This window comes from Anas platyrhynchos, chromosome 5, assembly GCF_047663525.1.
Source record: "Anas platyrhynchos isolate ZD024472 breed Pekin duck chromosome 5, IASCAAS_PekinDuck_T2T, whole genome shotgun sequence".
Classification (NCBI taxonomy): Eukaryota; Metazoa; Chordata; class Aves; order Anseriformes; family Anatidae; genus Anas; species Anas platyrhynchos.
The window spans coordinates 59,648,599-59,756,872 of NC_092591.1; the positions used below are offsets into that span (position 1 = coordinate 59,648,599).

At 37.6% G+C, this 108,274-nt stretch overlaps 1 protein-coding gene across 4 annotated transcripts; it reads left to right on the forward strand.

Annotated features, from left to right (window-relative positions):
- Window positions 1-21,755: 21,755 nt before the first annotated feature.
- Window positions 21,756-88,290, forward strand: LOC101790458 (synaptotagmin-9). 4 transcript variants are annotated; one of them, XM_027458409.3, is made up of 8 exons: window positions 21,756-22,521; window positions 51,508-51,859; window positions 54,754-55,300; window positions 80,679-80,799; window positions 81,886-82,057; window positions 82,692-82,821; window positions 83,428-83,584; window positions 84,452-88,290. In XM_027458409.3, exons 1-7 carry the CDS (start codon window positions 22,374-22,376, stop codon window positions 83,533-83,535), a joined length of 1,578 nt encoding a protein of 525 aa, XP_027314210.1. In that variant the 5' UTR covers window positions 21,756-22,373; the 3' UTR covers window positions 83,536-83,584; window positions 84,452-88,290. The 4 variants fall into 4 exon arrangements, 3 of the variants coding, with proteins under 3 accessions (XP_027314210.1, XP_038036675.1, XP_038036676.1); XR_005266516.2 differs by lacking the exon at window positions 83,428-83,584 and having other exon boundaries at window positions 21,757-22,521; window positions 82,697-82,821; window positions 84,452-84,468; XM_038180747.2 differs by lacking the exon at window positions 83,428-83,584 and having other exon boundaries at window positions 21,759-22,521.
- Window positions 88,291-108,274: the final 19,984 nt, after the last annotated feature.

Consider the following 108,274-nt stretch of genomic DNA (forward strand, 5'->3'; position numbering starts at 1 on the left):
ACAAGAAACATAATGATAGTTGAGCTGCAAGATTTATCTTCAGTTGAAATTCAAACCATTTCAATGCACCTCTGTTATGTAAATTTTTTTTCAGCTCCATTATTAATTCCGCTTTCTTTCTGCTAATAAAACTCATACTAGTGCTGTAGACAGAAACTAGATGTAGGTAAAAATCTTATGTGTGTGCCTGCAAATTAGCATCTTGTCTGGGAGTGAAGGAACATCAGATCACCTAGAGCCAGAAAGGCTTTGATTTACAACCTCAACTGCTTCTAGAACACCCATTGAGTTTTGATGATTATTCCTAATAGAACTGAACAACTGACAGTAGTAGTCAGCAAAATTAAATTAGTCTTTACCAAACCACTTTTATATTAGTTATTCTAGGGAGAGCTCATTAGATCAATCCTGAACCACTAAAATGCTTTAGTTGTAACTAGGGAAGAGTTCACAATTGATTTCCTTGGAAGCAGAATTAAATTACATGGAGTTATACAACTGATTCAGAAAGGGCAGCAACAAGTCAATGCCATGTGCTTTTTAAAGAAAAAAAAAAAAAAAAAACACATCTTGCTCCCACTTCCTATAACTGCCTTCTCCAATTACCATACAGAGGGGGAAAAAAAAGAAAAAGCTTTCGGTCCTCTGAACTTCATTTTCAGATATACCTGAAAAGACTCTACCATGTGCCCTGTGAACTCTGCACATAAGACTTAATTTGTAGCAGCTCCAGCTTTATTTGGAGCACTGTACACTATTCACCTCTACTTACTCTTATTACTGCATGGTCTTCATAAGCTTCCCCAGCCTTTTTATTCAGCCACACAACCAGCTGTCTTTGCATTTGTTGCCTTTGCCAGCATCTCTGTAACACCTCTTCAGAGATGAGCACCTCAATAGCATTTTACAAATACCAACAGTTTTCTGAGAGCTAGAACATGTAATCCAAACAGTCCCTGCTACAAACCACCTCTGCCAGGTTTCAGCATTATTGCCACTAAGACTACACATCCTAAGTAAGTATTTAGCTATTACTCTTCTGGGAAGAAAACAAACATCAAGATTTGTCGTGTCTGGAGGTAATACAGACATATTTGCCCATAGGGTCGCTCAATCAAATTCAAAGGCTAGTTTATAAGACAGGCAAGAACCCACAGAGGTTTGTCACTGACATCAACCACAAATATACACAGACCCTTAATGCAGCATTAGTTACAAGGACACAGAAGTAAGCTTTTCTAGACAACTAAGGCACTTGCTCCTAACCTTTCCATTTACTCATTTATTTTTTTTTAAATAAAATTAAGGTTCTCAAATTTTGTTAGTTTCTAGCCGAAGACATGACAGTATCTTTACTTGTAGGAATTCAGGTGTCTTTTGGAAAGCAACTTTTACTTTCAAATACATGTCCCATTGTTGTGATTCTATACATAGTTTTTCTTTTTTTTTTTTTTTGTTTTCCCCCAAGATTGCTGTAGCATATTTTTTTGTTTTGTTATTGGTGTGAACATTTCCCCCAGATTTCTTATATTAATTAAATACAGATCAGCTTTTGGAAGAAGAAAATATTAGCACATAGCTTGTTCCATAACTTATTACTAACATCTAAGGTCTAATGACAGCCTAACCTACCAATTTTCAGAGTTTACCCACATGTAACAGGGCTTTGTATTGCTACATTAACAACTTTAACTGATGAAAGATCCCTATCAAAGCTAATCAGATATGCATACTAAGATTAGTTATCCAGAAATGAAAGAATTCTGATTAGATAATGCTGTTCATTATTTCAGTTTTGTACATCTGATATACTAATATTTGTCTTTAATTCACCAAATCCACATATTTTGAGCTGAGATTTACATAGTGAGGTATTTGAGATTTGCTTTGTACCTCAGGAGTCGCATCAACATTATATTTAATAGAACAATTCCATGAAATGGTGAACTGTGTTTTGCATTTTTGACATACTGCAACCCAACCGCATTACAGTATAGCATTAAGTTTGCAACATATACAAACATTAAGTTGTGTTAGCCCTGGAACAGAGATTAACTACTTTTCCCATTAAAGTAGTTTGCTTCAGTGAGTGTTACAAGATTCTGGTAAAGTCAGAAAAACTTCAGATGAACAGGAATTACAATATGGACATTGAATAATGTTTGTAGATACCTTTTGCAGTCATTGATAATGCAGGATCTTTTTATCTTCTCAAGAATATTCTGTCATACTAAAACTTGAACCTGTTAAAATTACTTTAACACATTTAGTGTCTCCAGACTCCCTTATGCCCTCATGGTTTGGGGTTTTTGGTTGGTTTGGTTGTGTGTGTGTGTTTTTGTTGAAGAAACAAATTAAGTGAAACACCAATACAAGCGCTGCTGCCTTACACATAGCCTCCTCTGTGTTTACGTTTGCAGCAACTTTGTTTTAATATAAGAATTCTGAGATTCCCAAACGAATACACAAGTAGGACAAAACATGGTAAAACAAAGAGCACTGTAAACAGGTATGTTTTAATAACAGACTCTCCCATAAAACTCTTGGTAACATGAGGCTAAAGGACCAGAAATAAGGAAATGTATCAGACAGACTTTTTTCTGCAGTTAGCGCTACACAATTTGCTATGCCTCATTATGTCACCAGTCAAAAAAACAAAACAAAAACAGTAGCAATGTTTCCATGTCAGTGATAAAAGACCGTCGCTTTGCACAATTTAGTCATCACACACATTCCTGACACTGTCAAAGTTATTAATGATTAACCACAGAAAAAAATAGTGAAGAACATTAAATGCTAATGGGAACCGGTGTCCATTTCTCCATGGATAACTTAATTTAAGTACCTAGAAATCCCTTAGCAAACCTTGCATCAGCACTAAGTAGTTTACTTCATATTCGTGTTTCAGTTTGCATTAAGTTTCCCTGCAGGAATACCTGCCCAGCACTCAAAGCTAGGCTCTGGACATTGTTTGTCAGGACATAGGAACATGAAAGTAACCAAAATCAGGTCCTGAGCGGGAAAGTGAGTCACAGAAACAAAGTGTATGTAAACTATTTCAGTGTCATTACAACATCTCGCCCTCTAACATGGCTAGCTACACAACTGGCTCGAACACTCCACTTCACTGTCAGGTCTGCCAATGGTTTTCAAACTGGTTTTCAAACACACATTTTCACCAGCACTGTAATTCTTCCTACTTTTTTTTTATTAGCTCAGAAATTTAAAAGAGTACAGCAGCCGAGGAGACTGTTTTTTTTTTTCACAGGAGAAGGATTGGTTTTAATTAACAACTTTGCAATTAGTACATACAGTTAATAGCACTAGAGAAATGATTTGCCAGTTGGGCAGCCTCAGCCCACAGTAAAATGTGATGTTTAAAGTAAAGTCAGTTCTATAGGCACACAGGACAGTACAAACACAGCCACTGTTCTCAAGTGGTATAACCACACTCCTGACAACAAAATTCGCCATTCCTTCAGAAAGTGTTTACCAATGTTTGGAAGGGGAAAAAAAAAAAAAAAAAAAAACCAAAAATGAATACTTGTATGTTAAGTGCTAGTTTGTTCAGCCAGAGGATTTTTAGCCTTAACATACAATTCCTCTGATCAACTTAGATTGATACTAGATTTTTTTGTTACCTGGAACCTTCACAAGTCAAAAACCACAACAATACACTGCTCTGTTCAGTCTTGAAAAATGATTTGTTTTGGTCCTCATCAAAGTCTGCTACTGAAGTAAACTTTGTGGTTTTCTGCTATAAACAAAGGATGGCATAAAGGATACAGGGCAGCTAAGAAAGCTTGGCTCTTTACTGTTACCTATGTAAAAGGTCAGAGGTGGCACATAGAGAAGAATAAAAAGATAAACCAAAATATGAAATAAATTTTCTGTGTTGCAGGAACAATTGTTATCTTTGAACAGATTTATTACTCTGTATGTACACATACACATTAGAGTGGAAAATGTTCCTACTATGCAATCCTCTCTCCAATGCCTAAAAAAAAACAAGTCATAAGGTCAACAGCTGTGACACAGATCAAATTCAGGGAGGCTCACCGCAGGTGGTCATTTTTCCCTGTGTTAAACACTACAATACACAAGAAATAGTCTAGTAAATAAAGATGCTTAGAGACAAAAAAACTCCCTAGACTGCATCTGTCTAGTTGCTGCTTGTTACCACACTGTTATTAGTAAAAACCACCTGTCACACCGGATCTATCTTTTAGAGGGAACACGGCACTTCTTTTACAGCTGCTACAGTGTTTCTGACCTACAGTTATCAGACTCTTAGCACCTTCCCATGCTCATTCTCCTTGCATTGCAGCATTAGTATCTCCATGGGAATAACGACTACGTGACATATATTATAAATGAGCTCTTAGACGTAGCAGTCTAAGTTTTATAGAGATAACCTATTCTACAAGGCTTTTATTTAAAATATTTGCACAGAAACAAAGAGAAGGCTGGATAAAAGGTACAGAAACTCTATAAACTGTCAGGAGTACGACACAAAGGGAACACCTTGTAATGCTTTGATTTCTAATTAGAATGCAGGAAGCTTGAGGCAAAGAGCATACCTGAGCTGGTCAGTTAAGAAAGCTGTTATTGTTCTTCCACTATAAGACCCCCTTGCTTTAGCACGAGACAGAAAGTCATTACAAATTGGTTAATACCTCAGTGTCTAGGTAGTTATCCTTTGGCAAACAAAAAGTTATTTATATCAAATTACAGGCAACAGATACAACTATAGTAATTTTATCTTCTGGTTACCAAGGAGACAAGTGACCTGCATATGCTTCTCCTAACACACGTATCAAAGTCCTAACACGGTAAGTAAAGCCACAAAGACCAGAAGAAAGCGCATTGCTACAGAGGTGGTCAGCTCCTCAAAACAGAGGTCAGCCAGAAGCATAAGAACTCGGACAGTTTGCTTGCCAACACAGCTTCTCTGCTGGTGTCAGGTCACAGACTTTTAACAGAGCATTCACTGCAATTAGATATCACCAGTCCTTGTTTTAGACAAGGAAAAACATAAACAGAGTCTACCTCAACATGAAAACACAAAACATATACTATACCTAACAAACAGGGCACCAATCTAACTTTAGCACACATGGGGCAAAAGCTCCCCATCATCCAAAACACATCTTCTTGCACTCCATCAGCAGTTCTTTGAAGCAAGCAGTTATGTTCTACCAGCAATTCCCTTATTTTCCAGAATCTCAGGAGGATTCTGCTTTCTTCCTCAGCCAAGCTCAAGAAACACATTGGAGCCCCAAGTAATCTACAAAACCAGATTTGTGTTTTGTTTTTTCTTCAAAGCATACACTAGAAGAGATTCTCTGTCTCCCCCCACTCCCCAGTGAAGCATTGCTCACCTACTTACAACACAGTACTAAAACCAAAACAAGCTTTTTCAGTTACAGTTTACTATCCCCCTCCCAGGCATATATACACATTTTGATTTCCTTAGGCCCCTTACCCTCATTTTTCTGCTTTCTTCCATATATTCATTTCAGATAGAAATCTTCAGTAATACAGAGAAGGAAGATGTGAGCTGCAGGGCTCCAGCGTGCTGTTGTGAGCAATCAGCACACATAGGGCAAGCCTGGGCTAAGCTAGGACTAATTATAGCCTGTCTTAATCTGTCTCAGCTGATGGTAATAAAGGAAAATTAAGAGATCACCAAAATGCACCAAAGCCTTGGATACTAGTTCTACTTTGTTAAGGCTGTAGCAGATGAACAGGCTCTGTGTGGTGTTTCCACAATTTACTTTGAAGCCCTATTTTTCTGAAGTTATCCCTACTCCCTGTGTCATAGGACAGGGATGTTAGCTCTAAGAGATGCACAACTGTTAACGGGAAGTCCCTGCAACCTAAATATGTATCTTGACACAGACTAAGCAACAAGTGCATGAACTGTGCTGAAAAAAAACTTTTGTTTTAGGAGACCATTATTTTGGACCCAAATAATAAAGCATTTTAGACTACAGATGTGTGAAGCTATTTAGAATGAGCTCATGAAAGAGAAAGCCCAAGGTCCTGAGGAAAGTTAAGTGAGAGAAGCTGGGCAGCAACAAGAGAGCTAAAGGTCACACTCACAGATACATTAAACAAGATGCAATCCTAAACAGCACAGGAGAAAAACATTAACACGTCATGCCAGAAATGGAGTTTGCAGCATGAAATAGATTAGCAAAGAGATGCACACAGCAATAAGAAAGAGAAGAACAAGACCTAGAAAAATGCAAGTCTAGGACCTTTCCAGTAAGGCAAAAAACAAAGGCATTCAATACGTGTCTTGCTTGGTGTTAAGGTTTACTTGAAAAAGACAGCTAAGACACCAGATGCTAAGCACAACTGGAAATAAGAGAGGACAGAATAAGGAAGAATGTTTTATTTTGTTTGGTTTTGTTTTTTAACAGAACAAAAACCCTACATAATCTTAAAGATACTTTACTGAAAAAGATATTTAGTTACTCTATTCCCCTTGATCCGAGAGCTGACAAAACATACATTAGAGGAAATAACAGAAGAGAGAAAATGAAGCGGCCTAGAGATCACTTAAGAGTTCCTCTACCTCCATTAGCAAGTGGGGCCTTGATCTCACTATGAAGTCAGCAGCAGAACTGCCACTCAAGTTCTTTTACTAGCTGTTTGTTTGGATCATATATTTTCTACTACTCATGACATGTTTCATGGACAGAAAGCTGCAATATGACTTTTTTCCATGACAGAATTCTGCATGTTTTTGCCCTTCCATTGACATATATTCTGCTGTATCCTATTCCATCTTCATTAATTTGACCAGTCAAACATTCACCATGCTCTTATTTTGTTAGCAATCTTCACATTTCCAACTGCTTTGCATTAAGGATAGCCTTTTGCTTTGTATAGGACAAACATACAGTCTCTATTCACAGCAATAATTTTCCAGATACAAAGTTAGCACTTTTGCATTTTTCTATTCTCAAGACTCTTAAAAAGTTACATCCCTTATTCATATAGCATCCCCCTGGCACTGGGAGCTCTCTCATTCCACAGATAAAAAGGAAAAAAAAGCAAATCAGAAATCGGATGCTGAGTGTTTACAACCCCATACTCACTCTTATCTCTCCCTAGCAGCACAGCCTCACCTCATTACATGATTCCTAACACAGCTGCATGATGTAACCTGACACAGGTGTGTTGCATCATTACAGAAACATGATGAGGAGGAATACACGATTCTTGTACTGATATCTCTGTGACAGAACATTTCCCAGAATTCCTGTGTTGATAAGCATTTGATGTTACAGAAGGCTACATAAAAAGGCAGCTATACCAAACTAGATAAAAAGTGATGTGACACATACTGACAAACACATTTTTGGGTACAAGTCTTATAGCACAGTCAGCAGAAAGCCCAAGGCAAAATGGTATTTTATTAAGGTAAATCACAAAGCTTGGAGCAAGGCTAAGCAAGGTTGTCAATCCTTTTGATCCCATAAGAAATAAGAAATCATTGTCTTCAGCCACTGGTCTGGTGGCCCTTTAAAGCAGCAGGATGCTGGCAGGGCCTTAGCACTTAGCACATTTATGGCAGAGCAGGAAACTTAGCTATTGCCAGTCAGCTTTTATGCTTCTCATCAGTCCCAGGATAAAAGTGTTAAAAGTTGACAATAACCACATGTACGCAGTTAGCCTGCTGTATGCACACTTGCTATAGACCATTTATTGAATTCTCTTCGTAAAACTAATCTAATAGTAAGTAATTTAAGTGCACTGAAGTCTCACTCAGGTTGAAATTTCAAGATCCTAAAAGTGATTTCAGAACAGAAGTTGTATTAACAAACTGTGTTTATAGATGAATTCTGGTCTGGAGTTTCTGCTCCCAAACTACTCTGAGAACATTAACCTTCCAGCAAAGTTCTACTGCCTACAGCTAGGATGTTGCAATTAATTCACAGCAAGTGAATTGGTAAAATCAGCAATCTTAGTTTTTCCAAGACATGATGTATTTTATAAATACACTTTAATGTGTTAAATATTTCACAAAGTGTTAAATATATTACAAATTCTAACATTCAAATGGTTGAAGAAATGTACTTGAGCAGCTGCCTTGAAACATCCCTTCCTGAGAAGTATTTTTGAATGCATCAATGAAAATATGCTTTGACTGAATTCAATCTATATGAAAAGTCATGCTATGTACACAGCTTTTATAACAAGCTCACCATGTGTCCACCAGGGAAGGCTGTACTCTATATACATATGTTGGTTCATCTGGATGAAGGCCAGGTTTTTTAAGAGATCATCTGCCATGTAGAGATCATAGCAGTTTGACATATTTTTCAAGAGAGCACAGCACACAAAGTACTCCCTCCTAAAGAGAGAAGCTTCTTGGAAAAATCTAGCCTTAAGGGGGGAGCAGAGGGAGGCAGGAAGGAAAGGGCTTCAGACTTTTTTCTTATGCTCTGAAAATGTCATGTAGTTGCACATGGATAGGCTGCAGAAAAAATATTTGGGTTCTTTTAGTCATATTAGTATCATATGATGGCTTTCTATAAAATCTGTCTCTAAGAGTAAAAATGTATATACTGAGTTGTTCATGTAAATACATTATTTCTGCATGATTTTAAATTAAAAGTTTAGTTATGACTTGTACTACTTACAAACTCAATTTATTTATCAAAGTAAATATCACGTAGAGAGTAACAGTTACATATTGTTAGATAATCAATGAGTGTCTGAGTTCTGGAAAACATCATACTAAATGCAGTACTAAATATGCCTCAAGATTAGGGTGAGGATAAGATAAACTGGACTAATTAGTACTATGATTATAGATCAGTACAGGAGGGGTTGTAAACCTAGAATTATTACTGGGTTACTCCTTTATTTTGAATAAAAGTTACTCAGATGGCTATCTAAAGAATCAGGTTGGTATCACTGGCCTTTGTTTAATACTTGGATTAGGGTTCAGACCACACAGTGGACAAGGATCAGGACAGCGAGGACTAAAGTGCTATGATGATGATTGATGCTACCAATGATAAACAAGGTGGGGGGAAAAAGTTATATTTGTGTAGGATTTTAGAACATGTTTAATCCAGACTTATTGCTGCACTGGACATCTTCCAGAGAACAATATTCAAAATATAACTATAATTCCAGTTAAAACCTGAATAAAAGATATAGCTTTCTTCCATACAATACATATAACAAGGCTAAAACAAAGATTGGTGAAAACACAGGTTTGTAATTTATCATTTAAATGGGAAGTGCGAGTCACACGGCCAAGGTTATATTCAGGAATCAAGGAAGAAAAATCTTTAGTGCAAGATCTTTAAAATAGCTTCTAACATGGGAAGAAGGGCAAGCTCTGCCTTAGGAGGGAGAAAACAACTCCATCCTCTACTGAGATGGATTTGAGCCATTTTTTCCCTTCAGGCAGAGGACAACAGAATTGCCTGAAACCTCAGGATGCTTCAAACTCGTGGAGAGGATTGATGAATGCATTTGTTCAGGTAGAGACTGAAGAGTAAGTTAAATTTAGTTCGGCTAAAAATCAGGTTAATGGTTACAGTTATGTCCCTCATGATTTAGTAAAGTTAACAGTAAGACAACATACTATAAAGATGCAGCTGTTCTCTGCAAATGCATTATAGATCTTTTCATGTGCTTCCTAATGAGAAAAAACAATCCCAGAATTTATAGCACGTTACATCTCAGCAAGAAAATTTCTATTATTATTAGTGGGAAAAAAATGGGAGTTAAGGAATCTCCTTAAAAAGTGTACATTGAGAGGTCTTTCAAAATCCATTAGATTTACACATACTGAAGGAGATAGATTACAATTCCCATTCTGAAGTTTCACTCTTTTATCTGACACCATATGGGAATACTACAGCATTACAATGCTTTAGCCTTTTCTCTTGACGTTTACAGTTCTGATGATTACCTATCCACCTTCTCCTGCCTCAAGCCTCTAAATACCAGTGTTCACGTTAGTTTACAATCCAGTCTACTGGAGTCTAGTTTTTCATAACTGCGGCCTTCTTTCATACTTGCTTTTAGACCTACAATACTTCCTCTATATTGCTTTCTGTTGCCCTGCACACTCTCTGTTCTTACCGATTTTATTCAGAGTTGATGCTCAGCACCTTTCAGAATGTAATCTTAGTTTAGGGAGGCAGTCTCCAGTACTCAGGGCTTGTCTGGTTATTACTGTGTCTCCAAGGATTCCTAGGCTGAGGTGAGCATACTTCCTTCAGTGTTAGGCCTCATGCCTAATCATGTTTTGATTATGTTTATCACAGTTTTGCACACAGAGAGCTCAAAATGTTAATGATGTGGCACCACTGCCTCTTCCCTTCAGTAACTTTAACCAGCAGCTAGGATGGATGTAGCTGTGGCAATAATTGAACTGTCAGCCCCTTCAACCCATGCTACAGAACATCTGCTGAACCAGACAATGACAGGAATTAGCAGCATCTTCAGCACCTCCCTAAGGAAGTTTTGGCTAGAAGGTTCCCTTGATAGCAGACACAACAACAACAAGCAAACTCCCTCACACCCTGAAACAATCAGAGGGAGATTTTAACATAAGAGTATAAATTTTATAGTTTATTATACTTAAAGTTGTCTCAGCTGTGCCCAAAGGGGAACTCTTTTACCCCAGGTACACCAGCCTCTTTAGTTCAGGTCATCCTAAGTTTAGGAACCTCTCCCACTTTTGCAAATACAACCTTTTTAAAACAGCTCAAGTACTCTTTCTCCTATCCTCTATTCAGTAACCCTGGTTAAGCTCCTTTAAATAGCTCTGTGGGATATTAGAGATGGATTTCAAAGAATAAATTCCAGTGTTAAGGAAAGGGCTGTGCAGACTTGAGATGGAGACGCACATTTTCAGAAACAAGAACTATGTTGCTTACCCTTGCTATTAATCATTCTTTCAGGTATGCAGCCTCATTTGGCTGGGAAAAGAGAAGTCTGTGTACGCTGTTCAAAGAAATTGCAATGTATTGGCACTGTCATGCTCACAGCACAACTGTAAGTAAACTATGACAGTCCATAGGAAAGCATAAAATGCATAAGTAAGCCTGGAAATCTTGTAAGATGTGATAAATGAAAAACACAGTACTGTATCTAAATTCAGGTCTGTAAAAGTCAACCATTTTCTGAGTCTGTGCAAAAGTATTACAAATGATACAAAGAATGCTAGAAACAATAAAAAAGGAAGGAAAAGATACTTGAAAGTGATTTGTGTGCAGCCATGCAACATTATTAAAAAATTATTTTCCATTACATAAATGTTATCATTCTTAAGGTCTTCAGTTCAAAACAAAGAAATACAAAGCTGCCAACTGCACAGTAACTGCACAGTATTTATCATGTTGCCTTTGATCTGCAAGATATACCAAAAAGCCAAAAATTCCACAAGGAAATTAAAGTTTCAGTTAACGTGGAAAACGTAGAGGAACAGTAATGTATGATTTATACTGGATCAAGTTCTCATTAGTGTTTGCTGAAGAAAAACAAGGTGTACTGGAAAAAGCCTACCTGTTATGTTTTACTTCTTCCCAGGACAAAAATAATGAAGGTGTTATCCTGTGCATTTATGGAATTACAAAGAACTATAATTCCATGTAACATTTTAGAATATTTAATCCCTTTACATAGGCAGAGGGATTCATAGGCAGAGAAAGCAGGCAGCAGAGCGAATGCTGTAATCTTTTCTTTAAAAACACAATTGGCACAGAGATTGTCCATTTTACTCAGGAGGATGCAATTACATTTCAGCTTTCATGTAAAGCTGGCTTCATAAAATTGAAAAGCCTGTGCATGAACAAAAACATAACAGCAGGGAAAAAACAAAACTATAGTTGGCTATGGATCATTTCTCCTTCCCCACATGGTTTGAGGGAAAAATAGCTGGTTGCACTGAGTGAAGCCAATCTGCAGTAAGCAAGTTTGCATCATCCCTGCTGACCTAATGGTAACAGGGAGCCCAGGACTGAAGAATTTAGACTCCTGAAGAAAGCATGTAATCAACCCGTCATGTATTTAAGTAAAGATTTCATGAGGTACATGGGTTAAAAAATAAAAATAAAAAATGAGAGAGAGAGAGAGAAGAATGGAAAGTTATCTAAAGTCTCAAGGGAGGATGAAGTACCTTGCTGGTCAACCAAAATCCAGCAGTTGGGACTAGAATAGAGAAGACCCACTCACTCCTTAGTCTGCCAAACCCTTTGAGAGACTGCAACTCATATTTCCTGGATTATTTTAACTAAACCATTTTCTGTAGGGCAATGCCAATCTGTTTGATTGGTTTAGGATGGTTAAGAACAAACCTCAGGGCTCAGGAGAGAAGGGGGGTGGGATGTGATACAAAGACAGAAGGGCAGAAAGACAGAGGAAAGATCTTCTTTCCTTCCTCTCAGCTTCATATAATAAAATTAGCAATGTTTGGTTAAATGAAGAGACTCTCTCTCTCTCTCTTTTATTTTTATTATTATTATTTTTTAATCAACAAAAACAACAGCAGCAACAAAAACACCTCTGAAAAATCTTGTCTTCTGCCCTCACTGGAGCAGAAGATATTTTTAAATTCTTCAAAATTAAAAAAAAAAAATAAATGGGAAGACATTTTTCTTCCAACTCTAACTGTACTATAATTAACAAAAGAAAAGTTTGGATTCAGATACAAACCATAAATACAACTTCAAGATCAGAAACTGTCATCTTAAGAAGTTCCACTTACTACGTTAGGCTGCAGTAAGTTAATTAACTTTTACTAAGCAATGCTAGTTCCTAAAGCGAGGAGCAGAAAATAAAGCCAGATGACTCTATTTCTATATTCAAGCAAAAAAAGCTTATGTTGTGAGACATAACTGAGTGGAAATCCCAACCTGTTAAATATTGACCTGTTAAACATCTTTACTGTATAGTTTCAGATACTTTGAACAAATGTTATAGAACTCAAATGACAGATTAATGTCTAATTGGAAAAAAACATGCCGCTCACATTTTATCAGAATTTCTCTTTGTTTTTTGAATATCATGTTGTTGGACAAAAGAAAAAGTTAAACAATTATATTGGTGAATAACTTAAAAATTGAATAATAAATAATTAATGCTACAGAAATTTTATTTTATTATTGATAGCAAATAGACAGATTGTATGTCTGCCAAGAGCAAAGTTATCACCAATAACCACTTTGCTAAATACAACTAGAAAAATTTGCTACCTCTGACTATTTAGTAAGAACTACCAATAGAAATATCAATCATGTCACACATTCCTTAGTTTGCTCACATTTTCAGTATTAATAAAGTATTTATCAAGGTGTCTATTATTGTGTTGCTAGTGGGACTCCAAGAAACACATTTATGCATGGGGCTTCAGTCATAAGTTTGTTATGCCTGTGCCAAAGAAACAGCTTACCTTTATTTCCATCAAACATATCTCGTACTGCAGCACAGCTCATTTATTTACACAGTATTTCAACTGTAATAGAAAAATAAGTTGTTTTTTAGTCTGTTGTGAAGAGATGTTCAAGCTATCTACAAAAGTCTATCTTACACAAATTTATACCAAACACTAGCTCCTGTGATTTGCACAGAAGAGAAGGCCATCAGCCTCTGCATTTAGTCACATTGTTGCCAAAACATCATGTGGGTTTCCTTAATCTCTTTTCTTTTTGAGTGAATTAAGTAAAAGAGAAGAGGAAATTGAACAATGTTATTTCTATCGTTTGTTACTCAAACAAGCAGTCCAGGAGCATTACTGTAGGCAGTCCTGTTTCAGAGATATACTTGTTAAGTGTCTAACTTAGGGATATGGACTGTCCCATTTAATTAAACATGGAAGTATTCTGGTGCTTGAAGCAATGTACATGCATGTGCTTAAACTGATTTGAATTCACGCTTGTGGAAAAAGGGATTACACATTCAAACTCTGCCTTGAGGCTAGGACAGCAATGGACACCACAGCACAGGCTCCAAAGCAATTACAGAAAGAGTCACACCAAAGAAACTTCCACAAAGAAGAAAAATGGAAAAAATGAGGTAAAACCTTTCCTAAAAAACAGCATAAGGTCACATCGAAAGCGGAAGAAGGCTTTAAGGCCTTACAGTTCCACGCACACTCACCTTACAGGCCGCACACCTTTTGAAAGCATTTGCTGAACACACAGGAGAAAGTTTCACAAAATCCCATCCCCTGCTTGAGACATTGGCAATTTAGTAACCTGAAGTAACACATGCCAGGAGAGCAGTATTATGGTCCCTTTTGTCAGGATCCTGACTGGAAGAAGGCTGCATGTTCAGCAGCGGTGACCCACGGGGCTCCAGGCCGGCGCTGCGCTGCTGAGGCGCCTCAGCCGCAGGGCAGGCTCCGGCTCTACCACCCATGGGGCCTCTGCTACCCAGGAGTGCAGCAAGAAATCACTGTGTGAGCATCTTTTAGGAACAGCTTTTCTTGTAAAGAGATCATATATTAGATCATACTCGTTACCAGAACCCAAATCAGTCTAAACCCGCTCATGAATATATTAGCTAGGGACCATGGATGCAAAACAGAATGGGCCAAATGAAGCAATTTGGACTTTTCAGATTTTTGGATTATCTAGTTACATGTTATAGAGCACAACCAGAACTGAAGGTAGATCCAAAAGGAATAAATTTTTTCATCAGTCCACAAGGGTACTTGTGCATCAGGGCAAGAATATCCAAGTTCCAGTTATGGAGTTGCATGGTCAACGTAAGAACCAAGAGCCTTTGGGCCACACACAGAAATATATTTTCTGTTCTTTGTGTAAGAGTAGCCATTCTCCAGCTCAGCTGTCCAGCTGAAGCAACGTCAAGAGCTGCTATCTTAGCTTTCTCTTACAAATTCAGCAAGCTATAAACCATAAACCCACAAAATGTTTTTATTCCTTCTTTCAGTTAGGAAATAGTAATAAGTAGCTGTAAGCTGCTGAGTGGAAATACATTAGTAGAGCTTTCCTCCAGTCCACATTATGATTGAGCTCTTTTATACCTACTCACATGAATTGTGCCACTGAGACAATCAGTGAGTTATTATATAAAGGTCCTTCTAGACAGTAAGATACCAATTTTGAAAATCATTTTTGTCTCAGGTGATTCTGCTTTTTGAACTAGAAAAAAATGTTTTATTTAGACATAATATCATTTACTTTATTCAGTGGCTTTAAAGTTTGCTGAGCCTTCTTCAGGTTTTACATACAGTCCTGAATATTAGCTGCACTCCTATAATAACTTTTTTTTTTTTTTTTGGCAAGCTATTTTCAGTGATCTTTATTACATGTAATTTCTCATGTACTTTTCATTCATTTACAAATACACAAATGCTATAAATAACAAAGATGTTGTCGTTGTTTGTTGACTGGAGATTCATAAAATATAGCACCAGCTCATACCTTGTTATCGCCAGGCTCCTGTGAGCATGTTAACATAAAAAACAAACTTCAGGGGTAAACCTTAAAGGAGTAAGACATCTCATTTTCAGGGGATTCTTTTCCAAAATCAACTTTTCATCTTCCTTAAGGACTTAGGTGCTTCAGCACATGAGAGGAGAATATTAGGCACAATGCCTCAGAAACAGGAAGTACAATGGTTGTCCAGGTTAATGTAGGAACACTCTTCAGCGTATTCCCTTTTCTAAGTAATAGTCTACCAAGTAACATAGAAATCAGCAAAAGAACCATCACTTTTGCAATTTTGTTCTCTGTTCAGGAATAACTCGCAGAGCAAGACAGTGTTATGCTTCTTGCAGCTCATAATTAGGGTCATAGAATCATGGAATATGTCGAGTTGGAAAGGACCCACAAGGATCATCGAGTTCAGCTCCTGGCTCCACACAGGGCTACCAGTACATAAAATCTTTATGTCTGAGATCTATAAAACTCTTTATCAGTTTTCCAAATGGTTCTTGAACTCTAGTAGGCTTGGCAACTCTTTGTTCTCAAGGGAGTCAACAGCTCCTCCTCCTAATTCAGTATCAGCTACAACATTATTTAGCATGCATTCGAGTCCTGCATCCAGATCATATTTAAAAATGTGGAAGAGAACTGGCCCTAAAATGGAGCCCAGTAGAACCCCAGTAGTGACTGCCCACCAGTCTGATGTAAACACATTTACTAAAACCCTTTGAGCCCAACCCATCAGCAAACTGTTTACCCATGAACTTACTTTTCTGTAATCCCTGCCCAGAGCATCTCAGCTGTGTCATTGACAAACCCAAGCTCCATGTAACCAATCTACTCTAGAATTGAATCTAGTATCATATTGAGAATCTAATCTAGAATCACCTAGAAGTAAACCTAGAGTGAGTGAACCATTTTTAAACCAACCAACCAACAAACAAAAAAGCCACCCTCAACTCCTTAGATTACCAGCACTACATTTGTAAAAAAGATTAGGAGTACAAAGGAACAAAAGCATATGAAAGTGTGAGGCAGGCACAGAGCTTGAATTTGATTTAAAAATTATATTTTTTATGCTAAAATTATATTACGTTCTGTTTTCAGTAATGCATAATAGATATCCAGGGACAATTTCATTTGTGCTGTAACTCTATTAGTTTCAAAAGCTTGCAACAGAGATGTATCTGGCCCTTCATATTTAGTACCAAAACACAATAAAAATCTGTTTCATATTTTTAAATAAAATGGATAAATAAAATGAATTCCATGAAAGAAATTTGCATTTATATAGCTCTTCTCATTGACAAAGGATCTCAAAGTGATCTGCTGATAGCCACATAAATTTCTAATTAAGAATTCTTTTTCGGATTATTTCTGCTGAAACGTGTCTTCTGAATCACCAGAACTTCAGGCTACTTGTTAACTGCATGTTAACTGTGTCATCTCCCAGTCTAAACCCTTACAAATTAGAAACTAGATTGGACCCCACCCTGTGCTGGCTGAATCCTTTCTCAGATGAGTAATCCTGCTGCATTCAATGAACCTACTCACATGGTAGGTGAGTAGTGTTTTAAAATATGGTAGAGCTTACACATGTACATCTGAGGCCATCCATGCTAGCTTCTTTATAATTCTTACCTTTAAATTTAGAAAACCACAGTGTGTAATCCTACCAGAAAAATATTAGCTCATTTTGCATCTGCAGCCTAACATGTTCTCTTGTTCTGTAAAGAGCATCTCCTTTTTTTCTTTTTTTTTTTTTTCTTTTCTTTTCTGAGCCAGAACCAGCATCATCTGTCTGGTGGCTATATGAAAAGCTTATCTAGTTCATTTTGTGTTCATCTAAAGTTGATCTGCTTAATTATTTCTTCCATTAAACAGCCCACTGCTGCTGCTTTCTGGTTGGAAAAAGTGTCAGTGTTACAGGAGAGAGCTTTTGTGCTCAGAGGCACTGGGATTAGAAGAACAATCGCTTTGCTGTTGGAGATTTGTGTTTGGAGGCAGATTGTTTCTGAGCATGAAGGAACGTTTTTATGCTGACACATAAATGACACATGTCATGCACTACCGTCAGGCTCTGGACTGGCAACAGGTATTCCAATGGATCAAAACTGTTGGTTTTGGATAAATAAGACATCTAGCATTATTAGAAAACAGAAGGCAGCATGTGGCAAGACATGTCAATTTAATGACATCATTTGTAGTAAAGCTGACCTCTTGGAGGTACGCTGTGCAGTAGTCCCTGGAAATAGACTGTTTGGGTGGGCAAGAAAATAATTTGATGCCTTCTTTTTTCAAGTCACTGTGTCAACTTGGATGAGAGCATAATAAAATGGAGAACAATGGCAAAGAAGGTCTTTGGGATCTCTGGTTCTTTGGTGTACCAAGAAGCACAAGGAATCAAAATTAATGAACTCTTCAGAAGTATGACAAACTTGTTGTATGTAGTTGCGCAGACCTTCTCTTCTCCTAGTATGTCACCTTGGTTTCTCCCTCTGATGCTATACTCTCTGTTGATCTACATGTAGTGATATTTCCTAACTTCAGTTAGTTTATCTAACATTTCTCTGTTTTGCAATTACAACTATTTGAACTATTTTCAAAGTTAAAATGCTTGAAAACTTGCTACAGCCAATGCAGTTTCTGTTTGCGGCCATCACCTGCCCAACTTTTCTCAAAGCTTTGCTAGATGTTTTTTCAAAGATTCCTTAGCACTGCCTCATGGCTGGCTTTGGATCACAGCCACAGCTCTATTTCTTTGAATGGCTTCATTGAGTAGCCAGTGGGATTCAGCTTCTGCTGTCATTCTGAAGTTATCTGAGCTACACAGACAAGAAAACGTGCTGAAACCTGGTTTATTATGTGACTCTTAGAGAGTTTTGACTTGGTTCAACACTTTGACATGCGGGAAATGTTAAGGAGTAAGCTGAGTACTCTATCCTTTCATTTATCTGATGCTGCTATCTCAGAATTCAGATTAGCCCAAACTGGATCATGTCTCCTACTGTGAGTCATTTGCTTTGAAAAGGTCTCTCTGAGCTGAAAACCCAGTGACAAGTCTAGATTTTGGGTCATGTGTTCCTTTTGGATAAATGGGCTTCTGCTTCCCACAGGAATCAATAGTAGTAGGAATTAATAAATGTCTCACATCTCAGTTTTGAAGTCTCTAATTTCAAAAATTATAGAAAATCTGAACACAAACTACAGGTCATGTTTCTTTGGAAATTTGGAGGGAGAAGTGGTTAAAAAATTCCAAAGACAATCTTTTGCAGAGATTTAAAGCACAGAAAAAGGAACAGTACGAAACAAAGTCACTCCACTGGTGCCTTCACTTTCTAGGTGACTGTAAAATGGAAATGTTGAGCTTGGCACACTTAACGCTGAACAAAGCCAGGCTTCGCTTGGAATGACTGTGCTTTTGCTCTAACAGATTTGTTCTTTCCACTTGTGATTGAAGAGAGGTAACTCTTCATAGAAGAGTCAGACTCCTCCTTCCCTGACACTGCCCATGCCCCCACCTGTTACCCTCAAGCAAGGGAGCTGCTAAAGCTACTGCTGAAGTTCCCTCCTAAAGTAAAGAAGGGTTTGTGTGGTGGGTGCACAGCACATTCCACCCAAAGATGTGTGATGCTGAGGAAGAAGTCTATAAATCCCCTTAAAACAAGGACAGTATCAAATTGCAGAAAAGGAATTCTAAACAACAACAAAAGCCAGATTGAATCCATTTGGTCTGTAATTCGGCATGCTACCAGACCAGAAAGGTATAAAACTTGGCCAAACACTTGATGAGTTCTGCTTACAGCGTAGGCATAATAAAAATCCTGATGCAAGTTGCCTACTTTCTTCCAGAAAGGCATTTGTTTCATGAACACCTGTGCTTCAAAGATGATTTCATTGCCAGGCAACCCTTGTGTTTATGCTAGAGCACTGGGGAAAAGCTTTACTCCAAGGTAAGAAAGAAGAATGTGTCAACTGAGGGTGACAGAATTGTTGTAGGTCAAAGTGTTAAACTTACTTTGATTCCATGTCTAGTGGGCTTGGGGATTTTTTTCTAACTTCTGAGTACACTGCGCTGTGTGAGGGCAGCTCTGCACTAAACAGAACAAATATATACACCTATGGTCAGTACAAGCTGTAACTTTCAACCTCAGGTTAACAGGAGTGTCCCACTGCATCACGCAATGCCCTTCTAGGACCACAGTTCATTAGGACAGCACACACTGGTGTTCTCAAGTGTACCGCCTGCCCTGAATGGGCAAAATTTGCAGCTGAGATAAGAATAAGCTCATCACAAGTAGGGATGACAGCAAGAATAGAAAAATGCATTCAATGGCAACAAAATGGCAGATCTAATCTAGTTTTCACAATTATTCATTGGAATGAGAATTGCATTTGCTTTTAAACACAGCAGATTCCATTTGCTATAATTATCTCTAGAAAAAGACTCGGAGTTTTCTTGGACAGTGCACTAGGTACCTGTTCAGAGCTTTTGAGAATAGATGTCTTTGTTTACTAGCAGTGACATCCAAGCAATTTCATGGTCTTTCCTCCATTAGATTCTGAAAAATTTCCTACCACCACCACCTGCATTACAAATGTATCAGCACCTTCAAATTGCTGCCATTTCAAAAATGAAGCAATATATTTTAATTAGAGGAGAAAGATAAAGAAGTTACCACTTCATCAGCTGGCCGTCCAGAGTTCACTCTGCGGCAAGCTAGAATTCCGGGCTAGTGCTGGGCTTATGGTCCCACAGGAAAAGAACCACACTTCAGTAAATGCATTAATATCACTCTCAGTCGATAGGTTCGACTGTCCTGGATGCAGTACAAGCTATAGAGCAGCACTGCTCTCTAGGTATGACATGATCGCTGACTACTTGGACTGCACTTGGCAGATGTCTCCATCAGTGGTCTTTAACAGCCCCTCTGTCTTTCCTCCTCTTTATTACCTTCCACCAACGTTGACCAGTACTCGATCTGGTGTTACAGATGAAAGAGTTGCTATCCCTATAGAGCTTATGAGTGTGAATAATTCACTAAGCCTTTTGAGAGTGGTTTTCTCCCAAAGGAAATCTCTGGTAGCTCAAGGTTCTACCAAGTTCTGTAAACTACAGCCCTTCTTTGCTGAAGCAGCAAGAGCAGCAGTACTCCTACTGCCAGGTCCTTGGTTTCAGAGAAAGCTGTGATTCACAGCTCCTCTTCAGAATCCTCTCTTTCCCCTCTCTTCCTGCACGCTTGGAGAAGCAAGTCAATCCCACTGGTATTCCCAACACTAAGTCAAGTATTTGCGCAGCATTTATTGGGGCTAGTAGGAAGTTTCCTCTTGCTTGGATGTGAAAACATATACTTATGAATATCTCTGGGCTTCAGAAGTATGATTTCAGTAAGTATAACAGCTACAGGCCATTTCTTTATCTATGATTAATTTCTAAGAAGAAGCCAGCATGACAGTTACCTGTTTGCTGATGGAATTATACCTGGTTTATACAACCATGTTTTACAGACATCATTTTTCTATTAGAAAGGAAAAAGCTCATGCCTTTGAGACATAAGCAGTGGTGCCAAAGCACTAGCAATCCTTACACTAGTAAACAACTTCTGTTGTTAATGTCCTCCCTAGTCACAGAGTATGTTATAACTTATTTCACTTCTATAGTTTTTTCTGAAGGAAGGAAGGAAGGAAGGAAGGAAGGAAGGAAGGAAGGAAGGAAGGAAGGAAGGAAGGGAGGGAGGGAGGGAAGAAAAAAAAAAAAAGAAAGAATACAAAAACAGCTTCCACCAGAAGATGTTGCTGTACGCACTATTCTAGAACAATTATCACCAGTTTTTGAGCAGTAGGCTAAACTACCAGCCCGAACTTTCCAAGCTCATCATGGCCTCTGATGTTTGCTTAAACCACTCTAAAACAGAGCCATAAAACACCAAGTTAAATGTAGTAGCTTCTCTCCTCACAAAACCAACAGCCTCCCTGCCGACCAGTCCAGGGGGCCAAGCAGCACCTCACACCTTTCCTGCTTCTCTGGATAACCACACGCATTGGATGGTGGCTTCCCAGCCTGCTGCATCCTCCGGGAGCGCAGGAGGCTCTCCTGCCTGCTCCTCAAGCTGGGCCCGGTTGTCGGGTGCCTGGGATTTGTCAGTGATGCTTTAATTCCTCCTAACCCGCCCCACAAACCAGCTGAAGCACACCGTTAGCTCCACGGGACTCAGACTATAAACGTTTTCCCCTCCACTAGGCTCCCGACTGCAGGGGCACGCATTATTTATTGCGAAATAATTTCAAGACAATTAGTTGAGCGAATGTAAACCTTTCTGAGTAGGAGCAAGCAGCGAGGCGCAAAGAGCTCACGGTGTTTAACTGTTTATAGACACTAAACGCAGACCAGCAAAGAGGGGGCTAGGGCCTGGCTCGTGATGAAGAGGAGGAGGAGGAAGAAGAGTTTCCCGAGGCTTGCTGCCTGCAGAGACCCGCACCCGAGGCCTCCTTTTCCTACACCCTGCAAATTCTCCCCCGGCCCGGCTCTGTCGGGGGGTGTGCGGGGACCCCCGGCTGGGTGCCCCCCGCGCCGGGAAGAGCTGAGGCGGCGCGGCTGGGCGGGCGCCGGCCCTCCCCGCTCCCGCATTCAACTGGTGGGTTCTCCTCCTCCTCCTCCTCCCCCTCTCCTCCTCCTCCTCCTCCTCGGCCGCCCCAGAGGAGCGCGGCCGGCGGGCAGAGGCTGCGGGACGGCCCCCGGCGGGGCGAAGCTGGCAGCGGGGGGCGCGGCGGGCGGCCCGGCGGGGCGGGTGCGCGGCCGGCGGCGCTGGCGGAGGATGCGGGCGGCGGCCCCGCGGCGCGGGCGGCTGCAGGAGGGCGGCGGCGGCGGCGGGGCCGGCGGCGGGCAGCGGCGCGGCGCCTGACCGCAGAGCTCCGCTCCGCGCCCGAGGATGCTGGGGGGCGATGCCCGGCGACAGGGAGGACGAGATCTGCCAGAAAGCGCTGCAGCTGCTGGCCGAGCTCTGCTCCGTCGGGGCGGTGGAGAACGACAACTGCCGGGATTTCATCTACTACCTGCGGGACAGAGCCCGGCCCCGCCTCACCGACTCAGGTACCGCGGCTCCCCGGGGCGGGAGGAGGGAGGACCCCCCGCAGGGGTCGGGAGGGGGGCCGGGGCTGCGGACCGAGGCCTCCCGGCCCCGCGGGGCCGCTGGTAGGGACGGGGGCACCCCCGCAGCCCGGGCCCGGGGCACCTTCCCCCGCTCCGCCGGCGGCCGCCGCGGCGCCCGGCGCTCGCTCGCATCGCAGGCGGGCGGAGCCCGGCGCTCCGGGGAGACGCGGCCCCCCCGGGACTCCCGGGCACGGCTGCTGCCGGCCGAGGGAAGGGCTCCGGGCAACTTTCTCGCCCGGCTGGGCGACCCGCGGCCCCAGGGGCGGCCTCGGCGGCCGCCTCGGGCCACAGCATCCTTGCCCGGTGCGGCGCCTCGGGGCACGGCATCCTCGGCCGGTGCAGCCGCCTCCGGAGCTTCCCGCAGCGTCGCCGGGCTCGGGGCTCTCTCCGTGCTCCCCGGGCCCTCCCCGCGGCGCTGGCTCCTAAGGGTTTTTCGGGGCACTTCACACACGGCTCCATCCAACCTAACTTCCCAGTTCTGCCTCCTGGCAGGCTGCAAAGGCTGCTCCTTGCAGTTCCGTAGCAGGTGTGCGGGCCGGAGGTCTGGCGAGATGTACGGTGACAGCGTGCGGCTGGATTATGGTTGCCTCTTGTGTCTTGGCACAGCACTGATTTAAAAACTTTCGCTTAAGGAAGCTTCTTAAGCTTTCAGCTAGTCAAAAATGCTGAAAGGCTGACGATGTTCTGGACATCTCTGGCCATAAGGGAAAGGCAAAGTACAGTTTCACTTAGGAGCTTAATGTATTTATGTTAACACCCTCAAGTGGAGTTTGCTCACTGTGAGCAGAAATTTAAAGAGTTAAAAGAGAAGTTGATAAACATTTGTAGTACTGAAAAGCCTCGGTGCTAGATCAGCTGATCAGCACAGTACAGTATGATTTTCTGTAATATTCCCTGGGACAAGTTAGCTCACTTAGCACAGAGCAGTCAAATTACACTGTAATCTTAAACGCTTTTATGTGATCTGGGAAACCTGAAGTAGGACTCAAAGTGCAACTTCCTGACAAATGCTTGGATATGCTAACAGGCCCAGAGGAAACCAGTATCAAGAAGAAAATGGGGAGGGGGGGGAGCTTTTCTATCACAATAAATGAATAAGGAGTTTTCCTATACTCAGTCTGCTCATATCCAAATTTATTTGCAGCCATTCTGGCTTTTCTCTCACTTGAAATGTTCAAATTAAAGTAATTCATGCACTGTTTGATAAGGATTTTTTAAAATCAGACAGATTTAATTGTTTTGTTCATATAGACAGATTTAATTGCTTTGTTCACATAAGCAGTAATTTTTGTAACAGACACCTGTGATTTTCTGTAATTTTCATTTACCAAGGGATTAATCACATATTTGTATATCAGGTGATGATTCCCAAAATGTCTACTTAAATCAGTGCTCTCTTTGAATGCTAAATTACTAGAAATGCATGTGAAGACTTCAGCCTCAGCTAACTTGGATAACAGCTTTTCGGATTCCTTGAAGAAAGTGCCTGTTTTTTCCATCAGCCTCAGGCAAAGAATACCTGGCATTGGTTTGGGAGCATTTTTCAGACATGCTGTGCTCAGTAAAAATTCATCACCGCTACCTAAAGACAAAACATTGAATTGTATTTATTTCTACCTGTTCTGCTTAAACCATTATTATACATTATTATGTAAACAGACTCTGGTACTGTTGCAAACCCGCTCAATTACACAGAGCAGCGCTCTCTAACCTTCGCCAGCCGATGTGCAACAACAGCGAGCAATTATGCTGCAGGCAGCATCTTCCTATTGGCCTCAATTTTAACATTTTTATTTTCTGCAGCTGCAGGCAGTCTCAGAGGGTCTAGCAGGCAACACATTACCCATGAGCCCTGACTCAGAAACCACGTCTGTAGAGTAGCAATGTTATGGCAGGAATTTACTAATTTACCCTGCCTTGTATTTCTTTGATTAAAATACATATATTGTCCCAGTAAACTGTCTGCCCATGAGGTTTGTTTAACCAGTGATGTGATGGTATGGGCTGGAAGAAGACAGTGTCCCTGACTTCCAAAAAGAAGGAATAAGATTTGCAATCACACTGGCTTGATTTACATTGTGAATTTCATTGACTTAACAATGGTGAAATGTCATGAAAAAGGACCTGACAGCAGGTCCAGCCACTCTCCAGCAACTGGTGGCCTAAATTTAGGGAGGTGAAGAAAACCTGTGCTGAAAGACAGCATCCTCCTAGCACAAACAGGCAAAAGAAGAAGCTGTAATTGCTATAACGCATGTTTCTTTGCTGTGTGAATGCATTAGCCAAACTGAGCAACCTCCTCTAGGGCCAGACAACAGACCTATCTAAAAATGTGTACAACATTGCTCGAGTTGAGAAAAGTGCAGCTAGAAAACATTCATAATGAGTTTTTGTACAACAATTAAGGTGTTTATGCATGCTTGTATGTGTTTTTTCTCCAATAAAGTAGCTGCTTGCCTACCCCAACTACGTGATAGACACGGATGCTTTACAGCAGCCCACTTGGTTTGAGCTATTCATGTATGTTGGCTGTATTGTGGGAATGGTAGGGGGACTGGACAGGCACAGTAGATACTGGCTCCCCACCATCTGAGAACATGGTGTGGGACTCAGAGAAGGAGGGAGGGCACCGGGCTGGGTGTTTGGAACATGCACAGCTTATTTTTCATCCAACTTGTCCTATGGGAAGCACTGTGAACTGCTTAGAGCATAAGTTTAAGGGCTAATGAGTTCCAGACTGAATGCACTGGTCTGCTGGATTAAAAGGGTGACATGGGTGAGTCAGATTTTAAAGGTTTTCAGAAAACTAAAAATGCAAATTAGGCATTTAGTGAAATTTTTTTCAATTAGTTCAATAGCAGTTATATGTCAGACCTCTCTTGAAAATCCCAGTAGGCATCCTTAAGCATTTGGATACCTTAACAAGATGCATCTTTGTCTGTTCCATTCCTCCCTTCTCTATTTGTAAAATGTTAATATCTCTATAGCATAGAAGGGTTTTATAAGGATAAAGTGCTGTAAAAAGTTTGAGTACACCAAATATAAATTTTCCCTTATGAATACACTACATATGTACCTCATAGATATTCAAAAGAAAACCATGTTAGTCATATGGGAGTTTGAAAACAATCACTCAAGATCACACAGTATCACCCCCGTGACAACTAAAGCCAGCAGCAATTGTTGCAGATGAGGAATGGAAGTTGCTTGAGTGGAGGGGTTATACCAATGTATAAGAAAAACACAAAGGCAGAAAAGCTGAGTGGAGACACTGGCAATTAATAAAACAGGAGTTAAGACCAAAAAAGTTGCATCTCCTTGTGGACTATTCCTCTAATAGATTTTGCAACTAAAAAAGTTGGCATGGCGTGAATCAAAACTGCTAGAAAGGACACATGTTGTATGAGTGAACTTTTTAAAAGATGAATGTTTTGAGAAAAAATCAAGAGAAAAAGTTGCATGTCTTCAAGTTAGGATAGTTTAGATTTTGGCACAGAAGAGAAGAAGTAAGCCTTTTTTGGTGGTTGGATCTAGCGTCCCACTCTAAGTCTAACAGCTGGTACATGAGTATGAGTTACCTTTCTGTTCTGGTTAACTTGACTGTATCGGAATTGAAATTGATTTAGAAATCAACCTCAAAGCCCTGGTTGTTGTTATAGTTTTTGGTGTGTTTATTTATTTTTTATTATTTTTTTAAACAAGGAGAACTTCACAGAGATGGCAGTGGTAGGTTGCAATTGCTGTGCACAGACTTAATGAATTTCTGCATTGCCTTTTGTTGTAGTGTTTTGCCAACTTTGAAATGACTTGTGCTGCCTGCATACCTTCTACTGACTGCTAGATACTGGAACAAAGTGCTTAATGCATAGTTATGTGTTTATTGGTATTACTGGATATCAGTAAAGTTCAGTTATATAACGGAAAAGTATAAAAGGCACACTGAGACTGTCTTAGACAAAAGTGCATGGCCTTAGCACATTCTACAGGTTGAACATTTCTACCCTTAGTCAAAGAGTAAAAGGTTGCAACCCTAAAAATCTTAGAATAAAAAGTTTACAAAGTTCAGAGGAGGCTGTTATGAACCTGAAGACTGTGCAAAAAGATGTTTATGAAGATAAGAAAAAAGATAGTCTATATAAACTATAAAAGTCTATAGAAGTCTTTTTATATAGTCTGTATAAAGCCTATATAAAAAGTCTAGGCCATTAATCATAATGAATTCTCATTAATGTCATAGTAAGTGCAATAAAGAGTAGACATTAAAATTAAATCTTCCTGTCCTCATCTCTTGTGTTGGACTGCATCTCTTGAGAATAAGCCGGTAAATCTTACGCTATTCTTAATTACTTCAAAATTGACTAACAGATGTTAAAATGGAATCCATGGTGAATGAATATTGCGGGTGTAGTGATACCATTAGGCTTAATGTATACTACAGTTTGTAAGTAAGAGATCAATGTTGTACAGTGTCAGAAAGTCAGATTTTATTATATGATTAAGTTAAAGACAATCAAGAAACAAAAAAGTGGGCATGGAAATCTGAAAGACATTGAAGGAACAATATTGGTACAATTACAGGTAAAGTTATGTTATTGCAGTAGGGTTTAAGAATCTTATTAATCACTACTTTTTTGTTTTGTTTGTTTTAAGTATACTTCCGATTTCAGGAAAGAAAAAAAAACAAAGAAGCAAAAAGTCCTAACTGGCTGAAATGTGGCCTCCCAGTTTCCCAGTGGAAAGTGAGAATCAAAGTTTGTGCCGAGTATCATCCTGGGGCACAGCTTGTTCCGCAGGAAGCTAATACTCAGCTTACTTTTTCTCCTCAGCCTGTTCCAGATACGATTTGTAATTCCTCAAATAAAGCAAAATCCTTCATATAAAATTGCATTCCATGACTATAACAAGTTGCAGAATTCCTTCAAGATGCTAAATATTCCTTCAAGATGCTAAATACATCTGGATCTATCTAGATGAATGCAAAAAAAAGCATTTACAAAGTTGTAAAGATGTGAAAAATATATGAGTAGGTAAAATAACTTTCAGTATGTTTTTATTCATTATGAGCAATTGCTTCCTGTATTTTCATTTTCCTTCTGCAAGATGAATGTAAAATGCTGCCATGCAAAACTGATAGTATTCTATAAGCTGCATTAGTGCAAAGCTCCTTACAAAATAGAAAACAAGTATGAAACATTCACTGATGATGTCGAATGATGAATATAGTGTCCAAGTCACTTTGAGTTTCAAAAACCAAAGTACTGTTTGAAGATTTTAAAAAGAAAATACAGTGCAGTTATGCATTTTTAAAATGAAAATATGTATTGTTTCACTTCTGAAAAATCAGAAAAAAAAACTCCACAGAAGATAAAAATAAGTATTTCATATTGCCTATATTCTGAGATGCTCTGCTAGTGTAATTGCATGTAAAGAAATAGGTACTCAGAAACTTTCCTGTAATACTGGAGGAACTTAGTATTTGGGTTTCCTGGAAAATGTGTGTTAAACAGATAACTAAAATTAGAAGTAAAGTGAAGAAAGAGCAATTAATGCTGAAAGAAAAGGTACTGCGTGCTTAATAATGACCTGATGGCTTGTAACTGTTTCTTTGGAAAATAATAATAAATTAATAATAAATTTTAAAAAAAGTATGGAGAATATGAACAAAAATGAAAACTAGATACATCACTATCTTTCTAGATAAATGTCTTACTTTGATATAACTGCTTGGAGATTCTTTTTCCCAGATAAAGTTGTGTTCTTTTCATATGTAACCTAGAGATAAGATATGTTAGATGGTAGATGTTTCGCTTACAAGTTACTCTCCAGAGGCAGAGAAAAGGAAGACTACAAAGATAATTCTTATTATAAAACTGTGATCTTGAACTTTGATTAGGTTGGAGCGTAGTCATATTAAATACTGTTCATGCATGAAAGGACAGATCCTTTCACCAGTGAAGTCATTTTACAGTTTTTAGTGGTGCAAAGCAACTTCATACATGCCCTTAGCATAGCAGTACTTCCAATTTAGGGAAAGAGATGGGACTACTTTTCTGTAGTCCCTTTGACTAAGACTAGTGCAATTCCTGTCTTCTGGCTGCTCTTGGATGTCATGGGGAGAGCAAATTTAGCTGTATAAGAAAAGAAGAAAGGTGGCTTTTAGCCCTTCTTGGCCTCTGCATTCAGCCTAGGTGTGGAAAGCAAGAGGATTCTGGGGCTTCCATTTCCATTGTGTTTTGGGTTCTCTCTTATATAGCAATCATACCAAACTTCTGTTGTTTTCATCATTGAAAATAGCCCAAAAGAGTAATGACAAAACAACAACCTTTTAAAAAGTAGGATGGCTAAATAGCACACAGTCTGTCTTATACCTGAATTCTCATCTTAAATGCCAGTTTTGCTGATGAAAAACAGGAGGCTAAATTTAGCCCTAGCACATATGACTGTTCTTGCCACTAAAACTTTATCACTGCATTTGTCATAACTCTTATTTCAATAGGGTTTGCACATTTCCCTTAGTTAGGGGGGAGAGGAGGAAGAATTTGCTAATTGCAGTTTCCTAACAAGTATCTCTATAAGCTTAATTTCTGCAGGCAGCAATTTATGTTTGGAGACTTAAAGCCCCAATCTCTTATGTAGAGGTGCTACTGTAATGGATTTATGGGTCATTAATTCATCAAAAACATAAACGTGTTACGAGAATGCAAAATTCTAACAGTTTGCAAAAACAGCATTGTTACATTTCTGTGTGATCCAAGTCCAAATGCTCGTCCACATTCCTCCCCACAGATAGCTTTCTGGAAATTTCCTTTCCAAACTAATTTCTGAGAGTTTAATTACACTGACAATTCAGAGACCTAGAAATGTAACTCCAAAATGATTACTGTCATAACAAGCAGTTCTGTGAACAGCAGATCCAGTTAAATTCAGTCTCGAGGCTGTGTGGCAGTTTAGCATCTTTGGTGTGTAATAAGTAGAGGTTGAACATAAACTGCTATTTTTCCTTCAGTGTAGCAACAGTAGGATCTGTTTTCTTGAACTGGCTGCATGACATAAGCAAGAACTAAACTTGGTAATCTCTACTTCTGTCACAAATTTGATTGCTGTTGATTAACAGTCTCAAGAGTCATATGATACACTGCAAGTGCATTTTTGCCACTGAGTAGTATATTTTCCTATATTAGGGAAATTTGTTGCTCCTGCCTTACCTCAATTCCCCTTTTTAATCAGCTCATTAAAAAACAAATGAAAATTGTGTTAATAAATCTTCCATTAATTCTCTTGGAAAATATTCTACACTATCAGACAACAGGGGAGGGGTTAATATTTCCCATTGTAATCCTGTTCCATGATTCCTCTGTGTCCCAGTGGTTCCACTAGTGCATTGCACAGAGGCGGAGCAATGTTGGCATTGACCTGGAAGACTGCTCTAATACTCAGGAATTAAGCCTTGTTTTCTCACAGTGCTTCTACAGTGGGAAAAAAAGATATATAGGAAATATTCTTTTTTTTTGTTGTTTTATTTTATTTTCATTTAGGAAAACCTGCTGTTTTTCCAGTTGTTTTGAACCATGCAGAGTACAGATCTAAATGGTGTTTTGAACTGAGTGGGTGTATATCTGGAATTTATTATTCATTACTCGGTTGTGACTTTGATTTGAGAAGTTAGCAACTGTGCTGTTCAGTGACAGCTTAAGTACTGGCTTTGGGTTGAACTGAGTCAGAAAAAAGGTAGCCCCTGCCTCTTCTCTTCCTTCAGTAAAAAGATATAGCAGTATGCAGTGATTACAGGTCAGCTTATCAGAGGAATTGGAAGCAAAAGCACTCCTGGTTACCCCTTCACATATGGGGGGGAAGTAGAAAGAATCCACTACAGTTCCTTCCCTTCTCTTCCATCACTTACTCTACCATGACCTGGGAAGAAGAGCTACCAGGCAGGTGAACAATGCAGATCAATAATGTCTTCAATAAGAAGTCAAGACAAAATTGTAACTGAAAGCTGTACTTCCTGGCTCTTCCCTTACATAGTACAGGAGCATCATATTTTTGCAATTCATTCTTCTGTTTACATTTATGGTAAAAACCACATTTCTAGGTTTTAGTTCTTCCCCCACTGAAAGTGAAGATCCTTGATGATTTAGCACAAAGCTGTACTTAAGAATACTTTGGTGCATCTTTTGCTCTATTTTTGTCATTAATTTAAGCTCTTTTGGGGCTTTATTTAGACCAAAGAGATGGAGAGATATTATTTTGGTCTAAAGCTTTATGTCCCTTTTATACTGTTAACACAATTTTAGTTCAAGGGATAAGAATTTAGAATAATTAATTACAGATGGAAGGATTTTTCATAAAAATGCTGTCAGTGGCAACTTATACAATCCTCAATTCCTAAAGATTATCATTTTACAAGATAAATCTCTTTGCATGTTCTGTACTACTGTTAAGTACTGAGTACTTGATCCTTTTATCTGGAAAGTACAAAAAAATCTGTAACATAAAGAAAATGTTATACATAACAGCTGGTGGTTTGCACATTTGGTACATTAGCTATCATAATCACAGTGAATTTTGTGTGTTTTTATGTTGCTCAATATGTTTAGCTGCATTTTTTGGATTTTCAACATTCATTAGCCAAGTAAAATTAGTTTGGCTTCCTTTGGCAAACATGCTACAGATTCTCTCTTTTATACTTCCTATGGTTATTTTGAATTCAAAAATAGAGTGGATGCAGTTGAAACTGGCATACATGTCTGTATGCCTTGAGCCAATATACAGCTGACGTGTGTCTACCAAATGGTAAATCCAGCGTACTAGCAAAAACTCAGGAACTAATGATTTCAGAATTAAAACTTTCAAAGTTCATGCTAATTAAGAATTAGGGTTTGAAATATTGTTGCTTTAAGTATACTTTCTCTCTTTTTTTTTTTTTTTTTTCCGGTTTAATTTTCAGCAGACACAAAAAGATAAAGACTTCCTGACTTCCCTTGGAAATATTTTTCCTTATTTTGCTGTGTTTCCATCAGGAAGTTTTTTTTCAAAATACTTTAGTTCTATTTTACTATCTGTGAAATTCCCCAAGTACATTTTTGGTATGTATGTAATAACTAGCCAAGCACTAGGTATATATCTTTAAAAATCTATTATTGAAAATTAGTCTTTGTCATTCTTACTAGGTTGCTTTGTGTCTGGTCTTCCCATTTGCATTCTAAATGTGTATATATGTGTGTGTGTATACCTGTGTTTCTGATTTCTTTTTTCATCTGGGTATCCCCACTCAAATTCTGCAGCAGCATCTCATTCTATTTAGTGCTCACATTTCTAATCTTAATTCATCTGTTTTAATTCTCTGAGCTCACCAGTATCATTCGTTTTCTCCACAAATTTAGTATGATCTGAGAATGTAATTGTATCATGTATTGTTGATTACACAGTAATATTTCACCCATCTCACATACAGATTATCTCATGAGCCATCTAGCCACAGCTGTATAAAATTTTGAGTTCTCTTTGAAAACTTTCCATTTTGAAATTTGCAAGAGGTACATGCCTATACAGTTAATGATTTTGCTAATATGTGCTAAGAATATAGAAATTATTTCTCACATTTATCAAATTTTGCAAATAGTTACAAATTGTAATTCAGTAAATTATCCGAATATTACACATACAACGTAATGTGCAATGTTAAATAGAAAATTATCAATGAGACCAAGTTTTATAATCTCCTGATTCCATTTGCTGCAGATGCTTTACCCATTTAAGATAGAGGTGCCTTTTTTTTTTTTTTTTTTTTTTTTTCTTTTTTCCCAGAGAAGTTTAATGCATAAAGTTGATGACTAGATATTCTACCTTTTTTGGGAAGTCTACCATAAATAGGCTGATCTCAAGTATTCATTATGCTAAGGTCTCTCTGCATGGCATAAAAAGGCAGAGTATTTCCTGAGTATGGCTACAGGGAAATAAAGCAGGTATTGAATTTGTTCTTGCTGAGTGCTATTCTATTCCCTATAGTAAGGCTGATGCTGGATATGTAGCAACGGCATTATGACAATTCTTACCTGCTGAAAAGAGCTTTTACGTCCATTGGCAAACAAATACAAGAGAAAACAGATCTGGTATTGCTTAAAAATACAGCAAGCTTTGAATGGAAAACTGTGCTCTTAACAGTACTATTTTGTTAAGCGTTACCAATTTGCTTGGGGTGATATAGAGATAAATCTAATCTAATAGCTCCAAATTTGTTTAATTCTATGATTGCCCTCTACTCTGCAGCAGATCATGCCATCAGAAAGACCCTTCTTTCTGCAGATGCCACTAAGATACTCATGGTAGCAAAAATCAAACTTTCCTTAATCTTCTCTCTTCTTTCTTTAAAGTGACAAATGTTAGAGATGGATTGAATGACTCAAAACAAGCATTCCTTCCATTCAAGTCAAGGGCAGTGAGATAGATCACCATGTTTAATGAAGAAAAGTATGGGACTGGAAAATAGGGGAACAGAGACTAGGTTTAACCATTAAAAAGAAAGGTGAGGGGTCAAGATAGTATTTTAATTTGATTTGTTTGTTCTGGATTTATAGCTGTCACACAAAGAAAAAGAGGTAAAATGGACCTCTTTCTGGGAAGTTCTTTGTCCTGCACAGCTACCAAATCCACTGTGCTCAAAGCCCAGAAACCTCCGAGTACAGCAGGCACAGGCAGGAAGCCTGTCAGCCTGTCACTTGCATGGCTCAGGAGATGGATGCGAGGAGCAGAAGTGGCAGCCAGGCCTCAGAAGAAACAGATATCACTCACATTCCTTAGGGGCTAGAGAGCACTGAGCAGATTTGCTGTTGCTCAGCAATTAGAGTTAACTGAATTGAAGCCTGGGATTTTGAGGACCTGTCCACAGGGACATAGTAGACAGGAAAAGATGTGGATATACTTTGTTATTCTTCTGTGGTAAGAAGTTATATTTCTATTTTTTATTAGAGTCAAATTTGCCTTTTTTAGAGAGTTCATAGTTTGGCAAGCCTGCCTGAGAAAGCATAATTTGACACTGACACTAGGGATGTGGTTAATCAAGAAAGAGAAAACTTCACCATCGTGGCTTCACCTCATAAGTAAAAACTGTCACGTCAGCTCTTTCCTGTACAGCAGCAGCACTGTTCCTGCCAGCTTCTGTTAAATGTAGAAGGTGTAACACTTTTATATCTGCTCTTATCCTCAAGTTAATGTCGTGTTCATGCCTACCTTATTCATTCTCTACCTGTCTCTTGTTCTGTTGTCGTTGTGTTATAAAGAGTGATTTGACTAGTCAAGCTGATTTCTTTCATCTGCTGCTATGAGCCAGCGACTATAAAATAGCTAAAGGCAGCACCCAAAATAGCAATGCACAGGTATAGGTTTGCCAGAGTGATTTGACAGTAATTACTGTATCTGTCCTTCCGTGGTGTAGTGTTACAAGTGAGACCCAGTGCTGCGAACAAAAACTGCACTTTCTCCTTTTGATGCGTTTTTCTTCTTTCTTTTCTGTTTTTCTTGGGACCTAGAAACCAGAGCAGACCTTAATACCAACAGAACCAGCAACAGCCTCAGCCACCTCAACTTTGTTTTTTTTTTCCTTCCCACATGGGGTTGGGGGACGGGGCAGGAAGTAATTTGTCACTTCCAGGAACATCTGAAATACGATCTCAGGATTTACTTCTCATTCTGAATGCTCTGTAAACTGTGAGAAGAAGGAATACAAGTGCTGTTAAAACAGAAGTCTGGGGATTTTACACTGTCAATGGTTTGGCTGCTTTACCTCCTTTTTTCTGCACCCCTCTTATGAGGAAGATTTCCAGTGGTAGTTGTTGCCATGGTACTAAGCAGGACAAGGTGTCCACTCCAATCTCAAAACTATGTTTATGGTTGTATAGTGAAAAATTATCTCTTCTGACAAGCCAGGCTTGTTTACTCAGAATTAATACAGTACCACTTCTCTTATTCCAAAGTGGAGAGAGGCTCTTCAGGTCATTCCCCACGTGTCAAGGCAAATGTGAGCTTCAGCAGTGCTGGAAAAGCCTGAGAATTAGCTCTGTCCTTCCACTTCCTCGTTAGCTGTTCAGATGAACAACCGCTTCACGCCCTGCCGAGCAGCTGATTGGCCTTGGAGGGAAGAAGCATCTGAAGCAGCATTAATGTTTCATTCAGAATCATGAGAGCCAGGGAGGAGGGGAGGGGAATTAGGGAATTCAAACCCACAAATCAGCACTGCCTTCTATTTCACCAGGCCCTTTTGTCTTGAGCAGCATCCCTAATCGTCTCCCACACTGGATTTCCTCTCAGAACGGCCTTGCTGACTTTGTGAGATATTTTTGCAAAGGTTGAATTTATCAGTGTACAAAAAGGAATTTGTCGCTCTCTTCCCTTTGTTCTTTTGCTGTCTGTTCTCCTTTCTCTTACCCCAACCAATATCAATATGATGGATGCTGTATAGGAGATGGAGGTGCAAAGAAGCTGTGCAATCCCTACAGACTCTGCTGTTTTCTTTTCTCATTGCTGTTGTGTTAAGCCCTAGTATGTTTAGCATTCCCTTTTTCATTTTCTCAGTAAGCAAAACTGATCAGAAAGCTGTAAAATTAGAGCCTTAAAATGCTATCTCAAAGATATGTGAGCAAATTAAATCTGATAAAGTAGATGTGTAAAGGGGTGCAGTGAATTACATGGCAGCAAGAATAGCCAGCTGCATCCAGGAAATATGCATGTCCAATTCTCCAGAGAGTATAAAACATCTAAGGCTGTAAAAGAGGAGAAGTTCTTACTTTTCTGTAGCAGCCCCAGAACCCTGCAACATGATTGCACTAAATACACTCAAAGGCCTGCCAAGCATAACATAACTGATGTTAAAAGAAACATTATCTCAGTGCCTGTGTCCACTGAAGATCTTGGATCCATTGCAAATGTGCCAGGGTTGATAATATGCAAATGCTGACACTAAATAAAGATTTTTTTTTTCTTAGGGCAGGAATGAAAAAAAATATTAGATACAGAGGTGTTGGATAACTAGCCCTCAAGTCACAAGAAGAGCCCCCATTTTGGAATGTGTCAAGTAGTGCCATTCCCAGGAAGTTACAGCAAAGACGTGCCAGGCCCTTAAGTGTTTCTGACATAAATATTAATGAGTGTAATAACCCAAACATTGCTTATTATTTTACCTATTAGTTAATCTCTGGGAGAGAAAAGAAAAAAAAAAAAAAAAAGAAAGAAAAAAAAAGAAAAGAAAAAGCTTTTAGTGAGTATTTTCCTGACTCTGCAGATGAATTAATGGAATGATACTGACATGGTTGGTTCAAAGTAATGGAATGACTTAGCCACAACTAATGAGGACTACAAATGCACAAAAGGGTATAGGAGATGTCTGGCTGTAAATCCCTGTGTATCAAATATTGCTCTATAATACATTAATACAAACTTGTCTGAGTCAGTGATGGTTATTAGAGGCAGTAACATGATTTAGTTGACTGGATAGATGACTAGTTGGAGACTGGAAACTACAGCTCGTTTCTGAGCTGTGCCAGTCTCTTGGTGTGTCATCTTGGAGAAATCTCTCAGTGCTGCTTTTTCTTTGCCCTTTCAGTTGTCTTTTTCACATGCAGTGAAAACTCCAGCTAATCCCCTGCCTGCAATCAGTGGAGAGCAAGGAAAGTCTCAAGTGTGATGTCAGTAAAGCACTGAGCAGAAAACTGCCTAGAAAGCAGCCAAGAGAAAACATTAGGCCCAAGGACTTAGGTGGAAAGCAGTCTTCCTGAATAGGACTCTGTGTATTTTCAGAGTGAACAGACAAGAGCTCGTGTTTTGATGAGACCTCTCAGCACTTTACTCTTATAAATAATAAACAGAATATATTTTCCTCTTGTGTAGGTTAGCAAATAGAAATGTGCCTCTGTTATCAGCCAGGAAGCAATAATTGAGATGCGGAGATTTGACGGAATACACATTCAAATGGGAATAAATAAAAGCATAAGTAGGATTTCAAAAGCTCTGCTTCTGTGCTGGGTTTAATCTGAATGTTTAGATATGGAATTTATTCAAGATATCTGTTTGCAGGCTTGGATTTCTGTTTTCAGACTTAAATCCCACCACAGACTCTAGCTTGTATCTGACTATGCAACAGAACTAACAGGGTAACTTGGAGTTATCTTTTGCATATCTCAGCATTTTGTAAAAGCCGCAGATTTTCAAACATTTACTTTCATGGCCTGGGTAGATTTGCAAATGCACATCTCAGCATGCTACTTTTTGAAAGGAAACCTGAAAGGATTAGTATCACAGTAATCCCTTCCATATTATTGTAGCCGAAACACACAATACAAACTATGCTTTGTGGAGGGAGAGGCCTTTTTAACATCCCCTTCTCCAGATTGACCCACCTTGCCCATGTTGGGGATTAAGCAATGTATTTTTACTGTCTCCATTTAAGGATATACATCTGTTTATTAATTTTTGTAGTATACCTGATGGTAAAGTAACTCATATAAAGAACCACCTACCACTTATGTGAAAGTCCTCTAGCGAAACTGTCTCATAGTTCTGTAACACTGCTGAGCAACCTGCTGACAGCCAAACTTCCACTAGTCCAGACATTTGGAACAAGCGGCTCTTTGAAGCACACAGTCCTTTTTCCTTCGGCTTCCTTTTCTTTTTCTCTCTTTCTTCCTTGTTGTCAGGTTTTTAAGTGAAAATCTTAGCCTTATGAGCAAAATGTTTTCTGTTTTCTTAAATTTCACATTTTAATCATTCAAAAATGATTTCCTTCCCCTACATTTATCTGATTTTATGCTATTCAGGGGCACAACTTAATGGTACCCTAAATCAGCTTTCAAAACTGGCTAAGACAGAGGCACTAAATCTCATCTCATGACTGTTGTACTACTTTAACTGAAAATTGTCTTTGAGAGGAAAATTTTCAAAGAAACATACGTGAGTGAAACTGATACTGGGAGCTTGATGTACAAGCCCTTCATGTATTTTTTAAAATCCAAGCATTATAGTTTGTGGTTGCATAAAATAGAAAATGGCTTCTTTTTTTCAAATTACTTTTCTGAAGTGGGAACTAGATGATCTTTAAGGTCACTTCCAAATCAAACCATTCTGTGATTCTATGATCTTAGTATTATAGTGATGCATTTGAACGGTCTCTTCTTTATTTCATTTATTCTCTTTTGTCTTACTTGAATAATAAAACTATGCTAATGACAATAAATTCACAATTCACAAAAACAGAAAAGTGTGATCAACTTTTCCCTGCAATGCCATACACTGTTGGCAAAAATTAGACATCTACATCATGAAAGGTAATCATCAGGAAATTAGAAAGGCAAAAACAGGTTGCTGTCAGCCCAAGGATGGGAATTAGCATTAATTTAAAGGAAATACATCATCTATGCAATCTATGCAAGAATCTGATTCTAAAGAGATTTAAAATAATGTTTATTAAATATAGTTTTATGCACATTTTTTTTTTCATAATGTGATCAAGCTACAGGAAGTATTATTTTTTATGTTTATTTTTAATTTTATTTTTTGGCCATTTGGGACCATGGTAAGTAGTGGGAAGTGGTGGATGCCTTACCTAACCAAATGTTGAAGAATGCTGCAAAGTTGGTTGTGCCTTCTCTATATCCCATTTGTTTATGTACCCCAACCTGGAGAGACTGGCGTATAACACGGAGGCAGCTCCGTGTTATTGAGGCAGCTGGCTACTGCAGAAAGATTATAGTTGAACCAGTCTAAAAAAGCTGTGCTGTATACCGTGATGACTATTGTTCTCTGTGCTAAGGTTATTTATCTCTTTTTTATTATTATTATTCATTGCTTGAGTGAACCTAATACATTTGAAATCATGTTTCAGAAGAAGTAAGATACACGGCAACTAGTGGAATTTCACTGCAGAAAAACCCCAAAGGGATTTCTAATCCACTGCTACTAATGCCATCTAATAGTGAGACAAACTGTATAACACGCTCAGTGCTAGGAATGCTGCTTCATATCCAGACTCATTTGGGTTTAGTTAGTATTGCCTAGTAATTAATTTTTATTCAGTATTTATGCTATCAATGACATCCAGAGGCTGGCCTAAATAGTCTCGAGCCCCTGGCACCAGCAGCAGCATACATAAATGCAGATATTTTGTTCTCAATAAATGTGTGCTGTAGACTGTAAGTTAAAATACTTGCTAGCAAGTCTTCCCCATAGCTAAACACAAGGCTGAACATGCTGGACATCAGTCAAAGACACAGAGTGACATACAGATTACTAATTACTATTAATGTTTACAGGATTTAGAATGTCTTAATTGATTTTGGCACTGAAAGTACAGTCTGCTAAATTGCTTGTCACCTCTGTTTTATCCAAGGTCTCATTGAGAATCTCATATGCAATTAACTGTAATTGCTATAGTGTATTTATTCTAAAGTGTACAATACATTATTATTTTGTTATTTGGATCTCAAAAGCAGGGAGTTAATTGCTTAGAAAAACACAATTCAAAACAAGGCAATCTTTGTGGTGAGGTGTTTAGTGTTTTTTTTTTTCAGAGCAGAAAAATATGAAGACTTTAATGTAGTTCATGTTCCAAACTCATAGTCCTCCTGTATTGCAAATCTCACTAACTTCAGGGAGAATAACTTGTGTGTAGAGACGTTGCAGATAACTCAACATTATCAACTTGTGTGGCCCAAGCAAGGAGTCTGGTGCACTGCACACCACCATGGCTACAGGACCGAGTGTCCCCACTGTGCAGAGACATTTGGAGCAGTGGCCAGTCCCAGGCATGTGTCAGGTGAGCCTAGAGCTGGGGCTGTGGCAGGGCCGTGTGCTGGAGCCTAGCTGCACCCATGGTCCCAACAGAAGGAAAGCAACTGCAAACACACCCATCAATGGTGTGTCTCGCTTAATTGAGTACTGCTGGAGCCCAGGTAGAAACGTAAGGCAAATCTGCACCATAAAGAATATTTCTCCTTCCCTATCCCAATGCTAAATTGCTCATGGGGGCACCTCCTGTATAATGTAGGAAGACAAGGGCTATGGATGCTGAAACAAATTGTTCATGCTGTCTATAGGAAGGGGCAATTTTTTTCCTGCATATGGAACTGTACAGCAGCTCTTGAAAGGAATGTATTTTCTCTGCATACTCAATGTTAAAAGACGGAAGAAGCACTGAACCGCATACGTGAATTCATCTGCCAGTTTAGCCTGGCAATATCTTCTATTTAAACAGCCAAAGCTCCAAAATGAACACGGTCTGTCTAGAAACCTCAATAAAAGGAAAAGCTTTGCCAAGAAGCACTCTAGGACAGCAAAACAGTGAAGCCCTTCCTACAGAAAGGAAAGGAATGTGCAAGAATCTCCTTCCCAGGAATGGGGAGCTACATTGTCTCCTGGTACTGCCAAGGATTTGTACCTTGGAGCACAGGTCTGATTTGAGAGTTCAGACTGACAGTACCTGCTCCTTTCACTTCCTAGTGGGGTTGTTCAAGGAACAGCTAATCATAAACATTGGCTTGCCGTCTTTGGTAAAGCAGAAGATACTCTAGTTCCTTGTATTAAGAAACTAGCTGTCCTAATTTTATGGAGAAAATTATTCCAGGAGATAAGACACAGATCTAGCCAAACTCACTTAATTAAAGAAAATGCAAATCCAGTACAGCCAGTCTAGATTCTCTTTACTGCAAGCACCAGTCACAAAATCTCTCCAAGGGTCTGAGTATGACAAATAATGACAATAATGGTACGTATAAAATATTAGAAATATCTTCTATCAAAATGCAGGATGGAAACAGTGATTATTTGCTTCATATTACTTTCACCTATTGCAAGTGGAAAAACAAACCTAAATATCACGGGTAGATTTTTAGCACATTCAAACATCTTGGAGCTTGCTTTTATTTTAGTTAATTATTTTGATATTTTCCATTCAATTAATTATCAGATTAATGTTCTTACATAAATGTGTAAAATAGCATGTTGATAATAAAAGATTACTGCAGAGCTTGCTTTAGAAGCAAACACAGCAAGATTGAAAGACGCAAAATCCTAAAGTAGAAGAGGCTGCTAACGTCGCTGCAGTTCCATGTACCTGAACGTGCCCTGGGAAGATGGGCTGTACTGCATGGAATATGGCAGACTCCAATCTTTACTGTAGGAATAATATAGGATTGCTGATGAATACCATTGCTTAGATTTTCTGTTTCAATCTTCTAACATGTATTTTATTTTATTTTATTTTATTTTATTTTATTTTATTTTATTTTATTTTATTTTATTTTTTAATTACAGATGTTGATCATAAACACTTTTTGTGGTATTTCAGGCTTCTTGGAATCTATCAAGTATCTTTTATTTTCAGCTTAAGAATTTAGACTAAGCAATCGCTTTATGCTGCAGAATTCCTGACACAGCTTCCCAGTAACCTGTACCACTTTTTTTCTTCGAAATGTGTTCATTTTGTGAGTCGTACGCTACATGTGGTGCCAATATGGGTACTGTCTAACAGAAGGCAGGTGCATTTGCAGAGATGACAGCTTTCTCAGAACTCAATTATTTAACTCATTTATAATAAGATTATTTGGAGAAGACATACCATCTGTTTACTGGTCATAATCCCCCTTGTGTGCTAAGCAATGTTTATTAAACTTTGTGCATCCCTTTCTATTTAGTTTCACACTGTTTTACTAGAAGCAACTGGATAATTGCTAGATTCAAAATCAGAAGTGAGAAGATCCTGGTCCCACTTGTCAATTTTTTGACTGATTCACCTAATTTACCTTGGACAACTGTGCTGCTTCTTGGTTTCTATTGCTCATTTGTAAAAAGACATTTTGGTAACTTTGACATTTACAGAATGAGGGGGAAAAGCTATTTAGTGATAAACAGCTTAATCATTGTAATAACTTAACAGCTTTGTTCTACCAGCTACATGGTAATGTGGGTAGAAAAACACTAAAAACAATTCTTCAAATAACCATTAGGGTTTCTAGACAATTTTGTTGCTCTGTTTACATTCCATTAACATGTGTCAGGTCCAGATTTACTCCCAATGGCTTTAACTATGTATGTTCAGAAGCTTAGAGAAAACACATGCAAAATTCTGATGCTTTCTAGCAAATGTCAAGAACTTGATTAAAAAAAAAAATCTTATCCAACAGCAATGACAAAACTAATACTTAGTTAAAGACAGAAAGCTGTCATTTGATATTTTACCTAAGGTTATTTACAGAGTAAGGAAATTTTCCATAAAAACTGAGAAATTAGTAATTTTAATTCACAAAGACATATAATACGACTGCATGCATTCTATAAGCTGAAAGAAATTCAATTACCTATTTCCACTAATTCTGTCTTTTCTAATAAGGACATGTTAAAAACTGTACACATATGACTTCAGTGCAGCATTCAGATTACATTCTTAGGACAGTCAAGAGATTAATAAACTACAAACTTCTTTCAGTTTTTAGTCTAATTTATTTCCCACTTTTTTTTTTTTTTTTTTTGTGTGTGTAACAGTCAGAATATAGCAGTTGATTCATGAGTCAATGACATCAGTGATTCCCCTTGCTCTAGTTAATGTCAAAATCTCATTTTCATCTATTTTTGTACCAACAAGGATTAAAGATTTCTTTTGGGGGAAGAAATGTATGATGTTTAGTGTGCAGTTCCTCTTTGACTAGGATGAGTGTCAAATTCATTTTATGTTTTCCTGATATTTGCATCTATTGAGCTCTTATTATTGATTCATAAAGAAGTTTAAGAATATTGTATAGTTGTAGACTTTTGTTAAGTGCTTAAGATTGTAATTCCATTACAAAACAAAGAAGAATTAAGTTGAAAAACTGGGGAAAAAAAAAGTCAACTATTTGCCTCAATAAAATGATACAGGAGAGCACCTAAATAACGTATTTTGGTATTATATGAAAGAACAATCATAAGAGAAGATCCTCCAAAAGTAACACAGTAAAATATCACTTCAGCATTTAATGAACAAACGGTTTTCTTTCTTATGTTAAGAATCCATTGTCAATAACAAAAACTACCTTTAAAATACAAATTTAAAATGGGGTTGTTTATATTAGAGAAGAATTGGATCAGCCCGATGTCTAATTAACTTCTTCCCTGAAAAAATACCTGAGCCAACAGCTCTAGCACTAGCCTTAGGTTGAGAAGCAGTACACCCACAGCATAACTCTGAACTGCTTTGAATAAGCTCTGTATCTGTACTGATTCCAGAAACACAAAAAAGTTATTTAGCAATACTGCCTTTTTCTACATTGTATGGCTTTGCATGGTTCTTAAAAACCAAAGAACTCTTTTCCTGATAGTCTGGTTACTGGAGTTTATATCCAGTATATTTGGTGCAGAGTGCCAAAATAAAGGTAGTTATAACTGTCCTCCAGAAAGCTTACTATTGCAAAGCTCTAAAGTCTTTGGAAATTCAGGACAAAGATCTGGAGCAGGGGCATTTTAGTGAGACAGTTCTTGCTCTCTGAAAACACTGCTTCAAACAGAAGTATGTACTAATCTTCCAGAGTTTAATCAAGCTTCAGAAAGATAAGATAAATGAATGGTACTGCTAAACGTCAGCAACTCACAATTGGTAAGTGTTTAAAAAACAGTTCCTTACTGTATCTCAGCAGGTGGTACACATCTTGCAGCTAAGGCATGTCCAGGTTAGTCTGCATGGGACATAGCAGTAGTAGTTCAGGAGTTTCAAGTTTCCTTGAGCTGAGACCTGGGGCAAATACAGAAGAATACAGGTATAATTACAGTCTGCACCTTTTTCCTTTTTTTTGCACAGGAGATTTTTTGTATTTCTGAGGTCACTGTGATGTGTCATCAGCGATGACCTTTTCCTACCTGAATGACCACTGAGAACAGCTTGTATTTAGTAGTGTTTTCTCACACAACTTATCACAACTCAGTCAAAAAGGATCAAGGCCACAGAAGAAAACTGTGGTTCTAGTTTTACAGATCTGAGAGTTGTTGTTGCCATATCTATTTTACTCATCAGAATTTAGTAACTCTTCTTAAACACCAAAGCCCTAAAAGCAACATCATTTATTAACCTTCTGTCAGTGGCCACTTTCTATGAATTTAATATACACTTAACTCAGAACCTTAGTTTTCCACTCATGCTGATATATCTCATGTGTAGGATGTACACTTGAGTGTCAGGGGAGAGGGATGGAGTGAGGGAGAAGAGAAAGCAAAGGAGAAGCCTTTGAACATGTGAAACAACATAAACTGGTGTGGTTGCCAGCTGCCCAAGGCTGCAGTGTTTGAAAGAGTATGAAAAAGTATGAACTGCTCCCACTCACTACCATTGAGGGAACAAGATCAAAACTTTTGGAATGCTTTTAAAACATTAAGTGCTAATTTTTTAATTGCTGAACATTTTTTAGGTGCATTGAAGTAACATGCTTGTTCACGGTGGTTGATAGTGGTAAATAGGGTTGAACATGCAGTCATGGCTATAAATGACTTTTTGTATAAAACATAAAAGCTTTTGATTCTTCCAGTAACCTTAGAGTCTTGGGTGCTCAAAAGTGGATGTTTCCTTCTTTGTGCGAAAAGACTTACAGTGTTTCTTAAATATCTAAAATAAAATCACTTTTTGCTTTTCTTAGCTTTTCTTAGTTAAATGCACTGTGAGGTCCCTTGCAGCTTTTGAAACCTCATGCAAAATTAATGTATTCTGTTAAGTTACAATCAGCATTAATACCCTGAAATCCTGAAGCGTTAGTATCTTGACCTTTATGTCAAGATGAATGAAAATCAAATTAACTTCTGACTGATCAGTCCTTTCTGAAGGATTGTGTTTGTTACACAATGTGCTCCTTTTTCCATGCAGGTGTGAGGGCAAAAACAAGCTGTTTATCCATGAAAGCCAAAGCATCTTAATCTTGACAGCTGCCAGAATGTCTAGCCTTAACGAGCTAGTTATTGATACTGTTCTTGGGCATTTATATATTATCCTAATCTGTTTTTTTGTTTTGTTTTGTTTTGTTTTTTTCTAGAGAAACAGCAATGGGTATTTTTGGCAGGAAGGCACAAGGGATGGACAGGGTTAACAATATGTAAGATTATATCTAGCTGCTATCTTTGTCCTTTGTCCCCCATCTGTCCCCCTCAAAAGATTTGTTTTCCCCCTGAATGAGTTCTCAGTAACACCTGACCTGTCAGAGTAACTGATTCATTTACTGGGCCCCTTTGGTTCTGTGGTATGGCCATATTTCTCCAGGTATAACTCTGCCTAGTTTTAGTCAAGGATCTTAGGGGCATGTGAATATAGTCATCTTCAACAGTCACTGGCAACAGTTCACATCACCTCTGTGAGCTCACACTGATGTCTAGAATTCAGAGAGCAGCAATCCTGTGGTTACCTCACTGGTTGGACAGTAGATGAATGCTGAAATGCACTGTTCTGAGTTTTTATTTTCCCAATTTTATTTTTGTTTTTAGCTATTGCAACTTTTAAAAATATTTAGATCAGCAACAGTACAGAGAGTAAAGCCCGAGTTTATCCATACAGCCAGCTATAGTACAGCACAAGCTGCCTGCCAGCTTACTGATCAGCAACAAAGCCTCATGTTTGGGCACCTCCTGCATGATCGGAGTAAGAATACCGACAATCCTCTGAGAATAACTGTGGGGCAGAAAGATCACCACCTTCCCTTACCGATATCAAAACTTCAATGAGTTCATTTCTATAACCCAGTTTGGGTATGCTCGCTGGGACAGCAGGGTAATACTCCAGTGCTTTACTATCTGTAACAAATAGTGATCAGCGTGGGCCAATAATCCAGGACGGGAGGGTATCTCTCACTACTGCACTGTATGATATTTGCTTTGTTAATCACAATTACAGTATATCAGATTTCCTCACCATAAAACTAGTTAAAGGCAAGAAGACAAAACCCTTAAGTTGTCCAGTTTCAATTTTACATTCACAACTGAGTAACTACAACATGAAATTGTCTACTTCATAAGAAAGCTTCAAAGAGTTGTTTCTAGTAATTCCTTTTCACAGATTTCTTTTAATATAAGGAATGTCTTGCATGAATGTACAATTACACTCAGTGAAGCAGAGATACAGATATGTTCAGTTCTTACTCAAAGCATGCATTCTTAACTATGTGCTTTGGAGAAAAGAAAAAGAAAAAGATATATATATTGATATTTTCCTTTGGATTTATGAAAATTAGGAAAGCTTCCAAGAGCATCTCAACATTAAAGTGATCACTTCCTAGGAATGAAGAAACAGAAGAGCAGCCTGAATACTAAGTGTTGTTCAAATCTGCTTCTTAATTCTATTCTCTTTGGTCATTACAATTTACAAGCTGTTTCACTTTAGATTTTTCTTGTTTTTCTCCAGTTGCTGCTCTTAATTTCTCTGTTTTCACATCTGTTCTACAGTTTTCTCTTAGAAAATTTGCTGTTTGGAAAGACAGGATTCCAGACAGACTGGATTTCCAGAATTATCCACTAGTAGCAGTCTGTAGACGCCCTAAATTTGTTTCTTTTGTTCTCTGGAGATGAAGATGAGTAAGGATTGAAAATTAATATATTCAGTATATTCCTAATAATAAATTGATAGGAAACTTGATCTAATATTAAATTACTGATTTGTCATTTTTCCAAGTAGTAAATATCCCAGTTGATAAAGTTATCATCATATCCTAATATGTATGGATCAGGCCCAAAAGCTTCACTGTATAAAATGGGTATCCTAAGTTTACAAGGAACAACAGATACAATACATTCACCATGATACTCTGAAATGCCTTTTAAAAAGCCAGTGTGAGCATTTCAGTGCATCTGGCTCTTCATCTGAGAGGGATAAATGCTCTCAAAACTGTATTTATTTCCCTTTATGCCAAGAACTTCCTGCTAAGAGACAAATCAGGCTAAATAATCAGCTAAAGATGCTAGTGGTTTGTGATATTTTACTTTTCAGGGAGAATAGTGTGTAACAAGTCCAGGACAGTCACTTGACACAAAGTCCTGGCCAGAGCAGCTTGGAGTATTTTGAACTATCTTTCCATTCTACATACTATGTAAAGATGAGAGTGCAGTAATTCAGGAAAAAAATAAGGACCATCCAAACTTAAAACCAGCTATAAACATCTCATTAAGTTCATGAAGGTCAAGATTAGTAATGTTTCCTCTTTACCCATATCAACCTATGCAGACGGCTTTCCTGAAATCCATTGTGATGTGTCAACACTTCTGGCAAGCATTTTATGATCTGCCAGTGTACAGAAATGATGTGAATTTTGGCACTTCCTTAAATACAAAGTGAGGGTTGTAAATATTGAACAACTGTGATGTGCCAAACTCCCATAATATAAGCTTAGAGTAGTTGATTCTGGACAGGAGAGTTAACAGAATAGTTGACTTTATTTTCATTGAGTAATCTGATTTTAAAGAAAAGTGTGCACTTTTATTTTACATAAATTACACAGAAGAGTAATATTTTCCTCTTATTCTTTATATATTTATTTCCTACCACCTCCACCCCCCCCCCCCCCCAAAAAAAAATAAATTAATTAAGGTTGAAAAATAGACAGACTTTTTTTTTTTAACTTATTCCAAATTAGAGAGGCTAATGGTTTCCAGTGTGTGTGGATGAGAAAATGCAAGGGGCAAGTAGCCAAAGATGAAATGGTATATGAAATTCAGAGTTTCCTATAGAAAAGAAAAGTGATGCTAGGAAAAAAAAAAAAGTACATATCTTGTTCTACAACTACCTAAGCCACTCAAACTCCTATTCATCATTATGGCTAGTTCTGTGAAAATACAATCATATTATTTAATTCCACAAATTTTTCCAGGGGAATAAAGAAAAAGTAATTTAATGAGGCATTTGGTAAGTACTTTTTTTTCCCCCTGGAAAGATTGTGACATAAGGGCAATCAGAGTTCAAAGGAATTTGTTAAAAAATTGCAGAAACTGTTGCTACTTGTTTTTGCGTTTGTATTGTTAACACATCTCCATAACCTTTTTTTTTTTTTTTTTGAGCACTTCACACAATATTACTGTACAGTTTTATACAAGTGGGAAATGAAATGCTTGTGTGTCATTTCTTTTAACGCTCTCAAATGGTTCTTGAGTATTTATTGCAACTTGTTGGTCTTTCAAGGACTATAATGGAATTGTAAGCTTATTGATATGGTTCAAATAAGCTGTTTGCTCTTCTTATGTAACCTGGGTACTTCCTGCTTCTGGCTATCTAAGACAGAAATAAATGGCAATTTCACTTTATTATTATTCATAGGGGCGTAACAGTCAAGATTAATGTGTGCTCTAATGATTTATTCATGACAATTTTCTGCAAATCCTGACATTTTCATAATTTTTAACACATACAATTTGTCCAAAAATTCCTACTAGAAAACAGGGTTGTTCTTTATTCATTCTTCATCATTCATTTCTCTATTAAAAACTTTCATTCTGCCAGTAAGCGAACACATACGGTACTTTCCAAAAGTGACCAATCACTTTCTATGACTAGACAAGAAGTTAAATTCTTGCATAACCCCAGGCACTAATATTTTCTAATATGATAATATGTTCTAACATGTAACTAATATGTTCTGTGGGTGTGTAGAAATGTGCATTACAGTTATTTTGACTGGAGTCATGGGAACTGGTACTGTCACAAAGTAAAACTACTCAGTTATCACAATAGGAAGGACTTAACAGGCCTGATAGTCATATGAATTTAGAGTATAAACACATATACCTCAGATATTTCTTTCCCACCCAGCAAATCACCAGCTTCCCCTTATAGCTAACAAGTTACAAGCATGTCTCAAATTTCAAATGGCTTTTAGAAAATCTTATATTCTTTCTCTCCAGCTACATTTTCTGTCCTGCAAATGTAGCACACAAGTTGATTCTGTACAATAAATGAAATAGAGCCATTTAAGCCAACTCCATGCCACATTCCACACAGAGTACTTAACAGTCCAGCTTGGCATCTTTAAAACTGGTGTCATCTCTTTTGCTACTTTCTTTCTTTCTTTTTTTTTTTTTTTCTCCCAGATTATTCTAATTACTTTTTGCTGGCTATTACATGACCACATGTATATAGTAATTTTACATATCAACAGTGCAAAGTATGTATTCAGAGAGAATAAGAAAATAACCAAAAGCAGCAAGTTGGAGGTATGGGAACATGGACAGAACTTAATGTAGTTGTGTATACACAGGCATGGCAAATTTTCTTTTTATTATGCCTTGTTTGTATTTTTGTTTCTTATAAAACAGAAGCTTTAGTTTTTACAGGAGGAACAGCATAATATAATTCCTTTTTGGTAGATACTAGAATCAGAACCACTAGAATCAGAAAGAAAAATACAAGATACAACTCCTTTGAACTCTGGCTTTAAGAATCACTGGAATGCTAACACCTGCAGCTCACTCAGCCAGCTATTAGATCAGTAACGACATTTTTTGTCACTTACAAACTCCAGGAGATGATTATTATATGCCAGCTAAGTTGCCAAGGAGATTTGCATTAACACAGACCAAATATTTTAAGTGGAAAAGCTGTTGAAATGTGCCAGCCAGGTGGGCAACATCTGAAAATTACTGGCCAGAGAAAGGTTACAGCTTAGAGAACTGCCCTTTAGCTCCATGGTCTTTCACAGAAGGAAGACAGGTATGTGATTGTCCCTGTTCCACACACAGAAATAAAAAATGAACACAAGAAATGGTTCCTAAGGATTCAGAAAGAAATAAAATCAAGATGGTGAAGAATTGTGGCTTCTTATTCAATAGCTTGGCAAGTTACCTAAACTGTTTATTGCCCAGCTTCTCTGAAAGTCATGAGATGAGGGTTCTTGGAGTTACATTATTAAATGCAGGTGTATATTACTAAAGTTTTTCAAACTCTACAAATTAAATATAGTTAATATTGCTATTATGTATTTTTTCCTCTTGAAACCAGTTCTTTAGATGACTGTGTCCTCTGCTAAAGTCATCCTCAAGGTAGGGAACTGGTAGTCTGCCTTTCACATTCTTCCTCACCTTCACACATCCTTGGCACTGAGAAGGTTATAGAGTTCAGTTCTCACCTTGTAATCTTCTGGCTGGTTCTGGCAGCTACCAGTTTCTCATTTCCTTCAACGCTGGATCATTTACACAAATCAGTTCTTTGAAAAAGTGACCTTTTTGCAGACCTCTGATGTATTTCTTCCTTCTCCTCCAGAGAATCCAAGACAAATTGCTTTATTCTGAAGGTCCTCCATCACTACATCTCTGCATCCCAGTTCATTGGCTTTGTAATTATATGGAAAGGTTGTTTGCCTTCACTGCCAGATGTGTTTACCAGTAAATATTCCAAAAATATCACAAACCACCATTCTTTCTTCCACATTGCCATTTATGCATGGGAGGAACTTCTTTAATTAATTTCAGCTCTGAAACTCTTTGCTATAATTCCAGGCAGGTGCTGTACTGTTCCTACCGTTAATGAGTTTTGCCTTCATATAACTGTGAGAAGGACAGAAAGAGCCGTGCTGGCTAAATTTGTCTAAAATTGGTTTTCAGCATGCAAAATAAACTGGACAGCTCCTGTGTGAAACTGATTGTAGTGTCACTCCCTGCTCTGTGGAAATTTAATCTGTCTGGCGAGTCAGAATGAAACTCGCAGCAGGGGCTGAAGCTATTGACTTTTCCACTTTTTTTTTTTTTTTAAATATTCTTTGTTCAGATTGACTGAGGCTGTTTCACCTGAATTATCATTCTTAAATAACTGTCCTGGTAGGAGCAACCATTCAACCTCATGCCACCCTTTTAAAATCTAGGCTAGCTCTTGACATCCTCAACCTACAAGCACTGTGAAAAATTGCTTTGATAAGGTTGTTTATAATTTGATGCTGTAAAACAGAATTCTTACTAATTGTGTTTCAGGCATGATCGATTATGTAATCCACAGAGAAACTAATTTCAAAAACACTGTAACCATAAAAACAGCTGTTCCACTGAGTCATTTTCCCAATGTGCAACTTAAAACAAAGCAAAACAGAGAAAGGCCTCTCCTAGCTGCAACTTATTTGTGTCGATATGATTATGGTATAGGATAATGCTAAGAAAGGGGGAGGAAGAGGGGAGTGGATGGGAGGGGGAAGGAAGAAAGTCACCTCTACTCTCCTTTTATATCAGAAGTTCAGCAACAGAACAAAGAGCCTTTGGAGTTAAAATAAAATAAAAATCTCAGTTTTGAAAAGAGATTAGTACCCTAAACTTAATGATGAACAGCAGGACATGTACTGATAACCAAAAGTCATCTGTGAAGATAAGAATGAGTCTAATATTAGAAAGAAATGAATTAAACTAATAAAACAAGATACTTCAGTTAAAGACCTAAAAAAAATTCATATCACATATGTACATGCATATACACAAATGTTTATGGTTATGTAAGTATAATACAGCCTCTAAAAGAGATGGTAGTAAGATCTCCTAAAGAAGATAAAGGGAATTTCACTATTTAAAAGGAAAATAAAGAGAAAAAAAAAAAGTACTGTAGGCACTGCTCTTTGACCAGTAGAAAGTAAAGTGACAAAGCAGGCAGCCCTTTTCATATTTAGAAAGACTCTTCATTTCACCTGGCTTTTGGAGGGAAAATATAAACTAAGCTCTATCAAAATGAACCTTACACTGAAGTCCAAACAAAGTTGGTTAGTTTTTTGTTTGTTTGTTTTCCCTTTGGGGGAAAAGATTTTAAAAAGAATAGAATATTTAATGAGCTCCTATTATATGACCATTGCAGGGACCAGAATTTAATTTCTGTAGATCTGCTATCTAGAGATGTTTACTTCCCATTTTGTATGCCTTGGAGATGCAGAGTTGCGAACAGAAAATACTACAGATCTGACATGCATGTGTTTTTCTTGTTTGCAGATATCTCAGTAAGCTTGCTCTCCTTAGTTGTCACAGCCTGTGGTCTTGCTCTCTTTGGTGTGTCCCTGTTCGTGTCCTGGAAGCTTTGTTGGATCCCTTGGCGAGAACGTGGCCTGCCATTTGGGAACAAAGACAACAAACAGGAATCCCTGAACTACACAGATACAGAGACCAATGACCATGAATACAGTGACGATTTTCTGGGTCAGCCGACAACCTATCCAGAGTCCTCCATGAAGATCAGCCACACCTCCCCTGATATTCCGTTAGATGCTCAAACTGGAACGAAGGAGAACTGCGTACACAATGCGCGAATGCATCGTCAGACCACTGAACCCACCTCTTCTGCTCGGTCAGTAACTCCAATTTATCTCTGGTGTCAATCAGTAAGATACATCACAAATAGTACAGCTTGATTATCTACTACACCACTCTATTACAAATGCATAATTTACTTGACACGTTTTTTTAAAGAATTACATTAAAGTTATTCAGGCACACAAACCTCTTAGATTAAAAAGACGAGATAACAATGGTATTCCAGCTTTCTATCAACTACTAACTCATTTGTGCCTTTCCCCTCAGAAGCTGAACACGCATGAACACCCTAGATCTAGCTTGTAAAGAATATCCATTTGTACTTAGCAGCGATACTGAGCACTCAGTAGTATCTCCTCAAAGACTTTTAAAATAGCCAAAGAAGAAAAGTAGGGCAAGCTAATGAAACACTTTCAGGAGTTAGAAATAGAATTAATAATCATAGGTTTTAGCCACAGTCATGACTGTGGGGGGAAAAGTGACTGAACAAGAGTCAATGAAGGCTCCAGAGGAACTGGAGAAACAGCACAAGAAGGAACAGGAAAAAGGGAGTGTGAGGGTGTGTTATGCTTCACACAGTAAGAAAAAGTATTTGCGCATGAAGAGCCAGTGAGTAAATTCTTGAGTCAAAGCAGATACACTTTAGCTAGAAAATGTATGGTCCTAGCCCAACTGCTACTTACTAAGCCTCTTTTCTTGTCATCTCAGAGGGCAAATTTAGTCAAGACTCTTTCCTGCAGGCACACCTGAACATGGGTAACACAAAAGCAGCTAGCAGCCAGTTCAGGAATTGACAGAAGTCCAAAACATGTCTCAGAATTTGAGAAGCCTTCAAAACAGCATGAATGTTATGCAGCAAAAGCTCCAGGTGCCCCTTCTCTTTAGATTAGTGCAAGAATGGCCTGGGCTCATTTTGCTGTAGAAATCCAAGGGGAGCTCAAAGCCACAGTTATGAATACTCAAGCTCGACTCCTGCCACATACAAGTTTGAATTCCAGCTCAAGACTTATATCCCAGAAGTACAGTAGTACAAGCTGGTGCTGCTCAGCTTTCAAAGCGCTAGCAAATAATCCTGTTGGGAGATTCATTAAAAACAGAAAATTCATATCCGACATCTAACGCCAAGAGCTCTTGTGTGTCTTTAGTATTATGAAATCACTGAGTCTGATGCAGGCTCTGTCTTCTACAACAGGGCAGCAGTTCTCATACACAATCAAATGACAAATGCACAGTCATCTCACAAGAAACAGTGGAAATCCCAATTTGTAAAAGAACATGCCTCAGCATTGTCAGTGCATGGACCATGTCTTCACTCCTGTGACTCTCTGCAGTTCACTTTTCTTCCAGCTGTTCCCAGCCTAGCCCGCTCCAGCAGTAGTTATGCTGGCTCCCTGCCCACACAAGCAGGACCTGCCCGCGTCCCACCCCAACTGGTGATGAGCTTTGCTCATTACCCCACTCATTCATTACCCCATACTGTTGCCCAGATCTTCCCCAAAAGACTCTTCCACTGAGCAGGAGGGGCCCATCTTCCTTGTACCGCACCCTTGGTTTGTTCACCTTCACCTCTGTGCCTGCTCCTTTCCTGTGTAACTGGGTGGCCACAGAGAGCAGTCACCTGCCCCTGCTCCAAGTCCTCGTTGACTTCAGCAAGGCAGAGCTGCCTCCTGTGTTCTTTTTCATTCTTCCCCTGGATAAACTGCACCTCCCACTGCTACAAGGAGCTTAAGGGTTGAGCAATATAGATCTTTTTTTCCTGTGACATGGTAACATTTTGTCATGGAAATGACTAACAGAGCTATAAAATTATGTATTTGCTATACAACAAGAACGAAAATAGGAGGGTAGTTTATGAGAGGCTGTTCCTTTTTAAAGCATGCATAAACACACATTTAAAAGGGAGGAATGAGCAATGGTACCAGAGTAACTACTGCTGATTACATTCAACATAAATAGCTTTGGACTAATCCTGTGCTAGCATTTTCCATGTGCTCTTTTCATGTTCAGCCACCTCTCATGATACTCCAATACACTGAATGATTGCTGAATTTGAAAAGGACCAAAAAAAAAAAAAAAAAAAGTAGAATCCAGCTCATAAGATTAGGATTTTACCTAATCCAACTTTCACATCCCACTACCCCTTACAGAGATTGCAATTTGATTTCTGTTATCTCATGAAGTGGAAATTTCAATCACAATAACCAAGTGACTCCAGGTAATAAATCTCACTGGACCGAAGCTAAAAACAACTTTCTGTCCTTAGAGTAATGAAACTAAAGGAGCTTTTCAACCTAAGTACTGTGGAGCTCATTACATCAGTTATGAATGGGGAAAAAAAAAAAAAAAAGAAGAAAATAAAAACAAAACAGAATAAAACAAAACAATTGATGGTGTGGTCAACCAACCATCTCAGATGAGAACAGTTCACTTAAAAATGAGGTAGTAGCACAGATCAATGAGTAACTGAAATGGAGAGATGTCAAAAAGTGTCCTCTGTGTCCATCCTCATCTTAACACCAGAAATCAACAAGCTCAACAGGTATAATAGGCCAGATCTTGTTGCCATTTACATAATGTAACTCATTTCATAAGTATTATGAACATAAAGGATTCAGCTGAAAATAGTAACTGATAAGAACTGCTATAGTTCTTATCATATTACATTATACAATGTAATATAGCAGATTCTTTGGATTTGCAATGTCCATGAATTGAAATTTGTTACTTTCTTCAGCCAGGTTTGGAGAGTGCATACCACTAGCTTGAGACAATTATTAGTTATCATACTTTATAACACTAGGAAGTACAAATCTGACCCTGTTGTACCTTACAAAAACACATCAAATGAAAACAAGATATTTGGTGTGTATGTACAGATTCTTATGGTCATCAACACAACCTATTTCAATTCTTTTATTTTCACTTAAGGCATAATTCAATCCGGAGACAGCTCAACCTCTCCAACCCTGACTTCAACATCCAGCAGGTTCAGAAACAGGAGCAACTGACAGGAATTGGCCGCATTAAGCCAGAGCTATATAAACAAAGATCAGTGGACACAGATGATGGCCGGAGGAGTAATAGCAAGGCATGTGGAAAACTGAACTTTATTCTGAAATATGACTGTGATTTAGAGCAGCTGATTGTGAAGATACACAAGGCCATCAACCTGCCAGCAAAGGACTTCTCTGGAACTTCGGATCCATATGTGAAGATTTATCTGCTTCCTGACAGGAAAACAAAACACCAGACTAAAGTGCATAGAAAAACCCTAAATCCAGTATTTGATGAAGTTTTTTTATTTACTGTCCCATACAATGATCTGAATGCACGGAAACTCCATTTCTCAGTGTATGACTTTGACAGATTCTCCAGGCATGACTTGATTGGCCAAGTGATAGTGGATAATTTTTTAGATTTGGCAGATTTTCCCAGGGAATGTAATATTTGGAAGGATATTGAATATGTCACCAATGTAAGTACTATTATTTTTCTTTTTGAAATGTTTTGTTTCGAATTTTATTTCTTTAATTATAACTATAATTCTCTCATACATTTATGAAGGAAAATACTCTATTTTCTCTCTTTCTCAAAATTAGATCTTAATCCAAGGAAACTGACAGTACATCTCAGTCTTCATTTCTTGTCCTTTGTATATATTAAAAAACATCTTATGTAAGAAGTACCGGGTATAATAATTGCCCCAGTGATAGAAAAGCTACAGAACACCCTCCTCTAAATCTCAATCTAAAAATTACTTAAGGAAATACTAATACTCTTACTTTGCCTGTCTTTCTATGTTTTCCATTATTTGCCACAAATTACATCATAATAGTGAGCCAGAACCACAGATTCAAGGTTTCTTGTGTAATGTTCTTCAATCTTTTAAAAGATTACATTTTCCTAAAGTGAGATGATGTCACATTTATAATCCAGGCAAGCAGAGTTCAGAAAACACTTTCCAAGCCAAAAATATTATTGGTCAGCCTAGAAAAACTAAAAATTGGAACCACCACCTCAGCACATGTTCCATGAAAGAAACAAAACATACTGAATTGGTTTAAGACTGATTGGCACAGATTTGTTACATAGGGAAGCAGGCAATTTATAAAATATTTCTATATTCTGTTCCAAAGTCTCTGGTATCAAGTTCAATGCAGGAATCCCATTAGGAACTATGCAGAAAACCACAAAAATTTCTATTGGAAAAGAAAGGCCTTTATTCTTTTCCCAAAGCATGAGCCTACCTATTTGTATCACTATTAGAAATTAATCATGCACACCCTACGGACAACAGATGTTCAGTGAGAAAGATACACTACAGAAATCCACAACGATGAAGCTCCAAGTGCCAACAGTCACTAAATATTTCATTTAGTGTATCAAACCATACTCAAATGGAACATGCAATTTAGAGTCAAATAAACCCAACATAATTAACAATATGACAGAAGTGTAAATTTGTTAGACCTCAATTCAGGAAAGCATTTAAGTATATGCTTGGTTGAATGTAAGAAACTGTAAAAAAGTTAAGAATGTCCTGACACAATTAATTTCCTGAAATGAGATCCTCACCTTATAATTTTTCTATTCTTGCTGTCATCCTTACTTGTGATGAGCTTATTCTTATCTCAGCTGCAAATTTTGCCCATTCAGGGCAGGCGGTACACTTGAGAACACCAGTGTGTGCTGCTCTAATGAACTGTGGTCCTAGAAGGGCATTGCGTGATGCAGTGGGACACTCCTGTTAACCTGAGGTTGAAAGTTACAGCTTGTACTGACCATAGGTGTATATATTTGTTCTGTTTAGTGCAGAGCTGCCAACACACAGCGCAGTGTACTCAGAAGTTAGAAAAAAATCCCCAAGCCCACTAGACATGGAATCAAAGGAAGTTTAACGCTTTGACCTACAACAATTCTGCCACTCTCAGTTGACACATTCTTCTTTCTTACCTTGGAATAAATTTTTTCCCCAGTGCTCTAGCATAAACACAAGGGTTGCCTGGCAATGAAATCATCTTTGAAGCACAGGTGTTCATGAAACAAATGCCTTTCTGGAAGAAAGTAGGCAACTTGCATCAGAATTTTTATTATGCCTATGCTGTAAGCAGAACTCATCAAGTGTTTGGCCAAGTTTTATACCTTTCTGGTCTGGTAGCATGCCGAATTACAGACCAAATGGATTCAATCTGGCTTTTGTTGTTGTTTGGAATTCCTTTTCTGCAATTTGATACTGTCCTTGTTTTAAGGGGATTTATAGACTTCGTCCTCAGCATCACACATCTTTGGGTGGAATTTGCTGTGCACCCACCACACAAACCCTTTTTTACTTTAGGAGGGAACTTCAGCAGTAGCTTTAGCAGCTCCCTTGCTTGAGGGTAACAGGTGGGGGCATGGGCAGTGTCAGGGAAGGAGGAGTCTGACTCTTCTTTGAAGAGTTACTTCTCTTCAATCACAAGTGGAAAGAAAGAATCTGTTAGAGCAAAAGCACAGTCATTCCAAGTGAAGCCTGGCTTTGTTCAGCGTTAAGTGTTCCAAGCTCAACATTTCCATTTTACAGTCACCTGGAAGGTGAAGGCACCAGTGGAGTGACTTTGTTTCGTACTGTTCCTTTTTCTGTGCTTTGAATCTCTGTTCAAAAGGTTAGCTCTGGAATTTTTTATATCACTTCTCCCTCCAAATTTCCAAAGAAATTAGTTTCTCTTCAGATTTTCTATAATTTCTGAAATTAAAGACTTCAGGACTGACATGTGAGGCATTTATTAATTCCTACTACTACCGATTCCTGTGGGAAGCAGAAACCCGTTTATCCAAAAGGAACACATGACCCAAAATCTAGACTTGTCACTGGGTTTTCAGCTCAGAGAGACCTTTTCAAAGCAAATGACTCACAGTAGGAGACATGATCCAGTTTGGGCTAATCTGAATTCTGAGATAGCAGCATCAGATAAATGAAAGGATGGAGTACTCAGCTTACTCCTTAGCATTTCCCAAATGTCAATGGTTTGAACCAAGTCAAAACTCTCTAAGAGTCACATAATAAACCAGGTTTCAGCACGTTTTCTTGTCTGTGTAGCTCAGATAACTTCAGAATGACAACAGAAGCTGAATCCCACTGGCTACTCAGTAAAGCCGTTCGACGAAATAGAGCTGTAACTGTGATACAAAGGTGGCCATGAGGCAAGTTTGTTATGCTGTCAAAGAGTTCATTCATTTTGATTCCTTGTGCTTCTTGGTACACCAAAGAACCAGAGATCCCAAAGACCTTCTTTGCCGTTGTTCTCCGTTTTATTATGCTCTCATCCAAGTTGACACAGTGACTTGAAAAAAGAAGGCATCAAATTATTTTCTTGCCCACCCAAACAGTCTATTTCCAGGCACTGCTGCACAGCGTACCTCCAAGAAGTCAGCTTTACTACAAACGATGTCATTAAATTGACATGTCTTGCCACATGCTGCCTTCTGTTTTCTAATAATGCTAGATGTCTTATTTATCCAAAACCAACAGTTTTGATCCATTGGACTACCTGTTGCCAGCCCAGAGCCTGATGTTAGTGCATAACATGGGTACGTGTCAGCATAAAAACGTTCCTTCGTGCTCAGAAACAATCTGCCTCCAAACACAAATCTCCAACAGCAAAGCGATTGTTCTTCCAATCCCAGTGCCTCTGAGCACAAAAGCTCTCTCCTGTAACACTGACACTTTTTCCAACCAGAAAGCAGCAGCAGTGGGCTGTTTAATGGAAGAAATAATTAAGCAGATCAACTTTAGATGAACACAAAATGAACTAGATAAGCTTTTCATATAGCCACCAGACAGATGATGCTGGTTCTGGCTCAGAAAAGAAAAGAAAAAAAAAAAAGAAAAAAAGGAGATGCTCTTTACAGAACAAGAGAACATGTTAGGCTGCAGATGCAAAATGAGCTAATATTTTTCTGGTAGGATTACACACTGTGGTTTTCTAAATTTAAAGGTAAGAATTATAAAGAAGCTTGCATGGATGGCCTCAGATGTACATGTGTAAGCTCTACCATATTTTAAAACACTACTCACCTACCATGTGAGTAGGTTCATTGAATGCAGCAGGATTACTCATCTGAGAAAGGATTCAGCCAGCACAGGGTGGGGTCCAATCTAGTTTCTAATTTGTAAGGGTTTAGACTGGGAGATGACACAGTTAACATGCAGTTAACAAGTAGCCTGAAGTTCTGGTGATTCAGAAGACACGTTTCAGCAGAAATAATCCGAAAAAGAATTCTTAATTAGAAATTTATGTGGCTATCAGCAGATCACTTTGAGATCCTTTGTCAACGAGAAGAGCTATATAAATGCAAATTTCTTTCATGGAATTCATTTTATTTAAAAAAAAAATGAAACAGATTTTTATTGTGTTTTGGTACTAAATATGAAGGGCCAGATACATCTCTGTTGCAAGCTTTTGAAACTAATAGAGTTACAGCACAAATGAAACTGTCCCTGGATATCTATTATGCATTACTGAAAACAGAAAGTAATACAGTTTTAGCATAAGAAATATAGTTGTTGTTTTTTTTTGTTTGTTTGTTTTTAAATCTAATCCAAGCTCTGTGCTTTCCTCACACTTCCATAGCATCTATATTCCTGCATTATTTACAAGTGCGGTTCTGGTAATCTAAAAAGTTTTGTTTGTATTTTAAAAGCTATTCACTTATATTAATTGACTCAAATCTATCCAATATAGCCACCAAGATGTTTTCTATATAAGAATGTTCTGTTGTAAGACCTTTCTAAGTTGGAGAGCTCAGATGCTTTGCTGGGATGAAGGGAAATACTTCAGATTATATTTTAATCAAAAAGAAAAAATCACCCATTTTAAAAATACGGTGGTTGGAATATAAAAGTTTAGGTGCTTAGGGAGATGTAATGTTCTTCCAAAATGTAGCAAAACAAGAAAATGTATCCAAATTGACTACAACATGTTCCCTTTTGTAGTGGTTCTCAATTGTGGGCCAAAAAAAGTGATCATTACTACTGCTTTTCTGCATTTATCTTGCCCAGTTGGTAGCTTGTGTTACAAGTCTTCCACCTTAGCTGTAAGCAATTTAAAACATCTGAAGCACGATGAGCCCAGCAAAGAAAGACAGGAATATTCAAGGAAGACCCAAGAGACAGCAAGGAACTAGGGAATCCTTCCCACTGCCTTGCTCTGAAGGCCACATCCTGCAGAGCCTTTTACTCAAGAATCTCTCTGCTAAGTTTCAAGCTATGAAATGTGGAGCATCTTCTTAACTCGCTGCAAGTGATACTACAACTGTGCTGTACTTTCAGAGAGACTCTCCAGAAATTCTAGACCCAATTTTAGGGCTTTTCTGGATTCACTTCTAGAGATTATGCTAGACTGTATTCTAGAGGTGGTTGGGTTTTATAGATCTTCCAGTTAACAATGACACAGTTGAGATGCCCTGGGTAGGGATTAAGGAAAAGCAAATGCATGGGTAAACAGTTGGCTGAGGGCTTGGGCTCAGAGGGTTTTAGTAAATGGGGTTACATGAGACCAGTGGTAGAACACTAATGGTGTTCTGCAGGGCTCCATTTAAGGACCTGCAGAGTTCAAGAAGCATTTGGACAATGCTCTCAGACATTTTTGGGTAGTCCTGTGTGGAGTCAGGAGTTGGACTCAATGATCCTTGTGGGTCCCATCCAACTCAGGATATTCTGTGATTCTTTGAGGATAGGTTACAAAAACATTTGTAATGTATCGTTTGGTAGTCTCTCAAACATATTCATTGTTTGGAGTAAGTTTTTTTCTTGTTGTTTTTCATAATGTTCATAGACTAATGGCATGTTTTGAAGAGGAAAGAGTTGTTAATATTTCCTTGATTGCCATCTTCAAACTAAAATGTGACCAAGTAAGAATATTTGGCTTTGGGGCAAAAGTCTTTGTCTTTTCCAACCTTAATTATTCTATGAAAATAAAATCAACAAATACAAAGGACAGGTAGCTGTTAGTGCATTTCAGAAGAATGAGAACTTTCTCCTTCAGAAGATTCTCAGTAACCACTTGTACAACTTTTTGTGAATCCAGAAAGAAAAATAATTGCTTGTTAAACACCTGGCAGCTGCAGGGCACAAAGAAGGATTTCTGTGAACTAGACATCTAGCTCTGGTTCATAACGGTTTGTTTGGATTCTCAAAATGTTTGGCCTTCATCAGTCTCTAAGCAGGTGATCTCTCTAGAAAAGAATAATATTTAAAGGACCCCCACTTAGAGCAGGGTAATAATGAAAGTAAGAAAAAAGAATGGAAACTTTCATTCTTAACTGGGTCAGCATTTAAAACAAAAACAAAACAAACAGCAACCAAAATAAATAAATAAATAAATAAATAAATAATGATTCAAGCAGTATCTTAGTACACACGATAGTGTTTTGAAAAGGAGAGAATTGAAAAGTGGGATAGTCATAAGTATTTGAAATTTTCCATTCTGGAGGTGCTGATTGTTCCCTGCTGCTATTCTCAAGTTTTCCCAAGAAAGAAAGATTTGAGAATTTGTATTTTTAGGCATTTATGTTGTATAACTGAGATGTAATTGGAATCATAACATCACCAGAAGGAAGTTCCAAGTTCCCTGTTTCAGAGATGTTAATGCCAACCACAGTATGTGTGGAAAAGAGGCAAAGAGAGAGACTAAATGATTTCAGTCAGTTGCTTGTGGAAAGCATAATAAAAGTAAAATTTCGAAGCCAGACCAAGTCTACCATGTTTTCTGCAGTTCAAAACTCTGTTCTGTCCTCACACTGAGAAAAAAAAATCCCCAAAGGTTGCATCTCTCAGGACCACTCCTGCTAAGAGGCTGTGTGCAATTTAATGTATGCCAAATACACGTGCATACTGTTTACACCCCAAAAACTCAAGGAAAATAAACTTCTGTCTTTGAAAGAAGTAAATATTGTGGCAAACTCATGGGCAGCAAAACAGACACAGAGGACATGACTTGCTTGAGTCTGGGCACTACTTAATAGCAGAAGTGAGACTGGGTTCAGAATCTGCAGATTCCTGGCACCTATAGCACTGCTTATCTTCAGCAGTTTACACTCACTGCAGCTGGCAGTAAGTCAACTAAGTCCACCTACTCTGATTTTAAAAAATGTTTAGCTTGTCAAGCTGTTTTAGCCAGTATTTCTAAAATTCCTCATTTGGCAAATTGCTGGATTTTTAAAAAGTAATGACATTGAGCAAGATCTCAGGAAAGCATTTAAAATGTTTACAGTGTTGTTTTTTTTTGCAGTCAACAGTTTGAGAAGGAACAGAAATGAACCAAATCTGTGGCTCTAGGTATGAATTCAAACCCAAACTGTTAGTGTTGAAGTGCTATATCTACATTTTTTGGACTTTAACAGTAAATGAGAAACACTCAATGACTTTTTTTTTTTTTTTTTTTTTTTTTAATACAGAAGACCTATCCAAGCACTAATCTGGCATTCCATTTGCAGAAAATCAGGTAGTCTTTGGCATAAGGGAAGCAATCAGTGCAGAGGTGTACCCATTTCCTTGATATGCAAATACAAGTCTTCTTGGAAGAGAAGAGTCTGGGTTTGCAGACCCAAATGTCTTGGCCACACTAAAGCCTGTCAGAAGCTTAAGGAGCAGCAACAGTTATCACATGCCTAGGCAAATTAAGGCAGCAGACACAAGCAGTAAGATTCACCACACTTAAATTTTAGATGGATTAAAAGTAATCAATAAAAATACACAACCAAAACCAAAAGTACTCAGAAAACTACAGTAAGCATATTTACCTTAAAGAGGCAAATTAGTGGATATTCATCTTCTCATTAAGCACAATGGTCATTCTTTATCTCATAATTTTTCCTTTTTTTTTCTTTTTTTTTTTAATTTCTCACTACTGTGGATTACCACAGTAAGGGTAAAAAAGAAATCAATTAGCTTTCAGCATCAGAAAACTGCTTTAGCCATGGCTTTTCCTGTTTTTGTGTGTTTGTTTGTAATAATTATTTTTTGTTTGTTTGTAATAAATATTTAAATGGGTTCGTTTTCATTATCAAAACCGGGTTTTTCCTTTTGTCTTTCTGTGTTTTCTTTTTTTGACTGATGATTTTGTTAATTACTTGCAGGAGTAGATTTCCTAGAAATAACATAAGTTTAAGTGACTAGAAAACAGCACTCAGCATGGCTAAAGAAGGGATGGATCAAGTTATTTACAGTTGTATGAAGTAGAGAAAATACTGACATGTATTTTCAGAAAACTTAAGGCCAGTGGATGCCTAATCCTGTTTGGAGCAACTAGCGAACTGTCAGAGTTATAATCGAGAAAACTTGGGAATGGTCTGAAGTCTGAAACAAAAGGCAAATGTTTTGAAAAGTAATGGTCTGAGGTGCAGATAGGCTGGTCCCAAGTCAGTGGTACAAGCACTGCAAGTGTGGCTCTCAAGAATGGTTACAATTCAGTGCAAGTGATTCCTAACAGTTTTTTTAGCTCCACAGGCATGGCCAGAAACAGGATGAATCTTATGATAACACTGAAGCCTCACTTAATATTTACTGGGGCTTTTGGACTAGTTTAAGGCCAAGCTGACTTAGAGGAATGTGGATATGTGTATGTACCACATGAATTTTACTGAACTTGGGAACACAGACATCAGGGTTTATCCACCAAACAAAAAAAAAGTAGAAATGGGACCGTTTCAGTGAAAGAATTCTGGAGAGAAAAAATAATTTTGACCTTGGTAATTTGAGAAGTCAAACTCAAGAAAAAGATATTTTGATTTTGCATTTGGAATGCCTTTCTGTTGCAGTATATTCAAATATTTTGAAAGTTGAAATAGGAAAAAAACACCCTGCTCTTTTTAAATCAAAGCAAATTTTTTCAAGTCAAGTTATATATGTCTGCTTCAAAATGGAAATAACTTATATATATAACTGAGTTCCATTTCCTATGAAATAGAAATCCTGGTTTCTGCACCAATTCTTCCCCAACTCCACAATGCTGCATATTCTTGGGTTCCTCTCTCCTCTTCTGCCTTCGCATTACATGTACCTCCTGCTTTCCAGCCCTATGGCTGTGGTGTGAAGAACACTTTCCTCCATGTATTAGCTACATGCTAAAAAAGGCTAAACCCAATCCTAAATTCCTGCTTTTCTAGATTATTGCAAGAGCCTATAACCACCCATGTAGTATACATTCCCCTTTCTTCTCACCCTCCTCTGCCAATTCTTTTTATCGAGAAATCACTCTCTAAACAATACTCAGCCCTCAGTGAAGCAACTCACAATAACATACATCCTGCGTACAAAAGCAAAGGCAAAATGTGATCCTGGCCAGCCAAGCCTGACCTTCAACTATACCATGCAATTTTGTTAGTGGAAACAGCAAACAAAAACAATGCTCTAGTATTTTACAATTCATAGACAGTATTTCTTCAAGATGAGCAAAGGGCATTCGCACAGCAGTAACTCTGAAATGGCTGTATTAACTGATCTTCACTGCAACCAGCCTGCACATAATTTGAGATTAGATTGAAACCATGGCCATTTTTTTCTACAGGGTTATATAACTTTCATCTTAAATACGTATTTAGCCAGGCAGGGAAAAAAAAAAAACACTTTTCAAGCACACATTTAATTATTAAACAGTTTGGGGAATGCTTGCTTTGTCTTTTTATTTATTTATTTATTTATTTATTTTCCAGCAAAAGCCATGGAGAGTATTAAATAGGTTGTAAATTCATCAAAATTTCTGCAAAATCCCACTAAGTTTAGTTTTAATATTTGGAGCCAAATTTGAAAGCATTCTTCATTTTGATCAGCACACACTGTACTTATGTGAAAAGCCTCGAGCCATTTTTAGTCTTTAAACCCCACGAGATATTAGAACCATGAGGTATATTTATTTCTCCACCAAAAAGTATGTTTTAGAGTTGTACATCCTTCCTCTATGCACAGTCTGTTTCTCCAGTTCTTATGGAAAAACATTTTTTCCATATATATGTCAGTCTGGTATTAAGCAATAGGTGGACATGTTGCGTAACCTAGGGATTATGTGCAGCTATGTTCCAAACTCTTACCAAGACACACAGTATGTTTGTGCAGGTTAGTGCAGAGGGGAATAACCCCTAGGAGTAATCCCGGCTCTTTGGGAAGCACCTCCAGCACTAAATTACAGAGTTTTTGGAATTTGGAGAAGGCTACACCATTTGCTAAATAATTGTGCAGGGGCTCTCTTCAGACCTCCCCACTGACTTTGTGGGGGGAAAACGTCAGAAGCTGCAGTGAGGTTTGAGCTGACTGGTGGAGGAGGGTATACTGCAGGAACACTCAACTGAAGTCTTTATCAGGAAACATGAAAAAAAAGAAAAAAAAGTAGCCCCGTACTATTACTTAAATAGACAATGTTATTAATAACAAATGTAAGAGATATGAAGTGGCACCAGGAGAGGAACTAGTTACAGATTAAGCCTGCATATTCCCAACCATGTGTTAAAGACTTTTGGTCAGGTACCACCCACCTATAGCTTTTCTAATCTAGGAGGCTTTTAGCAGCTGATCATGTAGTCTGAAAGAAATAAAAGATGAAACAATCAGATTGGCATAAATAAGAACAGAACCTTTAAAAGATACAGTACATTTTGATAAAATTTGCCTATATGGTCTGAAAGTATAATAGCAGCTGTCATTCCAGCCTGACTGTTGCTGCAAGGCCTCACAGATGTACGATAGCTTCTCCCTCTTTGACCCTGGCCCCTCAGAGCACAAGGGCTGCTTCTGAGGCTCTGTAGAGAACCTTGCTCAAATTATTACAAAGATGCACAGCTACTTCAATTCTTTCACTTTGTTAGAACAGACTACTTGACAGCCAAACTACACAGGGAAAGGGGGACACAAAGGCATCCTTCTTTCAGTGAGATATTTTCTGGGATCAGAGCTAAAGAAAAAAAAGGCAAAACTGAGATACCTACATCCAAAGGAGCCTTTTTTATCAAGATTTATCAGTCCCATGGCCACTACCTTTTTCAAATTGCCGATGCTCAAACCTCAGAATCCTGCCCTGGTCCTCACAAACACTGAATGGCAATTTACAATGCCAACTCAAACACTAGAGGCAGGGATATATTAACTTCTGTACTTAGACCTGCTGAAGACACTGGGACTTCTCACGTGGGTAAATGACGCATATCGTCGCTTGTAGTGTCTGCGCCTTCCCACGGCTCCCTGGCAGAGCATCAGAGTGAGTACTGCACATGGTGTAGTCTGGTGAAGTGGCAGGCTCAAATGAAGATGCTATACTAATAACGTTTGTGGTAAAATGACATTTGAGATTCACATAGCTACATTTTTCTGGCACTTTGTTGTCTTGATTAAACACCTTGTTCTATTTACTCAAGAAAACAGTAGTCACAAGCTGCAGCTTACCTTAGCGAGTGTTTAATCATTTGCTACTGTCATCAGGCAGACTCAAATGAAAGCTACATACGCCATCTGGAAGAAGATTTCTGACTAGTGATGGCATCTTGCTTGTGATGGGCAGGGAAGCAGAAAACAACTGACAGCTGGAGGTTTTCACAGTTGATTATATGAACTATTGGGATAAATTCCCCACTCAGATTCTTGGGCCAAATCTGGCATCTTAAAAATAGCAGTTTATCACAACATCAGAAAACGTAACCCTGCCTGTCAGACAACCAATTGCTAGCAGCCACAGTAGACGTGGCTGAAGCCCACTATTCCTCCTACCTAACACTTCCTGTTCCATTTCCTGCAGCAAAATTCTTTGAAACGGAGCAGTGGCTGGGCAAACAGCAATACTAATATTTTCTATTCTATTTCTATGCAATATTTCTATTAATCTAAAAAGTGCTACCCAAACACTATTAAACTTAAGGCAGAAGAGTGAAAAAAAATGATTTCCACACTAATTTGTACATTTATTATCAGAATTCATAAGGTTCTTTATATGTTTTATTATAAAAGCTTGCTGGGGTTTTATAAATGTATTTAAAAGCCAGCTGTGGTTTAATCAACCATTTGATCTACATTACGATAACTCTTCTGAACAACCCTAATGATAAAATAAATATGTATGTGGTATAGGGAAAGAAAGTCTGTACAAGAAAAATAGGAAGAAAACAGCTGGCACTGGTTTCAAGCCCCCTAGAGAGTTTTTACGAGCATCAGGAAGAAAAGAATCACTTTAAAATAATGAAAACCTTTCAATGTCTGTACTCCACTGAGCACAGAATCTTACAGTAAATGATAATCTAGCAATAAACTTCAGTCTCTGTTGGGATTGCAACATTCTATGCGGGTAAAAATGAGTGGTATCCAGCATGAGATCTTGACTCTCCTGAAGTCAGGGAAAAAATTCCCACTAGAGCTCAAATTTCATGCATACCCTTCTTGCTACAGTTTGGAAACAGTACCTTGTAAACTATATAAAAAGCTCCATGGAACGATGTAAATAAATCACCTGAAGTGTACCTCAAAAAATTCACTAGAACATCAGAGCAAGCAAGTTACCATCCTTTTTTTTCCTCTCTGTAAAACAAATACATGACAATGTCCTGCTCAACAAAGATTTAAATCTCCACCTTCTCCTCCCCCCACATTAGATGGCTAAAGTATGAGTGAGTCACCCATCAAACCTGTTCCTGGAAGAAGCAGACAGAAATCCCTATATCAGAAATAACCTGAGTCCTATATCCACATCATCAACTTTGACTGGCTGGCAGCAGCCCTAACAGAATGAAAACAGAACAGGTTATTGTTCTTCAAGGTCTCTGCGGTGAGCACCCTGAGCCATTCTTTTCAGTAGCTCACCCATGTTTCTCATGTACTTCTTTTCCAAATTCTACTGTTCACTCGTTATCAGCAGTCTTAGGAAAGTCATGAAAAACACTTCACTTATCACAGAGCTTTTATTATAAAACACATAAATACTATATATTATATATTACATAAATATTCTATATTATAAAACAAATGAAAAGCATCTATTGTGATATCTATAGCCATAATATATATCTTGGTGGGGAAAACAAAACAAAAAAAAAGTGTGCTTGTTTTAAAAGTAGTCAAGTAGATGAAGCAATAGATGCTCACTCTCCTCACCTCCATCCAGACCTTCTCTTGTTCTCACAAATCATTTATTTCAGGAAATGTTTCAGTGCTTAAGCAACACACACAAAAATTGACATTATCATTCTTTTCAGACAGTCTTGCTCCAAAAGTTATGAGTCACAGTGCTCAGAGATAGCTACATAAATTATTTCAAAATCATACTTCTAAAAAATTGAAGTCAGGCCCTTTTAAGGTGTCAAATTGTGTACACAAAATCATTGTTCATTCTCAAACGAACAGTTCTAAAGTGAACTCATCACTTCGGACAAGGCAATTCACAACCTTTTCTTCATTTCTAAACTATCATATTGTTTAAAATTATAAACAACTAAAGGAAAAAATTGAGAAGGCACTAAAGTGACTCCAGGATACTAAGTCAGTCTCAGATTTTCTAAAAATGCAACCCTCTTCCTACCCATATGGTAGTATGTACATAATAACACCAGTTATTCTGGGTATAAACATAACCATGCAGGAGCGTGGGCAACTCACCCTGACCCATGTAATGCAAATGCATGTCATGCTGTCAGGAAGGGAGTAAAACTAGCCATAGAAACAAAATCCTGTTATTCTCTAGATGATACTGTACATGTAGTGTATGCAAAGTAAAACAAGTAAGAAGAAAAGTCGCTAAGAGAAGGAAGTTCTGTTGACTCACTTTTATGGACTTATAGTACTAAAGCACTTGTATCTATACTTAGTGCTCTCTTTTTATCTTGCATCTTATACTGCTCTCCGTGCATGTTCACTAAAGTGGACCTAAAATTGCCAGCAGTACTTGTCTAAATATAATAGGGAGGCATGAGCACATCTGATAGAGAAGTACTACTACATAAAGAGAACTGTTATCATACTACACAATCACGTTTTCACCTGCTCATGTCATAGGTACCTGAATGATACACTTGAATTCAGAATCTACATTTTCTAAAATAGATTTCTGTCTTCTTTTCCTTCCCTTTCATTTAGCTTCCTCACAGTCTTCGCCTTTAATTCAAAGCTGTTTTTCTGTACAGCTAAGAGGATGTAGTGCTACATTGGTAAACTACTTAACAGCTCCCAGGTTAAAATATTCTACTTATTTGCAAGGTAGGTGAATGATACACAGCAACAGCATAAAATCTCCTTCCCCACATCTGAGTGGCTTAGTGTCAGAATGGCAATATTGCAGAATAATCTCAGAAGAAAAGAGGGTCACTTTATTTGCATGACCCTTTGGGCAGCATCAGCAGCTACAATTGAGAAACAGAGAAACGTTTCTGGCATTGCCTAAGAGAACTGGTAAAATCAACCCCTACTTGCTTGATCACCACGGATACCATGCCATTATTTCAGGTCATTCAGGGAGGTTTGCCCTGAGAGGGTTATATACCAACAGCATATTGGCACATCATGCAGTTGGCAAATTTTACACAGCAGTCTGTTGTGAAACTGTCAGTATTATCTCCGGGAGGAAAAAGAACAGCCTCCCTTAGAATCATAGAAAGATTTGGGATGGAAGGGACCTTCAGGATCACCTAATTCCAACCCAACTGCCATGGGCAGGGACACCTCCCACAAGACCTGGTTGCTCAAAGCTCCGTCAAGCCCTAATCTCTTATGGTTCCCTCCCACCATGAAAAAATAAAAAATAAATAATTTGACTTCTCTCCTGATTCAAATGGGAATTCTTCTTGCAGCACAGTTTGATAAATCAAGGATGGGAGCAGTTTTCCACACTTCTGAAATAATACTCTCATTAGTATTAATTTTATTGTCCTTCCTTCCTCCATTATTTTAATTTCTTTTGTATTTCAAAATCAGAGAGATTCTAAAGCATAGAAGGAGACTATTTTGCAGAATTGAAGATTTAGGTGTTTTGTCTATTTTGACATATTTAATAAATGTGCTTTGTACAATTAACCTTACCATCCATAATTACATTTTTTTCCCATGTAACGTGCAATTACAATGAATGGCCATACAAAGACAACTAAAGCAATGTGACTGCACACCTTTTCACCCAATCCATTAACAGAGAATTGCTAGTAGTGAAGTAGTCTCTTTACCTTGGCTGCTTCACTTTGAAATTTGCAGTGATTTTCTTTTCTTCATGACCCATTTAAATAAATTACTAAGAAGTAAATGAAACTTCTATTGAAATTGCTTTACTATTGTTAAAAGTGGGTAATTTTACAGAGAAGTGTTACTAGTAAAATGCATGTTAAATTTAGTTGTGCATTCAGTTTAATGGCAGGTTATGTGGAATGCTCTCAGCTGTGTTTTTAAGCCATAGAGATCCCTTTTCATCATTTTTCTCTTACTTCCATATATTTTTGGGGATGGTGCATTACAGGTGACAGATTAACAGATTACAAGCCAACATTTTGTGTTTAGTTACACTAACAGTAACCAGAGAAAATTTCAGAGGTAACAAGATTTAAACATAAGGGCGTTCTACAAAAACTTTAAACTTTAAAACAAACAAAAAAAGCAGAGCAGTTCTCAAACTGGTGGGGGGAGGGGGGGAAGGGGGGAAAGGGGAGCTATAACACAACAGAATTGTCATCTCTAGAGGACCAAATCCCTTGAAGAAATTTCAGTGGAGAGATACTTTGTGATTGGTTTTAAAATTACGAGGAAAACCATGAGAGATGCCTATTTCAAAAAATAAATATCTTTCACTGAAGTGACAATGAAGAAAATGTCTGTGCAACTCTCAGAAAAAAATATGAGCAATATTCATAAAATTACACATCTTTCTCCACCTATCAAATGGCCACTAAGCTTAAAGGGAGAGAGAGAAAATTTTGAAAATTCTGCCTTAGATATACCTTATTAACTGAGGCATTACTTCTTGTATCACTTTTTAAGGAAATTAGAAACAAAAAAGGATGAGAAAGAGAAATAGAAAGGGCACATCAGGGATTTCATTGAATTTGAATTTGATTTTCAGATATCACAATAACTTTTAAAATGATTAGATGAAGTTTGGATTAATGGCAGTACACTGATTAGTAGTAATTGTAGTTTGCAAAAGGAGTCCACTATACTCCAGTAGTCAAAATCTAGGGGTACAGCGCTTCTTCACCATCTGTTTACAATTAACAATGAACACATGCTGTTCTAGCTTCTGTATTCATTACATGAGAGCCTTGAGCAGAATAACTGCCTCCTGGCCTTCCAGGGCACATACACAGAAAAGTGTACAGCAGACCCCCATATCTGCTATACTGAAATTAGATAGATTCACTCAGCAAATGCCTAAAACCCAACAAGAGAGATCTGATTTTAAATACTATTAAAAAGAAAAAAAAAAGAAAAAAAAAAGAAAAAAAAAACTTCTCAGAGAAAAGCTGTGTAATAGCAGGAATTACATGCTACTGTGACGTAAAGGTTGATAGTAGCTTTCTAGTTTTCAAGTACATTATGTATTTTTTGAACATTCTCTTTTTTCATATTAACTTGTTCAAAACCAAAATGGCTTGTACAGACTTAGAAAAAAATAGATTCAGGTTTCTAAAAATGACCCTTCTTTATCACCTATTTTGAATACAATCTGTCCTAAGCCTGAGTAGAAGGAAGTCATCACAGAGCACCCAATGTAATCATAATGGATCCATCCATAAAACACCATAGGTGCAGACTGAAAAGGAGAGTTTTTTTTCCCCTGATACTGTGACTTTCTTTTTTCAACACTACCCACATACTTGTTTCTCTCCTCCTCAGGGTGATGTGATTAGAATTCATGATATAAGAGACGGCTGTTTTACACAACACAAGATGCTAGCACTGAGAATGACATTCAGTGCTAAGGAATAGTGAGGAACTGCGAATAGGGCCTATAGCTTTAATTTCATCTCACGTTAGCAGCATGTCCATACCAGCTCTTTTCTGCCAAACGGCTGCCCTGTGAGACTTAATTAAGACAGTGTCAGGGCACAATGAGGGCCTGCAGCTCCCTGGGACTGGGCTACTAGGAGCCGTGTTGTAGCCTGGTGCTGTGGGACTGGCCAGGAGCTAGGGGAGCCCAGGGGATGGCCAAGGCCAGGGCCTGTAGGAGGGCACCCCTCTGGTGGGCCTGACTTGGTGGAGCACACTGGTGGATGGGAACTGGACACTATCCTACAGTGTAGCTGGGCCCAAGTGGGGTCCTGGGCCACGGGCTGGGGCAGGAGGGCATCTGCAGCCAGCAAGGCCCAATAGTGCCCTCACATCCCTGCTACACTGCATGCTTTCAGTGCCTGTACACGGACAGGTAACTGAGTGGGGCTAGAAGCTGGAGCGTAGTTTGGTATTTCAGTGGAGCTGTAAGTCCATGTGAAGCCATTGTAACTCAAGATAAAATGAAAGGCTATTGCATTAGTCTGCATACAAATTTAGTTTAAATTGACATTTTCATTTTAACACATTAAGCAACAATGTTAATGGGCAAGACATTCTGGATTAAAATATTTTGATTAGTTAACTTCTTTTCAAAACCGGTTTCCTCCCTTGCAATTTTTCTTAGAGGTGTTTGAAATTTTCATTATTAGTGGGATATTGAGATAATTAAACATTACTTTCAATTTATGTCAGAACGGAAGCAAAAGGTAACTGTCAAGTAATTCATGGCAGAAGTAATTTTGTGTGTTAGAATGGATTTGCTGCTTCATCTTCTTCAAGCTCATGCCTGCCTAGAGATATTGAACACTTAATATGTAATTTAGCCTCCCCCTTCTTACAACAGGCCAGGATTTAGCCTTGAAACCATGAGGGTTTATTTTCTCATCTCCTTCTGTCTGTGATCTTCAAGGGTTTTTACGTCAGTAAGGTCAGCCCACCCAGATTACCTTGTATTGTGAAATAGTTGGTGCTACAATGGTTGGTGCTACAATGGCAGTAACCTGTTTTATTATGTTTGTTGTGATGTTGTTTTTTGTTTGTTTGTTTGTTTGTTTTGTATCTGAGTATTTCACATAAAATTGAGGTCTAATCCCAGTCAGTTACAGTCTACTGAAAAAATACAGGTATTGACATGACTTATATTGACAGCTGTTCATTAAAAGCTTTGGTCCTCACTTTGGGAAACTACTGTCCATTCTTTCAGATTGCGCTGTTGGATTGTTTTGTGAAACTGCCCTCTGTGAGGCATCTCCTCTCTGTCTCACCTACCTGTCCTTCCATTTTTTACAATTGTCACCTAACATTAAAACTCTTCTGCTTCCCAATTGAAGTTCTCCCCCTAGATTTTCTTTCAAGATAGTTCTCCAAACACCCATTCCTTTAAAGAACAATTTGCATTTCATTGCTGTTCCCAAGCTTGTCAACATTTCTAAAGCATTACTGCCTTCTCTGCAGAGTCAACTCTGTACTGAAGTATTTTAGCAGTGTGAAATCATCAAACCCACCCTCAAGAGGCTTCCATTTCAAAAGACTTTTGAAGCATAATACCTAAGGCAGCAATCTATAGACACTGACAATGTGGAATATAATGAAGTGGAATGTACTGAAAGAAATAGAGGAGCAAATCTGTCCACAGCACTTCAGTTGTAAACTCACATCTTACAGGTTATGACATTTTCATCTTTAAATATTAGATTAGAAAGATGCAATGATCTTCAGTTCTCAAGTGTTCCCTATGCTTACCCACACACAGACACATCCCCCCTCCCCATAACAATCAAAATGATAAAATATACACTGCAATTTATGGAAGAGTCAAGGCTGAGGGAAGGCAGACTTTTTGTATTATTAAATCCATACAGTACTTCATATTTTGTAGAAAGCAGGAAGTCACAGAAGAGATGCATAAAGCAATAGCAACTCAAGAAAACAAGAAAACAAAATACTTTTCAGAGAAACAGCTTAACTTGTAAGGAGAAGCTTAGACTTTGATCAGCTACATCTTCCTTTGACCAACAATGCCATCTAGGCAACCCTTCAGAAACAACTCTGTGCATACCCTATTAACTCGCAGGAAATTTAAAAATTACTTACATTAACTTTCTAGAGAAGTTTCATTTTAGAATTCTTCATTTCTGTTTTCCCTTTGAAATCAACTTCTGACAGCCACACACACATGAACAGGACAAGTATGCCAGCTTCTCCAACCATGTCTCTACTAATTTTCATTAGCTCAATTCAGGCCATCTCCCCAGTTCATCAATTTAGTTTGGAACAAATTAAGACATTATCTCTATCTCAATAGCTACAGGATAATTCATTAGATTCACTCCTAGGCCCAGATGCAGCACTTTAGTCTTTGGGCTATTGAATTAGAAATGTATGTAAAGGATTCAAAACCAGTACAATCTATAGGACTTAAGCATAAATTTTAAAATAACAATGTGTATGAAATTTGTCTGTACTGAATAGAGGCTTTTAAAAGTAAATACCTTATTAAAGAATAATTTACTAACAGTCTGAAATGACTAAGAAAGAATAAATACATTCTGTAAATGCATTCAAATAACTGAAGACAATATGCAGCTGATTGGAAAGGCAATTTCAGTTAATTGTTGCCATCTAATTATAGGATGTAAATTATGACAATGGAGATGTTGGGCCTTTAGAGAGATAAGTACACTGACTGCCTACAGGAGAAGGCCTCTGTCCTTGACTTCCTAAGGACACTGTGGCAAGAGCAAGTTATGAGTTATGTCCTCAGAGACATTAACTGGATTTATTCTGAACCATTAGCCTTTTTCATTCAGATCCTTCAACTCCATTTATCCACACTGTAGGATATCTTGACTGACTGACACAATGCAAAGTTGTGTCTGGAGGATCCTCCTTATGTGGACTGTAGCAATCTGCCATAAAGAAAAGTAGTCATGACACAAGGATGATGGAAACAGAAGAAAAAGACAAAAATCCATGCAAAAAGATCTCCAGTCCATGAAGTGGAGACACAGAATTACTGACACCATAGTATAACTTTATCCTGTTTTATGTGTGAAATTGGAAAGATACTATGACCCTAATCCAATGTACAGTTTTGAACAATATGCAGAAGAGGAGCAAACCGTAAAAGAATTATGAACAAGAACATTGTTATTGGTGGGTGGGGGGTAGGGAGGGGTGGAGCTCTTATATCCAAAAAAAAAAAAAAAAAAAAAGATAATGAAATACATGCTATTTGCTGGTTGCTTTACTTTTGATACTGTCTTTATTTAGAAGTTGCCAAGATGCTAGGCAAAACTACGAATAAGTTAAAGTAAGAATATCTGCACCCTGAGCTGAAAATTATAGTGGCTCTCTACCACCTAGTCTGCAGAAAGGATTCCTTCTTCTTTCAGTCTCTAAGAAGTACAGCACAAGGTTGTGGCCTTCAGAATTGGTCTGTCAGCCAAGGCATCTGACTAGAAGGTGCTTTAGAATATCTAGGAATAAAGGTAGTAGAAGCTTTTTTTATGGCATCACTTTATCGTTAGTAATATAAATCCTAACAGAGAAAAAAATCAAGCTACATACTTCATAGAATCATTGAACAGCCTGGGTTGGAAAGGACCTTACAGATCATCTGGTTCCAACCTCCTGCAATGGGCAGGGATGCCACCACTAGACCAGGTTGCCCAAGGTTTCATCCAATCTGGCCTTGAACACCTCCAGGGATGGGGTATCCACAACTTCTCTGGGCAACCTGTTCCAGGGCCTCACTACCCTCATAGGAAAGAACTTCCTCCTAAGAATTTCTTGATTAAGAAGCAAAGTTAAAGTTGAATTTAGCTGTCAGAGTTTTAAAAGAACACAAGATATTCTTTTGGTTGACCAGCTGACTTAAGTGCTTTCTTTCCTCCTTATAAGGTTGTCGTTGTTGTTGTTTTATTTATATTCTTGAGCTCATGATACTTTCCATTGTATAAATTATGCAAGAGTCACACAGGTTCAGCATTTTTATCAATGTATGCATAGTAACAAATGCTGTGACACAGACAATCTCATGGAGAGAATACTAGGAATTCAAAGGTGCCCTTTCTTATTTTGCCTTTTTGTTCATCCCCTCAGACTAGCTTCTATACACGCTTTGTACAGTTGCATACACATACAAATGGACAACCAACCTTTGACTTGACATGAACATTATATTATGTAGCCAAAGCAGTATAAAATCCAGAGTGAGTTATATTCAAACATTTTTGCTTTCTTATAGATTCCTTCACTGCAGTGGAATCAAGTTTCAGAATTGTTTTTTGATGTTTTCCTCTAGAAAGTGAAATCAGGTTCATTTTTGCATACATAGTTCTCAAAACTTTTTTACTTAATTGCGTTCATTTTTTTCTAAGAAAAGCCTGAATAAAAGAAAGACAATGAAATGCAAAAAAATGTAATCACACTGAAAAAATAATACAATTTGCAAATTAACTTGAAACATCAAATATAGTCTGACATTGATGTATTGAAAGAATAATTGTGTAAGATAGACCATTCCCATTTTCCTCAAACTTTACTTAATCATATCTCTGTATATATAATTTGATTGAGCCATTAATAAATGCCCACTTGACTAGAGTTCATTTCTTTGATTTAAGATGTCATGAAAACAGAATTTTCCAGTTATATCTGTTCTAGTCATCTTAAAATGTGAATCCTTGTGTAATGAGAAGGCAGCTGACACTCTTCTATTCATGTGCAAATCCAATTAATATCAAACATTTCTAAAGAGTTTTTCCTCAATACATGTTTCTCATACATATAACTCAAAATAATTCTATGAAGAAATAACTGAAAATTTAGAGCTAACTTCGTAAGTTCATCATGTTTGACACCTTACATAATTTACAATCATTCCTAAACAAATTAGAGTCTCAAGTGTTTTCTAGTGTGGTTTTTGCATAAAACTTGTGTCATGGACACGTGCCTGAACTGAATTAATATTTTATATCACTAAAATCTGAACCCAGACTTCTCAACACAGATGATAGATTTAGTAAATTTATATCCCCCAAAGCAGATAGCTCTTCTTAAAGTATTTTTTAATTCATTTAGACATAACACATATGCCTAGTACACTTGTCCTTGTCTTATCAGGGTGAACCGCCTCTAAAGTGAATCCATGCAAAATTCAAACCCCTGCGTTATTGAAGATTAGAAGAATGTACAGAAAATTTTGCCTTGTAGTACAGAAGTGCAATTCCAGTAAAAGTTATGAAATAACAAGGAAGGTTGTTTTTTTTTGTTGTTTGGTTGTTTAGTATAATGCTCTTTTGCTAGCAGGAAGAAAAAAATAAACAGATAATTTAATCATAGTGGTAATAAATCCTTTACGTGTTTTAGAAGTTTAAACTGATATCATCTCATTTCACAAAACCTCCAGTGTTTTTTTTCCTCATTTCCAGTGACCAGTATAACTGCTAAAGGAGGTAGTATGCGACCTTACCATTGTCTGAGTTGTACAGCTGACAGAGCAATAAAACTCTAAAATCTCTAAAATAGCTAGTGTCTTGAAAAACTATTTTAACAGTTAGCAACTTTAAGAAAAAAAACAAGGTCATAACTGCCTGCCAAGTGCTCCCCTTAATGGTTAAGTTGATGAGATGCATAAAACTACATCTGAGCACATCATAATCCCTAATTAGTATTATTTTATTTTTGCAACATAACGGGGAAAAAAAAAAAAAAAAAAGTAGTAGCTGTCTTTTTATACATGGGGAGCTGAGGAACCTGGTATAATTGAGGCATATACTTTAATTGAAGTGGCACAGTGTGGCACTGCATGATAGCGGACCTACCACAGATTGTCTGCTCCAAAAATCAAGACACAAGTTTCTGAAGACACAGGTATAAAAACTTATAATTGTCTAACTCAAGGACCGCATGTCCTCTAAGCCAGAAACAAATGGAGAACTTATGGCCTATGATTCGTCTTTCTTCCTTCCATGCCTTGCTGTCCATGTTTGGATTCCTATTCTCTGTACCCAAACATATTTGTGAGAAAGGATAAGTCATTCACAAGAGAAATCTGATGACAAAAATCATCCCCATTTGTCAGAAACTCCTTTTCTATCACGCAACTTACAGGTTTCACTAAGAAGGTTTGATGACCTGAGCTTCTTGACACTGCCTCCAAGGAATCATAAGTGAAGCCATTAAGGGTCCATTGTCACAGTTCTCTTTAGGATTACACATCCTCCTGTTTAACAGGATGAGTTACACTCAGCTAAAGACCAGCACAGAACTGCTGACACAGCACTAGGGAGTGATTTATCCTGTAAGCTAATTGCTAACAATTAGTAATTTCAGAAGAAGGCACTGAAAATAATTTTAATAATATGATTATTATTTTTAAGTTACCAAGTGGAGCACTACAGTTGAGCACAGAATGACTCTGCCATAGTTGACAATTTCTAAATATTCCAATATCTTGGTTGAAACAACAGATGCCTTATAGTTTATTTATTTTTATTTATTATTTTTTTTTATGATGGAAGAAAGCTAAATAATTCAACAATGCTATCTTCTCCTAAAATTTTGTGACCAATTCCTGAAAAATAACCTCTCAATCAAAATCTGCCAGACTGACAAATTCCCCAAATTGCCAAAAGATAACTTCTCTTAATTGCTTGGAGTGGCTTATGAAATTCTGTTCCCCCTCAGAGTTGCTTGGTTAGCAAGAAAGAATTCTACAGTATGATTCTATGAATCTTAGATTCTATGAATCTAAGCATCTTAGAGATGCGGAATTAAAATTCTGGAAGTTTTTCTTCTTCACGGTGGGGAAAAATTCTTTCCCCTACAAATGTCTTCCTGTAAAGTTAAGTGCAGATGTTAGCCAAGAGAAATTTCTCCTGGATATGCTGACACCGCTTTGTAAGCCTGTAGGACTTAAGAGCATCACCTTCTCCAACAGCACTTAGATCCTCCCACAAAGCAAGTCAGTGGCACAGTCTTGCAGTAGGTCTGCTTCCAAGTACAATCCACCAAGAGACTCTAAAGAGGGTGAGTCGTATCAGCTATCCTGATATTGTCACAGCCTTTATCAGCTTTACAAACACCACAAAACACTGATCTTTAGAACGGAAGAGATGACGGTTGACAAAGTTAAGTCAGGGTTAAAAGCTAGTTATTACTGACAAAGGGCCCACATTATCAGCATTTCCCTTCTTTGACAGCAGCTCTCTTCAATAGCAGCAGAAGGAAAGGACCCATTTCTGCCTGAATGCACATATTTTCTGAAATCCCTTCTGACATACATTTTTCTGCAACAATGACCACAACTCTTTGTCTTGCACAGCTTCCCTGTTAACTCAAAGCTACATACAATGACCTCATAGGCTCTGGGCATCAGTCTGCACAGCAGCTAGCTCAGACATGATTCGTTAGGAGCCCTTTCAAGGTATTTTCACTTGCCTTTCATGTCCTCCACCACCCTTCGTTGGAGAGAGGGAAACTGGAAAGAGGAGGTGGGAAAGGGTACATGCACATGTATGTGCAGGATAGAAGCTATTACAAACAGCTCCTAAAGACTTATCAACAGATTATTTGATCTTTACACAAATCAAAAGGCATCCCTTGATCCATACTTAAAGAGCACTTAGCTTACATGATCTCTAGTCAAGTAAGGGAGAGCTTAGCAGTAGTACCATGAGATAAGGGAGGCAGTCAAGGTATAAGAATATCCCTCTTCTGATGGTCATTTCCTCTGTCAAGGTCTACATTCAAAAACTGAAGGACTGTCTATCTAAAAGTGCCTAAAAATGGGACAAGGGCCCCAAATTTATGTATATACATTTAAAAACACCATCTTTTCCATCCGACTATTTCCTATTAGGCTTTGCTACAGTACTGAGTTTCACAGGAAAATTAGAAGACAAATACTTTCAGTGAATCAGAAAGTTCATTTGAGGTGAAATTCACAATACAAATATAAGGATTACAAAAACTGACTTTTTCACAACCTGCTGTCCTCAGTGGGATGCTTCTTCCACTCATTCTCAGAAAATATTTGTTGGAAGCAATCTGTCATCTTCTTCCCACTAACAAATTTCTCAGTGGGATACATAGGAGAACTCCATTCATACCCCATGTCTCCTACTTTAGACAAGAAACTTCTTGCAAGACAAGAGGTTCTTTCTCATCAACTTTTTCTGAAACTTTTATTATTATTATTAGTTATTTATTTGCATTTATTTTCTGGAGAGATTTATTTATTTATTTCAGCAGAGACTGTATCTCAGGCCTCCCTATTCCCAAGGGCTTGCCTCTAGACTCAGTATCTGTTTAACCCTAACAAATGCCAGGTATTCTGAAGTAGAACTCCTGTGTCAGTGTGTGAGCATAAAACCTAGAACATAGTTTTGAATTTACTTTCTTCACTCAAGAATGAAATATTGGATTACAGGAACTAGGTCTATGAAACTATGGAAAACTTTACTCTGCCCAAGCAATGTTCATTCTGTGAACCTCACTATGGGCATCCTTCTGCAGACCAGAAGGAAAGGCACAGAGATCTGCTGCAACTTGACAATGTTACACACTTCAAAACACAAAACAGAGCAAACACATTCCAATGCCTCACACTAAACCTCATTACTTAAATGCATTTCATCTCCAAGGACTGAGTACTAAAAACTGTAACCACATTTAAACTTCACAGCTTTGATGGTCTAGCAACAAATGTAGTGACGTGAATCTTGTATGCAAAGGTTTCAGAATGAGAATTCAGCTTCTGCTTGCAGAAATGTAGATTCCCAAAGGTTTATTTTACCCTTAGCTCCTGTTATGGTTAGGAAATAAATTGTTATTATTGCTTCACATTGTCTCTCTTTCCTTGGAACAGGATAACGTCGATCTTGGCGACCTGATGTTTTCACTCTGCTACCTTCCAACAGCTGGTAGACTAACTATTACAATAATAAAGGCAAGAAATTTAAAGGCAATGGATATCACAGGAGCATCAGGTAGGAATGTATTTAATGGTCAAGGTGGATTTCTGTCCCCTATTCCTGCTGAGTCACAAAACTCCAGCACCATCAATTATTTTTTATTTTTTTTTTAAAGAGAGGTTCTTACACTGCAAGCTCTTGAGTCACTTGAGTACAGAGGTTTCTGAGAAGTAAACAATATATTTTAGCTCATTCTGTTTTAACCAACAGTTTAAAATATTCTGCTCTCAAAAAGAGATCAACATTATTATTTCTAAAGCCACTATGATTCAAAACAGGATTAGCTCGCCAAACTATGTTCCTAACATTGGGAACTGTGTTGTACAGAAGACTATTTGTTACGACACAGGGACAGACTGACCCTTGACAGTCTCCAAGAGCCACTGAGCCAATTCTGCTGCTCTTGACATATGGACAAAACAGTGATCATCACAGCCTTTTATCAACAACAGCTGCAAAATTTGCTAATGAAAACGAGGAACTAATTCAGATAAGAGTTCATAGACTTCTTTGCCATGCTAGCAGTTGCAGGGCTTTCAGATAGGAGCTACAAGGAAATAGGTTGTTGGGTTTTTTTGTTTGTTTTGTTTTGTTTTTGTTTTAACTGCATTCAGGAATTCCCAAATAATTATAATTCTCTGGAGAAACATAATCCACTAAGTTTTACACTTTGAATTATATTAAACCATACATCAGTAAATCCTACTGTGTACAATACTATCATCTTCTGTCTGTCCTACAAATCTGCAGAAGTAATAATTATGCTGTTATAAGTACACTGATACATAGGCTGTTGTATAAAAGAGTCTTGTGTAATATAGTTCAGCAGATATTTTAATACCCCTTTAGAGGTCAGTACACAAAAAAAAAAGAACTTCTTGAACCTGAATTGTTCATTATAGGCATTCAACAATATAAAGCTTTCCAATGTCCATTACCTCCCAGTCATTCCATGGTAATAAAGAAGCTCAAATTCCAGTCAGGTACAGGTAACTAATTCTGCAAGCAGGTATGGGCAAAGAGACTGCTCCCTTTACTTTCCATTTATGTTTACTTCAATACAACAAAAGAAAACCAACATTATTCTTGTGATTCACACAGATCCCTACGTGAAGGTTTCTTTAATGTGTGAAGGAAGGCGACTAAAGAAAAGAAAAACTTCCACCAAGAGGAATACCCTTAATCCCGTTTACAATGAAGCCATAGTCTTTGACGTCCCTCCAGAAAATATTGACCAAATTAACTTGTCGATAGCTGTTATGGATTATGACCGGTGAGATACCTGTACCTGTAAAATAACATTATCTATTGGCTCAAAACCTCTCATTGTAGATCTGCATCCAGAAACAAAGTCATTATTTTTCTCCCAATATATGAGAAATTAAATAATTTGTCATATTAAGTTTGGTAGAAGACTAAAATATATCATATTGTCAGGCAGAATTTCCTTTATCAATTTTAAAATACATATTTCTATCCATAACCAACATAACTAAGCTGCACATGCTTAGCAGAACTGAAATAACTGAACATACAATCAGACAGTCCACACACCAATTTTCCATTTGTGAACAATTACACTAACTCCTTAGACACACACCTCCATTTCTAAAATTATGGCTTAGTTTTGTATTTGCAACTAATTACAGAGCACAATCAAAGAATTTTGTACACTTCTTATACAAAAATGAAATAAATGCATACAGATGCACAGTTCATGCTACAATGGGGAAGGCATTAAATTATTTTGATTGAAAAGAGCCAACCCATGTATTTTATAGTTCATTATATTTTGGGGCTAGAATTAATTCTAAAAACCCATTATTAATGTCTCTAATGAAATATGGAAATGATATGATTCTAAAGGTAAAATTTTAAGAAAAACATATTATGGAACATTTTCACAGTGTAGGTCACAATGAGGTCATTGGAGTATGCCAAGTAGGCAACGATGCAGAAAGTCTAGGTCGTGACCACTGGAATGAAATGCTCTCATACCCACGGAAACCCATCGCTCACTGGCATCCTCTCGCAGAGGTAAGACTTATTTCTTGCTTCCCCATTACTATAATGTTAAATTCTTTCATAAGGCATCAGAAGTTGGATAAAATTTTACAAACAAAACTAAGATCCACATGTATACTCTTAAATCCTAGAAAAGGGCTTAGAAACACCAATATTAGTAACAAAGTCTGCTCCTTTAATTACTTTCCACTCCCGTGAAATTGAATGTCTAATATATACATGAATACCACAAACATTATACACTAGATAAAGGGTTCCATTTTGGTTTTGGTGGTGGTGGTGGTTTTTGTTGTTGTTTTGGTTTGGTTTTGTTCATTTGTTTTACTTAGGATCTTGGGTAACTTTCACTGATAATTGATACAAAGAAATAGACCTCTTTTAAGGAATAACCAAGACCTACTGTTTTTCTATATAAAAATCTAATCTGACTTCTTCTCTTGTAAGACTATATCACCTATGCCACTAGAAAATCTCAAGGGATGTCTAACTGCCCTGAAAAAAATATGTCTAAGTGTCTCTCAAGATCTGAGACGTTAATAAGAAGCCACACAATCAGAAAAACTTTTAAGGTTCCTATTTTTTTGTTTTGTTTTGTTTTGTTTTGTTTTTTGTCTTTAGGGCCCTATTCAGCAGAAATGTTATGCAGGTCTTCTGCGCTTGGATGACTGCCGAAGAGGCTTCCTCACCCTTTTAACCTATTCAGCAGAAATTTGGCATTCCTGTTGAACTCTTTCTTAGCCATATCCTCAGGGGCTATTCCACAGAGTCCAGTGGGGTAAAGATGTCCTTTTAATCCCTCTGTCTAATCCTCTCCCCTCCCAATACAGGGAATGCTAATCCTGATTCATGAGACACAAAAATTCAATGATCTGACTAAATTGCTTCTTAAGTGTTCCCATGGTTTATTTTTAATAATAACTTTTATTTGTTCATAATATAATAATTAATTTAATACTTTTTAATTTTACAACCCTATGTGGTTGAAAATAATGGTCAGGCAACAGGAAGATGTAACAAAATGGCAAAAATACTACAGCGTTACCAGGTCTCCATAAGCAATTACTGGTGCCTGAGGACCACAGCAGTGCACTTGCAGCAGGGCGGCCTTTGAACGTTCACAAGCTCTGTTGCAGCAGGAATGCACTATGCCTTTTCAGAGCAAGGGTGGTGCCAACAGACAAGTCTGTTGTAGAGGATTATCAAGCAAAGCGGGGAAGTTCTGCCCTTATTTCTATGCCCAAAATGAGAAGTTACCTACTGGCTGAAATGCCACACTAGAAATGCCCACCTGGGCATATGAGAGTTGGATTTAGAAAACACATCACTAAGCTCTCAACTCTAGCCAAACAGTGATAGGGACCGCTTGAGAGAGCATGCGAGAAATATTGCAACAATTACTGTCTCTTAGAGCAGGAGAAGTGTCTCTTAGCAGCAGTTGGCTACTTCCTTATATCCAACCTGTCTTCCCTCTTCAATAAATTTTATTGCAGCCAGAGCCCACAATTAGGTTTTGACAGCTCTTCCCTTTTCACAGGCATCCTGTTCTTTTCATACATGCCTGGCTAACTTCTCTAGATTTCATTACTGTGGATTGATTTTCATGTCACTAAGCTAAACAGAGACACTTTTTTTTCCTTCCCAGGAATCAAGTGGGGGAGGGTGTCCAGCGCATCCCGGCTGTGCAGAGAAATATATACACAGCATATCATTTTGGTTCCTGAATCAGGATTAGACTCAGCGAGAGCTTCTGGAACCTCTGTGGCCACAGCCATAGGACCCTGAAAATTTGCTGAATAGGACCCTCAGTCTTCTACTGTGTGAAGAGCTATTGGTTTCAAGTAGTGCAATGTTATCCACTTGTAGCATTAGATCTCCAGCCAACACTATTGCTACTGATAGATTATTTGTATGGTCATAAGCATTACCCAAATTCTATCATAAGTTCTGTTCATTAGAATAACCCAGATTTTACAGGTAACATGATAACAAGGAAAAGCGATAGATATTGGACTGGAACCAGCAACAGAAGTGGTTCTTGTATTAAAAAAAAAAAAAAAAAAAAAAAAAAAAAAAAGTGCTGTAGTGTAAATTGATAGCTTTGGAAGTCTTTTTTTTCTTTTTTTTTTTCTTTTTTTTTTTTTTTCCCCCAGAACAATTGTTATCAGACATTTATTTTCTGATGAAAGTTTGTATCCCCACTGTCAGTTGGTGCCTCCTTTCACCTTACATGAAAATAAGGTTATTAGAGTCCTTTGCAGAAATCCTTCAAATCTAAAAACTTGAAATAAGTTCATGCCATACTATTAAGAACACTCCTGGAAAACTCAACAATTCTTCAAAGCCTGCCCAAGGAACATTTCAGATTGGTAACTGGGCATGTCCAGAAGAACAAAGAAATACAGCTATAAAATAGCCCTAGCAAAACCATTTCACTACACTATCAACTGAAGCCTTACGTCACCAGACCAGTGATATAAATACAATGCTTATAACTGTTCATGCACGATCCTCACTTCAGGCAAAATTCTGCACTTTCTGCTCAGGCACATCTCCCAGGAGCCAATGTGAGGAGATATGCATGAGCAAAGAGGAGGACCTTTTCCTTTGGAGTGGCGTTCTTTGATTTCCTGGGCAACTCATTGTACATGCATCCCTACCTGGGATGCAAAGCAGGCAGCTGCATGCTTTCCCACCGCAATTGTTGTTACCAGGGCAATGTAAAGAACAATAGCTTCTGTAAAAAGGAAAACACTGATGCAGCTAGCTCGTTTTGTCTTCATGTAACAGGGTAAAAGCCTTTCTAAGATTTGTCTCTAGTGACTGAAAAGGGCATAAAAAGAAAAGTAATATCATTATAATGGCTAATATTTTAGATTTTATTACCATACTCAGTTCATTAATGCTCAAGGGGCTGGCATCAGGAGAATGATTTTGAAAACAGTTCTATGACAAAGAAGATATCTCTATGTTCAGGAAGCAATTCAAGTGGAATCCAGCACACCTCAAAGGCTTAGAGATGAGGGAAAAAATATATTTTGTTTAAAATCCTCCTAACTCTTTTCTCTGACTCATGATTTACAAACTGTTACCCAGGCTATGGCATTACTGTGTTCTTTATAAAAATACCAGCCTCTTCATAGAAGTGCAGAAGTGGAGCAGTAGTTGTTTTCTACACCTGGATGCTTTACTCTTCACTTTTATACTCCAGTTAATTGATGCTATTCCCTAGAACTCAAACATTCCCAGGGTATCGTTCTTGTGGGCTGGTACTAAAATGTGAAGACAGCAGCAGCGTGCAATAATGCAACAGTGCATTGAAGTAACAGAGTGTTTACTGCTAGAAAGTCAGCTGGAAACCAAGAGATAATTGTGATCCCAATACTGTTCACACACGCTTTTCTGAACTATGATTCCAAAAGGTGAATTAGTAGAAGGGCTCAAACAAATAATTCCAAACCTCCAACCCTCATTTGTTTTCTTATTTTCCATGAATGAATAATTATGCTGTATCACAAGTACAGTAAGAGTAAAATAGAAATAAATCCCTTAGAAATACATCTCAGCAAGATTTTAATCCCTCTTCACTCATTAAAAAATGTGCAATTAAATTGTTAATTTTAGTTTTCCATAACAAGCCACAATTTCAGGTATTATTAAAAAATAGAACAAAAAAAGTCAGTGAGAAAACCTTCCAAGATACTGACACTGAGGCAGATTATAATGGGGAGTTGTGTGAAATTCCCCTGCTAAAATACTCACAAGCACAATCCTTCTGCTGTTGAGTGCTGAAATTTCTTTATTTTCACGGAATTCACAAGACATCAAAAGCATCACTGTTCTTTTGCCTCATTTTCCCCTGTAAATAACCCTGGCAGTGCACCAACATGCATACATCGCAACCTGTGGCAGGGAGTGGCAGAACAGAAAGCAAGTATGGTAGGAAAAAAAAAAAAAAAAAAAAAAAAAGGAAGACTGCTCATTTGGTCTGAAGTGAGACAACAGACCAGAATAAAAAGTAAGGTTACTTTAGTCCACCCATCTCGGTTTGAGGGCATAGTTGGGATGTTTTTTTGTTTTTTAAATATCAACCATTATGAATGGTTATATCAACACTGAGCACCTGAAGTACAAAAGATATATTTAGAGTTTTATAATTTGGCAATGTTAGAGCACTGAGGGGGCCTATTTGCCATTAAAAATAAAAAATAAAATTTAAATTTTAAAAAATGCTACAAACTCTCTTTATTCTCTTCTAGCTTAAAAGCAACAAACGATAAAGGGAAAGGGAGAAAGAGGACTGGAAATTCAATTGAAGAGTCTGTTTGACCCAGTTAGAAATCTACCAAATTAAATTACACTTAATGCATTTTGAGTTCATTTGAACAGAAAGAAGAAAAAAACATACTAGGTAACTCAGCCTGAATTGTCATCAATAAAATGTTTTCTTCCCTTTAGAACAGTGCGTTGTCAATTACATCTCAGTGTCAAGCAAGAAAACAATGGCTTTCTTATCTAAAAGGGAAAAAAGCATGTAGAGAAAGCAATCTACAACTTTGTAGAATTTAATAGAAACCCTCTGTGCTGGGGAAAATCAAAGCAGGACAGACTCTGTAACAACCTCACTTTGATTCTTGCTGTATTTACTGCAAGGCCTTGCTTGCAACCAATATTCTGTTTGGAAGTGACAGCTTTATGATACATGAACCAAGCTGTGCAAGGTGTGAGGGCACTGCACATTCAGGGCTGAGCTGCATTTAGAGTTAGTATCTGACACAGTGGGTTGGGCAAGGAACTACAGCTGGGAAAACTCCAGGGTCCTGCGGTTCTCTGAAAAGACTTCCACCTCCTTGAAGGCCCGAAAAATGCACTGATCCAGAGGGCAGAGACAGACGCTATTCAGGAAAGGTATCATCAGGACAAACTCAACTGCTGACTGAACACTGCACACATGGCACAGAAGGGAAGATGACGTGAGAACTTGTAAGCATCTGGGTTGTTTGATTATTTTGTGTGGGTTTTTTAGTTTGTCCTTCCTTTTCTCAGATGTAGACACTGTAAAACTGAAATGTTTTACGTCGTTGCATGCTGGCCAAATGTCATTTTTAATACCCCTTGCAAAGATGCACAAAGAGAGCTGTGTTGTTTTGGTATACTTTCATTTTCAATAACACATGAACATCGTGCTATTCTTTATTATTTCTTGTTCAGTAAATAGTCCTGGTATCTCTATGTTTCATGTCTAATTTTGGAGAGTAGAGCCATACCTGTATCAAGGCTCTCTCAACTAGGTGGGCATTTTGTTTCAGTAGAAATAATGCATGATTCCTTTCACAGTGATGGTTTGAGGGAAAAAAAACAATCTTAATTTTATAATATGTATTACAATCTTCTAAACACAAGTAAAAATGTACTGTGATTTATTTATATAAATCTAGTCGGAACAAGTAATTTTGATCTTAATAAAAACTCTGTAAGAAATTGTGCAATTGTAATTTACTACTATTTTGTATTTAATAAATTAATGTTTAATTCACTATTCAGAAACACACAGCAAACACTTCAGAAGTATTTTAACTCAACTTTTTTTCCAAAGTCATTTTGTTTCCGTAAGTAAATGAGACCAGAAGGACAAAGCTGTTAACACAATAGTTATTTTACAGCACTCAAACAAGATTTGGAGTTTTGAATATGGAACCCTCCTCCTGTTTAGTCCCATGGACACAATCATCATTGGAGAAACATTTTTAGAGATATCAAATATGATTTTTATATTTAATATCAAAAAAGAAAAAATTTAGAAGCTACAGAAGGACTTCTACCAATTTATAGTGTAGTAAATTAGCAAAATTAGTATTTAACATGGCAGGTTATCAAAGTTAGCATTTCTCCTGTCAATACCTGACATGTAGCTTAAGGAAATCCCCAGGCAACCACTGGCAGAGCCCAGAAAGAAAGGGAAAAGAGAGCACAGCTATACCTGTGATATGACCATACAACTGCACCTAAAAAGGCTATATTCTTGTTTTATTTCATGCCAACCGGAACTCCATATCCATCAGCAAGGCTTCTACATGTGCTTGTCATCTACTTCAGTGTGAGTTTCTCTATTTCTTTAGGGATAAGATTGGTCTCTCCTCATTTGGAACATCTAGCCTACTTGCATGTACTGCATTAATATGGGGTCACTGACATAGAATCATAGAATATCCTGAGTTGGAAGGGACCCTTAAGGATCATCAAGTCCAACTCTTGACACCGCACAGGTCTACCCAAGTTCAGACCATGTGACTAAGTGCACAGTCCAATCTCTTCTTAAATTCAGTCAGGCTCGGTGCAGTGACCACTTCCCTGGGGAGCCTGTTCCAGTGTGCAACCACTCTCTCTGTGAAGAACCCCTTCCTGATGTCCAGCCTAAACTTCCCCTGCCTCAGCTTAACTCCATTCCCGCGGGTCCTGTCGCTGGTGTTAATGGAGAAAAGGTCTCCTGCCTCTCGACACCCCCTTACGAGGAAGTTGTAGACTGCGATGAGGTCTCCCCTTAGCCTCCTCTTCTCCAGGCTGAACAGGCCCAGTGCCCTCAGCCGTTCATAAACTGTGGCCACAAAATTTCATGCAACTGGAATCTAATTCAGCTCAGTTCTCTTCTTGGGACTATTTGACAACGCAGACGGATGACAAAGACATGCAAAGAGTCCTGTAGTTTGGAAGTTACTATTACCCTTACAAGGGGCAGCACCTGCAGGCCCTCGGTAGCCTCTTGTTCTTCTGCATTCCATACAGGCGCATGTGCAGGAAATCAGTGCTCCAGAGAGCTGGCTTGGTAAGATCACGGGAGAGATGGAAAATTGACTAAGGACACATGTATAGAAATTTTTGTCCCTGGCAATGACTGGAATATTTACCGCCCGCAACATAAGCCACCACAAACTAGACTAGAGCAGAGGAGGTTTATGAACTTCAAAAGTGTTTTTAATGTCTTTCAAAAATACTGTTTTGGATGTTTCTATTCCTTTGTTGAAAAGCCATTATGAACCTCTTCCTCTGTCGAAACTGATCCACACAGCTCTTTTCAATAAACCTTTCCAAAGCCATCCTTTAGGCCTTTATACACAGACTACAGACCTGAAACAAAACTCCAGTAGGGCTGAGACAGCTGCTTTTGTGGACTAAACAATTAATGAACTAAAAGTGCCAAGAAAAAGGTTGATAATCCCCACTTAAAAAGCCTGATCTATAGCAAATAAGACATCCTGCAACATTAAACCTGCAAAAGGCAAGTGATCCTGCACAGTTAATATCCAGTGAGGTGAACATTAAGAAAGAGACCATGTTAATAACAAGCAGTACTGGCTCTACGACTGACTATGGCTCTAGGAGGGGCAAGGCCTAACAGAACTTGCAGCAAATTGGAAATAGAGCCTGAAGGGACAGACAGGAGTGACAGCGTAAGACAATGTCCTGAATAGCCTCGGACACAGGCCATTACAGTAAGAAACCAATGGTTCAGAAAGCAGCAGAGACGCAGAATAGGGCATGACAAAATTAGCAAAAACGTTGAGACTCCAGAAGTAGCTTTTTTCCAGGACAGGAAATCAAATAGCATTTCGTACAACAAACTAATTCCAGTCACATCTGACAGTAATGTGACTTAAATTTGTCGAGGTTGGTCCTAACAGCATTTTCTAATATAAGCAACACATTATTTTTTTTATTATTGAGACTTGTATAAATTACAAACAAAATTTTAAAAAGCCACACTTTGCCTTGAAACAGAAATCTGTAGATTGGTCAGGGTTGAATCCTACCCTTGCATGACTTGTACAAATAGGAAGATCCAACACCCAGAGCTGAAAGTTGAAATTGTCCCTTAGTAGCAACAAAACCAAAGTCTATTTGAAGTAACAGTTTTTATCACCCTGCTCAATATTCTGATATTGCCTTTTAAACAGCATCAAATCATTTGCTGGCTATAGTTAGGCATTTCTAATTTCCTAGTTAATTAACCACACGCTTCAGTCTGGTGTACCGTACCATCCAAAAGGTCATGGCCTTAAACCACTTCACTTGCAAATAACAATCTGTGAATTTATGTTCCAATAAAACAATCTGTGAACGTTCCATAACATAAGGCAGGCCTGAACAGTCTGCTCCAAAGAGCCTAACACAAAACAGCTTTGTTATTAAAGAATCATTTAGAAGTTTGAGAAACGTCGATAAGCTGGCTAGTGTTAGATCTTTACCCAAAGGAAAAAACGTTAACAGAAATATCTTTATGGAGGAAACTAATCTCAACAACAAAATTGTATTCAGATCCTACCTAAAGTTTTATAATTTTCAGTTTAGCAGAGAGAATTCTGGTTTTAGAATTTAACTCTAACCACATAACTGATATCTTGGTTAATGACCAAAAAAAAAAGTTTAACATCTTAAAAAAAATCTAGTCCTTAATTCATCTAAGTACTCAAAAAACGCAATATGATTTTTTAAAATATCAACTAAAATTGCAACAGTTTTGAACCATTTGGATACCTTTCAACTTTAGGAAAAAAGAATCCACTACAGAAAAGTCAACAAATAAATTATGAGATTATTCATCAAATTTTAGTAATTTAGCTTAAATAAGCAATTCCAATCTCACCCATCAATTCATACGTCTTATGTTTCACAACATAAATGTTTTAGGAAGAGAGCATTAAGTATTCCAAAAAGTCTTTGCCAAGCATGACCCACTATCTTCCATTACCCATGAGGAATCTCACCCACCTTCTAACTTACTCAGCCCATGCAACATCATACATAACTGCAAAGTTCAAACACCCTTCAAAAGATATGCTGCTTCATTTTGGATTTTATTACTAAAATCGTGCAAATAAATAAATCTTGTAAATTAGTGGAAAAGGAATTGGGGACCTACAGGCACTGCCAACACCTGTAAGTCTTATAGCTGCACCTATTAGAACAGTAGGCATATTTTTGGTCAATAATAAAAATACATTTAGGCTATCATAAATGGCAGAAGATTCCCTAAACCTTTTTTTTTTTTTTTTTTTTTTCCCCTCACACAATAGCAAACATCTTAGAGCAGGTTATTTCCTCAAAACAGAGTTCCAAACAATGCCAGATGCTAAGCTAAAAGTTTAGTATCCTCTGTCTAAGGAAAGCATGCTTGACACAGGCAGCATACAATGTGAGGATGAATCCTGAAATCTGCAAAAATAAACAACTGAACATTGTGTAGGAGCCCTTTGGGCAGAAAGCACCCAAGCTCCTACCTTCAGCCAGGAAACCCTCGTTTCTCTTTGAAGAATGCCCAGCCTGATATATCATATTCCTCCTGCTGCCTCATCAAACGAGGCAGAAGTCTAACAGACAACTTTTATTATGCTATATTCCTGAGAATCCTGTCTGCTTTGAACACAGCAGGAGAGTGGGGAGCAGGGGTTAAATATGATTCTTTCTTGTTCCTAAGCTGCATTATGTGTCTTATCCAGATGCTCCTAAGATACTACTATAGGAATGGCATTTAAAGTATGCTAGCAAGCCTCAGCTTGTATGAAGAAGGAATTCACCCTGACCCTTCCAGGTCCCCAAATACCAATACACAGTGATTTTTATGCAACACAGTCTGCAAATGAAACCTGAACTTTTTGAACCCAGAGGTTCAACACAATGCTTAAAAAATCATACCAAGTAAATGCAGCCGTGACAGTGAACCCAGACAAAGTTTATTTCAGTAACATATATTACTCTTACAGTAATACATGTATCTGTGTATGATGCCACGTTACCCCAAGTGACTTTCATTCATCTCTCCGGTTTAAGTGCTCTAACGCTGTTTTCCTGTTTGTTTTCAGCTCCAAAATAAGCAGCATGGGTGTGCTTCAGACTGTGCCTAAAATAGCAGCTGGTTTGTAATTACTGCCTGAGATCTAAATTACAAAAACCTGTCACTCCATGAAAAGATCTAATTATGGAAAGGATTTTGTGTGCATAGTTTGTCTGCATACTCAAACATCAATTAAGTCATTACCATCTAATCCTGCTCATAAATGGAATTTCACAGATTCCTGAATTCCTAAATCTACAAAAATTTGTTTTCAAGTAAAAAATTACCACAATTATTGACTGAATTAAGATAAGCATACTTCTCCCCTGAGGAGATCAGGGCTGCAAACAAAGCCTTTCATCTCTTTTCTCAACGAAAGGATATAGAATTGCCAAGTTGCTAATTGAGGGTTGAAACCAAGTATTGTTTATTCCCTGCAGGTAGGTGGGATAAAGCCAAATCCAACTCAAGCCTATATGCAATGCTGAGTTTTGCAGACTATCACACAAACCCCAGCTACATCTACCATTGCAACTTCAGTCTGGCAGCATAGCTTTCATTCTCCAGAATTTTGCCTATACTTCACCCTTTCTACCTTCACTGTTGCTATTTTTTTTTTCCCCAGCAATAGCCACACACAGCTAATGGTCATAAAGCTTTTGAGCCCAATTTTCTTTTTGACATGCCTACCAAGGGAATAGGACAATAGCACGGTAGCAGAAATATGAGACTAAATTATCTTTGCGCTGTCCACAGCTGTGTGACAGACAAACTCAAAGGGTTGGTGTATATTTGAAGAACCTCAACAATATGCTTGGTCTCTTCTTGATCTCCCTCCACCTACTGACGCAATTGCTATGCCAAATGTGATGTCTCAAAAATAGCATAATGCTGGGAATGCTCTGCAGGGAGTCAGTGAGGAACTTTGTGTTCCCTTTTGGGAACTAGCGGAAAGAACTACCAGACTAGAGGCACTGTCAGTGCCTTAAAGTTGCTAGGAAAGCTGTGACTTTTTTTTTTTTTTCCTCCATTTTCTCCCCTCTTATGATGTAAGGTCTTAAATACAGATACTCTCTGACGCAGTTCCTATCCTGCAACATAAAGAATTATTCATCCCTTTACTGATGGCCAAAGAAAGGTAATTAGAAAAGGAAACGGTATCCGATTTCCCTTAATGTTATTCTACTGACCCCAACTGTGCTTCAATTAGATTTTGGAAAGCACTCTGTCAAAAAAATGTCAACTATGTTTACATTTTACTAATCAACTTAGCCAATATGGGATTCTGTAAATGACATCTCAAAAGAGCAGTTTACTAATGCTTGCTGTGTATAACCTGGCCCATGCAAGGTAGCACCGCCAATTTCACTTAGAGCTGTATCCTTGTTTAGCAAGAGAACAAAAAGCTTCAGGATTATTTCAAACTTCATGTGATCATTATTACTATTCAGTGCTTAAGTTCTGGTAATTCTAAGAGGTCCACCAGGCTAGGTGTGAGAGAAAATGACACATTTCGAGGTGCTAGATGAAGAATCAGTGCACCAAACATCTGGATAGATCTGGAAAGTGAGTAAGGTTTAGAATGGACATGTAGGAAGAGACACTGGCTACTTACACACACATGAGGAAAGGACTCAGACTATAATTCTGTAAATATTATGGTATTGCTGAGAGCCACCTAATTCTGTGTCAGTTTTTAGGGGACAGGAATTTGTGCATATCATCCTGCGTCATCAATGTCCAATACTCATGAACCACAGAACCAAGATGCAGTCATTTTAATTTGAGTCACTCTGAAATACTTCCCCAAAAGCCAGTAAATTGTCCTCATCTATTTTTCTTCTCCAAAATAACATTGCTTTATTCATCATTTTACAAATTATTTCCTCCTTCCTCTTCCTCCTTGTAACTCTTTTGGTTACATGTACTTAGGTTTTCCTTGGGTTTGTGTGTTTTCCACTAGAAGAGTATTTCTCATACAAAGACATGAAATTAAATTTTTTTCCCATTGATCATATTTTCTCTAGCAAATTACATTTCAGAGGGTCAGTCATCTTTTTTATTACCCTCTCAACCAGAAGCAATGTTGACCTTATTTCTGCTTACTATTTAAGAAAAGGTCCCCCATCCATTTGTATGGCTCACTCATACAAATGTGAATAATCATACAAATATATGTGAATGTGTTTGAAGGTCTAAGACTTAAACATAACCTTTGGAGAAAAAAAAAAAAAAAATAGATGTAAGCCTTTAAGTTTAATAAGTTTTATAAGTTTAGCTCATGACCTGAGCCTATCTATAAAAGTTCTTCAGTATTTGTACTGAGGCCAGACCCAGTGTTGCCACTCTTCTTTAAGCTCCTTGACACCCACAGCTTCAACTGGAATCTAAATAGATGGTTTCACTTCTGTTAGGACGAAGTGGCAGCAATGGAACAAGAACACAGACTTCCATTCCTTCATTTACAGTGTTGGTTTCCTCAAGTCTTAATCATCAAACCATGCCTCGATTTCGCTCTATATAAGCCAAGTATAAATATTTTCATGTGTGCAATATATCAGGATGTGTAGATGGCAAATACAACATTTGACAATTACGAAGAGTGATGTAGTAAAGGATCATTTTTAATGTTTTCATGAAAATAGCCTCTTTGGAGCAATAAATTAGGATGATGCCTACTACACAAGGGGACACTAACTGGAAATGAGTCAAAGTAGCACTGCATAAAGTAGATTGTGTACTAATGGTAGATTGCAGCTAGCTACAGCCAGATGCTATGAAGAAGATGTGAACTTCTGACATGAATCAATGGCCATATTCTTCTTTTATTTAGAGAAGATAATAGGCAAATAGTAAATGTGCGTAGAGTGGTTTCAAAATCTTCCAGCACTACCTCCTCTGGAAAATACAAAAGCACTAACAGAAATGGTAATAGACTATAATATGGAAACATGTTTGTGAAGTGTGTGGTGATACCCTCCATTCTTCTAATATTTTCAGGAAAGAAAAGGAGTGAAACAGAGCAGGTGAATAAATAAAAGAGAAAAAAAAAAAAAAAGAGCAGGGACGGTTCTGTATATTAAGTGGAAGAGTCAACCCCATCTCCTGGTCCATGATCTGCAAGACTATGTCTGTATTTTGTTCACTGTCCTTTTCGTATAAAATGTAGGTCCACTTCAGCCACTAATTCTCCTCATATAATTGTGGCAAGCAACTTAGAACCTTACTATTTGATGGATCTGGTGCTTTTGCAAACCTCACGTGAATACCTAATAGAGCAAAAATATTCTGAAGTGCAGCTTTGGATTTAGGCACCTGAATTCCACCTGAATTCCTCTTCATGCCTTTAAATCCATTCTGATACCACTGGTGACACAAAACTTTACGATTTTATCACTAGTGTTACATGTTCAACATTTCTGCTTAAAATGGTAGGTAGAACCAAGACAATGAAGGAGTATCACCTTTCACTTAGTTCTTGAGGAAATCTTTAAAGAACTGTGTTCAGAAATCAGTGAGTACATTTACTCATCCATATTTGCTACTTCATACTTAAGGTGAGGATCACATGAAAATCATTTATCCTTGATTTCTGAGTTTGCGACTGTCTCATGAACTTTGGCTTTTCTGTTTGTATAACTTTGTCTCCAGTGGGTACAGGGCTCCCACAGTGCTTTCAGGCTGTGCTGGAACCTTATTGCAGGCACAGCAAACAGATTTCTCTGTAGCTTCATAGTCCTTTGAAGAGGCAGAATTAAAGCTCTTCTTTCTTACTAAGTTTTTGGACACATGGCCATCTGCTGAGAAACTGAAAATCCACAAAATACTACTGACTCCATGTAGTTTCTAAAGGAAGACTTCCATTATCTTTTCTGGAATAAGCCTAGTCTAGACTAACATATCTGTGTTTCAAACAACTGTTGATGTTTCCTAATTGCGGTGAACAGTCCCCATTAGACATTTGCATTGTTTCAGAACACTGAGCTTGAATGATACAGTCCCTCATTTCACATATAACCTAACAGATTGGAGGCATTAGTACAGTCCCTCAGCAACCCATTTTAATGAGTTAGACAAGTTTTAGTGCACTTTTCATGCAAATGATGACTGCATGTTGCTTCCCTCATGATAAATAAATAAATAATGTATTAAATAGGCTCCAAGTTCTTGAAGGAATAATCTGTTGTACCTTTATTTAATTTAAGCAAAAACATCTACCTGGTCTACTCCTGCACTCACTAATACTATTGGGAATATTTCCATTGACTACAGTGAGGAAAAAACACCTAGTTTGCTATTTTATAAACTGAAGCAAATATTAATTCATCGAGTTTCTTCACATGGTACTGATCTATGCATTTATTTTATAAATACAAGGACTTAAAGGGCAGACAGAGCTAGGAAATTTATGAGAAACACTGCTTCTTTTTGGTCAGTATTTTAAAAAAATCATTGTGTAAGGATATTATTTGGCATTATTAACTTCTCAGCATACAAATTTAGGGAAAGAGGTAAATATAATTTGCAGAAAGAGCTATTTAGAAGTCCCTTTTCAACACAAGAATGAGGACACTTGAGGTTACTTGGCATTTTTGAAAATCTTGTCCCAACTAAGTGCAACAAAACCAGGAGCTAATTCTAAACACCTCCTGCTGTTGAAGATATTTCAAATAAATACTATTTATTTATAATAATTGCAAAATATTTCCCAGTTATTCTAGAGATGAGCAAGAAAATCTAAATGTTGATCTTCTGCAACACATGTCATAATAAATACAGCCCCAGCTTTAAACCAAAAGGCTTTGCTGTGAACAGATGTTATTTTGTTCTAATGTGCTTTCTCCTCATATCAAATTCAGAATAGTCTTCCCACTTACGTTTCCACATTACTGATAGTCTTTTTAACTTTGAACAATATAACCAAAGTAATAATCAATGTTCTGCTGAAAATTCAGGAATTCAACAGATAACCTTAAACCACATAACTCAGACACCTGTCCACAATTTATAATAAATGTCTGTATTTGAAGAAAGCAAGTATCATGCAAAACATGCAGGTGACTCTTCATCACCTGAAATATTTTTCTTTCGAATAATGTATCAGAAAGCAAAGCAGCAAGAGATAGAAAAAAAAAAAAAAAAAAGAAAAGACAACAGTAAGAGATGAAGTGGAGAATATGATGGGGAAAAAATAAAGACAGAACTAGAATTAAGGCAACGATGTAGAAAAAAATCCTGACAACTTTAATGGGTTGTCAAGGAAGAACTCTAAATGTTCCAAACCAAACCAAACAAAAAGCAGAGTTGTATAAATACATAAAAATGAAACCGGAACAGAGCATCTCATCTGTTATTTCAGGATATCATACTAAAACTACTCTTCTTAATAAAACTATAAATGGCGTTTAATGAAATGTGGCTTTATTTTATCATATATCCAGCCTGTCTTGTCTCTAAAGATGAGTCTGCATCAAAATCTCTCCAGTCTATTTCTCGTCTTAGCTTACGTGATCTCTGATGTTAAAACACCACAATAATGCTGATCTTATCATATTTCTTAGATACAATCATGTTGATTAATTATTAACTGCACAAAATACAGTAAATGAACATCTTTGTTAGAGTACAAGCATATGTGGATTCTTCCCATGCAGGTGAGCAGGATGAAAGCTTTCCTAACGTTATCTTTTGTAGTCACTCCACAGTAACAATGAAGAACATTACAAAAAAACATTACAGAAGTGAAAGAAGTACAAATCGTGACACTGCTGTACTTTTTAAACCCTGACTTACATCAGAATGATGTTGTGCTATCAAAGGAAGCTGGGCTTGACTGGGTCTTCAAATACTTCATTACATCTTCAGGCATATCAGAAGGAATATACATATTTCTTTACCTGAGAGAAGAATGCTTATTTCTCCAATAATCAAATCTGCTTTTACATACCGCTGTGGTAAGGAACCACAAACTGCAGGGAGACTTAAATTAGCAGAAGATGTTTGTAACTAATGAAGAAACAATACAGATCTTATTCTATTACATTTCTAGAGAAATTTAGTCTTAAAAGAGAAGATCACATAAGGTCTAAATGGGACTGTATATACACCAAGTGCCTGATGCCATGCTTAAAATGTTTTGTTATTACTCCATATCTATGCATATTTGTACTCACACACACACACTGCACCATACTCAGTATTGGGGAAAAAATACTTTTAACCAGCTCTTTTTCCACAGCAATTGTCACCCATGATGAGTGCTAAAAATACAGCCATAAAAAGCAATCTGTTTCTGTGAGTTCTGTGTATTCTTCCCTCCTCCTTCCTTCCCCCACACCCCCCAGCATATTTTTTTTTTTGTTAATTAATGCCTTTTTATGGAAAAAGGATTTGTTTTCTTATGAGTTAATCTATTCCAAGTGATCCTTACCTTATCTTCGGTTGCAATTCCCATATTATGTTGCATTTCTGCACCAGTGAATAGTATGGGATAGCAGTAATAAAACTGCATGTCAAGCAGGGCCTCCATTTCCAAGCCAGCATCCAGTTGTTACTACTATATAGCTACATTTCTTTCCTAAACTTCCTCATATATTTAAGATAAACATGTCTCTTTATTTTTAGGATTATTTGTCAATTAATTGCAATCAAACAAACCATCTCAGCATTTTAGCACATGGAAAAAAGGAATGGAAAATTTAAAAAAAAAAAAAAAAAAAAAAAAAAGAAAGTGTGCACCTTTATTTTCCACTTTCTGCATTTTCTGTTTTCATCTTTCACAATCCTTCCACCATTACAGCCTCAAAGTTTAACGTTGTACTGATAAATGGGGTCAATAAAACAAAAATGCTGCACGAGATCTACTATTTTGATGTTTGTTAGCAAAAATTTCTGATTTTTGTTGCTATTTAACTTCTGAAAATAAATAAAACACTAACCCATAATGATATTACTGACAACACATTTTTGCATTTTTCTTTAAGCTGACTTGGAGATGTAACAAGTAAAGGTTACCTTCGGCTATAGGCAAGTCAGACAAAGACCTCCAGACCTTGATTATTAACAAATGAGTGCTAATTAACTGTTTGTTTTCTATTCTACACATTTTTGCTTATAAAAAGTGAGCTTATACTCTTATATAGAATCATTTTGATTTCTTCAGTATCTCTAACCTCAGTCCCATTATTTTATACCTAGATTATTTGTCAATAAACACTGCACTTTATGCCCTCCATATTTATGTTTTACTTGGGAATTAAACCCTTTATTTGAAGCATCATACTTGATACAAGCATTCCTTAAGAAAGATTTTCAGACTATTCAACTTCTATTCATTTCAAATCAAGCCTAGAGGGCTCAACACAATGTAAGTGCCATGCTTAAAATGCTTAGTAAAGTCAGCATTTGTGTTTCTGAGAATTGACTTTGGCCAAATGAGTTAAATTTGTAAGGATAGGACAAAATTGTAAGGATAGGATTATGCCTTCTTGAATGTTTTTCATCTTCATTTCTGTTTTATTCACTTTCATTTTTTTACTTTTCTTTTGGAAATATCCTGTATAATTAGCAGACAAAACTAATATGTGTACAGCTGTAGAATCCATTAGGGTCACTAGAAGTATCTAAAATTAATGCTACTATAAATTCTGAAGGCAGATTGTCTTTTGTTATCTTTTCCCACAGGAACACTGAGGATGCATCAGAAATCAGCCAAGTTTTTTCTATCAGGATTTCTGTTGCAGCCGTGAGCCTTTAGGAGGTGTATAGATAGTGCTCTTATTTCTATAGTGACTCCTCTGACACACTGCATGCAATTTCCACGTGCTCTTTGGGCTTCTTCAGGAGGCCCAAACACTCTTAAAGCAGATTGTGGTGATTTTTAGTTTTTGTTTGTTCATTTGTTTTTTTAAACAAACAAACAAAAAAAATGAAACCCTGACTCCAAATGCTCTTGATCTCAAGGAAGACTTCAGAGCTGGAGATGTGAAATATAAATATAAGAAGTGTCTTCTGTAAGAAATAAGGCATGTGAACGTGTCAAGATTAAAAAGATCAGAGAGTTTCAAAGAAGCGGGAACTGTTTACTTTATATTTGTTTTATTCCTAGATTGTTAGAGCTCATCTCGGATGGTGTTACAAGTATCAAGTAAATACAAGGCCATCACTACTAGATTTTAGAAAAAGCAATGCCTTTCATGAATAGTATGCTTCGTCATGCTTATTACTGCTATTTTAAAAACAAATCAAAAAAATATTTTAATTAACATTTTTTAAGCCAATGTTTTTCTCTTCTGCCAACATTTTAACAACTATTTTGTGTTCAGTTTCAGGGAAACGTACATATTTATAATTGCACCATATGTACAAATATAGTATGCATGTTGTTTACCTGCTTTAATGGATGTATTGAAATCAGCTGGCACCCACGCATATGCAGTGCAAGTCTAGCTTTGTTTTCCACTATACTTCTCTAGAGTTAGCACAGGAGACTGAATTTTTTTAGTAATACAAGCTCAAAGATAGAACAGTAGTTTGTTATTATCTAGCTGCTACTGACAACTGAATTATTACTATTGCAGTTGGGGGAAGGGTGTTTATATGTTTTCTATTTAAAAAGTTACAAATTTTTTATAGATGTGATCATTACTGGATGATTACTCTAGACCAGTAGTTTATACTCTAAACTGCTTGGGAACTCTTACTTCTGAATTAGATATCTGAATTGTATTATTTTCGATCAAGGTAACACAGCAGTTTCGCTGTTCCCTGATTTATTAAAGATTAATCCAAAAAATAGGAAGCATTATTCATGATATTCTTCACTGATGCGTCTAAGAACTACCACATACATTAGTAGCAGGATTTGTCACCACCATGCTGGTCTCATTTCTCAGGGAGAGTGTGAAGAATGCAGGATGAAGCCCTAAGAGGACAGGCTTTAATTCAGTAAAGCATTTAATTGTTTCTATTTACACCTGTCATTAAGTACAGTTTTACTCATGCAAACTATAAATTGAAGTCTTTGAAGAAAAACTCTCAGTAAATACTAAAGCAAGAGTTTTAATATTCAAAACTAGTGTCTCTGAAAACAAAAAGTACTTCATTGACATATACCATAAAAGTAACAGAAAGGGGGAGGAAGTACATCTCAAAGAGACCTCTTGTGCAGCCTCCTTTCTACATCCCTGACAAATGGTTGTCTACAACCACACGCATGTCTCACCAACATCACCACCCGTTATAGGATTGACTCCTACTATGAGCTCCAGAACCATCACAAGGCCAATAGTAGTTATCCTGTTATTCCTCTCCCTTCTAGAAGACTGCACACAGCCACATAACCCTTCCCAACCACATGAAGCTCACATGATATGAACTATTTTGGCACAAATTTTACCGTGAGTTAAAAGTACTGGTACGAACTGGCCAGAAGTTCTCCAAGCAAACGTTTGCCAAAAGTAAAGAAAAACAAGTAAATAGCCCTAGCAAAAATCTGATGATAAAATTAAGCAGGAAGCCCGAGCTGCTGCGTAACTCTCTAGAATGACTACCACTACAAAAGCTGTGCAGGTGACTGAAACATCCACAAGAGCCTTGGTATCATCAGCATGAAAACTAGTGGAAAAGAACTGATAAAAGCTAAAGTATTTCTAGAAAGCAAGTTGGATAGTATTCACAACAGAGTGAAAAGTTTGAGGTTATAATGCATCTAATTCCAAAAGATAGTGCAGTGTTTTGAAAAGAAAACACAAAAACAACAGATCATTAATACCACCTACAGATGGAGGAATCGAGTTACAGAGGTGAGATGAGTTGTACCTGCAGTCATTTAGCAAGTGGGTCTGGAAGCCAAATGTAATCTAAGTGTTCATTTCCTAAACATCCAAGAGAGTTTTTTCAAGTTCCTATTTGTTCTTTCATTAACTTGGGTTCCCTTTTCAATATCAAGGATTTAGTCCTAATTCTGTGCCAGTTTCTAGTCAATGAAATATCCAAGTGCCAATGGTACAGTAAGGACTGTAAAACACCTTTAGTTTTAGTATTGCTGTCAATCACTATCACAACTGAGAAACCTCTGTTAAATTACATGAAATTGCACACAGATGAAGGGCATTTAGAATGTGTTGGTTTTTTTTGTTGTTGTTGTTGTTGTTGTTGTTTTGTTTGTTTGTTTTTTTTCCACCACAACAACTTACATTAAACGACATTTTCCTTCATATCAAATACATTTATTTCATGGTGCAAAAATAAAATGTAATGATCAATCAATCATAAAAAATCTAGTTAAGATCAGAAATCACAACTGTGATACTTGCACTGTAATGGAAACAGCACAAAAGGAAAAGCTACAGTTAAACTTGACCAGTATTAGGTTTTCACTATACCCAAAAATAAAAGTATGAAGCATAAACAGTTGTGTTGTGGTATTTTTAATACAAAAGTAAAGAACAGTTGTCATGGAGACATGAGGTGCTTTGGGACTTGAGCAAACAATTAGCTTATAGGATGGCTTTCAAACACTTCAATTTGAGCCTTTTGGAGCAATGCAGTGATCTGCTGAAATAATTATTTTTGCTCTCTATTTTTTCCATGTAGTCCCTTTTACTGTGTGTTCAAAAGTAATGAATGTTTTTTCATTCTGATATTTTAAATTGAATTTACAGAAGAGAAATCTTTGGCTTTGTTTTTTTTTTTTGTTTGTTTTTTAAACACTGGATTAGAAAAATACAGCTAGTTAGCACAAATCTCTTTTCTTCTTCAAACCTTTCTTATTTTGCAACTGTGCAAATTGATTTTCTTTTATGTAGACTGCTTCTAGCAAAAAAAAAAAAAAAAGCATTTGTAGATGCAGATATTACCCGAAAAATTGCTGCTTACTAATTTTTAGTAATCACAACTCTTGCTCAAAAGAATGCTACACAGGGCAACAAAAAACATGACACCTGTTGTAAGTGTCTGTAAATTCCATGTGCTAAACAGTATTCCTTGGAAGTGTTTGCAACTTCCACATTTATAGAACTAAGTAACTTTGTTTTTTGCTTTTATTTTGTAAAATAATGATTTCTTAAATGATCTCAAGATTACAACCTCAATGATCCTGTAATTCTAACACATGCACTGTAAACTAGATTTCTTGCACCATGCCATCTGGACCCAAATTCAGTAAGTACACTAGCACATACATATAAAAGGAGGTAAATAGCAGAAAGCAAGTTTAAAACAGAACTCACTGACAAGCCACATTGAGATAGTAACACTGAAAGCTAGGAATATGCTTTCCTCAGATTTTCTGAGGCTTATAAGTCTTCCTGTGAGCACATTTACTCACCTCGTAACATTTTCTACAACTTTTGACATTCAAATGTAATATTTAAGTTTTGATTACCTACTAGAGTAAGAAAAAAAAAAATGTAATACTGACTTCAAGGTGTTTAACACAAATTTATGAAAGCCACAAAATATAAAGCATTGTCTTCGACAGTCATTTGAGTTCCATTCCTCATAACATTTCTTTATACAAACAAATATGCTTGGTTAGATTTCTTTTGCCCCTATGTAATAACAGCATGTATAGAGTAGTATATGACATTTTTTCCAAAGTTCTATAAAGTGTAAAATTATTTTAGAATGTATTCCTACCTTTTTTCCACTTTCACACACAGAGGAGACAATTAGGTAATTTAGACAGCGGCCTGAAAAAAAAAAATAATAACTTTAAAACCCTGATTAATTAAATTGTCTGTTAAAAAAAAAAAGTGAAAGTTAAGTGCAAGTGTCACATATAACAGATAAAGTATTAACAGGCATAGTATTAACAGGTATTGTGAAAGCAACATTAAACTCAACTTAAAGATGGGATATATTAACAAAAGTCAAACCAGACAAGTATAAACAGCAGTGGTGCTTCTGGGTTGAGAGACCGATGAACTTAAGCATAGAATCATAGACAGGTTTTGATTGGAAGGGACCTTACAGGCCATCGAGTTCCAATCCCCTGCCATGGGCAGGGACACCTCCCATCAGGCCAGGTTCCCCAGGCCCCCATCCATCCTGGCCTTGACCACCTCCATGGCTGGGGCACCCACAGCTTCTCTGGGCAACCTGTTCCAGTGCCTCATCACACTATACGTAAAGAATTTCCTCCTATCATCTAATCTAAATCTCCCCTCTTTTAGTTTAAATCCATTCCCCCTTGTCCTATCACTCGTCTGTATAAAAAGTTACTTTTTTTTTTTTTACCCTTCCACAGAAGATGCCTGCAAACCTAGCACTTGCTAAGTGGTCAGCATCAAATAACAGTTGTTCATATCCACACCAGGATCATGGCAAGATCATGTTGTCCCACAAATGTTCTTGGTAGTGAAAAGTAAGGCATCCTAAAGGAGCCACATAAATGGATTTGCATTAAGATACATAGTGCTTTTATTTAATCTTTCAGTGAAGAAACAGTACTTCTTGCCTACTGTTTCAAGTCAGCTCTCATTAAGAAAAAGTAATCAAGGATTTGTGCAGAAGTGTGCCTTTCCAGCAGATAAGCACTCTGGCCCTGACAGGACAAGTACCGCCTCATGACCACACAGACCACAGCTCAGTTCTGTAGTCTCCAGGATATCTCCACACCTTACCTTCATTAAGGGGTGCATAAAAGTAATTCTGATTTTAAACCTACCTCTCTGTGCTGAGGTGTGCATCTAATGACATGTTATTATTAGCCAGGTCTTGTGGAAAGAATGTGTGCTTCCAAACAGAAACCTCAAGAGATTAATCACTCAGGCTAAAAGCTGTTATGTGCTTTAACACCTCAGATGAAGTAAGCTATTCCTGACTGTTAGATCTACCTATTCTCTTTGTATTTCTAATCATTTACACCTTCAGTCGATTATCTGAACCTAAAAAGCCTTTCTTTGTCAAAGGAAGCCAGTTAGCTTCGATACATCTTCTCACATCATTCAATATAGATAAATAATAAGAAAAACTACAACTCCTGGTAGCTTTTTAATGTAATGGCAATTCCCCTTCTTTTCTTTAAGGCAACCTGGTATGTCATACTGCAAATTAATACTCTAGCTTGAATATGCAAAGAACAAGTCTCCAAAGAATTATGATTAGGAGAAATAAAGATAAACTCCATTTGTGCATTGGAATAATGCCCCATTACAGAATGTTTTGACATCATATATAGAAAAATCATCATTTGGTTTACAATTAACTTTGAAGTGCAAATATAACCTCAGAAGGCCATTAGTAATGACACTACAGAGTTGTGTCACTACAAAGACTGCAATTTAGAAATGGTGTGCGTATTAGCAGAAACTGAGGGAAGTTTCAGACAGTTAGTCGAACAGAGCGAGAACAGCTCGGGACTCCAGAAAAACAGATGATTATGAAAAATTCCATTAAAAGTATATTACATTATACCATGAGTGCTATTAGTTTCTTCCCCATCCACATCACACACACATGCAGGACGTCAGAGACAGCAGTGTATTCAGTTAAACATCAGCAATAACTGCCACTTCCCCTGCAGAGGAGTTTTCAGCCGTGTTTCTGTTTTACCACCCAGTGATGTAACCTGCCTTCAGGGAAGCTTTGCTTTACTGAGGCTGTAAAAGGAAAGATTGCACGGATGATGGCTGGATTTGCTGACTGTGCTACATTTGCCTTAGACACCTCTCTATAATTTCTTCTAGTAAAATATATGTATGTATAGCAATATAGTAAGAACCTACTAAATATTTTACTTGGAGACAACAACCCAACCAAAACTCTTGTTGGAGACAACAACCCAATCAAAACCACCTCCATCAATGAAAACCAAGTCCTGAGATGCCAAAACTATAAACCAGTATATTTGTCACCACCAATGGAAAAACATTGCTTGAAGTATTATTTGCAGAAGTGAAATGTGAAATGCTGGAACAGAACTGAGACTAATACTGTCACTGCAGTTTGGATAGCCTCTTTAATGCAACTGTCATATTCATTTTGGGACATGTGTCAGTTTTAGAAAAATATCAAACATTTTAAATTACATTTTCATCTGTTGGCAGAAGGACAGGAGAGGTGGTTTTCTCAATAGTCTATTAAGCTCATTACATGTCTTTTCCCCACAATGGAAAAGCAATTGTAGGATGATGTAACAAAGATTTCCTGAAAACACTGGTATGGTTTGGTAGTGAAACTTAGTGAGGTTGAAACCAGAAAGATAAGATTTTTCTTCTGTTCATCATTAATCTCTTACACCCACAGCCATTCAACCATGAAAACACACTAACAGATGAAAACATGTTAAATTAATCTATATTAAGTTCATACTACATTTATTGTGTAGTTTTTAGAAAAATCAAAGGTAGGCAAACAAGGGAAAAGAGAAAATGTAGTGGGAAAACACTAAATCTTAATAATGTCGGACTGAGTCAGAAGCGTAATTCTTATGGGCAATCCAGTCACACAGCATGCTATAAAAAAACAGGTCTTCATCTTTCCTATTAACATTTTCCCTCAGAACTTGCTTCACAACTCAAGAAACATTCTGCAACTCTAACAGTTGATTTATGCATGATAACTTGACTGCATCTGAGACAGATTATTTGCTACACTTAGACCAAAGAATACTTAGAGTAAGGTCTGGAAAGTGACCACCCACATAAGTTCTTTAAAATAAATAAATAAATAAATAAAATGCATTAACTGATATAGTAAAGAAAACAATTACAATTCTTTTATACCATTTTACACCAATTGACTGTTGTCTGAACATTTTTCATAAAATGCAGAACATGTGTCTGATAGTCCTAGAATGTGAATGAATACAAATCTGACTTCAGATTTTCTTAAAGTTTTATCCAATAAGTTACTACATTTAATCATCAGTGATACTGGCAATAATGAAGAATGTCAGATAATTTAAAAATTCATTTCCATTATTCACATCTTATTTTCATGTGTCTTATTAAAACATTAATCCCAAATTTACAGCTGGGAAGTTTTGAACAAAAAAGTCAATTTGTGAACCAAAGCAGAAAATATGGAAAGAGAACTAAGAAAGCAAATATTAAATGAAATTAATTGCAAAAAAAAATGACATTGATAGAATGATCTGAAATAAGAAACAAAGCTGTTAATTCTAATAGTAACTCAGGTTTGAGAACAGCCTAGATTTTATGATACAGTAACAATTACAAAAAAATAGTAGTCCTTTTTTGTCTGTGATCGTGTATTACCTATAAAACTTATTCTTTATGAACTGTCAATACACACAGCACATCTTTTGATACTCATTTGATAGCATCATACCTACATTTACAAATAAAATCTAAAACTTAAGGATAACAAGGAATCACAGGATACAGGAAAACCTGCTTTACGTACAAGTGTATGTCTGTGCAAACCATTTTTATCAAATAATAGAGTTGGGAGACAGAAATTCATTTTCTTCTACAGATGGGCTAATAATTATTAATCTTGACAAACTTGTCTTTCCTGAGCGAGATATCATACAACGAATGAAGCCCACACCCCTCAGGTCCCTTTCTTTTCTGCAGTACTACAGATGCACAATTTGTTCTTTTACTGTAAAATTTCATCACAGAATCGCAGCATAAAGTGCTAACAGCAGTGTGAACAAAATGCAAAGCA

Bases quoted from the DNA above. Each gene is read 5' to 3' on its own strand.
- LOC101790458 (XM_027458409.3), top strand. From the start codon at position 22,374: ATGCCCGGCGACAGGGAGGACGAGATCTGCCAGAAAGCGCTGCAGCTG. The intron at 22,522-51,507 runs GTACCGCGGCTC...TCTTGTTTGCAG, and splicing joins GCCCCGCCTCACCGACTCAG to ATATCTCAGTAAGCTTGCTC. The intron at 82,058-82,691 runs GTGAGATACCTG...ACATTTTCACAG, and splicing joins GCTGTTATGGATTATGACCG to TGTAGGTCACAATGAGGTCA.